Raw genomic sequence first — 144179 nt, 5'->3', positions numbered from 1 at the left:
CAGGAAAACTCAACCGTCTCTTAGAAGGTTGGTGTGGCTGCCTGAAGCTATAAAACCTCCACCATGCAAAGGTGTCTGTGGCCCTCAATAATGGCTCTTATCACCGATGAATTCCTAGGAATGCTTGTTTCTTTTCCAGGGAGGCAAACTCTTCTCCTACTGGTCAGGGATACAAGTCTATAGTCCAGCTACAGAAGGAAAACGCTCTTCTGCGCCTAACACATGAGTATCACCTCCTAGCGAAGTTGGCTTCACTCAAGTGTTATGAAGGCTTCACTCTATCTTTCCTCCCACTAATCTGATCTGACTACCTCAGATCTGCTCTCTTCTGAACTACATCTTTCCAACTGCCTTTACTAATCTGTCCCACTAGGCCTGACCTAGGTATATATAAGACCTGAACTATATCCCCATCTAGTGGTGGGATGTATAAATTGCACCTAATAGGCCTGTTAACAGGGATTTTTGCAGATACATTAATGCAAAGTTATACATGACAACCTAGTATTCTCAATAATATAAAATGGTGCTTTCAAGCAGTGCCCACACACACACGTAGTGGGATGCTGCATATGACCGCTTAGCACATCTGCAATACCCAGTCCCCATAGCTCTGTGTGCTTTTATTGTGTAAAAAAAATATATTTTATATATATGCAAATTAACATAAGGCTACATTCACACGTCAGTATTTTTCTATAATCCGAATTTCGGTCCGTTTTTTGCGGATCCGTTGTTCCTGAAAATGTTTCCGTATGTCGCGGATCCGCAAAAAACGGAAACATGTATACATTTCAATAATCAAATAAAGTTGTTTGGATTTCTTTGAAAAATTTTTTTTAAAAAAAATAATATTTGCTATGTGTTTCCAGGAACGGATTCCGCAAAAAACGGAAGACATACGGAATGACATCCGAATGTCTTCCGTTTTTTGCGGAACCATTGACTTTGCATTGTACCAGGATCCGATTTTTCAGGAACATAATAGGACATGTTTTATATTTAAACGGACATGCGGAACGGAACAACGGAAACGGACAGCACACATTGTGCTGTACGATTTTTCCCAGGACCCATTGAAAATGAATGGGTCCTGATCTGGTCCTGATCTGTTCCGCAAAAAACGGAACAGATCAGGAAAGAAAAAACGGACGTGTGAATGGACCCTTAGAGTCATATCTTACTTGTGTGACCAGAGAAGAGTTATATTTTCAAGCTCTGACTCATCTCAGGTTAATTTGCATATGTATCAAATCGTTTTTTATACACAATAAAAGCACACAGAGCTTTGGGGACTGGGTATTGCAGATGTGCTAGCGGCCATCTAGCAACCCATGTCCTCAGCTCTATACCCAAAATCCTGGTGACAGGTTCCCTTTAAGACTAAGAGAAACTAGCCTGTGGGTGCAGAATCACCCTTACATTATATGGACATTTGCATAGCTTTAGAATAAGGGTACTGCTGTGTTCTTCATATAAGTTCCATCATATCTTAGTTTTTAGACAGTTGAGGATTATCTGTTGTTCTCTGTCATCTGCCACTCCAGGATGGGGAGAAGCTGGTTGTGTCGGGTTCTTTAGTGGCAGGGGAGGACTGGCTATAGACCCTACAGGGAAATTTCACGGTGGGCCTATGCCCAGAGGGCCTCCCAAGCACCCCTCTTGGTTGCAAGTCAGGTACATAAATATCTGATGCTCTCTGCATTAACTAATGTAGGAGCATCAGGCACTTATGCACCTGGCCATGTGGCCTCCTGAATTCAAGTCTTGTCGTCCTGTGGTGCAGGTGCCAAACTTTTGTGCTGTACTTTGGTATTTGGTTTTGCAGAGGCAGTATTTTGTGGTGCACTGTGGTATTTGGTTCTGCTAGGGTGGTTGAGTAAGTACTGTATGATAATTAATAACACTATCACCACAGGGTACAGAATCAAGAAAAATAGTAAACGGTGATCCTTAATAAAACATCACTTTTAATCAGTCAGATTAATAAAAGTCCCTTTAGAATATAACAGATCAACAAGAAAAAATTATATATGAGTGCTCCTGGACACCCAAACATAGTGGTGCACGGCAGCACCTAAAAAAGTAATCGGTAGTCCTACCATATTGTGAGGTTTGTCCGGACTTCGTGGCTACACAAAAGATATGATCCTGAAAAATCAAGGCAGGTAACGGACAGGTGCAGAAGGGGGCTCTAGGTCCCTAGAAAGTCCTAAGGTACGGGTGCTATGCTGGCCCTATCATCCTAGCCACAGAGCAGTCCTAAAAAGATCAACCCCGTCCGGAGCCTTGCCCTCAAGCTACTTGGCCCTAAAATGCCCTAGTGCAGCTAGTCCCACTGCTGGGGTGGTATATTTCCGCAATATGGTATTGCTGTCCCCATCTACTTCTTTTGTTCGGCCTTCTGTCAATTTGGACCCGCCTAAAACATTAAGCCACTTTTAGGTTTTTCCCAGTCCAGCGGGATTACTGATCTCAAGTCCATAAATATTCCTGTTCACTAGTTTCCAGGGCCGGCTCTATCATAAGGCAGCCCAAGCGGCTGCTTGAGGGCGCAAAACAATAAACTTGCTAACTTACACTGTGTGCCACGCAGCCTGGCCCTCACTGTCTCAGAGCGAGCAGCACACAGCTGACAGGCTGAGGCAGCAGCACAAAACACACTGTGAGCTACAAGACCCTGGTGTATTTAAATCTCATTTAACATGTCTTTCAGAAAGGTTTCTCCTGGGATTCAAACTCGCGACCTTTCACATCAGAGGCAAGGCACTTACCCACACAGCTATGAGAGCTGTATAGCCAGTTACTTTATATAAAAAAATAAAATAAAAATAAGACTTTGGGCTCATTCAGACTGCCGTAGGCTGTCTGCAAAAATACTGAATGCTATCCGTTTTTTTGCGGATCCGCAAAAAAACAGATCCGCAAAAAAACTGATAGCATTCAGTATTTTTGCGGACCCATAGACTTCAATGGGGCCATGTCCTGATTTTCACGGACAAGTATAGGACATGTTTCATTTGTTTTGCGGAACTGTGGAATAGAAAAGGGCCCCATAGAAGTGAATGGGTCAGCATCTAATCCGCAAAAAAACGGATCCGCATTTTTGCGGATAGCATACGGCCGTCTGAATGAGCCCTTCTACTGTAGGTAACTTTGATACCTAGTGTACATCCATACACATTACAACTGCCCCAACACAACCAGCTCTGCTACATCCATACACAGTGTACTGGCTATACAGCTCTCATATCTGTGTGGGTAAGTGTCTTGCCTCTGATACAGAAGATCATGGGTTCAAATCCCAGCATAAACTTTTATGAAAGACAGGCTAAATAAGAACACGAGCACCAAATCTTCAACACTAGAGGCTGGTGGGAACACAGGCCGGAAGAGGCCTGCATCGCATCGCTGACATGGAGGTAAGTATAAAAGTGTTTATTTTATTTTTTAAATACCGGACTGTTACTTTACTGCCACAGGGGAGGGGGGCTATTGTCGCCATGATACTGGCACATGGAGGGGGCAGGGGGAAAGGATGGCACTATATTAGCACATGGGCGGGCAAGAAATGGACATGAATCATGAGGGGCAGAAATGTGAAATGATGGGGGAGGCAAGAAATGGACATGAATCATGAGGGGCAGAAATGTGAAATGATGGAGGGAGGCAAGAAATGGACATGAATCATGAGGGGCAGAAATGTGAAATGATGGGGGAGGCAAGAAATGGACATGAATCATGAGGGGCAGAAATGTGAAATGATGGGGGGGCGCCATAATATAGATTCGCTTGTGTTGACAAAAATCCTTGCACCGGCCCTGCTAGTTTCTCTCACATAACTCCAGTTCTAGGATCTTCTGGAAACATTTCCATACATATGTGGGAAAAATGGGCAATGGTTTTTATTACCCTACCAGTTAATACTGGGCAAAAGTGATGGGTCCCGATTTATCATGCCTTCATTCCAGAATTCTGGCTTCAAAACATCACAAAATTTCAGTTTTCAAATGTGGGTGGAATAGTAGGTGTGGTTAGCTATGTTAATGAGTTTCACTCCAGATTTCTCATTCTGACATTTTTTTTAAAAACGTCTCAATTGAGTGTTGAGTGAACTGTTTTCAAGTTCAGCGTAGAAGGTTTGGGTTATCTAAGAATTCTGTTATGGAGTCCGCTACCTCGAACCATAACTTATGGTCTGTAGTAGTGGAATCTATAACAGAATTCTTAGATAACCCGAGCCTTGTATGCCAAATTTGAAAACACAAGTTCGCTCAACATTAGTCTCAATCTCGCTTGAGTATGATGGTGGAGTAGTAAAACTGGAGTAGCTTTTCTAGACAAAAGTGTAATAAACAACATGTGACATTTGATAAACATGGCATTAAGTATGTCAATGCAAACTCAAGCAAAACTGACTTCAAATATTCTCCTCATGATAAATATTCCTCCATACACTGTGTGATCATAGGCGTGCACAGCCTATTGCATTAGGGTGTGCACCTTAAAGCACAAACACACACGCCACGCGCATGCGTATGTATGTATGTATAAATATATTATATACACATACACACACACAGACACACACATATATATATATATATATATATATATATATACACACAAATACACTCGGCATACATACATACAGACCCGCACTCATATAATTATCAATATAAACAAAAATAAAAGTTATATAACCCCTGTATATTAATGTACCCTGATACCCCTAGTTATATTACCCCCTGTATAATTTACCCCTCGGGAGGGGCACTTCCAGATTGTTTTGTGGCGGCAGACAGAAAATAATGTGGTGCTTACTTTTTTTTTTTTATACAACGTGCAGATAGTATTGTACCCCTCCATCCACCCCTTCCTCCCCCTTCTCCAACCACCCAGGACTCTTACTCACATAAAACAAGTAATATATATATAATATAGCTTACAGTGAATTACTGCAAAAACTTACAGTTCTGAAGACTCCAGCAGGATCAGGATCAGTGCTCTGGGCAGTGGGCAGCTGGGCTCAGGGATGGAAGTGGGCACCACTCTGCAGTTCAGTAAGGAGACCTATAAGACACACCTAGGTTTAAGAGGGGGACAATAAGAAAAAAAAAATGTTTTCATTAAACCTCAGGTCAGACCCCCAATGCTAATCAGACCTCAGCTGACAGCCCCAATCAGACCCCCAATGTTAATAGAACCCCAATCAGACCTCAGCTCAGACCCCTATGTAAATGACCCCCAATCAGACCTCAGATAAGAGCCCCATGCCTCTCATCACCCCCATAATCAGCCCAATTTATGCCTCAGCCCCTCCATTCTGCCTTTCAGCCCAAGTTATGCCTCAGCCCAATTTATACCTCAGCACCCCCATTCTGCCTCTCTGTCCAATTTGTGCCTCAGCCCTCCCCTATTATGCCTCTCAGTCAAATTTATACCTCAGCCTCCCCATTATGTCTCATAGCCCAATTTATGCCTCAGCTTCCCCCCCCCCCCCCCATATTATGCCTCTCAGCCCCCAGCAACCTGGCCATTATGCCCCGATTGCTTCCAGCAGCCTCAGATAAAAAAAAAAAAAAAAAAAAAAAACCCTATCTTGCTCCTAGACTCCACCGCTCCTCACCAGCACCTCCTGCGATCTTCTTCCACTTGCTGTAGGCTGGCGCGCACAGCGTGATGTCACAGAGCGACTCACGCTGTGCGCAGCCCTGCACAGCAGACAGCCGAGGACCAGGAAGCAGTAAGTACAGATCCTTCACCGTTTCCCTGTCTTCCGGTACTAATCAGTGCTTCCAAAGTGGAAGAGCTGAATAAGTATTCACAGTGTTAAAGGGCAATCATCGGGGGGGGGGGGGGGCACCCAGGAGCACGGAGGTGACAGGCTTGATTAGGGTGTGCCCAGGCACACTCGGCACACCCCGTGCGCACGCCTATGTGTGTGATGTGCAGGGCAGGTCCTGCACTAAGCATAACATGTATTGGTTTTGTCTGGAAAGTTTTTTCAATGGGATTATTCATGTTTCCACTATATAATATGACAATATATATAATTAAGGGAAATCTGACCCCTGGGACCCCCAAAGATCCCAAAAGTTACAGATATCTGTTCAAATTATTGTGACTGTAATGTAGATTTACTAGTGACTATGCACTTAGAATCTGTCTACAAAGTGTCAAAAATTTGGCACATGTAGGGTTTCTACACTATTCTTCCAACTTGCTTGACAAGGGGCTGGATTATTATACATGACATTTTACACCAAAATTGTGCCAAAATTCTGTTATAAAAATCTATCTCAGTAAGCCAATCTATAGGTTGGTATAGAGTTTGAGAAAAATGTCTATCCAAGCACCACCTTTATCATCCAGCCTGAGCCCTGTGATAAATCTGGTGCAGCCTGTCCGCCATCTACAGGATTGTGTATCTGGGCCAGTGTGTTTTGTGTTTGAGTATTTTGTTATGGTGGGTTTACACATGCTGAGGAGCAGCCGATTATCGGGAAGGAACGACAACTGCTCGTACAGTGGGGGTGAAGCGCTGCATTTACGTGCAGCAATCACCTCCCCAGTATGAGAACGAGCGATCGCTCGTCCTCATACAGCTGCATTGTTTCTGGGTAACAGAGTACTGTTTATACAGCACGATCTGCTGCCCAGAAACAAAAATTTACTTGCAAGCACTAACTGGGGACCGGAAAAACGAACTAAAAGTTAAAAAAAACGCCACTACAAAAAAAATGTCATGTTTGTACTGCATGTTACTTCTTATAGACTTGCAGCTAACATCTGGTGGTGGCAATTTTTAAGAATTGTTTTATTTTTCTCCACTTTTCAAGAGTTTTGAATTTTTGGTGTATATTTTGGTCACAAACAGGCATTTTTTGTATTTTGCTTAGTGTTTTGTACTAATGCGTTTTCCCCACATTACTCTACAGTCACATTACAGGGGCATACTTTCCTATAATAAAAAGAAAAATGCAAGCCACACAAAAAGTCATGAAAAAAACACCAGGTGGTAAAACACACTGTATGGGCAAAATGCCTCAAACCACTACAGTAATTGCTGAGCAAGTCATGCTTTTTAGGTAAGAAAAAAACACCCTAATGGTGTTTTACAAGTTGAAATAAATATACAGGTCCTTCTCAAAAAATTTGCATATTGTGATAAAGTTCATTATTTTCTGTAATGTACTGATAAACATTAGACTTTCATATATTTTAGATTAATTACACACCAACTGAAGTAGTTCAAGCCTTTTATTGTTTTAATATTGATGATTTTGGCATACAGCTCATGAAAACCCAAATTTCCTATCTCAAAAAATTAGCATATCATGAAAAGGTTCTCTAAACGAGCTAATAACCTAATCATCTGAATCAACTAATTAACTCTAAACACCTGCAAAAGATTCCTGAGGCTTTTAAAAACTCCCAGCCTGGTTCATTACTCAAAACCACAATCATGGGTAAGACTGCCGACCTGACTGCTGTCCAGAAGGCCATCATTGACACCCTCAAGCAAGAGGGTAAGACACAGAAAGACATGTCTGAAGGAATAGGCTGTTCCCAGAGTGCTGTATCAAGGCACCTCAGTGGGAAGTCTGTGGGAAGGAAAAAGTGTGGCAGAAAACGCTGCACAACGAGAAGAGGTGACCGGACCCTGAGGAAGATTGTGGAGAAGGACCGATTCCAGACCTTGGGGGACCTGCGGAAGCAGTGGACTGAGTCTGGAGTAGAAACATCCAGAGCCCCCGTGTACAGGCGTGTGCAGGAAATGGGCTACAGGTGCCGCATTCCCCAGGTCAAGCCACTTTTGAACCAGAAACAGCGGCAGAAGGGCCTGACCTGGGCTACAGAGAAGCAGCACTGGACTGTTGCATGTCATTCGGAAATCAAGGTGCCAGAGTCTGGAGGAAGACTGGGGAGAGGGAAATGCCAAAATGCCTGAAGTCCAGTGTCAAGTACCCACAGTCAGTGATGGTCTGGGGTGACATGTCAGCTGCTGGTGTTGGTCCACTGTGTTTTATCAAGGGTAGGGTCAATGCAGCTAGCTATCAGGAGATTTTGGAGCACTTCATGCTTCCATCTGCTGAAAAGCTTTATGGAGATGAAGATTTCATTTTTCAGCACGACCTGGCACCTGCTCACAGTGCCAAAACCACTGGTAAATGGTTTACTGACCATGGCATTACTGTGCTCAATTGGCCTGCCAACTCTCCTGACCTGAACCCCATAAAGAATCTGTGGGATATTGGGAAGAGAAAGTTGAGAGACGCAAGACCCAACACTCTGGATGAGCTTAAGGCCGCTATCGAAGCCTCCTGGGCCTCCATAACACCTCAGCAGTGCCACAGGCTGATTGCCTCCATGCCACGCCGCATTGAAGCAGTCATTTCTGCAAAAGGATTCCCGACCAAGTATTGAGTGCATAACTGAACATAATTATTTGAAGGTTGACTTTTTTTGTATTAAAAACACTTTTCTTTTATTGGTCGGATGAAATATGCTAATTTTTTGAGATAGGAAATTTGGGTTTTCATGAGTTGTATGCCAAAATCATCAATATTAAAACAATAAAAGGCTTGAACTACTTCAGTTGGTGTGTAATGAATCTAAAATATATGAAAGTCTAATGTTTATCAGTACATTACAGAAAATAATGAACTTTATCACAATATGCTAATTTTTCGAGAAGGACCTGTACATTCCTGCCCAGTTACCCATAGATGGCGCAGTCTGACTAAACATGTGATATTACAAGGTTTATACATGTAAAGGCAGAAAGTCTCAGTATTGATGATAAATACAAGATAAATCAATTCATGATATGTTACACCTTACGGATATAATTACCTAATTCCTCCTCAGGACATGTACTGTACATTGTTCAGGGACAAGTTGTACCGACATGACAGGCTATTAGCGGTTTTACATGATGCATTTGCTATAAATGGGCCCAAAATGTATGATGATTGTTTTGATATTACAGAATAGCAGTAATTAAGTTGTTCACATCTGTGTTGTGCAGTTTGTTTGTTCCATCACAGAAACAGAAAGAAAAACTGATCTATCACATGACAGCCCCATTGACTTGAAAGGGGGTCCTTTGGGTTTTTCTGTATGTTGCCAGTAGGCTCCTAGTTCCCACACTCATCTTCCCAGACCGGACACTATAATTATCACAGGAATACTATTCAAATATTGTCATGTTTTAAGACTTTCATTTGCATTATGCAGTAAAGTAGTAATGTGGTATGGGGGTGACTCCTTGTTGAAATGTTCTCTTAAAAGGGCTACTGAGAACAGAGGCAGCCATTTCAGTTAAAAGTTTTTGCAGAAATTGAAACTACATTGTAGTGTGAGGACTCTCTCACACGAACGATACGGATTGTGTCAGGGTGAGTTCAGTGAAACACGCACCAAGCAAGTTCAAAAGGAATTCACAGTCCAGACAAAAACCCGTCCGTGGGTATAATATAACAAAGGTGATACTACCACCCTTAAAACATAGCCTTTATTATTTACCATTAAAACCCATAATAACCCAAATAATTATATATGAAAAAGATGAAAAAAAAAATCATAAATTTAGATGAGTGGATACTCAGCACTTTGGGACATAGGTAGGCAGGTATAGTCCAAATATATTATACTAATGGGCTCTGACCCTACAGCTGGCCCTATAGCTTTCATTCCCTGCCCACAGTCCCCTATCAGGAACCTCCTGAGCGCCCTGGGATGGCCCTGAATAAAGGATGAAGCTACCAGCTAATATATGCTGACCAAAGGAACCGTCACTACAGGGCCGTTTCTTGGGGCGGGCGGGCCGGGCAGCCGCCCGGAACGCTGTCAGAAGGGGGGTGCCGGCAGTGCACAGCAGGAGATGAGCGCTGTGCTTCCATTCTGGAAGCGCAGTGCACAGCAGGAGATGAGCGCTGTGCTTCCATTCTGGAAGCGCTCACTCATCTCCAAAGTCATCTCATCTGTATTGCCGTCCTGTAATGCGGCACAGGGCATTACGCGCCACCTGAGCCAGCGAGGGACCCAGGCCGGAAGAGGCTGCATCGCATCCTGGAGGAGGTAAGTATAAGTTTATTATTATTTTTTTATATGTAAAAATGACAATCCTGGCAAATAAGGGGGGCTGCTGGGCTGGCACGGACATAAAGGGGGCTGCTGGGCTGGTACAGACATAAGGGGGCTGCGGGGCTGGCACAGACCTAAGGGGGGCTGCTGGCACATAAGGGGGATACTCGCTACCGGCACATAAGGGGGCTGCTGGCACATAAGGGGGGGCTACTTGCACATAAAGGGGCTACTGGCACAGACATAAGGGGGGCTGCTGGGCTGGCACAGACATAAAGGGGGCTGCTGGGCTGGCACAGACATAAGGGAGGCTGCTGGCACATTAGGGGGGCTACTGGCACATAAGGGGGGCTACTTGCACATACAGGGGCTACTGGCACAGACATAAGGGGGGCTACTAGCTACTGGCACATAAGGGGGGCTGTTGGCACATAAGGGGGGCTTCTGACACAGACGGGGGGGCTGCTGGCACAGACATAAGGGGGGCTGCTGGCACATAAGGGAGGCTACTGGCACATAAGGGAGGCTACTGGCACATAAGGGAGGCTACTGGCACATAAGGGGGGCTACTGGCACATTTTGAGGAACGGGTGCGGACCCATTCATTCTCTATGGGGGCGAAATGGATGCGGACAGCAAACAGTGTGCTGTCTGCATCCGCAATTGAGGAGCGCGGCCCCGATCTTCGGGTCCGCAGCTCCGCAAAAGATAGAACATGTCCTATTCTCCGACACTAGGAACCAGGTAGGAATTTATACTATGGACTTGAACACGAAGTGGCTTTAATTTACCACTTTGAACGGCCCTATTGATAGCTGCAAATAACTACGGAGGGACTTCCAAGGCTACAAATACATTGTGTCTTCATATACCGTTTGGAAGTGACCCGTGGCGGGTACCTTTTTGACATTGTTATTTGAATAGCGGTTTGCGGTAACACAAGCACTAAAGGTGGTCTTTTCACTTTTTGGACACTCTGATTTGGTTTGTGGTACCACAAGTACCAGAAGTGGACTCTGCAAATTCAATAAGTGTCACATATAAGATCATCTGCAATACCAACTGTCTAAAGGACTGTGGCATTAATATTGAGTTTTCCACCCCCTATCAGTATATATTTTATACATTGGTACCAATCATTTTTTATTTTTTTAGTGTATAATTTTATGTGGATGTTATAATTTTATGTGAATGCTATTGTTTTATTGGATCTAACTAGGTCCCAATAAATATTGAATTGATCCTGATATCCTATGGTCCGAGTGTTGTGAGTGCTCACTCCCTTTTTTCTTCTTTTTTTTTTTCTTTCTATTTTGCACTATTTTTTGGGTCGGGCACCCAAGTTGAGTTAGCAGCACCTGTCATAGTCACTAGGTGTGAGCCAACCACTTATCTATATTTCTACATGTCCTATTCTTGTCCGCAGCTGCGGACAAGAATAGGCATTTCTATAGGGGTGCTGGGCAGGTGTGTTGTGGACCCGCAATTTGCGGGTCCACAACACACCACGGACGTGTGAATGGAGCCTTATGCTGTTTATTGTACAGCATGGCGCAGAGGTTGTATTGTCCGGGAGTTTTTTTGACACTCGCCCTGAGAGAAATTTTACCTAGAAACTGCACTGCGTCACTACAATGATGAGTAATACAAAATAGTCACAAAAGAAAAACAAAACTTACATAAAAATAATAAAGTTAATAAGAATATAGATTAATAAACCACTCCTATAAACTGATCCTGATTTAGGATAGGTAAAAAGTTGATGTTATAACAAGAAGACGCTGTGTTAATTCACGTTATCATCCCAACGCGTTTCACCCATGCTCTAATTGGGCTCATCAGGGGGTGCATTCGGCGATCAAATATTCGCAAAACCTTCAGGTCATATTTGCAGCCACCAAATACTTACTAGAAGTGCACAAATAGTCCCACAACATGGACAGTGACATACCAGAGGGGGGTCAATGGGAAAAATTCCCACAAAAAAGATGTATTTTAATCAGGGGCCATTTATATGAGTCTTAAAGGAAACTCTCAAAAATGTACCCTGCTGGAGCCTAGAAATTTTTTATTTTAGGCCACGGGAGTACAGGCCCAAAAAATGACAAGGACCATTCTTTGTACTGTACTGTACACGTGGTCATCATAGGTGTTAAATTCCTCTGAGGTCCATGCCTCATTCATTTTTAGAAATGTGACGTAGTCCACACTGTCGTGAGCTAGGCGAGTGCGCTTATTGGTCATGATCCCCCCCTGCTGGGCTGAACGTCCTTTCGAACAGGACGCTCTACGAGGGGCAAGCCAAGAGTTCCATGGCAAATTGTGCCAGCTCTGGCCACAGGTCAAGCCTGCACACCCAGTAGTCCAGCTGTTCCTTGCTTCTCAGAGCGTCCACATTGGCCGTTAACCCGATGTAGTCAGACACCTGTCAGTCTAGGCGTTCCCTGAGGCTGGATCTGGAGGGCGGCTGTCGATGGGTTGGCTGCAAGAATGATCTCATATTCGAAGTGATTAACACATCTTGAAACCGCCCTCTTCTTGCAGGCGTGGTAGGATTGGTACCCGCACCAGTTTCGCTGTGGGTGGAAATTCCTCTGCCAGCGCCCGCAACAGCAGAATGTAGCATCTCTCGCAGCAAGGCCTGGAAATTCTGCATTCTGACAGCCGTCTGTGATGCTGGTAACATGTCCGCCATTTTGTGGTTGTACCGGGGGTCTAAGTATGTTGCCACCCAGTACAGGTCCTTTACCTTTATGCTTTTTATACGGGGTCCCTCTTCAAACACTGGAGCATGAAGGCCCCTATTTGCACTAAATTGGAAGCAGTGGAGCTCCCTGGCTTCTGCTCATTGCCCAGGAGAATGTCGTCCTCCATCTCCTCTCCCCAGCTACGGACAACACCAGGGATCCCCAAAAAGTTTAAAGGCCCCCTCAAAGCTTGCTCTTCTTGCTCCTCTTCCTCCTCTCCACAGCCACCATCCTCCTCTGACTCCTCTTCAGACTCCTGCTGACTTGTCTCAGATGGAGTAGCCCCCCCTGGGAATTCATTCAGCATTGCGACGTCCTCATCTTCCATCTCCTGCTCCTCGACAGCTTGATCAATGACCCGACGCAATGCACATTCCAGAAAGAAGGTGTAAGGTACGATGTCACTGATGGTGCCCTGGCTGCAACTGAACAGTTTAGTGATCTCATCAAATGGCCGCAGAAGTCTGAATGTGTCGCGCATGAGCAGCCACAGGCGCGGTGAAAAGAAACCAAGCTTCCAGAACCTGTCCTGCTGCAGAGTTCGTACAGGTTAATGGCACGTTGCTGCTGGAGCAGCCTATCAAGCATATACAAGGAGGAGTTCCAGCATGTTGGGCTGTCACAAATCAGACATCTGACGGGCAGGTGGTGTTGCCGCTGAACGTCAGCAAGGCGAGCCATGGCCGTGTAAGATCTTCTAAAATGGCCAGAGATTTTGGCAACGAATTGTTGCACGACTAAGTTCGGGACGTGTGCCATGCACGGCACTTATGTCATTTTGCCCTGTTTTAGCGCACTCAGCAGATTAGCACTATTGTCGCACACCACTTTACCAACTGTCAAATTGAGCGGGGTTAGCCTCTGATCTGTCTGTGACAGCAGAGCTGAAAGTAGTGCAGGACCGGTGTGGCTCTTGGCTTCCAGGCACAACAGCCGCAGAACAGCATGGCAACGTCTCACCTGGCACGTCAAATAGGTTCTGGGGGGCTTGGCGGGTGCAGCAGAAGAGACGGTAGCAGTGGAAAAGGAGGAGTCAGATGAGGGGGAGTCAGAGGATGGAGTAGGAGGAGGAGAAGAAGAGGCAGGCCTGCATGCAATCCGTGGCGGTAACACCAGATCCACACGGGTGCCACGGGTTACATGCTTGATGGCCGTCAGAAGGTTCACCCAGTTGGCAGTAAAAATTATGTACCTTCCCTTCCTAGGGAAGACCACGTTTGCTAGATCACATGTCTGTGGTCAGATGTATCTTGGCACTGACACTGTATGCCAGAGATATATTCACTTGCTGCTGAACATGGCCATATAGCTCTGGGATGCCCTTCTGGGAGAAATATTTCCTTCCGGGGACATTCCACTATGGTGGGCCAATGGCCACAAATTTTCTAAAGTCCTCCGAGTCCACCAGTTTATATAGCAGTAGTTGGCGGGCTAGCAGTTCCGACAAGCCAGCGGTCAGCCGTTGGGCAAGAGGATTATCCGGCGTCATCAACTTTTTACGCTCGAACATTTGGGCCACGGAAGCCTGCCTTTTGCCAGATGAACGTGATGACGGCGCGGTGGAAGGTGAAGTGGAGGACAAATGGGAGAAGAGAGGAAAAGGAGAAGAGGCAGGACGTGAAGCGCCAGGAGTGTGGCTTTGTGGGTTCTGACGGCGTTGCTCCCACTGGGCTCGGTGATAGGAGGCCAGATGCCTTCTTAAGGCGGTCGTCCCTAGGTGAGTGTTGGGCTTACTGCTTATGCGTTGACAGCACAGGCTGCAGATGGCAACACTATTGTCAGCAGTTGACACGTAAAAAAAAAAGCCCACACTGCGGAGCCATGTGCCGGCATCCTGGGAGCACAAGATGTGACCGTGCATGGTGGATGGCTCACTCCAGATACATTTGCAGTCTGCTTTTTGCCTCCTGTGCCCTGCGAGTTCTGCCTGCTTCTCCTCCCTATCTGCAGCTCCGTCTCTCCCTCTGAACTCCCCTTCTCTTCCTCTCTTGTAGGCACCATCGTGACATTCAGCGAAATGTAATCATCGTCACCTTCACCACCACTAACATTAGAGATCTCGGAGTAGGCAGCAACAGTGGGGACCACCCTCCTTAGGCTGATCTGGGTACTGTCATCAGACCGCTGTGTGGCAGCCTTTGCTACCTTCTCCTCCTCATCCGATGCCAAGAATGGCTGTGCATTGGTAAGGTCTGGGAATGGATGGGAAAATAATTTCTCTGACTCGAATGTAGGGGCTATGGTGGTGGTGGTAGTGGTGGTGTCTTTGGGGGTGCACACAGCAGAGAGTGAGGAGGGTGCAGATACAGAGGATGAGGAGGGTGCAGAAGCGGAAGGCTGAATAAGCCACTCAGCCAACTCTGGTGCGTCCTTTGACGTAATCGCACGCACCTTCTCCAACTTCCCACTTAGGCTTCGGCCTGGTGCACCTGCCCGACCCCTACCATCCCTGCAGAACGACCTGCCTCTTCCTCTGCCTGTCATTTTCAAAATGAACCTGTGGCAAAGTCCTTAGAGAAGAGCAGTTTTTGTGGAAGCAGGTATATCGCCTAAATCAGTATTTTGTGGAAGGTGGTATATCAAACCCCTCAATCAGTATTTTGTGGAAGAAGGTGTATCGCAGGCCTCAATCAATATTTGGTGGAAGCAGGTACAAACCGGATTCCAAAAAAGTTGGGACACTATACAAATCGTGAATAAAAACTGAATGCAATGATGTGGAGGTGCCAACTTCTAATATTTTATTCAGAATAGAACATAAATCACGGAACAAAAGTTTAAACTGAGAAAATGTACCATTTTAAGGGAAAAATATGTTGAATCAGAATTTCATGGTGTCAACAAATCCCCAAAAAGTTGGGACAAGGCCATTTTCACCACTGTGTGGCATCTCCCCTTCTTCTTACAACACTCAACAGACGTCTGGGGACCGAGGAGACCAGTTTCTCAAGTTTAGAAATAGGAATGCTCTCCCATTCTTGTCTAATACAGGCCTCCAACTGTTCAATCGTCTTGGGCCTTCTTTGTTGCACCTTCCTCTTTATGATGCGCCAAATGTTCTCTATAGGTAAAAGATCTGGACTGCAGACTGGCCATTTCAGTACCCGGATCCTTCTCCTACGCAGCCATGATGTTGTGATTAATGCAGAATGTGGTCTGGCATTATCTTGTTGAAAAATGCAGGGTCTTCCCTGAAAGAGATGACGTCTGGATGGGAGCATATGTTGTTCTAGAACCTGAATATATTTTTCTGCATTGATGGTGCCTTTCCAGACATGCAAGCTGCCCATGCCACACGCACTCATGCAACCCCATACCATCAGAGATGCAGGCTTCTGAACTGAGAGTTGATAACAACTTGGGTTGTCCTTGTCCTCTTTGGTCCGGATGACATGGCGTCCCAGATTTCCAAAAAGAACTTCGAATTGTGACTCGCCTGACCACAGAACAGTCTTCCATTTTGCCACACTCCATTTTAAATTATCCCTGGCCCAGTGAAAACGCCTGAGCTTGCGGATCTTGCTTAGAAATGGCTTCTTCTTTGCACTGTAGAGTTTCAGCTGGCAACGGCGGATGGCACGGTGGGTTGTGTTCACTGACAATGGTTTCTGGAAGTATTCCTGAGCTCATTCTGTGATTTCCTTTACAGTAGCATTCCTGTTTGTGGTGCAGTGTCATTTAAGGGCCTGTAGATGACGGGCATCCAGTATGGTTTTATGGCCTTGACCCTTAGGCATAGAGATTGTTCCAGATTCTCTGAATCTTCGGATGATGTTATGCACAGTTGATGATGATGGATGCAAAGTCTTTGCAATTTTACGCTGGGTAACACCTTTCTGATATTGCTCCACTATCTTTCTGCGCAACATTGTGGGAATTGGTGATCCTCTACCCATCTTGGCTTCTGAGAGACACTGCCACTCTGAGAAGCTCTTTTTATACCCAATCATGTTGCCAGTTGACCTAATTAGTGTTAATTGGTCTTCCAGCTCTTCGTTATGCTCAAATTTACTTTTTCCAGCCTCTTATTGCTACTTGTCCCAATTTTTGGGGGATTTGTTGACACTGTGAAAATTTGAATCAACGTATTTTTCCTTTAAAATGATACATTTACTCGGATTAAACGTTTGATCTGTCATCTACGTTCTATTACAAATAAAATATTGACATTTGCCATCTCCACATCATTGCATTCAGTTTTTATTCACAATTTGTTTAGTGTCCCAACTTTTTTGGAATCCGGTTTGTATATCAATACTCTTAATCAGTATTTTTTGGAAGCAGATATATCGCACCCTTCAATCAGTATTTTGTGGAAGCAGGTATATCAATCGCCTTAATCAGTATTTTTTGGAAGCAGGTATATAGAACCCCTTAATAAATATTTGGTGGAAGCCAGTATATCGCACCCCTCAATCAGCATTTTGTGGAAGGAGGTATATCAAACCCCTTAATCAGTATTTTGTTGAAGCAGATATATCAAACCCCTTAATCTGTATTTTGTAGAAGCTAGTATATCGCACCCCTCAATCAGTATTTTGTGTAAACAGTTCTATAGAACCCCTTAATCAATATTTGGTGGAAGCAGGTATATCGCACCCCTCAATCTGTATTTGGTGGAAGCTGGTATATCAAACCCCTTAATCAGTATTTGGTGAAAGCAGGTGTATCGCAGGCCTCAATCAATATTTGGTGGAAGCAGGTATATCAATCCCCTTAATCAGTATTTTGTTGAACCAGTTATATAGAACCCCTTAATTAATATTTGGCAGAAGCAGGTATATCGCACCCCTCAATCTGTATTTTGTGGAAGCAGGTATATCATTCCCTTAATCAGTATTTTGTGGAAGCAGGTATATCAATCCCCTTAATCAGTATTTGGTGGAAGCAGGTGTATCGCAGGCCTCAATCAATATTTGGTGGAAGCAGGTATATCAATCCCCTTAATCAGTATTTTGTGGAAGCAGGAATATAGAACTTCTTAATCAATATTTGGTGGAACCAGGTATATTAATCACCTTAATCAGTATTTTGTGGAAGCAGGTATATCAAACCCATTAATCAGTATTTTGTGGAAGCAGTTATATAGAACCCCTTAATCAATATTTGGTAGAAGCAGGTATATCGCACCCCTCAATCTGTATTTGGTGGAAGCTGGTATATCAAACCCCTTAATCAGTATTTTGTGGAAGCATGCATATAGAACCCCTTAATCAATATTTGGTGGAAGCAGGAATATCAATCCCCTTAACACCTTCAGGACCTTGGACGAGTATACTCGTCCTGGAGCAACGGTACTTAGCGCACCAGGACGAGTATACTCGTCCTGGCATTAAACTGTCACCATGTCTGCAGATATGGTGACAGCGCTGAGTGTCAGCTGTTACGCACAGCCAGGCACCCAGGGTCAATGCCGAGGGGGGTCCTGTGACCCACCCATATCAGCGATCGCTGCAAACCGCAGGTCAATTCAGACCTGTGGTTTGCAGCGCTTTATGTAGTTACCGCAGGGATCAGAAACTTAAAAATGGCCAAAGTCTAATTTAGCCGTTTCACCCTTTCCATACCGCGGTCCGTACGGACCGCGGTATGGAAAGGGTTAAGTCAGGAAGCTCCCTCCCTCTGCCATCGGGGGGCTGCTGTGCCTTTGCAGCCCCCACATGGATGGGGGGACAGAGGGAGGGAGCTCCCCTCCTTCCCCTTCCCGGTCTGCTCAATTGTGGCAGACGGGGAAGGTTCCCATGGCAACAGGACGCCTTCTCAGGCGTCCTGCTGTCCATGGTGCTGAACAGATCTATGCTAAAAGCATAGATCTGTTCAGTGTAAGTAAAATACAGTACAGTACCCTATAGGGTACTGTACTGTATTATACAGACATCAGACCCACTGGATCTTCAAGAACCAAGTGGGTCTGGGTCCAAAAAATAGAGATAATATGAACACATTTATCACTGAATAAAAATAAAAAAATAAAATACACTACACATATTAGGTATCGCCGCGTCCGTGACAACCTGATCTATAAAACGGTCATGTTACTTTCCCCGCACGGAGAACGCCATAAAAATAAAAAAATAAAAACTATCAGGAAATTGACATTTTGCCAACCTTACTTCCCAAAAAAGGTAATAAAAGTGATCAAAAGAGTCGCATGTACGCCGAAATAGTACCAATCAAACAGTCACCTCATCCCGCAAAAATTGAGCCCCTACATGAGACAATGGCCCAAAAAATAAAAAAACTATGGGGACACTATAACATGATTTTTTTTTTGTTTCAAAAATGATATTATTGTGTAAAACTTACATAAATAAAAAAAAGTATATATATTGGGTATCGCCACGTCCGTATCGACCAGCTCTATAATAATATCACATGAGCTAACCCCTCAGATGAACACCGTAAAAAATAAAAAATAAAAACTGTGCTAAATAAACAATTTTTTGTCACCTTACATCACAAAAAGTGTAATAGCAAGCGATCAAAAAGTCATATGCACCCCAAAATAGTGCCAATCAAACAGTCATCTTATCCCGCAAAAATCATACCCTACCCAAGATAATCGCCCAAAAACTGAAAAAACTATGGCTCTCCGACTATGGAGACACTAAAACATATTTTTTTGTTTCAAAAATGAAATCATTGTGTAAAACTTACATAAATAAAAAAAATGGTATACATATTAGGTATCGCCGCGTACGTGACAACCTGCTCTATAAAAATACCACATGATCTAACCTGTCAGGTGAATGTTGTAAATAAAAATAAAAAATAAAATGGTGCCAAAAATCATATGCACCCTAAACTAGTACCAACAAAACTTCCACCCTATTCCACCCGTAGTTTCTAAAATGGGGTCACTTTTTTTGGAATTTCTACTCTAGGGTGCATCAGGGGGGCTTCAAATGGGACATGGTGTCCAAAAAAACTGTCTAGCAAAATCTGCCTTTCAAAACCACATGGCATTCCTTTCCTTCTGCGCCCTGCCGTGTGCCCGTACAGCGGTTTAAGACCACATATGGGGTGTTTCTGTAAACTACAGAATCAGGACCATAAATAATGAGTTTTGTTTGGCTGTTAACCCTTGCTTTGTAACTGGAAAAAAATAGTAAAATTGAAAATTTGCCCAAAAATTTAAATTCTGAAATGTCATCTCTATTTGCTAATAACTCTTGTGGAACACCTAAAGGGTTAACGACGTTTGTAAAATCAGTTTTGAATACCTTGAGGGGTGTAGTTTCTTATATGGAGTCACTTTTATGGAGTTTCTACTCTAGGGGTGCATCAGGGGGGCTTCAAATGGGACATGGTGTAAAAAAAAAAACTGTCTAGCCAAATCTGCCTTTCAAAAACGTATGGCATTCCTTTCCTTCTGCGCCCTGCCGTGTGCCCGTACAGTGGTTTATGACCACATATGGGGTGTTTCTGTAAACTACAGAATCAGAGCCATAAATATTAAGTCTTGTTTGACTGTTAACCCTTGCTTTGTAACTGGAAAAAAAAAATTAAAATTGAAAATATGCCAAAAAAGTGAAATTTTGAAATTGTATCTGTATTTTCCATTAATTCTTGTGGAACACCTAAAGGGTTAACAAAGTTTGTAAAATCAGTTTTGAATACCTTGAGGGGTGTAGTTTCTAGAATGGTGTCATTTTTGGGTGGTTTCTATTATATAAGCCTAAGAAAGTGACTTCAGACCTGAACTGGTCCCTAAAAATTGGGTTTTTGAAAAGTTCAGAACAATTTCAAGATTTGCTTCCAAACTTCTAAGCCTTGTAACATCCCCAAAATATAAAATATCATTCCCAAAATGATGCAAACATGAAGTAGATATATGGGGAATGTAAAGTAATAAATATGTTTGGAGGTATTACTATGTATTATAGAAGTAGAGAAATTGAAACTTGAAAATTTGCAATTTTTAAAAAAAGATTGGTAAATTTGGTATTTTTTTTATAAATAATTTTTTTTTTTTTTACTTCATTTTACTAGTGTCATGAAGTACAATATGTGCCGAAAAAAAAACATTTAAGAATGGCCTTGATAAGTTAAAGCAGTTTTAAAGTTATCACCACATAAATTGACACTGGTCAGATTTGCAAAAAATGGCCTGGTCCTTAAGGTGTTAATCAGTATTTTGTGGAAGCAGGTATATCGAACCCCTTAATCAGTATTTTGTGGAAGCCGGTATATTTCACCCATCAATCAGTTTTTTTTTGGGGGGGGGGGGGGCAACAGGTATATCACACCCATTGCAAATAGTTGTTCCAATAGCACTTGTCCCTCTATATACCTGCGGTATCGCAGCAGAAACACACACAACTGCTGCACAATACAAATGCACTATATACTTTCTATGTTACTGTAGAAAGTATATTATAGGTATATCACACCCCTCAGTCAGTCAGTCTCTTGAGCAATCATTAGGAGAAATAAAATGGCCGGCATTCTATTAGTACACACAAAACCTGTCCTAATCACACAGCAGGAAGAGATACTTCAGAACGCTGAGGTAAAGAGTTGCCTCGTCCTTCTCTCTGCTCTGCTTGTCAGGAATTATGATAATGAACACAGTTTAATATGATCTATGTCTGATAAAAGATGAATGTCTGTAGGAACAAAGTTCATGAGGAGACGTGAAGCACAGAGGATGGACAGGACAGACTGTGGTCATTTGGGGCTGTGGTAATGGACACTGCATACAAGTGCTGATTCTCATTACCCCCACCCTCCACTCTGAAGCCCATGTCTCCTCATGAACTCCATTCCTACAAACATTCAGTTGAAGATCATATTAAACAGTATTCAGGACCATAACCCCTGACAAGTAGGAGAGGAGGATGAGGCAACTCTTTACCTCAGTGCTCTGAAGTATCTTGGCCTGCTGCGTGATTAGGACAGGTTTTGTGTGTACTAATAGGATTGTGGCTGTTTTATTTCTCCTAATGATTGCTCAAGAGACTAAGCAAGCCATTATAACTAGTGAATAGGTGTTTGGGAATATATTTATAATAAAGTAATATATAAGTATTTTCATTTTCTTAATTGCCGGTGAACCCCTTTAAAGAGCACCAATCAGCAGGATCAGCCCTATAAACCATGCATATTGGTTATGCATGATAGGTATAATAGGCATTTGTCAGACGGATCAGGATCCTGATCCGTATGACAAATGCATTAAAATGCCGGATCCGGTGTCATCCGGTAAAACGGATCCGGCATTTATTTTTATCAAATGAATTTTTTTTTGGTCTGAGCAATTCCGGATCCGTTTTGCCGGAACACTCGGTGCCGGATCTGGCATTAATGCATTTCAATGGGAAAAAATGCCGGAACCGGCATTCCGGCAAGTGTTCGTAATTTTGGATGGAGATAAAACTGCAGCATGCTGCGGTATTATCTACAGTACGTCCTGAAAAGTCAAAAAGACTAAACTGACATCCTGATGCATCCTGAACAGATTGCTCTCCATTCAGAATGCATTAGGATAAAACTGATCAGTTATTTTCTGGCATTGAGCTCCCGTGACGGAACTCAATGCTGGAAAAGAATAAAGCTAGTGTGAAAATACCCTAAGAATAGGAAATCAACATTTTAGTCCCAGAAATCCGTATCAATGCTGTAATGCATAGTACTTTACCTAGGGGACTGCAAGCTAGTTGAACTTTCTAAGCATCACCGATAGCCAGCACAAGCCTCACAGGAAATTGCAGTGGTTCTGACCCGTCACAGTAGCTGTTCAGCTATACGCAAGCTGTTTCAGGAATTTAGTTCTATTATTTCTCCAAACAAACTCGTGCTGGGAATTTGAGTTTCAGCAGATGATTAAAATAGAAACTACTGATTTGTATCTAGTTCATGAAGTGTGGGAAGTTTACCATTGGTAAGTCACACGCTGCTTCCACCCAACCTCTAAACCTCGACAGTAATGATCAGAAAGACTTCATGCAAAATATTTATCTTTATTTACAAAACATCCATATTAACAAAGTGACAATGACAAAATATAATATTCCTATAATACAAAATAAGAGACAATTCTGTTTCAGTTCATTTAGATCACTTTTCATGTATGGCAGAAGCACAGGTGAGGACATGAAGTAACAGCAATTAATCAATCGGAAACATTGTTGGCTCTGGCAACTTTGAAAAACGGGCATTGGTTGAGCTGTGTGTTGCCTGGCAGTGAAGTACATGCAACATGGAATTGTACATATGATGCCCCTGTAGCTCCAGCCTATGTTACTGCTATGTTTCTATTACGTGTGGTATCTGTGGACAGCTGACCCTGTAATGACAATGTAAAGCTATGCAATATGAATGAGTAGCTCCACTGTATAGTTCCTGTACACTGGGAGAAGGTTTAGGCCTCTTTCTCACAAGCGAGAATTCCGCGCGGGTGCAATGCGTGATGCAAACGCATTGCGCCCGCATGGAATCCGGACCCATTAATTTAAATGGGTCTGTGTACATGAGGGGTGGTTTTCATGCATCACTTTTGCGTTGCGTGAAAATCGCTGAATGTTCTATATTCTGCGATTTTCACGCAACGCTGGCCCCAAAGTGCGGATGCGATTTTCAAAGATGGTTGCTAAGAGATGTTGTTTGTAAACATTCAGTTTTTTTCATACGCGTGCAAAACGTATTGCACCCGCGCAATAAAAAATGAACAACTGAACGTGCTCGCAAACAGAATTGAATAGCTTTGTTTGCAAAATCGCACAGTTTTCACTGAACGCATCCGCAACGCATCCGGACACAAGGTCTGCAAGGGGCCTTACTCTCGAGTGTATCTCTGCCATTTTAAGGTCTGTATCTGTGATGACAAGACAAGTGGTTTATCCGTGATGATCTTCGTTTTTTTGCCCTTCATGTGTGTCATCCTGATACTATGTATATTGTTAATCGACAGTCCCAGAGAACCCGAGCCTTGAACTGGGAAATTTAACAAACATAAACCTAATACAGGTGGTAGTCCCATGGTTTACCCAAGAGTCTAGCCGATACGTTGGATGAGGTTATTGGTCCTGGCTGATGGATACAATGATGTTTAACCTTATAGAAAAACTGAAATATCTAAATTATTTAATCACTCCTTTTACGTATACTAACAATTAAAAATGTATCTCAGGAATAAAATTTCTCAAGCTGTCAAATTCTAATGTGAATTAGCCCTAAAATGGTCCAGCTCCTTTGTGGTCTGGAGACATGTCACCTTGTTCATAAAGAAAAAAAATGGGGGAGTTTTATCAAAACTGTTGTAAAGGAAAACTGGCTTAGTTGCCCATAGCAACCAATCAGATTCCACCTTTTAATTTCCAAAGGAGCTTTGAATTTTTATAAATTTGTCCAATATCTTTACTTTGAGATTTAAAGCACAACATTGAAAATGCTTGTAGTTGTTCCTAAGCACGAGGCTGCAAATGGTTACTGTCAGACTGTATCGTTTTTCTTTCTTGCTAAGACCTATACAACATTTTATATGCATCAAGTTCTTTGACAATTTTATGAAAATTTCATGCACTAGGTGGCAGTATTTCTGTTATTACACCATTTATCCAGTTTTTTGTCAATAAAGTTTATTGAAAGATGCAAGCTACGTGCTGTTAGGATACAGTATACTCTCTGTGGTCATTCATGTAGACCTCTATATAACTAGTCCTGGATGTGCTGTCAATGGAGAGGAAATATGACAATCTAGTAGCACCCAGGCACCGTATTTCAGTAAAATTTATGTAAATGACATCAGACACTTGTGTCTGTTATTTCTTTAGAAAAATAAAATAAAGCACATTTATAAATAGATCATATTTTACATAACTAGGAATTTCCCAACTAGGGAATATTTACATCTTAAGTGAGTAGGTTACATTTTCAAGCCATTCAGTTTCTAGAGGGTCCTGTAATAGGACCATATTCACACAGCTACAATATGGGTGCTTTCTAGCATCCATATTAGAACTGCAATCTGTGGCAGAACCAATATTCAGAGCTGTGTTGCCATGACTGATGTACAACCTACAAAATGGCTGCAACTGCAACAGTAAATAGGCAATTGCCACATCTAACCTGTATAAATCACAATATGACACACCATGCCAATTTTCAATTTTCAGTACCTAGGAATGGCAGACCACAGGCTATGTGCACACATGTTGTTGCTTCTGTTACTGGACAGAGGAGGACACTGGGACAAAAATATTCCAGTAAAGGAAATTAGTGACCTCCGTGGGAGTAAATGTCCATCACAAAGCAAACATATTGTAGGCTTGAAAATTAGATGGGATTTGAGACCTAGCATAAAGTTGGATCTGTCAATATCAAGTGTAAAAGTTTAATGTTACCACCATCTGCAGGCCATTAAAACATCATCCGTGGCAGATAAAGTATAATGCCAGCTATTTTGAGTGCACTTCATAAATTCAAAGTTTGATATGCTTTAAAGGAGCCAATTTCTGGTTATATGACCATAGCACAAGTCTGAAGCCTAAATACAGATTGCTATTGAGATTCAAATATATTCCACGGGCAACCAAGGCAGCAATGAAAACTCAGTAATGCCTACGGCTGAAATAAGTCAAAGAAAAAACTAAGCCTTGTTTGAAAGGACCCGTTTCATTCCTGGCATGTAAATTCACCTGGTGTTAGTACAAGACGTAGATCTCCAAATCCAGCCTGGAAGGAGAGAACCTGCTTTGGTTTGAATCAAAGATCATCCAGATGTTAACACACAACCTCAGGCTGAATTTCCTTCAGAGCTGTAAATTGGTTCCTTACACCTTTGAGATCAGTTTCTATGGTTTCCCTGCATGGACAATGAACTGTATAGGATGCTAAAAGCATAATTTCTTCTGAAGTTTTAGGCGTCTCCAGTTCACTTTCATTCTGCTCAAAAGTTATGGCCTCCAAGGGTTCTGGCTCCTGGTATTGAGAAAGCCATGCATGTTTAAGACACTCGTCAGCTCGAGCCCTCTTCCTGTTGAAAGACAGAGGTTTACTTTTACTTCAGAAATTATGGAGGAGTCGCAATAGGTCATATTATCTTTACCCAGACCTGATCTCACTAGGACTACATGCACAAAGGCCAGTAAAGTTCTATGCATAGCAACATAATCACTTGCAAAATAGTAAGGAGGCATAATCCTCTGTCTCACACTCCAATAAACTGCCCATGCACATTTTATTTTTATTGTCAGACATTACTAATCATATATTTTTGGGACAAAAGACAATCAGCCATGTTTTTCTGCACTGGTTGCCTTTTTTCCTCTTTGATGACAGGCTATTGCCAGTGGTGTTTGGTGTCCATTCACCCTTCCTGATAAGACTAAATGTACACGTATAAAGCACCTCATGGCTGATAGCTGTCAGCCACACAACCACTCATCAGACAACCATCATATACATTTGGATGGACACATCTATCTGTGTTTTATAGATGAAGGCTGGAATGCACCTGGTTCCCCCATCAAGCGAGATACAAATCAGCGAATATTAAGAAATTGTTGTCAGCGATTTTGTGACACATCCCTTAGAAAGTACGTTATCTCCTAGTAATCGGGAAGATTCATTTAACTCAAATTTTTAGATTCGAATGGATTCGGGGATATATAATATAATAGTAGGTGGGTCGCCATGGCAACAATGACGCTTCCGATGTGAGTAGGTCGGGTGGTCGGGGCTGTAGGTCATTTGGGTCGGATTGAAGCACATGAATTTGCAGATATGGCCCTATAGGTCATGTGGGTCTGCTGAGGACATGACGTAGTGGTGAGGACACTGCGGGTCACACGGGCTGGAGCAATGCGATCATGTGACCTATTTCGGAGGCGGGACGCTTGGGGCCTTTTCTGAGCGTGCACATTATGATCAGGAGAACGCCAGGATGACACGAGAGCTCGCATGGTGGGGTGACCAGCTGCAGCCATCTTTATTGAGGTAATGGGTATACTACTGATTGGTGAAAGGTGAAAACATCTATGATATGTATAAAGCCTATTGGTGGTGTTAACTAACACAGGTGATAAAATGTTGTAATATATCGTTTTATTGGTAGATTGATATGAGAGGTGGGTCTAAGTGTACTTTATATACTTCTGCCTGACACTTCAAAAATAGCTGGATAAAGGCTACTATGTAGCCAAAACGTTGCTGTTTGTGGACTTTGTGTACCGTTTTATGCACCACGTGTGAATAAAGCCTTTTGGATTGGAGATGCTGCCATTGCTTTTTTTATGGAGCTAAGGTCATTAATATCATACTACTGCAGAACCTCGTTAATTACCCTTCATGGAGTGTTTAAAATATTTCAAGAACGAAAATCTAGCAGACAGTGATGGTTTTTAGATTTTAATTTTAAAAAAATTTAATTATCCCAACATGACCATAAAGTAAATCATCATATTTTGAAATGTATTTTACTACTTTGCCAAATTTTTTCTAGTCAATTCACCTCAATAAGGCTAAGTTCACATATGCATTGTGAACTCTGGCAGGGGAACAGACTGCCGGAGTTCACCATATCTGATGTAGCTGGATAGGCCACACACCGTCAAATCCCTACTGACTACAATGAGATCTGACGGCTTTGAGCCAGACAAAAGTCATGCTTGCAGGTCTTTTTGTCTGATCAAACCCTGTTGGATCGGATTGTTCTCAAAGGGGATCCAGTGGTGCACACCCTATCCAGCTATGCTGGATACAGTTAATTCCGGCAGTCTGTTCCTATGCCTGTTCAGGCTGCCAGAGTTCACATATGTCAATGTAGCCTTATCAGAAACGCTTACCTGGGGTTTTCAATGAGAAGAGACTTGATGAATTGGATAGCCTCGTCCGAGATTCCCTCAAACTCTTCCTGAGAGTACTGAATGGTTACTTGTGAAATATTCAGAAAAGTCTCCTGCTTTGTGTCTCCCAGGAACGGAGATATTCCAGTAAGCATGACATATGTAAGCACCCCAATACTCCTGTGACATAAAAAAAAACAGAACAAATCATTTAGCTGACCTATCCAGTTTTCAGCTGATATATTAGTATTATATAAGATGGGGTTAATAGTAATGAGAGCGCACTAGTGATGACGTGACAGGTGAAAGAATGCACGTCAGGAGGGACAGTTATCTCCATTTCTGATGAACAACAGATTCATTTTCTCATCATGAAGACCGATTGTACTTACCACATATCTGTCGCTGTGCTGATTGGTTCATAATTCAACACCTCTGGAGCTAAAATCAAGGAGAAATCCTATTTTAATGTTAGAAGCACACAAAAATGTCAGTAGAAAAAAAAAGTCTGCCCTTATATTATATCCTTATAGTTTTTTCTTTAGGAAAATATATGGTTATCCTAGGCACGATTTACTTGCTGTTGATTGCCAACATCTGCTTGAATTTTGCTTCAAGCATCTACTACTCTATCAGTAACATAATATGTATTTTTTGACAATTGTTGTTATCTTCCCCCAAATAATTTCTGATTCTGTGCCCTTGTTCTTGCATTTATATTCTCTTTCACACGGGCAAGATTTCCGGACCCATTCATTTCTATGGGGCTGTGCTCATGTTTGGATCACTTTGGGAATGCCATTTTATTTTTTGGGGACGTTACAAGGCTTAGAAGTTTAGAAGCAAATCTTTAAATTTTTCAGAAATTTTTTAAAACCCACTTTTTCAGGACCAGTTCAGGTCTGCAGTCGCTTTGTGAGGCTTACATAATAGAAACCACCCAAAAATGACCCCATTTTACAAACTACACCCCTCAAGGTATTCAAAACTGATTTTACAAACTTTGTTAACCCTTTAGGTTTTCCACATGAATTAATGGAAAATAGAGATAACATTTCAAAATTTCACTTTTTGGGCAGATTTTCCATTTGAATCCATTTTTTCCAGTTACAAAGCAAGGGTTAACAGCTAAACTCAATATTTATGGCCCTGATTCGGTAGTTTACAGAAATACCCCATATGTGGTCGTAAACTGCTGTACGGGCACACGGCAGGGCACAGTAGGAAAGGAATGCCATATGGTTTTTGGAAGGCAGATTTTGCTGGACTGGTTTTTTGACACCATGTCCCATTTGAAGCCCTCCTGATGCACCCCTAGAGTAGAAACTCCCAAAAAGTTACCCCATTTGGAAACTACGGGATAGGGTGGCAGTTTTGTTGGTACTATTTTAGGGTACATATGATTTTTGGTTGCTCTATATTACACTTTTTGTGAGGCAAGGTAACAAGAAATAGCTGTTTTGGCACCGTTTTTATTTTTTATTTAGAACATTCATCTGACAGGTTAGATCATGTGGTATTTTTATAGAGCGGGTTGTCACAGATGCGACAATACCAAATATGACTGGTTATGATTTGTTTTTTTGTTTCAGTTATACATAAAGCATTTAAAAAAAATAATAAAAATGATTCTTTAGTGTCTCCACTAGGATAGGGTATGATTTTTGCGGGATGAGATGATGGTTTGATTGCCACTATTTTGGGGTGCGTATGACTTTTTGATCGCTTGCTATTACACATTTTGTGATGTAAGGTACAAAAAATGCCTTTTTTTTTTACACAGTTTTTTTTTTTTACGGTGTTCCTCTGAGGGATAAGGTCATGTGATATTTTTATAGAGCAGGTTCTTACGGATGCGGCGATACCTATTATGTATCATTTTTTTTATTTACTTAAGTTTTACACAATACCAGCATTTTTGAAAAAGGTTTTTTATTTTTGGGCGATTGGCTTAGGTAGGGGCTCATTTTTTGCGGGATGAGGTGACGGTTAGATTGGTACTATTTTGTGGGGCATACGCCTTTTTTTTTAAATGGTATTTATCGGACAGGGTGGATCATGTGATATATTTATAGAGCCGGTCATTATGACGCAGCGATACCCAATATGTGTGGGTTGTTTTTTACTATAAAATAAGGGGAAAGGGGCGTTTTTTTTTATTGTTTTTTTTATTACTTTATTAACTTTTTTTTTAAAAACTTTTTTTTTCACTTTTCTTTTCTTTACTTTATTTCTGATGTTTACTTTTGGGGGACTTATCCCCTCTGCAATGCATTAAAATACATCTGTATTGTAATGCATTGCCTGTTAGTGAGGCTGGATCTCCTGAGCCCCCATAGAAGGCAGTTCCCGATGCCGTGCAAGGCATTGGGCAGCCTCTGCACGGCATCAGGCTACCTTCTGAGACATTGAGTCCCCAAGTACAGGTATGCACTGTGTCCTTAAGTACAGGGACATCAGGGCGTACCTGTACGCCCTGTGTCCGTAACAGGTTAAAGGGGTTATATGGGAATTTATATTGATAATCTATCGTCAGGAAAGGTCATCAATATCAGATTGGTGGGGGTCCGACACTTGCAACCCCCGCTGATCTTTTAGAAGAGGCCGGCACTCTTAGCGCTTTGAGCCGTGGCCTCTTAGGCCATGTGATGTCACCGTACATCATTTATATGGCCTAGTTGCAGCTCAGCCCCATTCAAGTCAAAGCAAGTCATGCCAAGCAGTGCCAGTAAACAATGTACAGCCCTGTGCTTGGTAAGCTGCTAGGAGCTCCAGTGAGTGTGAGGATAGGTCATCATTATCAATTCCTGGATAACCCCTTTAAATTTTAACAGCAAGTGAATTCAGATCATGAAAAGCTTTTTTTATTCTGACTCCAATTTGTGCCACATGCCTTCCCAAAATGCACAAGCACAGTGCTCACAGTGATGTCACAGTACAGTTGTAATATATTGAGTGATATCACAGTACATAGGGGCACATTTATTAAGACCGTTGTTTTAGATGCTGGTCTTAATAAAGCCCTCTACTGGTGGTGGTTCCGCCAAAGTTATGAAGAGGCGCCGGCCTCTTCATAACTTCGGCGGATCCTCCGCCAGTTCTAAATGTAAAACAGCTTCCGAGCCATTTTACATTTAGACCTTTTTCTACTCCTAAAACAGGCGTAGAAGATTGTAAACCCCACCCATGCCACGCCAACAATTTTAGATTTGGCGTGAGTGGGGAAGGTGTATTTCAGATTGATAAATGACCCCCATAATGCGCACAATAATTCTGTAGTACAGGTATAAATTACTCATGGATGTCACAGCACAAACAGAATGCCCAGTACAAGCATAATGCACAAAGTGATTTCACAGTACAAAGATAACCTTCTCCTGTCAGGTATTTATGACATATTCTTTGAATATGCCATAGCTGCCTAAGATGGAATTCCAGTTTAACTTCCACAAAAATAGCCTGGATCTTGATACTTGTGTGCTGCTAGATAATGTGCAGTCCGTACTTGAATGCTCTGCATGGATGCTCATTAATGAATCTAACACTGCTGTCACTTACCTACATACTCTGGTGTCCCAAGTATCTCTCGCACCTCTTTAATGCTGTCCACTTGCCGGGACAAACCAAAGTCTACAATACGAATGTCTCCCAGTGGTTTACTGCTGGTAAGCAAGATATTCTGTGGCTGTAATAGAGGATATCAGGAAAACAGAATTACCAAGATGCTACAACAGTAATAGTGACATTAAAACCTATGCAAATAATTACAGGGGGAATCCTGTAAAAATGAACTCCTGATCTGTCATGACCACATGTGAGAAGATCATATTGGAGAAGTTGGTGATCTTGAACTACTAGTGATTTTCAGAATGAAAGGTCTGTATGCTGTAAATCTCACATTCATATCAAAGTGAATTTGCTTTGAACGTTGTATAAGATTTACAGTATAGAGACATTCATTCAGAATATCAGTAGTGGTGTAAGATAATAGACTTCCCCAATGTTATCTTCTCACATGTATCTATATCAGCCGATCACAGTGACCAAAATTTACTAAGAAGTTGTCCACATTTTGATTACATTTCTGAAATGCCGTTCACTGACAAGTAATTGCATGCGAAAAACTGAGAGGGTCCATTGCTTACCCCAGCACAACCGTACAAACCCCCGCTGCCCATGGGTGTGATATGCAAACAAACCACCCGTCCAAGATGGCAGTACCCAAAAGTGTTCAGGGCAAGTGTAAATACAGGAGCTTCTGCTGCCTTGTACCTTGCCCTTGCATAGTAGAAGTCACCGTTGTGAGGCTTTAGATATGGAGGTCTGTTAAACACTGCACCCATAGGCAGATGACAACATTTGAATGCCATAATCCAACATCTTTATTCATATTTTTTAACACTGCCTTATCAAGTTTTTGTAAATTTTATATCTGATTATGTCTAACCTTTAAGTCCAGATGGACGACATTATTTCCGTGTAGGTACAACACCCCCTGCAGGATCTGACGTATGAGCCGCACAACATCTTTCTCTGTAAAGGCTTCGTCTTGGTCAGCCACACACTGATTGAAGATTTCACCACCAGCCGCACTAGGAACAGAATATTATATCAAGATTTAAAATGTATACAGATCAAGATACCATATTGTTGTGATTATGTGTTGTACAGAATGATAACCTGTCTGGCTATTCCTCTATTGTCATACTGTGGTTAAAATATTGCATTATTTTTGCTTTGACATACATATTAAATAATGAGAACAAAAAAATGCTCATTGTGAAAGTGCTCAATGCAATAAAATACATAACGGGATATTTCCACTTTAGTATGCCAAATGGACAGATGTGAATTACTGAATCTGACTCTGAGCCTGCATGTGTATTAAAACGTCTGGAGATGTCTTGTCCTTCTATTTACTTGAATGGAGCTGTGCTGCAATACCATGCATAGCTTATGGATAAGAATGACACTATTTTTAAAAGAAAGTAACCATGTTTTTATAATATCCTGTGACCCCTTCAGGGTGAGATAAGACATAGCAGATGCCACATGGCCAAACTGTGGCCAAATGCAGCAAAATGCCCCAAGATGGTGGCTTGCAAATAATTTGAATGTTATTTGGTTGCTGACTGTTAACAGCCCTGTGGCTTGTCAAAAACTATGTGGCCATTAACAGCCAGTTCAGGCTATTTTCACACTAGCTTTTTAGTTAGTATTTAGTATAGTATTTTAGTTAATTATTGTCAATGGGGACAAAACTGAACTGAACCGAATGCACCAAAATGCATTCCGTTCCGTTTTGTTGCGTTCCCATACCCGAGAGCAAACCGCAGCATGTTGTAGTTTGCTTTCCGTCCTGGGATGCGGAGCAAGACAGATCGGCATGACTCCCAATGCAAGTCAATGGGGACTGATCCGTTTTCTCTGCCACAATAGAAAACTGATCCATCCTCGATTGACTTTCAATGGAGTTCATGACGGATCCGTCTTAGCAATGTTAAAGATAATACAACCGGATCCGTTCATAACGGATGCAGATGGTTGTATTATCAGTAACTGAAACATTTTTGCTGAACTCTGCTGGATCCAGTAAAAAAGTGTGAAAGTAGCCTAACTTGTAATTAACTTGTAAACCACTCCAACAGGGGCTTTTGCTGAACCGCAACTCAGATCGACCTTGTGGCAGCCACTATGTGGGACCTTAGCTTTATGGTAGATTCACACGGTGGTTTTTGGAGGCAGATTTCATTTCAGTTGTTTTTTTTTTTAGCCAAATCCAGAACTGGATCCAACAGGGATGGAGAAGTATAAGTCCTTCCTTTAGATTTCTGATTTCTTTCAAATCCATTTCTGATTGGCTGAAAAACCGGCAGGAAATAGTAACCAAAAACGTATTGTGAACCTATCCTTACAGCACCTGTTTAATTAAAAAACACCTAACATACTTAGAAACCCTAAAAAGTGCAAAATCCACATACAAGTAGCAAAACCTGACTGACATCTAGGGAATAAATCTTTAAAAACGGAAACTGATAACTTAGCAATAACCTAACAAAGAACCACAGGATGGAAATAATATATTGGAACCATTCACAAGAATGAGAACTACACAGACCAGAAGAACAATGACATCTTCCTGGACATACATTCAGTTCTCTTTATAGTATGGTATTTGCAGTGTGGTAGATCACATTTCTTTTGATTCAAGAGTTACTTAGGGCTCTTGAAATCAAACCCCCTCTGGCTGTGAAAACATTTTGCTCACCTTCCTGAATGACAGTGTAAACATGTGATTGTTCGGGGTGAGTACAGAATGATCCGTATCTATGCAATTCTGAACCAACACAAATATACAAGTCAGATCTTGTCACCAGATTTTGCAATGGGCTGTCATAGGTGGTGAGCAACTCGGAGGTATAATATTCAGACAAATGCTACTTCTTATAATTTTAGGGTATGTTCTCATGCATATCTCCTATTTAGATCTATGTGTCTCCAAACAAGCTCTGTGGAATCTGATCCAGTAGTAATAATGCCATCCACTCTATGATATTAAAAGGGCATTCCCATCTATGGCTAGTTTCACACTAGTGCCAGTCTGATTCGGCAGGGAACAGCCTGCTGAATGTCTCTGTATCTCTTGGCAGCTACAGGGATGTCCCATTATCCAAAAATGGGGACTGTCGGAGATCCGGCCGCAACCCGTCAAATACCACTGGGAGAAGTGTGAAACTAGCCTCAGCCATTCATGGATGACATCCAAATACTTGTCTTATGTGGTAGCCAGGATGGCCAGAGTTACAGAAAAAAGGAGGCTGTGCTATGTTGTTTCTGTATCGCTCATTTACCTCTGCGGCTCTTTCTGTAACTCCAGCCACCCAAACCTCCAGAGAAGATGGCTATTCTGATCTCAGTCATGAATGGCGGAGAAAGAAATGGCTGCATAGGGTGTGTTTGGAACCATGGAGCCATATAGGGCTGCATAGAAGATGTATACAGAAACAGGATTTTTTTTTAAATTAAGGCTATTTGCAGAACTATTTGACTTTTCATTTTAGATGTACTGGAAGGGTGAAAAAAAGCACTGCAAAGGATCCAGGTTTAAAGGGGGTTCTACCCTTCCAAACATTTCTGTCCTTAAAGAGGACTTGTCAACTCCCCTGACATGTCTGTTTTAGTAACTATTGCCATTCCCCATGAAATAAGAATTCTGGAGCATCTATTCTTATGACTTTATGTTAAACCATTCCTTTATTATTCCTATTAGAAGTTTATGATTGAGTTGCCAACACTCTGCAATAAAGGTCAATCTGGGTGTTTCCAGTTGTGGGTGTATCCCTGCACAGTCTGACTTATCCAATCAGTGCTGCCAGTGTCAGACAGTGCAGGGACCCCCCCCCCAACCAACTGGTAATACCCAGTTGGACCTTTATTGTACACGGCTGGCTTATTCACTCATAAGCATCTATAAGGAATAACAGTATAGGTGTCAACGGCCCTGAACTTGTAGGGACTGTCTCTAATTTTATACAGAATTTAAGTAGCTACTAAAACAGACATCTCAATAGAGGTGACAGGTCCTCTATAAGGGACCCACGACCTGTCCTATAACAAGTGGTGTATGTAACTTGCCTCATAAGGAATAAAACTATCATACCAGACAAACCAGAGACTTCCCCAAAGGACACCTATCTGGATATAGCTCCTTTGGGGCCGCAAAAGATGCAGACAGCACACCACGTTCCGCGGCCCCGCAAAAAAGATAGCGCAACTCCTTTTCTTGTCCCCAATTGGGGACAAGAATAGACATTTCTATCACAGTGCCAGCCATGTGCGGTCCGCAAATTGTGGAACGCACATGGGCCGGTATCCTTGTTTTGCGGACCACAAAACACTCCGGTCGTGTGAATGCGCCCTTAGAGAGAAGAAGCCCCACAGAAAAGATCAAAATAAGCTCCCTATTATGGGGCCGGTTTTTGCCACCCAGGTCAAACAGGCCTGGTGTATGTTTCTCCTTAGCATGCTTTTTCATCTTTAGAATACTTTTTAATTCCCCATCTTGTTTGCTAATCAATTTCCTCTGTAGAAAATATTATGAGATGAACTTAGGGCCCCATAGAAGCCACATAGTCTGGGTCTATGATATGTACGTGTAAACATAGTTTCTCCTCCATCTCTATATCAACTTCTAAATAACCTTCATTAAAACACGTGGCCATAAGCAAAGGAGGTCCCTGCTGCTTTTACTTGCCGATTCTATATATCTCGTTGATCGTATATAAAGGAGGTTCTGTGTTCTGGCTACAACCAGTTCTTCCTGCAGTATAACTGCTGTAGTGATCACTCTGCAGTTAGAGATCAACCAAGTTACAAATGTCAAACAAAAGGCTCTTCACGGAGCCAGATTATAGGTGCTAAGCAAGGCCAATATAGCCAAAGGAAACTACTTAACATGCCTGTGTCACCATGGAAAATTTAAATTACAGCTTAAGAAAAGGTGCTGCAAATATTAGCTTGCAATAACCTTCAAAGCCTCTGAGATGTCAGGATCAGACCTTTGTAGTCTGCTTTTTTGTCTCATACTTTACTCCAGGCCTGTGGCATCCTCCCTGCACACAAGTGACAGATTCACATACCCTGTTGCTGTTGCCCGGTCCCGGTATTTTGATGTCTGACATAATTATATCTTGTGCATATCGGTTAATATGTATAGCTTGGAAGAAAGAAGAGACAGAGGGGATATGATAGAAACTTTTAAATACATAAAGGGAATCAACTCGGTAAAGGAGGAGAGCATATTTAAAAGAAGAAAAACTACCACAAGAGGACACAGTTCTAAATTAGAGGGGCAAAGGTTTAAAAGTAATATAAGGAAGTATTACTTTACTGAGAGAGTAGTGGATGCATGGAATAGCCTTCCTGCAGAAGTGGTAGCGGCAAATACAGTGAAGGAGTTTAAGCATGCATGGGATAGGCATAAGGCTATCCTTCATATAAGATAGGGCCAGGGACTATTCATAGGATTCAGATATATTGGGCAGACTAGATGGGCCAAATGGTTCTTATCTGCCGACACATTCTATGTTTCTATGTTTCTAGGTTACAAAAACAATCTGTCGAGGTTTTTGTAAATATGGGACTTTAGCCTGATTTCTTCATTTTTACCTACAAAACGGCCTTGATACAGAGAAGATTCTCTTTTTGTGACAAAATGTCTCCTGTTACCTCTCTGTCCCAAAAACACATAAAAAAATGCAATAATGTGTAAATGGGTTTTCATATCGGGGTGTGGTCAGACTGGGGCACCTACTCTTCAGCTATTGAGAACAAGTACATGGGTTTGAATCTGATCAGGGACAGCATCTGTATGTAGTTTGTAATCTTCTCAATCTCATCTCCCTATATCTCTTCCCTCACCCCATCTTCCCCATGCTTTCCACTCTGCAAAAATGGTGCATTATTATACGGCGCGAGAATCAAACAGATTATCGGTAATGACTGTTCTGGCGAACGGTTGTTCCCGACAATCTGGCCATGTAAATGTGCCGCCGATCACCTGATGAATGAGTGAAACCATCATGGCTTCTGGGCAGCAAATTGTGCTGTCTAACAGCGATATGCTGCTCGGAAACAATTAATCTGTATGGGGACAAGGGATTGCAATAGCAATCCCTTATGCTCATATTATGAGGAGATCGCTTCATGTAAGTACAGCAGTCTCCTTCACTGAAAAGCAGCCGACTGTTGGGAAGGAACGCTTCTAGACAATCGACTGCTCAGTCAGCCTGTGTAAATCCAGCTTAATTTAAGACCGACATCCTCCACGATCCAAACCTCCCACTCCTGTCTTCAAGACTTTTCTCAAGCTGCACCAGATCACTAGAATGCACTGTCCCAGACAATCAAGTTACTTTCTCAAGGGTGTATTAGATTGCCAGATTTAAGTCACAGCTTTAAGCATGCCCTAAAAACACCTCTTTTTAGGCTGGCTAATCATATTACTTAATCAAACCTTTCTCCATTTAACCCCTATAACAAGATTCCTCAGAACCTGATCCATCCATCCATCTGTAGTACCCACACTCCATGTAATTATTTTTTACAGTGGTACTATCAAAAGATAGGTTTAGCATTTATCTTTTGCTTCATTCACACCGGACAATTGCCCTCATAACCAGGGGCGGATTGGCAATGTACTTCACCGGAAAAGTCCCGGTGGGCCGACTTCCCTTTTACTATGCAGTGGCCCGCCAGCCCTGGCATGCGCTGTGTGCTACAGTCTGTAATACACATCGCAGGCTGCTGGCCTTGCTGCACTCTCATTATCATAACAGTAGGACAGTAGGGCCAACCAGGGCTGTCATTAACATACACAGTGTATGATAATGACAGCGCAGCACTGCAGGGCCAATAGTACTAGTAGCATAACTGTGCTAAACAGTTTAGGCTACTTTCAGACTGGAGTTTTGGTTTCCATTTGTGAGATCTGTTCAGGGATCTCACAAGTGGTCCAAAACGGATCAGTTTTGCCCTCTTAATGCATTCTGAATGGATAAGGATCTGCTCATAATGCATCATTTTCGCTCCGTTCCGCCTCCATTCCGCTTTGGTGTCCGTCTGATGAAACTGAGCCAAACAGATCTGTCCTGACACACAATGTAAGTCAATGGGACGGATCCGTCTTCACTGACACAATATGGTACAATAGAACACTTTCCATGATGTTCAAGACTGATCCGTTTTGGCCATGTTAAAGATAATACAAACGGATCCGTTCTGAACGGATGCATGCAGTTGTATTATCTGAACGCATGCATTTGTGCAGCTCCATGATGGATCCGCACCAAACGCGAGTGTATAAAGTAGCCTTACTAAGCTCCTGTGTTGCACTGAGTTAACTGTGATTCAGCCAATAAAAGAGAGGAGGCAAGTCAGGATAGCCATTCAGATGTAAGACGCTCCCTGTCTGCAGTTCATACCAGAGAGAAAAGTCACCTGCTTCTGCCTGGGCTCTTAGGTATGCCGAGAAGAGGAGGTGGGGGGCCACTGCATTGTGTGTAAGAGGGGGCAGTGACTGCATAGTGTATATTGTGTATATGTGACAGTGGGGGTGACTGCATAGTGTATATTGTGTATATGTGACAGTGGGGGTGACTGCATAGTGTATATTGTGTATATGTGACAGTGGGGGTGACTGCATAGTGTATATTGTGTATATGTGACAGTGGGGGTGACTGCATAGTGTATATTGTGTATATGTGACAGTGGGGGTGACTGCATAGTGTATATTGTGTATATGTGACAGTGGGGGTGACTGCATAGTGTATATTGTGTATATGTGACAGTGGGGGTGACTGCATAGTGTATATTGTGTATATGAGGGGAGAGGGGCGGACAGACAATGACAAGAAAGTGAAATCACTACTGGTATGTTAACATCACCTAAGTTCACATCATGCTTCGTTTTCCATTCTCTGATATGTCAGAAGAACAGAGAATAAAAAAGGAAAGAAAATCCTTTATTTTGCATCTGCTGTAGCCATTTTCGTGTGAGATCCGTTATTTTAGATGGTAGGAAAAGTCCTCCACACAGGACTTTCCCTCCTGTCAAAAAAAAAGGATTTAAGATGGGAATGGCTAAAATGGATGCAAAATAAGCACAATGTTCTGTTCTGACAGCTCAGAAGAATGGAAAACGAAACGTGATGTGAACCTGACCTTACTTGTAAATGATACCTGTCTAATGAAAATAATTATTGCTTGTATTGGACCCTCCAACGAGCATTATGACCCTGCCTAACGGTTTTCTGACCCCGCCTTCTAATAGTTTGGCCCTGCCTACAGTATGGCACCATTTGCATATTTTTTTCCAGGGCCACTTTGAATTCCCAATCTGCCCCTGCACATGACTGCTTGAAAACAAGTGGATTTTATGATTATATATATATATTATATATGATAATTGGCCTGTTACAGGTAAAATCTGTATCCAGCTTCACTACGTACTGCAACATGCTTGCTTCGCAGTATTTGGTCACATGGTTTCACAAAACTGCAGCTACTAATGATAAAACTGCATGAATTAAATGTGCACCAGAAGCTGGCCTTAATAGGCTATTTGTTAATTGACCCCAAAAGGGGACAAATCCTAATACCAAATAATTGGCTTCAGAGTTATCTGCTATATCTCAGGGGCCCTTTTGCAGGATAGCCTCGTTATCTCATTAGATACTGGACTCCCTGCAGGTTCCTCTTGTGGGTCAGCAGATCCTGAATTTGGCTCCGTGATAAGATGTAGACATACCGCTGACTTCTGAAAATGGTTGCATGTCTTTTGATACAAAACATATTTGACTTTTGCAGTCATCCAAGCAAAATCCTCCAAAACAGCAAGAGCTGAATAGGTTAATCTCCTTTCTGGCTGCGATAAGATGACTTTATGAGAATTTATTGTCTCAGCACATTCCATGTCCAGGAGCCTGCAAGACCCATTTACTGTCTACACGAGCGGCTAATGAGATCTCAAGCACAAGGGCAACTGACAAAGAAATAATTAAAATCATTATTTCCTCTTGGTCCTCTCATCTGCAGCTGCTGGTTATACGTCATGGAAAAAATAATCAAATAATAAGCCAGGAATACAGCGTGAAGCTAATCTGCAGTAGAATGTACACAGCACCTGGCCTGTGCATGATACACTAAAAGTCAATTCTCTGGTTTGTAGGATGAAAGTCATAAACCTTTTAAGGCTACTTTCACACTAGCGTTCGGAACGGGTCCGTCTGATGTTTCATCAGACAGATCCGCTCCTATAATGCAGACGTTTGCATCCGTTCAGAACGGATCCGTCTGCATTATAACTTAGAAAAATTTCTAAGTGTGAAAGTAGAAATTTACTTGGGCCCCCTGGATCCCGCCTTCCCACACCTTAGCAGGCAATCACGCCCTCCACCACAACACACACAAAAAATCCACACATCTGGTAGAGTCCAGTGAATGACTGTAAATACTTCCAGTTCTGAAGACTCCAGCGGCTCAGGATCAGCGCTCTGCAGGAAGGAGACCAGGGCTCGGCTCACCCTAGTGTTACAGTGCACCCCAGCACCCCACAGTATGCAGTATAGCACCCTATAGTATACAGCACCACACAGCATGCAGTATAGCACCTCACACTATACATTACCCCCACAGTATATAGTAGAGCAGTATAGCAGCCCACAGTATACAGCACCCCACAGTATACAACACCTCACAGTATACAGTACAGCAGTATAGCACTCCACACTATACAGCACCCCACATTATACAGTACAGCAGTATAGCACTCCACACTATACAGCACCCACAGTATACAGTATACAGACCCCCACAGTATACAGTACAGCAGTATAGCACTCCACAATATACAACACCCACAGTATACAGTATACAGCCCCCCACACTATACAGGCCCCCACACTATACAGCCCCCCACACAGTATACAGCCCCCCACACAGTATACAGCCCCCCCACCGTTTACAGCCCCCCCACAGTTTACAGCCCCCCCACAGTTTACAGCCCCCCCACAGTATACAGCCCCCCCCCACAGTATACAGTCCCACACAGTATACGGCCCCCCACAGTATACGGCCCCCCACAGTATACAGCACCCCACTATACAGTAGTTTACAGTATATTAGCATACAGCCCCTGTTACCTTTTTCTGATGTAATCTTCACAAAAAAAAGCTCCACAGTTAAGGCAAACTTCTCCTGCAACACTCCTGGTAGGACCTGTGATGACCTCATAGCCATGTGACCAGTAATATTGCTAGGTTACTGGTCACATGGTGATGATGTCATCTAAGGTCCTAGATCACAGCTCGAACACAGTACGATGCCTGGACTCAGTGCCGGCAGGCATGGCATGGCAGCACCCCCTGTGTAGCTGACAGCCTGACACCCGGGGCAGTGGCTAGCAGGGCTCAAGAGGCAGCTGCCTTGGGCCCCCCAGGAGCAACTGGGCCCGGGGCAGCTGCCCCTTTTGCCCCTTGGTAAAGACGGCCCTGGTAGCTTCGGACGACCATAACCAAACTTCTTGGCAGTTTGCTGTCAGTCAATCGTTCACGTTAATTTTTCCAATGCTGGCCAACTTTTATCTCCAGTACATGGGCACCATAGGTTGTGTAAAAAAAATACAAAGCAATAATATAAGATCAGTTTCTGTGACAACTAATAAGGCCTCCATTACAGCTCCCATATGGGGTTTCACTCACCTTCCCCTCCAAGTCCTAAGTGTGAAGTAAACTGAGTCGGGGATGCGTCATTGAAAAGCTAGTGGAGGTTGAGTGACAACTCCAGTATGTACTGTACTAGAGGACAGATTGGTTGTCACTAGGGATGAGCGAATCGACTTCAGATGAAACATCCGAAGTCAATTCGCATAAAACTTCATTCCAATACTGTACGGAGCAGGAGCCAGTTATTGCTTCGCAAAGTCTTGTGAGACTTTGCGTAATAACTTCATTTTTCACAGTACAAATTAATTTCTGAAGTTATGACGAGGTCTCCCAAGACTTCGTGAAGCAATAATTTTGGCTCGTCAGAGCCAATACATTCTAATACTGTACGAAGCTCCTGCTCCGTACAGTATTGGAACGAAGTTTCATGCGAATCGACTTCGGATGTTTCATCCAAAATCGATTCACTTATCCCTAGTTGTCATCCATATTTCTCAAAAAATAGTAAAACAAAGAAAGTTTTCACCAGCTTGTCAGAAGAGAAAAATAATTTAAGGGGTTATCTATTCTAGATAACCTTTCCAAATGCCTTAGGCAGGTGTGTAGAAGTGCAGAAAGCTGCTGTAAAGAGCGACTCTCCATCTAAATCAGGCATGTCCAAACTGCGGCCCTCCAGCTGTTGCAAAACTACAACTCCCATCATGCTCTAATAGCTGTAAGCTATACAGGCATGCTGGGAGTTGTAGTTTTGGAACAGCTGGAGGGCCACAGTTTGGACATGCCTGATCTAAATAATCTGGCTTGTCAGTCCATAGATTTCAATAGCCACTCCCAATGGGGGACCCTTCAGCTGGATACCCATGTTTTAATTCCCTTCACAAAAGGTAACTCATAATTCAAACATACTGATGGCAGCGATTTTGTCAATGTACAATCTAATTTGATCAAAGAGACACCAGTGAAATCCAACTAACATGCACAAAGAAGTAGCGTTCCTATTATCATCCCATATGTCTCCTTAAAGGGTTTCTCCTCCTCTAAAGATGGCCATACACATTTTTCTAAAATTTATAAAAATAGGTAATTTCAACCAAAACTAACATTTGTCAGTTGACTGGTTAACCTCTTTAGCAGAATTTTTGTTAATGTTCTTGGCGATAGATAACATACATATGTAATAAAAACGGTGTCAGGATAGGTGACATTTTCTGCAATAATTAAAACTTAACATTTAAAGGTGTGACCACAACATTTTCATAGATACTTTCATAAACTCTATATAAGGTTATATATCTCGGCTTTATAGACGTTGCTGTCTGAGAGATGGGCAGGATGTGGGTACCTAGCTTCAGCTGACATGCACAAAGACATACATTTCTCAGAAATATGCAACAGTTTTAGTGCAATGTGGTAACGATTTCCTTTATATGAGATTATAATACTACATTTTAGACACTTCACGTACATTGGTTCTTGGCATATTGTAGGTCTATCTCTCAAGGAGAAAGTGTATTTAAAGGGGTTGTCTCACTTCAGCAAATTACATTTATCATGTAGAGAAATTTCATTTAAGGCACTTACTAAAGTATTGTGATTGTCAATATTGCATCCTTTGCTGGCTTGATTCATTTTTGCATCACATCACACTACTCATATCCAGGGTTACGACCACTCTGCAATCCAGCAGCCGTGGCTGTGCTCGCACACTATAGGAATAAGTGCCAACCTATGTGCACTCCCATGGTCCCAGCCACTAGAGAGGGCGGCGCTTTTTCCTATAGCGTTCAAGCAGGACCACTGTTGCCAGATTGCAGAGTGGTCATAACCATGGAAACAAGAAGTGTATAATGCAATGAAAAAATGAATCAAGCCAGCAAAGTAGGCAATATGGACAATCACAATACATCAGTAAGTGCATTGTTTTAACTTTGGCTACATGATAAATTACATTTGCTGAAGTATTTATTATCACTGCAAGACAGAGCTCCACAGACATCCACCAGACATCAGATCTAGATTAAGCCAATACTTACTACTCCATGACAAGGATAATTTCACTGTTTGTCTCAAAGACCTCATGGAGATCCACCACGTGGGGTGAGAACCGAGCCATTTCCAGAATGGCAATCTCATTGATGATGTCACTGCGGCAGTCTTCCCCCTTTCTCCGTTTTCTCAGAAACTTTGCTGCATACTCCTTGCCTGTCAATAATTCCACACATTTCTTGACCACTGCAAACTTCCCCCTAAGACAGAAGAAAAAACATGGCTTACAATTTAGCTTTTTGCATCAAGATGTTTGCGTTCAAAGACAATTCTAGTTTATTCCATAGAGTTCTTGCTAATGGAGGATCCAATATTCTGCATGACACAAATTTAATGGAGAAAAATAACTGTAATTAAGAAGATAATGCCTGTGTGCAAACAGTGAGTTAGGATTGATTCCCAGAATTCACCCCTGTTTTTTAGGGTAAATCAAGAATAGCAAAATCAAACAAAGCAGAATAAAATATAGTTACATTACTAAAAATAAAAGAAATTCCAGCAGTACACAGTCAAGCGTATAGTAGACTGGCAGATGATTGTGCAGATCATCGCTAACAAGAATTCATATGAACACTCGTTAGTGATGATCTAGCGCAATCCTCTGTAGTAGTACTCACTATCAAAGCAGCAGGCAGGCCGGCAGTGTAACGTCACTCACTCAGCCACGCTCCTGCCAGCTTCATTAATGAAGGAGTGCTGGACTGCATGCCGCTTTAATAGTGAGTACTACTACAGAGGATTGTGCTAGTTTAAAGCAGAGCTACTGCTTGAAGATTACATGAATGGACTTTACATATGAAAACTGCTGTGAGCGGGGCCGGTATAATGGAGTAGTGACTGCACCGGGCCCCGCCACGAGTGAAACAGCAGTTTCCGGCCCCCAGCCCCCCCTCCCTCCCCTCTGATACATCGCAGGCCGCACTGTGCAGCAAAGCGGCCGGCTATGTATCAGTATCAGACATTTAAAAAGCACACCATTCGCTTTATAAGAAGCACTGCCAAGTGAGTCTTATAACGCAAAAAATACGGTATATAAAGAAAAAAAACTAAGTCAGGTTCTTGAACCTGGTACTTTCGAAGTTGATGGGTAACATATTTTTTTTAATGCAAGGACTGCTTACATATTTGTAGGAAGTCAATGTTTCACTTCCTAACGATACAACCACATGATACGGTTGTGAGCCGTTCGGGTTGCAGCTGACCACGCAGTATTGAATGACCTAGACAAAGTTGTGGTGAAACACGAGTCGGGTGTGGTGGGTGAGCCTAGCTGCAGCACTGGCTATGGGCCTTCAACTTTTGTATTGTTGACTCGTGGGCACTTGCCTATTACATTTCTGACTGGTTATTTTTGCTATATAATGTTTGTGTCCTGCATGCAGAATCACCCTCCTTGTCTTTTATCTGTATTTAAATGTAGCTTTATTTTATTGTGGTATTTTGGATATCTACTACTTTTCTTTTGGGGTGATATGCCACCAGAACTGTCTGGCAGTGGCTTTCTCCTCTCGGTCGAATCAAACACGTATGTGTATGGGAAAGTTGAAAGAGATAGCTGTTGGCCGAACAATTGCTAAGCCGACAGCTATTGGATGTGTATGGCCAGATTTGCTTCATAGCTATCCCAGAGAATGGTGAAGATGGCAAGACATGTCAAAGGTCCAAGAACCACTTGTAGGGTATACATCCCATATGGCTGCTATATTTCTTATTCTAATAAAGATATTTAAAATCTCCCCCCCCCCCCCCATGGAGAGAGGGGGAGAAGAAATGAGAACTTACTCAGGACTCCCTGTCAAAAAGAATAGCATTGTTAGGATACCAAGGGTGTGTATTGTATGGGGAACAAAACGGAAGGCCCCCACATCCTGGTCGGTAAAATCCCGCTCTGTCAAATAAATTACGGTAAAAATGTATGTAATAATTATAACCATTGTTAAATATTTCTCAGCAGGCCAACTGATTAATGAGGAACAGGAGTACAAAGAGGCTAGAAAGTTGTTATCCAACTCCTGGTACACTATTAGATCATGGATGGGGATAAAAGCATCTCTCCTCTTTGGTATAATTTCCATCAACAGGCTTTAAATGGAATTGCCGAAGATCAGTTTTGGCAAAAATATAGCATTCTATATGTTTTACAGGTGGTGAAGAATAGAGCAATACTGTCGTCTGATTTAGCACAAAGGAAGACTTTGGATAATTTGTTCGTGGTTTAGATATTTTCAGTTGCGGTCGGCACTGTTTAGTGTAAAGGATAAATCAATTTTGGAGCTTGACACTTCCACCTCTTTAAATGATTTGATAGTGAATTTAGAACAGAGAGTTAAGACTGCACATATTTATAAATTACTACTTAAGACACTATTTATTAAAAAAACAATCAGGACAAAGGGCATGGAGAGTTGATTGTCCAGGTATCCAGTCAGAGGGATGGGAATTTAACTCTGATTTCTCACAATTTTAAATCACGTTTTGGTTCAATTTAATATTTTGCACAGATTATATGTAACGCCCTTATGGCATAATAATTGTGGGTTAAGGGATAGCTCTAATTGTCCATGGTGTGAGCTACCGGGCGCAGACCATCTGCATATGCTTTGGTCTTGTCCAAAATTAAAGAACTATTGGAGTGTTATTTATAATTTTCTTATTCATAAATTAAGATTGCAGATTCCTTTTATGGTAGAATGTTGGATACTGAGTGATCTTTCTAAGGGTACTTTCACACTTGCGGCAGGACGGATCCGACAGGCTGTTCACCATGTCGGATCCGTCCTGCGGCTATTTCGCCGTGCCGCCAGACCGCCGCTCCGGTGTTTTTTTTAGGCAGAATACTGTTTCTGGCTAGACTTCTGATTGCCTGGTTTTCATGATGTGTTCCAGAGGTGAACACACAGATAAACTTGGTGAATAAGGTAAAAAATTATAAAAACTTTCTTTATAAGCAAAGAAATGCTCAAGAGAAGCAGACAAAGATGTAGGAGGCTTGGAGGTGTTAAAACTCCCTCCCTTATTTTTGATTCCTTTTTTTTTTTTTTTTGTTTGTTCTTTCCGTCTCAGCTTGTCCTTTTTCCTCTCTCTTGCTTGTTTTTAGTGATAGAGAGATCTGAGATGCATCGCAAGGGTAGGGGGGGTGTAAATTAGGTGGTTTATGGGGGAAATAAAGTATATTATCTTTGTATTTTAATTATGTATTGAAATGGACTGTATATTTCTTATTCTAATAAAAAAATATAAACATTTCCAAGCATGCTCAGTAATGAAAACTATGGGTGTGAGTGGGGGGAAGTCGCAGATTGCATTGCAAATAACCTCTGTGCTGCGATTTGCTTCTGAAATGCATTAAAATATGCATTAAAATATGCAAATTTCTGTTAGTAAATGACCCCCTAGATGCTTTTCAAGCACATTTTGTGTGCACACTGTAAAAGCTCCCGATGTACATGCTAAACTTGTCCATAGGGCTAAATTAGCCAGACGGACGCCAAGACTATTAGACTAGGCTAGACAATGAATTCAAACAAAAAGATGCCACCAGAGGGAGGTATAATGAAAACTTCCTCAGTGAACTACCACAACTAATCATTAACTGAAAAACATAGGAGGTAGTAGCTTACTAAAATGTAACGTTTAATCAATTGAATAAAATACTAGGATGCTTTAAATTTACATCACAATAGTGATAACAACAATGAAAGGTGTGTGCACACCACCACACGTGCCACAAACACAAAACAATAACAAAAAATGTAAAATGGCCAGTGAGCAAATATCGAAGCCAAAATAACAAGAAAGCCTTCCACTCTTCATTATAGAAATTACCGGAAATAAAAGTAACAGTCTTACCGGTTGGAGCAAGATATCTGAAATCACAATTGGGGTATGGTTTGAAAATCACTTCAAGGAAGATGACGGACAGGGTCCTCGTGATGAACACTGTTCCTAAACCACCCTGTCAGAACTAGTACGCCTTGATGTCCTTCTAATACGGAGTCATAGCTCTGACAAGGGCGGCCCCGTCCGGAACCTTACCCTGAAATAGGAGGCCCTAGAAGTCCCTACCCTAGAGGAAAGATGATAGATCCCAGGGAAGGGAGAATATCCCTAACCAATTCATCTTAATCTTATTATTGCCCCAGACTCATCAGAGGATAAGGGGCAACAGTTTAGCTGATAATGTGGTAAAACAGCCAAACAGTAAAGGGGGTATACAGGAATCAATAATCCTCCCAGTGTCACTGAAAATTCATTTTGAAAATATAGTATAATATTGTAGTGACACAAAATCTATTAAAGAAAAAGAGGGGGGGGGGTAGTTAAATGCCCACCCTAGATGGTAAAGGACATATGGTCCAGAGTGCTACCATCTACAAAGGGCCAGGGTATTGCCAGATAGTAGATCCTCAGAGAGTGCATGTGGTCACTTTTCTGCACGTGGTTGTGGAAGTCAGCGTACTCTGTACTTCCACTGACAGATATACCTGAGGAGCGCGAGTATCCCTCCTTCCCTCCGGCAGTCCCGATGACGTCACAAAAAGAGCATCATACGGGCAGTCGGGGGAAGTGTGGAGGGGGTGTGTCCAGGTGGAGCGAAGTGGCATCAGCGCCGCTGAATAACCGCAGCGCAAGTGGTCCACCCCGCTCAGATAAAGCAGATCGCTCATAATAGAATAAGAGACAAAAGAAAGGGGGAACATTTTGGGCTGGAATAAATAATATGTTTTATAATAAACTGCCAGAGACTTATTATGAACTCCTAAGAGTAATTCAATGATTATAGAGATAAAAAACAAAAGAATGTGTTGATTGGTTATAGGGTTACTTATAAAGAGACACCAGGAAAACAAGAGAATTGTCATCAAATTATTGGATGACCACATTAGGGACAAACTCCAAACTCTCAGATGGGGTTATTCCCAACGTGATCACCAATTATCATTGGTGCAGCAGGATAACATTAGTGAGCGAATATACTGTACCTGTAGTCAGATAAAGCACTCAAAATTCAGTTCGTTTAGACCAGGGGGGCACAACCTGCGGTCCGGGGGCCACATGTGGCCCTTGATACCATTCTGTGCGGCCCCCAACCATCTGGTAACAGACATGTATGCCTATGTCTTGTGGCTTTTTACGTGTCATTTTCATGCATTTCTCCCATTAGATGGGAGTCCTTGAAGTGTAACTAGACATTAATGGTATATAATGTGTGTTCAATATGCCATAAGTACAAAATTTCAGTTAATACACCTTTAAATTTTAATTTCGTCCCTCGTCATTGGTTCAGTCTGGTAATGTGGCCCCCAACCAGGAAACGTTGTGCACCCCTGGTTTAGACCATCGGGGCTTGGTGTCTTAAATTTATAGATCCACCAGGTCTCTATTTGCAGAATATGTCTTTCCCAATCACCACCTCTGGGTGACCGGTTGACCCGTTTAATTCCCGTAAACTTAATCGCATTCGGTCTTCCCTAATTAAATTCATACGTCAGCGAAACTCCCTCCGTGTTTTCCCTTACATATTGTACTCCACACTTGCAGGAAATTAGGTACACTACTCCTGTTGTATTGATAAAGCTGTATATACGATAGGTAGTGTCAGTTTCTCTCCCTGTAAAAGTCTTACACACTTGTACACACTTACAGAAGCTACAATTGCCGCAACTGTAGCAGCCCTTTAATGGATTGTCTAGCCAGGTTTTTGGGCTGTGCGGCGGTGTAAAGTGACTCTGCACAAGGCAGTCTCTTAGACTTTTACCCCGCCTGTATGTAATTGTAGGAAGGCGACTAAGAGCATCTTTCAAATCCGGATCCATCAGTAAAGTGTCCCAATGTTGGGAAATAATGTCTCTAACACAGGCATCCTCAAACTATGGCCCTCCAGCTGTTGCAAAACTACAACTCCCAGCATGCCGGAACAGCCTACAGGTATCAGCCTACAGCAGGGCATTGTGGGAGTTGTAGTTTTACAACAGCTGGAGGGCCGCAGTTTGAGGATGCCTGCTCTAACATGTCCTGATGCTGTGTCAAAAGTCCCCATTAGTCATATAATGCCCTGTGTCGCCTGACGGGGAACGGTGGTGGGATGTTATAATGTAGTACGGGATAACCATGTTCCTGGAACCTAGTGCTTAGGCCACCTGCCTGTTGGATAAATGTTTTCTGTTCAGAGCAGTTACGTCTTAGTCTCAGGTATTGACCAGTAGGTATTCCACGTTTGAGGGGTGCAGGATGATTGCTCTCCCATCTCAAAAGGGAATTGGTAGAGGTTGGTTTACGGTAGATGCTTGTTTCTAAGTGTCTGTTTTCTGGATAGAAATATCCAAAAAAAGTAGACACTACATTTCAATGACTGATGTGAATCTAAGATTAATAGAATTCACATTCACTGTGTCACAAACTCAGTGAAGTCAGCCCTGGTACAGCTCCAGACGACAAAAATGTTGTCTATGAAGCGTGCCCAGAGAACCACATTAGTTGTACCTGGTATTGGTGTATCCCCAAATACCATTGTCTCTTCCCAACAGCCCAGTTTGCATAGGACGGCGCACAGGAGCTGCCCATAGCGGTTCCCCTGAGCTGGTGTAGAAGTGGTTGTCAAAGAGGAAGAAGTTCCTAGTCAGCACAAAATGCAAAAGTTCCAAAACAAAGGCATTATGTGCTGAGAATTGACCCCTGGCTCTCAAAAAATGTTGCCCGCCTCATGTGGAATTGATGAGTAAAGGGCCTCAACGTCTATTGATGCTAGGAACCAATCTTTTTCTACTGTGATACCATCCAATTTGGTCAATAAGTCCCCAGTGTCTCTAATGTAAGAGGGGAGACTCTGAACAAATGGTCTCAATATTTGATCAACATATACTCCACACTTTTGTGAGAGGCTGCCTACCCCAGATACAATAGAGTGGCCTTTTAGCGGCACGATTCCCTTGTGCATCTTGAGTAGGCAGTAAAAAATTGCAATAATTGGATGTAGGGGATACAAGTAATTAAATTCATCTTTCCCTATCAGATGACTCATTTTAGCTCTAAACAAAACATCCCAAAGTTCCAATTGGTATTGGGTAGTGGGATCCAGGGGTATGCGCTCATAGCTGTCCTTATCTTTAAGGATATTAAGACATTTCTTTGTATTGCATGGTGTCCCCTTACGAGTCTGGAGCAATAATAAGATTAAGATGAAACACGTAGGTATATTCTCCCTTCCCTGGGATCTATCATCTTTCCTCTAGGGCAGGGACGCCTACGGCCTCCTATTTCAGGGTAAGGTTACAGACGGGGCCGTCCTTATCACCCTTCCACTCTTCGTTATAGAAATTACCGGAAATAAAAATAAGAGTCTGGTTTGAAAATCACTTCAATGAAGATGACCTTCATTGAAGTGATTTTCAAACCAGACTCTTATTTTTATTTCCGGTAATTTCTATAACGAAGAGTGAAAGGCTTTCGCGTTATTTTGGCTTCGATATTTGCTCACTGGCCATTTGACATTTTTTGTTATTGTTTTGTGTTTGTGGCACGTGTGGTGGTGTGCACACACCTTTCATTGTTGTTATTATTGTGATGTAAATTGAAAGCATCCTTGTATTTTATTCAATTGATTAAATGTTAAGTTTTAGTAAGCTACTACCTCCTATGTTTTTCAGTTAGGCTAGACAATGGTGTCCAGAAAACAAAAGAGTATACAATTTTTACAATGGGTGATAGGGGTTAATGTATGACATCCAACAATGGCATCCATTTAACATACATATCCTGAAATATTTGAGGCCATAAATGTGATGTGAACAGAGCTTTATCCTGATTTACAACATTTGCTGAGCACAATACATGAATGCTGGAAGCCTTTATACAACTTTCTCATGATCAGAAAGGAAATCACATTGTCTTTAGTGAAGCGTGTACATCCCACGCATGCCACATACATCTGCTAATGAATAATTTTTGCATTTCTCAGTAAGCAGGAAATTCAAGATTAAAGGTATAATAGAACTTTCAAAGTAATCATCATGAAACAGCATGAGCTCCAAGTAGACATCAAGACTTCCAAACCAGCCATCTTTGGGAACTGAATTTTAGTTTTTTTTCAGGTCAGATTCTTAGATTTAAGAGATTGCATAAATAGAAATAAAATGTATTCTGTACTGCAGAACAATGGGGAAATTTTCAGAAGGTTATTATGGACATCAAGACAGTTCTTCTGTCCATGGCTGTCACTAGTGATGATCGAGCATGCTCAGCCGAACACCATTTCGGCTCGAGCATCGCGATGCTTGGCACATCGCGGTGTTCGGCCGAATACCGGGCGTGCTCAAACACCATGCTCGAGTCTCCTCCCCGCACGTTTGTTGGCTGCTACACAGCCAATAAACGTGCAGGTAAGTACTGCCACTCAATGTAATGCCGTAGCCATGTTGGTTACTGGCATTACAGTGATTGGCTGGCCATAACGCATCATTGGGTGTTATAAAGCAACCGGTGACACATGGTTCGGCCAGTCTTAGTCAGAGAGAGCTGTGTTGTAGAAGGGACAGATAGTGTAGGGAATTGAATTTTATTTTTTGGTTAGGCAACCAATAGGAAAGTTGCCTATCCCTTACTATATAATAACCTCCCTGTCAGCCATTTTCTACAGCTTTCTAAAGTTCTGAGAGAGACAGCAGTGTCAATGCTGTGCTTTGTGCTTTCCACACCACATTAGATAGCTTAGATAGCTTATATATATATATATATATATATATAATACAGATAGTTAGCGGGAGATAGTCAGGGTAGGTTATATCCTGTTATAGTGTAGCTGTAACAGTGCAGTGTGTTAGGTAGTGTGATAGTTTCTGCTGTCCATACATACATGCAGACCTGCTAAAATTGCGTATTGCGACAAAATATTTGCATCATTGGTGCCGATTAGCGCAATCACTAATATATTGGAGCACTCTAACTGCATATAAAGCCATTTTTAATGCTCTGCCGTGCCAACCATTTTCTCCCGTCTAAGGAAACTTCTAGCAGCTTGGAAAATGTAGCAAAAGTGACCCACGCCTGTATTTGACGCGCATTACGCGAATATTATATTGGCAATTTTTCGCAATCAAGAAAAGAATCTCGAATTCGCGAATATATGACATATATTAACCCAAATATTCGTGAATTATCGCTAATTCGAATATAGCCCCTGCCGCTCATCACTACCCCTGTGTAACGTGTGCGCAGCCTAAAAAATCTGTGACATCCAGTGTACTTTTTCCGTAGACTGTGTCCACTGCGGACAGTTACATTACCTGCGCTACATCTCCTGTATAACGTTTGCACATCCTAAATATCAGTGACATTCAGTTTAATTTATTTGCGCATACATTTACAAAACCTGCGCTATTGTACGTGTGACATACTTGCAAGCATATATACCATTTAATATGCAGAAGGCGAGCAGTAAGGGACAGGGAAGTGGCCGTGCTGCTGATGGTGCATGCAGAGGCCGTAGCCCTGGGCGCGGTGAAACTGTGCTTGCTGCCAGAGCACAAGAAACACACTAATTCACAATACCTAGCTTTATGTCCCAGTTTGCAGCACAGCATTGAATTGCAGCAAATAATGCTTCCAATCGGTTAAGCACCACCCTGTCGTCCACAAAGTCCAGTCTCAGTAGCCAAGAGTCTGGTCAACAGAATCCTCATCCTGATCCTCCTTCCTCCCACCATGGAGAGTCTTGCCAAACAAGTGATCCCACACTCAGATATTCCGAGGAGCTCTTTTCAGCTCCATTCCTTCATTTGGGCCTCTCGCCAAGCCCGCTTGAAGAGGGACATGAGGAGATTGCGTGCACTGATGCCCACAGTCACAAGAAGATGACCGTGGGGAACGGCAAATAGTGTTTCACAAGGTGGATGATGATGATGAGACACAGTTGCGAATAAGTCAACGGCAATTAGTGTCTCAAGAGGTTGATGATGAGGATGAGACACAGTTGTCAATAAGTGAGGTTGTTGTTTGGTCAACAAGTCAGGAGGATGACCAGAGTGAGGAAGTGGAAGAGGAGGTGGTGGACAATGAAATCACTGACCCAAGCCGAGCCAGGACAGCAGTACAGAGGGATCTGCAGCACCGCAACAGGCTGGAAGATGCAGTGGGGTGGCAAAATGGAGAAGGCGGGCCACAATAAACAGGCCCGCAACTGTTCCCCGGAGTACCCCCTTGCAGCAATACCCCCTTGCAGTATAGCTTCTCTGAGAAAAGACCAAACAAGGGGGAAAGAGGTTGCTTCCAGACTTTAAATATTGCTTTTTTTTTTTGCTGCGGCTGAAACCATGTGTAATAATTTCAGGTCCTTTTTGAGTATATTGTGTTGTGTTTTATCTATATAGCCCATGACTGCCCACAAATTCAAAGGGGTGTTAGGGTTTAGGTGTTGGGTTATAAGTGCAAGCATTGCAATGTACAGTGATATAAGTTCGGCTGAAGTATACCACATTTAAAACAAGCGGGAGTGGGGAAGATACCAATTTTCTAACCTCTTATGGGGGTGATGTATATACTTTGGATTAATTTCAGGAAGATTTCCACATATCTAGCAGTCGGAAGGAAATGAAGGGATTGTTCAACTGATTGGCCTATCAGGTAGCATGTGTTGACTGGTGTTTCATAAGTAAAAATCTTAAATTACAGCGCAAAAATGGTGTGAAAAAAAATATAAAAATCAAAGCAGAAGAGCTTGGTGTGCCGTGCAATACAGGAAAGTTATATAGTACAAACTGTATGTGACATAAACTAAATAATCAGTTTAAGTTAGAAGATTGCTCCCCATTATACCCCCCCCCCAGCAGTCACATGCAGGCTCACCATCCTCCCACACCCTAAAGTTGTCAGAGCTTGCTCGATATTGCCCCCAATACCTCCAGCACTCACATGCAGGCTCACCATCCTTTTACCCCCCAAAGTTGTCAGAAGATTTCTCCCCATCATCTCCCAGCAGTCACATGCAGGTTCACCATCCTCCCACCCCCGAAATTAGTCACCGTGCTTCCCCCATTCCCCAAGCTCATCATCATCCTTCCAGCACACCATCCTCTGCTGTCACCTATGCCACTATTACTCCCATCCCTATGCTGTCACCTGTGCCACAACTACTCCCATCCCATCACTGTCACCTATGTCACTACTAGTATTGAGCGAAGCGAGCTTCAGAGGATTCACCTGAAGTCAAAACTTCGGAATAATACTGTAAAGAGATTTGTCTCCGTACAGTATTAGAATGCATGGGCTCCGATGAGCCCGAAGTAAGTTATTCACGAAGTCGCACGTGACTTTGTTGAATAACTTCGGTAATTGATTTTTAAAGTGGAAAAACCACTTTAAAACTTGAAATCGAACTCTGCTTTGGTTCCAAGGTACCAGTTCAGCCAAGTTCAGTTTCAAGTTTTAAAGTGGTTTTAAAGTCGTACATATTGCTGCAATGAATCTGCCTCATGTGAACATACCCTAAGTGAACAAATATTATGTGCAATAATAAAGAGTGAATATTTATCTAATACTAGGACAAATACTGGCTGTAAGGTACTATACCCAATGAAGCGTATAACTCAATTCTCCAGCAGCACTCTGTGATTCTCACACACTCAATTACCTCTGGACTAGGTTCTTTCTGCAGGTCACAATTAATTTAAGCCTGCTATCTGGGAGAATCACATTTTTTTGGAAGATGTGTGAGATAATTGCTATGAACTTTGAATGGCTGTAATACAAAAGCCTGTATTATGGTTGAAATACCCAATCCTCTTGTGGTTCTGTGGACTGACCTACAAGGTGTGTCCTGGTTCACAAAGTGTCAGTAGTGTGGCAGAAAAAAAAAAAATCAATAAAAGTTTGTAATACAGTAGTTGTGATATGCAGACAGGGCTGAAGAACCTGGTCTTCAAATGCAAAATCTATTTATATAGGGCACTCCCAACTATCACGTCATTTAAAGCACTGCTCTTTTCTTATGTGTAAACAGGGTTTGGGCTGCTAAGGCACCAGTTGTAGCTGCAACCATTGTACCCCTGTAGCTATGCCCTTGACTATATATAAAACAGCCTCCTCTGTACTACTATCCTTAATACAACCCATTTTAAAAAAAATAGGCGATCACTAGCTGATCAGTGGGGTCTGAGACCCCACATGCCAAATGATCAGCTGTTTGGTTTAGCTTTGTCACTAGCAGTCAGCACCAGAACAACATAGCACAGTTGACATTTTTAGTAGAGGGAGCTCACTAGTACATAGTACAGTGCTGCTCCCATTAACTTCAATCGAAGCAGCACTGCAGTGACCAGTACTGTCCACTATAATGTTGACGGTGCAATACGGTTCCACCACTGACGATAAAGCTACACCGAACAGCTGATTGGCAAAGTGGGGTGTGCCAGAACACCCTCCCCCACAATCAGCTAGTGATGGCCTATTGTGAGGATAGGCCATTAGTTAAATAATGATGGGCAACCCCTTTAAATCTGACCTGTCACATGAAAAATGTAGTCCTATCTGGATGTTATAGAGCAGGGGAAGCTGAGCAGATTAATGCATAGCATTATGGGAAAATTCAGTAAAATGTGTATTTTGTTCACTTAAGGCCATGCTCATTCTGCGCTTAGGAGTCCAATGGGAGGTCCTACTCAGTGACTGACTGCCCACTGGACTCTCAAGTTGTCTTCAGACTGCACTGCATTCTCATGGCAATAGGTTTGCTCTAAATTACTTTAGCTTCTTCCTTTTCAATATTATCAATATATTATCATCTATTAGGGCATGCTGGGAGTTGTAGTTTCACATCAGCTGCAAAGCAGCTCATTGTGACTGTGTTATAAGGACATATATTCCTAGGTACGCTAAAGGAAAATACTAGATTAGACTGGATGTAATGTTTTTAGTTACTTAATGCTTACCTGTAATCCTCCACTTCAAAGTGATTATCTTGGTTACCTGGCTGTCGGCTACAAAACAGGCGCTATACTTACAGATAACCTTGAGATGTCCAGGCACACTGCAGACTGACTTCACAACTGAAATCAACAGCTCTTATCTCCTGAGTGGAGCCAGTGGGATTGCAAAGTATTTACTATAATAGCTAGAAAGGTACAGGTGCCATCGAGTGCAGGCTGCAGAGGTATAATGCGGGGCCAGCAAATAACTTCATAAGCTCAGTGCTGACAGTTGCTACTCATTGCATAACGTGAAATTCTGATCCTGATCCAGCTCCCTAAAGTGAATCTGTATACGGGTACCTGCCCCTGGGTGTGGGTGAACACGCAGAAGAACCACACCAATTTCTCTTAGGATTTCTGTGTTTCTGCACCAAAACTTCACTAAAACTGCAAGATCTAATTGTGGTTCTTGGTGCTGATTCGATGCGTTTTTTACGCTGGTTTTACACAAAATTGGCATGCTGCGGACTTGGAAATCCATACAGTAGGTCAATTTCAGGGCAGAAAAAATAAATCAGCAAAGTGAGAATTGTCAATTCTTATAAATTTTGCTTGTACTGTACTACGCTGCAGTTTTTCCATGTGCAGGTACCCTAAGGCTGCTTGTGTGAAAAAGGCCTATATTTGGTTATTAACATGGATATCTAAATCTTACTATCCATGATAGCGCATAGTAGCTTCTTGCAAAGCATAATGTTACAACTGGCACCTAAAGGGGTTTATGGTTAATTTTCCACACAAGAAAATAACAGTACTATAAATAACGTTTGATACTTGGGGTGCCCAATATATATTTTTCGGGGGCCCGGGACCTTCAAGTTATGCCAGTGTCTCTGTTATCACAACTGACAGAACAATTTTTATGTGGACCTGGGTACCTTTCAGGTCAACCCATATATGATACGGTTGGGATGAAAAATTCAGGCTGTGTATAACAGGCTGTCGGAAGAACGCTTGTTTGGCTGACAGCTATCTCTCCTATCTTCCCTATACATGTGCACGTTTGGCTGAGCAGGTATGTGTTTTTAATGGGCAGAAAGGACAAAGCTGCTGCCAGACACTCAGCTTATCTCCAGGGAGAAAAAAAAGGATCAGGCATTGAAATTCACTGGGCCCAACCCTTCTATTAATCCCTGACATCATATGTCCAGGAAGAGTCAGGAGGCCTCCTAAAATTTTAGACTGTCAGTCTGTGAGTTCGGTCGACAATGGCTTAACGGGTATTGGGTCCCTAACTGAGGGGTCTATGGTGATCTACGCAGTTCACAAAACCATAAGAGGTTCTGGTATTGTAGCCATAATACAGATGTATGTATTATGGCCGTCAGAAAGGCATGACAATGATCTTATTGTTTAATGTCCAACCTGTGAACGTCCCAACACAAACGTTATACTATGACAGATGTCTTCCACCAATTTTATTGCACACAGAAGGGAAAGAAAACTGTTTGCTTGAAAATGGGCAGTTAACTAAACAAATTAACCTCACGGGTTAACAGGGACAATGTGCAGACTAACAGATGGTCGTCAAATAATAAAAGGAATTGCATGGAATTCTAACACAGGCTAATGTTTTCCACCTGTGCCCTGTAGGTGCCCACTCCGAGACCTTCATCTTCAAGGTCAGATACACAAGAATGCAGGATAGCTGATTAATTCCAACCTTTGTTGGACTTATCCCCGAGAGGTGCGCAGACCTAATACTGCAGCTGTAATCAAATTACCGTACATCTCTCCTGAGGAGTTAATACTATTTTAAAATAAATTTAATTATGCAAGTCTTCTGCAGTTTCCAGTATGTGATTCACAAAAAAATACTGAATAGTAACACATGAATAGAAGAGTAGGATAATTCTTTTCTTTACACTTTTCCTCCTTTTAGATTCCATACCTGTTTTTGGAGAATAAAATACACTAAATACTGCACCAAACTGTTCAGCATGACCTGGCCCAGAGCATAAAGTAGCCTGCAACCTAAAAGGCTTGTGTGCCACAGTGATTTGAGGAGAGATATAAGGAGGATAGCAGTCTGACAGACTATTTACTTGTCCACCTATTTTAAGTCACCTTTAGGGTCCATTCACACGTCCGTAATTTGGGTCCGCATTCATTCCGCAATTTGCGGACCCATTCACTTTTAATACGGCTGGAACGAATGTGAATCCGCATTTTCGGGATCCGCATCCGTTTTTTCAGGATCAGTTTTTTCGGGATCCGCAATCCCGTTCCTGAAAAAAATAGAACATGTCCTAGTCTTGTCTGCAATTGCGGACCAGAAAAGGCATTTTCTATTATAGTGTCTGTGATGCACGGTCCGCAAATTGTGGATCTCACATTTCAGGTGTCCGTGTTTTGCATGTGAATGGACCCTAAAGTGAATGTGTAATTAGAAAGTGACCTATTGTTTAAATCACGTTTTTATGTTAAGCATGTATTTTTTTTCCATTTTTGGTGATTTTGTGAAATATTTACCATGTCCCTAACTATATTTAAAAAACATAAATCATAAAATCCTGCAGTTTTTGTATTGACCACTAGGCCATAAATATGTATATTTCCTGTCTTTGGGAGCAGCTATGTGGACTATAGGCACAACGGACAGGAAGGGACCCTATTTACTTCTATGGGAGAGTATTCTAGGTATTGCCTATGACCTGGACAGAAGTCAGGAGTGAGCTGGTAAGCTGTGATCTCACACATTGTGAATGACAGATCTTGTGTTATCTATACAGCGGTGTTACTTGTCATTGTAATTTTGCCTGTGGTGATAATGAGAATAATCTTACCTTAAAGGGGATTTTCTGGGAGTTAAGAGAGTTGGCCTCCCACTAATCAGATATTGATGACCTATCAATATTTAGTTTTTGGAAAATCCATTTAAAGCAGGTTTTCATCTAGGCAATCCCCAATCAATCCCTATACCCCCTTTGCCCTACATATGCCTGCTCAATTTGTCTGAATTGGGACAATGGAGTAAAGACACTGCCAGAATCCTCTGGCGGCAGCTTTACTACCTTGAAAACACAAGGACTAGGGATGCTGAATTCCAACATCCCTGATCCTTCTCTCCTCCAAAATCTATCAGAGGAGAGTCAGGAAGCCAGGCTGATGTGTATGTCCAGCTATCAGCTTAATCCCAGGGCCAACCAACCTGCGGCTCTCCAGCGGTTTTAAAACTACAACTCCCACCATGTCCTGCTGTGGGCTGATAGCTGCAGGCGGTCTGGGCATGCTGGGAGTTATAGTTTTGCAACAGCTGGAGAGCCTCAAGTTGGCCATCCCTGCTCTAAACTCTAGTGGATCAGCTATTATTAATGGGGTGGCCATGGATAACTGAACCTACTAAAATGAATTGGCAATTATCAAATATGTGGTAACTATGAGCCCGCCAGAGCAGTAGCTGCTTATTGAATGATCTTATGATGGTATGGACATGTCTTTATCTTTATTGGACAAGCCCATTGAGGTATTTTTCAGTCACATTCTCACGTAAGTTAACTCTTTTTTTTTTCTCTCTCTTCATTTTCATCTAATTAACAAACCAGACTTTCTTCTTTTTGTCTCTGCTGAGGGCCCAGGCTGTGTTAGCATTGGTCTGGCATCTTATCGTCAAGCTTACTCGAGGTTAGGAGGTCATAATTTAGGTGATATTAGTAAATGTTTGCTCTCTCTAATGAATCAGAGAAGATAAAGAGCATTTTAATGTGTCACTTGTCTATTGACCATAAAAAAGACTTTGCCCTCACATTCACTAAATGGATTAGCAAGGCGAAGATCTTATTTAACGTCTGCTTATGGGGATAAACATAGACTCAATTTCTTTCTCTTTGGCTTCAAAGAAACCTGACACAAGTCTGGTTATGAGACAAGGACACATCTCGATAATGTTTAATAATTGAACTAATCCCATTAGGTCCGACATGTTTGTCTAGTGATTTTATGAACGAGAGTACATTTCTGTATACATCTCAAGAGCTTTACTTTTATTGTGGCAATCATGTCTAAGCAAATATAAGAAAATATAAGTTATATTTTCAGCAAAAAGCTTAATCCAAGGTTGTCTGACATCTGACACTCTGTGTATGGGTTTATCCCAACAATACATATCAAAGGCTCATGGCCAAAACTTGTTTCCATTGGTACTAAGCATTCCTTGTTCTTCATTAAGATTTAAGTTCATTAAATTCCTTATTCCTCAATCAGTTTTATCATACTTCAACACCGCCCGATCCCCATTCTATCAGGAGTTGACAAAGTGGATCTGCTAAACATAGCCTAAATGGAATACCTAAAGGAGTTGGTCCATCTGAGATACTGATGGCAGATCGCTAGGGTATGCCATCAATGCAAATAATAATAATACAAATAACCAAATCTAAATGAAAACAAAAACCAAAAGCTTCTGTCAAAATAAATCACCACAATACCAATCCACAGATAAAGGCAAAAAGATTTTCGAGTAGTAGGGATAATAGTGCACGGCGGTACTTCAAAATGAACACCATTCATCCTACCACTCAGTCGTTGAGTTCAAGAACGCATCAATTCTTCCAGCAGGCAAGATGAGAATGTCTATCGGAAAAAGGGAAATAGTTGCAAAGAGGACGGGGGCTGGGACTACATGTCCCTTATGTTGCCCTATGAAGGGGGTGCTGTATTGGCCCTGATAACCTAACCACAGAGCACCTGCCCTGACAAGGGCGACCCTGTCCAGAACCTTTCCCTAATTAAACTGGCCCTAGTTCGCCCTATCTTAGTTAATCCCTATATGCATGTTTCGCTTTCAAAGACTCATCAGGGGAAACATAAGGGAGCTGGGCGTATGATAAAAATTATAAAAATAGGTACTGATGAGCAGCGGTGCAAAACAAATGATTCTACTAGTGCACCTGTATGCTGCAATAATCAAAGAACTAAACCTATAGTGTGGCTTAAGTAAAAAAAAAAAAAAGTAGAAGGAGGGGGTGGCAATGGATAAACGCCCCACTCCTCTGTGAACAGTAGCCGGATGTTACCCACGGGCTGTGTATGGCCTAACAAGAATGCCCAGCCCGCCGGTGTTTAAAAGCAAGACGGCCTCAGAACGAGGCTTGGCTCACGATATAATGACGCATGCGTGGTCCGGATTGCTTGAATTGCCGGGCAAAGCGGACACTCTCGGCGTAGTGACGCAGGTGACCTAAGATGACTTCACTGCTGACTAGGTTGCCAGGGCGCGTTCCCAGCTCCTGTCAGGAGCACGGTCCCAAATGTGGGACCGCGGCCGTCGCGCAATATAGAAATTGGCATTTGTTGCGTAACAGTAATTTAGGAAACCTGGACATAATGGCACAGAATTACTGAACAATATATAATACAGAGGGAGGAGATATCTCCTCCCTCTGTATTATGTGAATTCCCCCCTCCCTGTTTTCTTTATTTCATATCTGTTTTGGTTTGGTTTTCTTTCATTACGATTTAATGAGGGAACTACAGTACCCTGAAAGATGATCAAAATTAGGGTTATTTACTTTAGAAAAAAGATGACTGAGGGGAGATTTAATTACTATGTATAAATATATCAGGGGTCAGTACAGAGATCACTCCCATCATCTATTTATCCCCAGAACTGTGACTGTGACACAAGGGGATATCCTCCGCGTCTGAGGGAAAGAAGGTTTGTACACAAACAGAAGAGGATTCTTTACGGTAAGAGCAGTGAGACTATGGAACTCTCTGCCTGAGGAGCTGGTGATGGTGAGTTCACTAAAAGAATACAAGAGGGGCCTGGATGTATTTCTGGAGTGTAATAATATTACAGGCTATAGCTACTAGAGAGGGGTCGTTGATCCAGGGAGTTATCTGCCTGCCTGAATGGAGTCGGGAAGGAATTTTTTTCACCTTAAGTGGGAAAAATTGGCTTCTACCTTTTTTTTGCCTTCCTCTGGATCAACTTGCAGGATAACCGGTCGAACTGGATGAACAAATGTCTTTTTTCGGCCTTATATACTATGTTACTATGTATTTTATATTTTAATATACCATGTCCATCAATTCACTGTTCCATGTTCACTAATTCTGCCATTATGTCCAGGTTGCCCGGCAAACTAGTCAGCTTGGACCGCGTATATCTTAGCGCGGCCCAACGCAGTGACATCATCTTAGGCCACCTGCGTCAATACACCGGGAGCATCCGCACTGCCCGGCAATTCAAGCAATCCAGACCGCGTGGGCGAGCCAAGCCTCGTTCTGAGGCCGTCTTGATTTTAAATACCAGCGAGCTGGGCATTCTTGTTAGGCCATACACAGCCTGCGGGTAACATCAGGCCCCTGTTCACGGAGGAGTGGGGCGTTTATACTTCAACAAAGTATTAGTTTAAAGGTGTGCACACTTATGCAACCATATTATTTTATTTTAATAATTTTTCTTCCCTCTGCCTAAAAGATTTCAGTTTGTTTTTCAATTGAGTTGTACAGTTTATAGGTCACATTAAAGGTGGAAAAAGTTCTGAAATGATTTATCTTTGTCTCATTTTATACATCACAGAAACCTGACATTTTAACATGGGTGTGTAGACTTTTTATATCCACTGTATCTAGTGAATTCTGGATCACCTTTCTAGTATACTCTTTCCAAAAATTAGTGATCTGTAGTACATTTACTTTGTAATTTCTCCCCCCTTTTCTTTTATGCCATCAATGCCAAATAATTATGGGTCCCAGCTCTGGGATCCATACTATTACATGAATGCAGAGTGGCCACACATGCATGGCCACCCTCCGTTTGTCGCTATGGGAAACACAAAAATAGTGAGTGCCTGATTTCAGTCTGTCCAATAGCCGTGAATTGAGCGGTGGCAGTGCTTCCATGGTGCGTTCTCTATTCACTACTGTGGGACTCTCAAACACAGCTGAGTGTACCCGATTAGCAGGCTCAGACTGGCCCACTGGGGAGCTGGTGAAATCCTTGGTGGGCCCTTTGCCTGCATGCCTATATTGATAATCACATAGTCACTAATCAGCAGCAGCCCCAGCTGCCGGCTGGAAAGTGCCACTCCCTGTCGCTGTAATAAGCAGCGAGGCACTCACTACAGGGCTAGCAATGGGCATGAGGGTGCAGCAAGTGGCTAGATAATCTCTGAGATCATCTTACCACTCCTCATCTTGTATGGCTGCTGCACTGCTGTGGGGCCCACCCTCAAGGAATTTCCATGTGTTACTGCTGTCCATACTACTGACTGTAAATAGCAGACTAAGGGCCCATGCACACGTCCGTAGTGTATTGCGGATCTGCAATACACCCGGCCGGCGCCCCCATAGAACTGCCTATTCTTGTCTGCAATTGTGGACAAGAATAGGACATGTTCTATTTTTTTCCGGAGCTGCGGACCGGAAGATCGGGGGCGCGCTCCGGAAATGCGGATGCGGACAGCACACTGTGTGCTGTCCGTACACATTCCTGCCCCACAGAGAATGAATGGGTCAATTCTGCGTAATGGGTGAAGACACATTCATGGACCTGTGTATGGACCCTTAGGGGAGATTTATCAAGATTGGTGCTTTTTACGCTTGATATCTCCTGCACTCTGTGCAGCTAAACAGAAAACTACAACAGCTCAGAGCTACCATACATTTCTGCAAGGGCGAACTTTAAGTGGCCCTGGAAAAAAAAAGTTAAAAGTAGCTCCAATGTTGTAGATGGGTCCAAATTGACAGAAGGTGGGGCAACACAAGTAAATGGGCCCAAGACAAGTTGGCAAGGTCAGTAATACCATAGTGCAGCACAGAATAATATCCCACAGAACCAAATACCTCCCCATAAGCTGTCTCTCTGTGGTGGCCATCAATATGCCATGTTCTGTTCTCCTCCTCCAATTGTCGCTAATATGTAGCAGGGGGCTTAGGAAGTGAGATGTGGGTCACAATACCAAGCCAACCCTACCTTCAGCATGCTGCCTGAACTTTCTATGATAATGACCCCTATAGTTCCCCCAGTAGTATGTACCCGGACAGCGGCAGTGAGGGGGGATTGGGTGGCCATATGGGCATCAGCCCACTGGAAAAATTCCCTGTAGGGTTTTTGGCCAGTCTGCCTTTGGATTTCTGTCTTTATTTGCACCAGTTGTAAATGACAATAGATTTGTCTCTGCTGATGACTACGCCCTTTTCCACCCTTGTCATGATTCCTTTTTGAAAAGTGGTGAGTGCAGAGCAAAAACAGACACATGTGACTCTTTTTTCAATAAGTCACTTTTCTGGCGCAAGGGAACTTGTCACCTCCTGATTGAAGGCAGCATAAAGTAGTGACAGACATGTTGAAATCAGCAGTTACTTATCTGCTAAAGTAAAGCTGCTGCTGAGATGGTAGCAGCACATGCCAGAGAAGAGCCCCCGCACAGCCTGAGAAGAGTCGGCTTATGTGCTCCTGCTGCCCACCCGCCCCATTGCTGATTGACAGTTTTTTCCCTATTTTTCTCTATAGGGCCAGGCAGTGTTCACATCATCTTGCCTGGCCCTGTCATTCAACATGACGAGGGCGTGGCCAGAGGAGGGTGAACAGAGCCTCTAGGAGTAGGGGCGACACCCCCATTGCTCCTAGAGTCTCATTTGCATAAAATAAAAGTTCACTGTTCACAAAAAAAGAGACATGTAGAAAGAAGAGATAAAGACAGTTAGCTTCAGCTGACATTAGCACATGTCTAAGCTCAGTCAGTTTCCTCTCCATATTGTGGTGGAGATCCTATCCAAGAATCGCCCGCTAAATGGTCCCGTCTAAAGGGACCTTAAATTATTATAGCTCTCTGAAAACCTAATCTTCTGCCGTGTCACAGAAATCTTCCGGACAAAGGGTAAATTGTTGTAAAGCATGGAAGAATAGACCAGACGTGATCTAAAAAGTGTGACTCCATCTAAACCATTGAGATACAGCAATCTGATACTATTTTATATTACCATTGTATTTAGATGCAAAGTTTGTGCAATCAGCAGTTAACGTCATGGCCCTAATGTCTTGTCTATGAGAAAGGGCATAGTTCTGTTATACAGCTCTTTGCATCCATTTAGGAATTCCGCAATGTTGAGGAGGGAAGCAAATTTCAGACAAAGAAAAGTCTTCAGACAAGAGGCCCATTGTTAGACTATGGAAGGTGGTCAGCCAGGGGGACAGTGAAGACATAAGCTACAAATAGGGTGGGATTCTTGGAATTCCATACCAGCAGAGGTGGCGAGTCCAGCAAAATACTTCAGACTTTGGGACTGACTTGTATCTTGATCTGAGTAAAGAATCTTTTATAATAGATATGAAAATGTTAGGTTCTGCCCACAAAAACAGTTTTCCATGTTTATTGCATACCATTTAAAATGAGCATTCTCATGCTGCTCCTCTGTTCTGGAACACTCTGGACTATGGCACATTCCCACCTCTGTTTGTACCTGTAACTGGAGTTACATAAATGTTGTAATTCAGTCAAGTGTGACTTCAGGTTCTTCCCAGTTTGACAGATTTATTAGAGAGTGAGGTAAGCTCACCTTCTGACACTCTCATGGTAGTTGTTTTCTAACCACAAGAAACATGCCAGGATTTACAGACAAATTTGCCACTTCAGCACAGATGATAATGATTAACTGTACCCATAACCCTTGACAGTCTTGAAATAGATCCAAACTAGAGAAAGTTTTGATAAGGTACAGTGCAGGGACAAGCACCAAAAAAAAAAAAAAGAAAAGAAATCCACCAACATACATTAATAATATCTACAAAGACTGATTAAGTGTCCTTCCAAATCTCCATTGGGTGGAGAGAATTAGCCAACAGGCTGGAAATCTGTATGCTGTATGTCTAGCAGGAGCTTCTTGCCTCTTTGGCCAGCATCTATAAGAGGTCCTTGGCCAGCATTATGGTGACTATAGACACACAGATAATTTTGGTACTTGACCTGCCCACTAAAGGTGGCCATACACATTAGTCAAAAGCTGATCAAAACAGACTAAAGTGATCATTTATCATGTAAAAACGACCTATCATTTTAACTGACCGATGACACACCATGATCGTCTGAAAAGAAGTCTGCATCTTAAAATTTTTTGTCAAAAAGTCATCCTGGAAATAAGGTTCCCCAGAAGGCTCCAGCACAGCTTAATTTGATGTCACTGAACATATATGGTCAGTTTGACCCACTGTAATGGTCAATATGGACTAAGAGGGTACTTTCACACTAGCGTTATTCTTTTCCGGCATTGAGTTTCATCCTAGGGGTTCAATACTGGAAAAGAACTGATCAGTTTTATCCCCATGCATTCTGAATGGAGAGCAATCCATTCAGGATGCATCAGGATGTCTTCAGTTCAGTCTTTTTGCCTTTTCAGGACGGAGATAATACAGCAGCCTGCTGCGGTTTTATCTCCGTTAAAAATTCCGGAACATTTGCCGGAACCAGCATTTTTTCCCATTGACATGCATTAATCCGGCCCGAGTGTTCCAGCAAAACGGATCCGGCATCGCAGTCTGCGAACGCTCAGACCGCAAAAAAAAGGTGAAAAAAATTAATGCTGGATTCGTTTTTCTGGATGACACCGGAGAGACGGATACTGGCATTTCAATGCATTTGTCATACGGATCAGGATCCTGATCCATCTGACAGATGCTATCAGTTTTGACAGATCCGGCAGGCAGTTCCGGCGACGGAACTGCCTCCCTGAAATCCTCTGCCGCAAGTGTGAAAGTACCCTAAGGAGGACATTTATCAAAGTGTTATGCCAGTTTATTTAACATTTTTAGTTGCACAGAATTTCGCTACTTTTGGCCTCTCGCACCACTTTAAAAGTGACGGTGCCCAATATATTGTATTTGGGATGACAACAAGACATTCAATCTTTGCTACATTTGTGTGTTGTAGATTTCCATAAGTTGTAACCAGTTCTGACTGTTTCTGTCGCTCTGCTCCGTTAGAGGAGTGGAACAATGAAAATAACGGAAGTGGCACCTGATTGAAACAAATAGAGCTGAACAGACTCTTTTAGCTACAATGGAGTCCATTAAGTGTCCGTTTGCAATCCTGTATTTTTACTGGACAAAAAAAGTCATGCATGGGGTGTTTTTCTCCGGTCTTTTTGACGGAATCTGCTATGGAGGCCCTGAATGGAGCCTCCAATGCAGATGTAAACTCGCCCTTGCCTTAAAGGAGCATTGTCATAGCCATATTTCCATTTCATATTTGTTTTTTTTATAATGTGACGAGATCCCAAGTGAAAGGTTAATATAGCGAGATTAGACTGTGTACCCCAGAGGGTCAGGCATTGACATAACTGATTACAACATGCACAAAATATATTACTAAATATCAACTATAGAGAAATCGGTACAGAGATATCCCTTAAAATGAATTTTATTATTTTTTTAAATTACATAAAAAACATATACATATACAAGACAGTTTATTGCAGAGATCGTACAGAGTGCCATACATTACAGTCCATATCAGTGTCACTTGTATTTACTTATTATTTGCTATATATTTAATTGTGCTGCTGTTGGATGGCTGTATTGGAGCGCTCAGGTCAGCATATAATATCAGTTAGCTGGCTCTGGCAATGCCTGCAGTCATCTCAGTTCGCAGCACAATCAATATAGTTGTGGGAGAAATAGTGGTTCTAGTGTGGCGCTTTTAAATGATGTCGTCTGATGTTACAATGTATCAAATGAGGCCAATCACAATTTCTATATCCTATTTCTTACCCTGTTGTTCAGCGTGGTGAGAGTATGGGCTGGTAGGTATGGCGTGCGCTCCTCTAAAAATATATTACTGCTATATAAATAATGAGTAATGTGAAATACTAAGTACAGTCCATATCGCTGCATCCTAAACTTATTTAATTAAAGGGGTTGTCCGGGTTCATGCTCCGATGCGCTCCCTTCCCCTGCACTAAATCGCGCAGGGCAAGGGCTCTTTTGTTTATCATAACACACTGCCGGGTGGAAACTTCCGCCCGGCAGTGTGTTCAGTGACGTCACCGGCTCTGATGGGCGGCCTTTAGAGCTGCCCTAGCCGTTTTACTGGCTAGGGCAGCGCTAAATCCCGCCCATCAGTGCCGATGACGTCACCGAGTTTCCTGGCAATTCCATGGAGAGCCACAGTATGTCACTGGATCTCCAAAAAATGCCTTTGCCCTGCGTGATTTAGCGCAGGGCAAAAGAGAGCATCGGAGCATGAACTGCTCCTATGCTGAAGTCAGGGGGGCTGCCGGGGTGAAAATGGAGGGCTGTCCGGGTTCAGCTCTGAACCCGGACAACTCCTTTAAGTATGCATTGCAGAGCAGAACATATATTATTAACTGCTGGAATGTATACATTGTACTTCATGGTCTGAGGTATATTTATGAGATGTTGCAGAGGGAGGATGTCCTGTTATAAATATAGCTTCTACGCTTTAATGTCTGCAGAGTTCTCTGTGCACAATTTAAAGCACTTTGAAGCTCATACAAGCACAGGGCATCAAGGGTGCAAAGAAGAACTTTACTAGGCCTCATGCACACGACCGTTGTTTTGGTCCGCATCCAAGCTGCAGTTTATGCGGGTTTGATGCGGACCCATTCACTTCAATGGGGCCGCAAAAGATGCGGACAGCACTCCGTGTGCTGTCCACATCCGTTGCTCCATTCCGTGGTCCGCAAAAAAAATATAACCGGTCTTATTCTTGTCCGTTTTGCGGACAAGAATAGGCAGTTATTGTGACGAATACCACCCCTCATGCCCGCTTGATGTCACCTACGTCGAGCTCACGAGACGCGGTATGGTCACTTGTTACCAAAGCGTGAGACGTTACGCCCTCCAGAGGAGCAGGTAAGGTCAGCTTGGTACAGTTTACACAGACACCTCTTGTCCACGCGGGCACAGAGAGGCAACAAGCTGAGAGAGCCTCTTCACTGACGCAGTGAAAATAGCGCTGTCTCAGCCCGGGTATCTGCCACCAGCTTCTCGTTTGATATAAGCCCGGTCCACTAACGGGATTATATAGGGTGAGAAACCAACCCAGGGTAGCTTATAACTAGGCCGAAACACGGAAGTGATCAGGGATTCATGATCGAGATACAAGATAGCAAAAGATTAAATTATATATTTAATCACCGTAAGGGCACACTAGATTTAACACAATATAAACAGAGAATATATACAGTGGTCTGAGGTTACAGATACAGGTTATATGGGTACAACAGGGTTAGGCCTCATGCACACGACCGTTTTTTTTAAGGTCCGCAAAAACGGGGTCCGTAGGTCCGTGATCGGTGACCGTTTTTTTCATCCGTGCCATTGAAATGATAGGAAAAAACGGACACGGATGACAATCTTGTGTGCATCCGTGATTTTTCACGGACCCATTGACTTGAATGGGTCCGTGAACCGTTGGCCGTGAAAAAAATAGGACAGGTCCTATTTTTTTCATGGCCAGGAAACACGGATCACGGATGCAGCTGCCAAATGGGTCCGCGAAAAAAACCCCGAAAACGGCACAACGGCCACGGATGCACACAACGGTCGTGTGCATGAGGCCTTAAGCAGAGTAAAAGTCAGTTACCGCAGTGATCTCAGCTAGTTCCTGGGTCCCCCTAAACACATTACACGATGTGACCCTTCTTCAGAGAAAGACACGCCCGCTTGCTGGCAGCCTTTTAACCTGTAGCCGACCCCTCCCCTTCCGGCCTTTGGGAGGCGTCCACCCCTCCTCTGCTGGATTGGCTGCAAATGACCCACAAAACCCTTTAGGGTTCATAGCTCAAGTCCAGGTCACAGGTAGATGGTTCTGGGACCAATGAATCCGCCTCGGTTCCAGCTAAAACTAGAATCCAAACATAGTACCGTTAGTTGGTTTCTGTGGGGAGATATGTAAATATTAATCCATATTCCTCACAGTTATATCAAAGGCTGTCCATGCCATTCTGCAAATTTTGGAACGCACACGGGCGCCATCCGTGTTTTGCGGACCGCAAAACACACAACAGTCGTGTGCATGAGGCCTTACTATTAGGGCTCGTTCACACGATCGTTGGTGTCCCGTGCTGTGAACAGCAAATTGCGGTCCACAATGCACAGGCACCTTCCGTGGGGCAGGCGTATGGGGATTGCAGACCCATTTACTTGAATGGGTCCGCGATTCCTGAGTTCGCAAAAATATAGAGCATGTTCTATCTTTTTGTGGTGTGGAGGCACGGAACGGAACCCCAGAAAGCACTCCGTAGTGCTTCTGTTGTGTTCACTTCCGTGCTTCTGTTCCTCATCTCCGGATTTGCAGACCCATTGAAATGAATGGGTTTCGCATCCGTGATGCGGAATGACAACGGAACGGTGCCCGTGTATTGCGGATCCACAAATGCAGTCCGCAATACAGGAACGGGACACGAACGGTCGTGTGAGAGAGACCATTCCCTGAGAGAATGCCAGAGCAGTAGCTAAGCTTTCTTTACCTGGGGGAAAGATTCACTTTGCTCACCTGGGCCTTTATCTAAATACATTGGCCAAGGCAGAGTGTTTTTTAGCACCCTCTCCCTGATACATGCCAGACCAGTTCCCCCACCTAAACTCTAGGTGCTATAATTTTTCATTTAAAGAGAACCTGTTACCCCATTTCCTTAAAAAAAAAAAACAGGGTGATTGAAGCTGAAATCTTCCTTACTGACAATTCAAATTACATTTGCAACAGACCTAAGGAAGAGAAGAATCCAAATCTATTTGTCATCAGCAACAATTTCATGTTAAAGTGGACCAGTCGCCAATTCTGCTCCTCTTTAATTCCTCCTATTTATAAATAAACTGAAGGCTGGACGTTACTCTACCCCTTGTCAAAGGGGTGTGACTCTACACAGTCTGATACGATTTGATAGTGTCTATGTGTATGGACACCCCCCCATCTGGTAACTAACAAACAGTTGTCATCATGAATTTCTAGGGCAAATAACAGAGGAATTTTAGGTATAGCAGCGTTCTAAGAAAAGATGCTCCAAAATTGCTATTTACATAGTAACATAGTTTGTAAGTCTAAAAAAAAGTTCAGCCTGTTATCCTGCAAGTTGATCCAGTACAAGGCAAAAAAATACTGTGAGGTAGAAGAACATTTCCTCATTTTAGGGGGAAAACATTCTTATCCAACTCTATTTCATTTAGAAATTCTGACTGAATTGCTAGCAGTTGACAATGAAGGTCCAGATGGGCGTTACCGGGAAGGGGGGGTAGCCCCTGCACAGTCTGACATATTCAATCAGTGATGCCAGTGTCAGACTGTCCAGGGACACACCTCCAACTGGTAACACCCATCTGGACCTTCACTGCAGGAGATCCATGCTGCAGAATTGTTATTACATGGAGAATGCATGTAGTTGCTAAGGTAGACATTTCAGGAGAGGTGAATTCAGTTTTTTTTCGAATGATAAGCACAGGGAAGGGTAAGGCTACTTTTACACTCGCGTTTGGTGCGGATCTGTCATGGATCTGCATAGACAGATCCGTTCAGATAATACAACTGTCTGCATCCGTTCAGAATGTTCAGAACGGATCCGTTTGTATTATCTTTAACATAGTCAAGATCCGTCTTGAACAGCATTGAAAGTCAATGGAGGACGGATCCGTTTTCTATTGTGTCAGATTGTGTCATAGAAAACGTTTGGCTCAGTTTTGTCAGACGGACACCAAAACGCTGCAAGCATTGTTTTGGTGTCCGCCTTCAAAGCAGAATAGAGACGGAACGGAGGCAAACTGATGCATTCTGAGCGGATCCTTTTCCATTCAGAATGCATTAGGGCAAAACTGATCCATTTTGGACCGCTTATGAGAGCCCTGAACAGATCCCTCAATGGAAAGCCAAAACGCCAGTTTGATAGTAGCCTTACACACTTACACAACTTCTCTTCAGCTTGTCTTTTTCTCCAACAGAATTAGGGCTCATGCACACGACAGTATTTTGCGTTCAGTATACTGGCCGTTTTTTTTAGTTCAGTATGCGGTACATATACTGAACCATTCATTTCAATGGTTCAGCAAATAAAACTGAAGTGTCTCCGTGTGCATTACGTTTCAGTATTTCCGTACCGTGAAAAGATAGAACATGTCCTATTCTTGTCCGCAAATCACGGTGCTTGGCTCCATTCAAGTCAATGGGTTCTGCAAAAAAAACGGAACACATACGGAAATGCATCCGTATGTCTTCCGTCTCCGTTCCGTTTTTGCAGAACCATCTATTAAAAATGTTATGCCCAGTCAAATTTTTTTAATGTAATTGCTGTATAATGTATATGGCATAGGAAAAAACGGAACGGAAAGGAAACACAACGGAAACAAAAAATGGAACAACGGATCTGTAAAAAACAGACCGTAAAACACTGAAAAAGCCATACGGTCGTGTGCATGAGCCGTTTGTAGTCTTGCAGCATTTACCTTTAATTTCTAAAGCAATTCAACAATCACCGCACTGTGTCAAGCTGATGTCAACTGTAAGTTTGCACCACTGGTGTTTCAGTTGCATTAAGTCACATAAGTTTCAAAGGTTTTTATGGGCATCAATAGCTTCAGTGTAGCCTATGCCCTAGTTAGTACAACAACAAATAATAGGGACAATTTACTAATAAAAATGTGCCAGAATTTGTGTACAATTATTGCAAAAATACTGGCATAAACACTTTACATTACATGTATTATTTTAGACCCTTTTTTTTTTTAATTGACTGACAGGGAACATGACTTAGGCTACTTAGGGCTCTTTCACACTTGCGTTGTCCGGATCCGGCGTGTACTCCACTTGCCGGAATTACACGCCGGATCCGGAAAAACGCAAGTGAACTGAAAGCATTTGAAGACGGATCCGTCTTCAAAATGCGTTCAGTGTTACTATGGCAGCCAGGACGCTATTAAAGTCCTGGTTGCCATAGTAGGAGCGGGGAGCGGGGGAGCGGTATACTTACAGTCCGCGCGGCTCCCTGGGCTCTCCAGAATGACGTCAGAGCGCCCCATGCGCATGGATGATGTGTCCATGCGATCACGTGATCCATGCACGTGGGGCGCCCCGACGTCACTCTGGAGCGCCCCGGGAGCCACACGGACGGTAAGTATGCTGCTCCCCCGCTCCCCACTACACTTTACCATGGCTGCCAGGACTTTAGCGTCCCGGCAGCCATGGTAACCATTCAGAATAAGCTAAACGTCGGATCCGGCAATGCGCCGAAACGACAATTAGCTTAAGGCCGGATCCGGATTAATGCCTTTCAATGGGCATTTATTCCGGATCCGGCCTTGCGGCAAGTGTTCAGGATTTTTGGCCGGAGCAAAAAGCGCAGCATGCTGCGGTATTTTCTCCGGCCAAAAAATGTTCCGGTCCTGAACTGAAGACATCCTGATGCATCCTGAACGGATTTCTCTCCATTCACAATGCATTAGGATAAAACTGATCAGGATTCTTCCGGCATAGAGCCCCGACGACGGAACTCTATGCCGGAAGAAAAGAACGCAAGTGTGAAAGAGCCCTAACCCTGCTTTCACCGGCTCTATACCGGAAAATAACTGATCAGGCGTATCCCCATGCATTCTGAATGGAGAGTAATCCGTTCAGGATGTATTCAGTTCAGTCATTTTGACTGATCAGGCAAAAGAGAAAACCGTAGCATGCTATGGTTTTATCTCCGGCGAAAAAAACTGCAGACTTGCCTGAATGCCGGATCCGGCATTTGTTTCCATAGGAATGTATTAGTGCTGGATCCAGCATTCAAAATACCGGAATGTCGGATCCGTCCTTCCAGTCTGACATCAGTTTGCATACAGTTTGCCTGATCAGGCAGTCAGTTCAGTTAACGGAACTGCCTGCCAGAATCAAACAACGCAAGTGTAAAAGTACCCTTAGAGGGAAAGAGGGGCATGGCTTAAAATGTGCACCAAAATTGTGCCAAACCTTTGGCACCAAAAAAAGTAAGCCATCTAATTGGTGGCATAAACTTAGATTAAACAATCTAAAGATGCCCCAGATTTAGTATCCAGCATCAGCTACTTGATAAATCTGCCACATTTTAAGACTGACTAGTCTAATGGTCTTTTTACATTGAACAATTACAGCCCTGAATGAGTAGAGATCGTCAATATAGTAGTCGATCAGCACTCGTTTTAAGGGCCTTTTCATGGGGCTAATGGAAGGTGAACGGGGTACAAACCATTGTTATTACAGTCGTTCCATCCCCATACAGTATGCATACTGTCGGCAGCACATCCTCGGACCCAGGGCAATATGATAACTACAATGATTCTTAGTGCTGCATGAAAGATGTGATCATCTGACAAACGAGCATGTTTGTCGAGTGATAGGGGCACATTTATCGGGAATTAGTGTTTGTAAGAAGTTTAAACTAATCTGAGTTTATTGATAGTTTTTTTTTACTACCATAGAAAATAGTTTCTTTGTAGCCACTTGTAAGCAAACCAGGACAGTGCCGCCTGCTGATTCTCCCCATGCCTATCATTCAGTCTTTGATGTTGTGCTACATAACACACTGTATGTATACAGATGTTCCAATCTCATGATAAGAAAGGTACTTTTCTGGGTCATGAAAGGTTTAGCCTACATATCTGTAACCCCCACCATGCTCCTGTCCTGATAATGACAGTCTGATGGGTTACAGCACTGCATCTTTTTTCTCTTTCTTCTCTGGTTTTTTCTTCTTCTTTTTTTAGCTCAGTTTATAGAAACGTAAGAGAGAGGAAATAAGTGAATTGTGAATGTGTGTGTGTGTTATTAGCAAAATGACTCACTGACCTCCGAGACATTGCTGGTAGTCCTATACAAGGATAGCCTTGTACCAAAAACAGTACAGCCCTTTACATGCGGGAACTTGGAGAATGACATACATCCCCAAAAAATAAAAAATACGTGTTAAGTTAATCACCCAGAATCACTATTCATCGGATTCAAATATCTTTGGCTGTGATCTAACACCAACCAGAGGTCAGTTATATCAATTGTATGTAAATATTCCGAGTAAATTATTTTCTGGTGCTTACAACTCAAATGCAATCTTTGGCATAATTTTCAATGCATCAAAGGTAGTTTCCTACCATACTGATAAGAGGTATACCTTATATGAAATGTCTTCAACAGCTGATCAGTCAGGATTCAATCCATGACCCTCTGATGCCTAGACAATAAGGCTAGGTCTACACGACGACATTTGTCGCGCGACTACACTGCAACATTTGTAGTGCAACATTTTGTTGCACTAATGTCGCGCAACAATTTTTATAATGGCAGTCTATGGTGTCGCACTGCAACATGCAACATGCTGCGACTGCGACGCAACAGTCGCAGAAAAATCCATGATGGATTTTTCTGTGACTGTTGCGTCGCAGTCGCAGCATGTTGCATTGCGACACCATAGACTGCCATTATAAAAATTGTCACGCGACATTAGTGCAAAAAAATGTCGCACGACAAATGTCGTCGTGTAGACCTAGCCTAAAAGGTTATGGCTGCTTTGTTTTGTTTTTTACCTACAACTGCAATACAAACCCATTCAAGTGGATGGGGCTACAGGTGAGGATATGACTTGAATAGCTGTAGGCTGAACACTCATATCTATTCTTCTGAAAAACCCCATATACATGCACGCCCTTTTCAGATGGTATTCTTCATGGGGAGAAAGGACTAAGTCTTCGGCATCCCCCTTTGGCAGCAGTTTATCTACCTTTAGAAAATGGATTGGTTGCAGCCTTGAACTGGCTATTCTAGTAAACTCTAACCCTGGGTTCAGACCTGAGCGTACTTGAACGTACGCTCTGTATGCGCGATTGTACGGGCGGTTGAAATCGCGCATACAGAGACAAGCGAACGCCCATTGTCGCGCGTTCCCGCTGAAGTCTATATACGGGAACGCGCAACAAGATGCCCCAAAGAAGCTCATGTACTTCTTGGGGCGTCGGGCGTTTTACAGCGATCGTACGCGCTGTAAAACGCCCAGGTGAGAACCATGCCGATAGGGAAGCATTAGTTTCTCCTTGTTGAGCGTTTTACAGCGCGTAGGAACGCGCTGTAAAACGCTCAGGTCTGAACCCAGCCTCATAGTGGGTTTACTTGGCCTGATGGAGCAGACAATTATCGGGAAGGGACTGCTTCTTCCAAATACCTGACTGCTCTTCAGTGCAGGTGAAAGTGGCATTTACAAGGTAGTGACCATCTCCACTGTATGAGGACGAATGATGGCCGTAGCCATCGCTCATCCTCATACACATTCATTGTTTCAGAGTAGCAGATCTCTGTCCACACTGCAGGATCTGTTGCCCAGAAACAATGATTGAGGTGTCCGTATGAAAGGTGACCCGATGAACAAGTGTTTCGCTATTTCATCGGGTAAGCTGCAGCACCTTTACAGGGGCCGATTATTTAAAAAAAACTGCGGGAAATGTAAACCAGCTATAAGTTACGGTAGAATAAAAAATAGAGCATGGTAGCCGAAATCCCACATTGCTGTTTACATAGTTTCAAAGTCATTATAATAATGTTTAAGCAAGGGAGAAGGATTGCTGGCCATGTCCTTTTAGCCTGTGAATTCTCCTACTTTTTCATGCAAAAACAATTTTAAATATTGTAAGTTACAGAGCTTGGTAAAAAAAAAATGCTTTTTTGCAATATAGGAAAAACAAAACAGAAGTAGCAAGTATGAAAGATATTAAAGGGGAAATCCAGTTTTTGCAATCATGCAGACTGTCAGTCTATCTAATGAATATATTTTTTTTTATTCTGCTGTGGAGGCCTGCAGTGTCCGCAGATGGAATTGGGGGACTTCTTTATATGTGTTTATTTGTTCCTGGACTACGGATGTCTCTTTATTTTTTTTATTTTTCTGTATCAGACTGAAAGGAACAGAAGGGTTCTTCTCATTAAATATATAGCATGTCATTGGAAAAAAAAACATCTGGTGATTGCTTATCTCCAGGGAGAACAAAGGACCAGGCAAAAAGTACAGTTTGCCAGACCCTTCTCTTCTCATAATCATCTGTTAGAGAAAAGTCAGGATCTCCCATACACATTAGATTGTTGTCTGGTCCTGTTGAAAGCAGTGCAATTAAGCTGACAATACACTAATGCACGAATGCTCAACCTGCGGCCCTCCAGGTGTTGCAAAACTACAACTCCCAGCATGCCTTAATAACTGTATGCTGTCCAGGCAGGTAGTTTTGCAACAGCTGGAGGGACGCAGGTTGGGCATTCTTGTACTAATGTGTATGGGGGCCTTTAGTCTCCAGCACCAAATATCTAGTCACATTAGCTGCCAGATTCCTGGGATCTGTCCCGTTCCGATTTGGAACATACATCCTGATCAGAATCAAAGTCAAGCATGAACCATTGCATCAGCACATGACTAGAAATAGCTATATACTTGAAACTAAGGCAGCAGCATATAAACAGTTTTTTCAACAAATCCATAGAGAGTTAAAAAAATGTTAAACATGGAAAAGTGGCCCCAGGCTGTGAGAGTCTGTCAGTGCATCTCTGTCAGGATAAGTAAGATTCTACATCTCCATAGGGAGTTGAAGTGCAGAGTAAAGAGATGGGACGTTGTACAGGAGCTCAAGACAATGGGCAGCAAAAATGTGTGTATGAAGAAACAGAAGGTTATTTATGGACAATAAGACACATGCCCAGTGGTTCCAATGACTACCGTATTTGCATGGCAATTGGTTTCATCCAGGCACCCTAAAAACTGGTTTAGTGGCTCCATTTGAGACTGTCACTAGTGTGTGTGCGTTGTAAAAACATCCACTGAAGACAGATATAACGTTGTGGGTGATACTTGTGCGATAAAGATTAAAAAAATCCTTGTATTCATCAGTATGGGTTCCACCTTTGGAAAGTGTCTATCCAATGCTCCGCGTGTCTGTCAGAAGCTACACCTGAATTTACTGACTGTGTGGTCATGGATGGACAAAAACTAATGATAGAGTAACCTAAAACCTGCATTGTCACAGCAGGAATTGCATTTGTTTTGGTGTGTAAGGCTAGAAAGATAAATGTCATTGCTAACACAGTTGACCAGGGCCAAAACAAGAAAGGAGAATCATGCGGCTACTAGTAAATAAGAGGACAGGTCATATAATCATTGTCTTCTGACCTGGCCGGGCTGCTTGGAATTCCAATGTATCAGCTCACAGCTCTTGAATAACTCCCCTGTAAATGTATAGCTAGGGCTAGTACTATCAGAACCCCTGACCATCCTCAGATTTCATGCTAACATTCCCAGACAGACAGTCACATTTGCTTATTGTATGGTGATAAATTCAATGTGTCTCCAGCAAAACCGCAGGGATCATGAAAGAGGAAGTTCCCTTCTGACTTTCTGTATAGTATACTCTGCACTGAAGGAAAGCCATATCTTGTTTAGAACGATCAGCACCATCACCACATTCAAGCCATTCCTCCCTACAGCCCATGTATTTATTTCCTGTCAATTACCATATTTTTCATCCTATAAGACACACTACCCCCTCCCTCCAATGTCAGTGCGTCTTATAGGGCAAATACTAATGAGCGTTTCCATTATGGAAGAGCTCATTAGTACAGGAGAACTCGGAGGCGGTGAATGCAGCACTCCCTTTGTGCGGGCTCTGTACTCACCGATTCTTGGTCCTCGGCCGCTGGCTGTGCGTGGGGATGTTGGCGAGCTCTGTGACCTCAAGTTGTGCAGCGTCGGGTCACAGCACAGTGCACTGCACTCTCTAAAATATAGTATCTTACGTTCAGGTGTGTATTATAGGGTGAAAAATACGGTACATAACATGAACATATTCCATGGCGTTGTGTAGAGGTTAAATTCGCATGGACCTATGTCCCCAAAGTGTTGCTTATTTAAAGCACTTTAGAGTTCACCTAAAAATGTTATTTTCCTGTGGGGATACAGGAGGAGCTGGAGGAAACCCATGAGTAGAGCATGTAAACTACATGTATGTGTTTCTCTGACCAAATCTGAACCCTACAACTTTCTTACTACAAATTATGGCAAACATTATGGGATAACAACTCACTTTCAAGATGGGCGGTCACTTATGGAAATCTCTACTCACAGGTCATGTTCACACATTCAGCATTATGTCAAGATTTAGGCTAGGGCTACACAATTAGTCGCGCGACAAAAAGGGAACAACTACACTGCGACATGTGTCACACAACATTTATCATAATGGTAGTCTATGGTGTCACACTGCGACATGCTGCGATACGACAGTCGCACAAAAATCCAACTTGGATGGATTTTTTGCGACTGTCGTTTCACAACATGTCGCAGTGCAACACCATAGACTATCATTACAATAAGGCCTCATGCACATGACCGTGCATCTTTTGCGGCCCCACTGAAGTGAATGGGTCCGCACCCGAGCCGCAAAAACTGCACCTCAGATGCGGACCCGAACAACGGCCTAAATGTTGCGCGACATTAGTGCAACAAATAGTCGCCCTAGCCTAAATCACAGATATGCTCATAAGTACAAAAGTTCCAGCTCACCATATATATATTCGGTGCATGGAGTGGACCGGACTCGTCCTTTGGATAATTGAACAAATTCTGGAGTCTCCAGCATCCGAAAAAATTTGTGTTGTCTTTATTTCAATTCCGGTTAAAAGTACATAGGTAAGACTTCACCACCCTCCACCACAGGTTAACATGTTTCAGACGCAATGTTCTTAATCATAACTATCACAGATACTGATATTCTGCCTTCAATGTACGGTAAGTAAATATGGCATTTTATAACCCATTCACATGCTCCTGAAAAAAAATCTGTGCATAATAATGAATGCTCTGTGGACTTTAAAATCCATGAGATGTACAATATTGCTGCAGTTTATTCCTATTAGATTACAATGGGGATAATCTGCATGCGGATTCGCTGCCAATCTGTGGTAGAAATTGGAGCTTCAGCTGTGGTTTTCAGCCTTTAATTTCAATCAAGATGCACCAGAATTCTGGCACAATTTGAACTACAAAAAATGACGTACGTGCTTGGCCCCACATTAAGTGTTCTAGACACATATTTCTACTTATCCAACAACAGGGGCATGGTTTGTGACAATAGGGCATGACCTATCAGAAAGAGGACAACAATGGTCTGGATTAAGCGCTGCGGAATATGTTGGCGCTATATAAAGATAAAAAGATTTACTAATGTATCTGCACCTACAATCTGTCTAAAAAGTGTAGCCGATTGGCACAACTAGGGTTTCTACATTTTTTTCTGACTCCTTTGAAAAAGGGCAGGGTTCAGTGGAAAGGGATGCGGTTTTTGCAGGAAAGGGACATCTGCAGGAAGGGCAACTGCAACCACAATTCTAGCGTAAAAAATTCTGTCAAAGTAAGCCAACCAATATTTGGTATAGAGTTAGACAAAAGCGCCTAGTCCTGCACCAGATTTACCTTCCAGACAGAATCACCGTGATAAATTTGGTGCATTGAGACAGCTATAGGTTTGGTAAATCTGCCCTAATGTGCCACGAATATGCATCAGAACGTTTGCGTAAAATTATAGCGTAAAGTATAAACTTAGACTGTAGGTGCACTAGATTCATCATCCAGCATCAGCCACAGCGATAAACCTCACACACTTTTAGCTGTCTAGTTAAATGATGCCTAATAGTTGGGCAGATCATCAAGAACAAACATTCCTACCACAGATCACCTGACGAACGCTCGTTAATCGGGTGAAATGATCTTTCGTGCGGACATCTCAGTCATCATGCTGTGCAAACAGGGATCTGCTGCCTAGAAACAATGGGACAAGGACAAGCGATAGCAATAGCCATTGCTCATTCTCATACAGTGGAGGTGATCAATTTATCTAAAGCTCTTCACCTCCACTGATGAATAGGCAATTGTCGGGAGGGAATGCTTCCTTTAAGACAATTGTATGTTCATCGACACCGTGTAAATGCGCCATGTTTATTGTGTCCAATAATCTTCCTGTATGTTCTGTGCCTGAACCCTGAAGCCTTATTTGTGTTTTCAGTTAGTATGCTCTGAACATATTGACATTACAGAACATATAAAGGTATTTTTATCCTTTAAGGAAAAGGTAAAAGTTCCTTGTCCTGCTCTAAAGGTATGGTCAGACGGCGCAGCCAAGCCCTGCCCGCCTGCCGCAGCAACTGACTACATGGATTTATGGTGGAACTGAGTAGCCATGCTGCAGATGGGCATGGCTTGACTGCTTACCTTAACTCAACACCTTGCCCTCAAGATTTATGTCTTGAGATCCTTCAACCTTCTATAAACCTAATCAAACTTACTACTCAAGGAATAATGTTACAGAAAACTAATTAACAAAAAGTAGGTTTACACAGCCCGAGCCATGAAGTACATAGCGTACAGGACTTGTAGTACCTTAAAAACACCAGATACAGAACATCCGGTGACCAGATCATCCCTAAAATGCATTAAAATCTATTTCCAGACATAAACAATGAATGCTTCATCCGCCATGCTTAAATTTCACTGTGTGTGTCTCAGGGAAACTCCGGAAGCGATCACAAGTTTCCTTCAGGTCACTGGAATCCTTTCACATGTATGAACTTCCAGGTTCAGCCATAAGGTGTGTCAATGGAAGTGGAAATTGGACTTATCCACTAGGTGTTGGAAATAATATCAGCAAATCCTAAAATTTTTCGAACTCCTCTTGGCATCCCTTACAGTTTGGTTAACATTCCACAGATTTGCCATACTACTGAAAAAGTCATATAATGTATACAAAGGATTATGGCTCTTTAAGACGTCTTGTGTGGTCCTGGGTGGATAGAGGCCAATTGACAGTCCCTAGTTCCATAATTGAAACCAAAGTTTGAATCTGTAGGGTTGGTGTTACTCATAACGTTCCTGTCTGTGTTAGGAATAGCACAGTGGTGCGAATGGGCCATGATTTGAGTAATTAACTCATTGCATTTAAGGCTCTTCATTTACACAGTCCTTGAAGTGGCCAGGTTGTGCATCACTGATCAATGGCTCAAATGTTTTCATAGCAGCTTTATGGGCTATGTGGAATTCAGAGAGACCTTAAACAAAGGTACTGGTAATCAGCAACTGTGTATTTTACTGTCTCAAACAAGTATATCATGCTACAGGAAATCTGTCACCAGTGTTATGCTACCATATCTGTTAACCCATTCTCATGATAGATTATTAATATCAGATGAGTGGGGGTTTGACTCCCGGCAACCCACAGATCTGCTGTTAGAAGAGGCACTCTGGTAAGTGCCACAGCCTTCTCACAGCTTACCAAGCACAGTGCCATCCATTTTATACTGGCTGTGCTTGGTATTGCAGCTCAGCCCCGGACTGTGCCCAGCTTGCATTGGAACTCCTCAATACTAAACAAATAAGTATGTGACCTACAGTTTTACTCAAGGTGTTTGTCACCAGCTTATGTTGGCATCAGATAGGGCAGCATAAAACTGGTGACAAATTCCATGATGGTATGTTGATTTGATATATATATATATTTAACTTTAGATTTAGGTAGCGTAAGGATCAGTGCTTGTTGCTCTGGGTCTAGATGTCAAGTTGTATTTTGGTTTTCCTACAAAACTCCATATAGAGTAATAATAGTAAAATCTGTATATACAATGATTAGCCATAACATTAAAACTAAGTTAATCTGAATAACATTTCTGTGACAATAGGACCTGTCAAGGGGTGGCATTTATTAGACAGCAAGTTAACAGTTAGCTCTTGAAGAAAACAGAAAAAAAAACTTGCAAAAGTAAGTATTTGAGCAACCCTGATAAAAGCCAAATAGTGTGTCTAAAGGGATCTAACAAGGAACAACTGTTGAACCTGTGATAGGGTCTTGGGTGCCCAAGGCTCATTAATGCACGTGTGGAGCATGTCTGGTCCAGTCCCAAAAAATACTTATAGCTTTACACTTTTCTTAAAAGGTGTTGTCTCATAGAGACGACTTTCCCAAAAATCCTATTAGGGCATATCAAGTGGATCTTCTGCTCAGACTCCCCCTGTGTTACAGACCAAGTACACGACAAGGATAATACACAATGCCACAAACAAAATGGTTCACGAGTGTATTTAGAGACATGGCAAAAAGTTTAAAGTGCTGACTTGGCATCCATATGCACAGATCTTAATCTAATCGACCATCTGGGGGATGTGCTGGAAAAAAAATCCGACTTAGGCCTCATGCACACGACCGTTGTGTGTTTTGCAGTCCGCAAATTGCAGATCCACAAAACACGGATGGCGTCCGTGTGCGTTCTGCAATTTGCAGAACGGCATGGACAGCCATTGATATAACTGCCTATGTTCGTCCGCTAAACGGACAAGAATAGGACAGGTTATATATTTTTTTTGCGGACCACGGAACGGAGCAACAGATGCGGAAAGCACTCGGAGTGCTGTCCGCATCTTTTGTGGCCCCATTGAAGTGAATGGGTCCTCATCCAAGCCGCAAAACTGCGGCTCGGATGCGGACCAAAAAAACGGTCGTGTGCATGAGGCCTTATGGAGATTTTTAAACTTCTTAGTGAAGGACTGTGTAGAGTCTGTGCAGGAAGGTCTTATGGAGTCCATGAATCGGGTATCCTTCACGTGATAACCTTCTACTACTCAGTTGAGGGGACAAGCTGATAGTTGTACAGCTCTTAAATAAGTATTTCCATACTCCATGCCATCAATGTCAGATAGGTGTGGGTCCCACCTCTGGGACCCATTCCTATCTCCAAAACAGGTCCCCCAAAGTGAAGAAGAGTGCATCATGCAAGTGCACCCACCCTCCATTCACCACAATGGGAGTTAAGAAAATGACCGAGTGCTGACTTGGCTATTTCCAGCAGTCCCATAGTGATTAATGGACAGGTGACAATGCATGTTCAGTGCGCCTTCCATTCGCCACTATGGGACTTTCAAAAAATGCCCCGCACGCTCGTTCAGCTATTTTTAAAACTCCCACAGCAATGAATAGAAAGCATGCCACAGATTCTGCGTTATGCTCCCAATAGGCCATCAATGTCCAAGATAGAACTACCCCTTTAAATTCCCTTATGGACCTCTCAAATGAGAATCTGGGGAGCTGTGCAGTGACAGCACCAGCACTGGCTGGCTTAGTTTCATTACTAAATCCAATAGATTTCTTAATTTAAAAAGGTTAGTCTGGACAGGGCCTGAGGGGGGTGGTGTTTGACACGGTCCAAGAATACTAAAAAGGGATTCCCTGTCATGCACTGCCCCCTTAATCCTTGCACTAAGTATAACTTTTGCCTGGAATGTTCCCTTAAAACAATCAGTAAAGTGTAAAATAATATAAATACCCTGCAGCAGCACTACACTGAAAAATACTAATAACATAAAAGGATTGGATGTGTTAGGTAATGAGCAAGTTTGCCTACACATGTCTTAATATAGTACTATTACAAGCCATCTGTAAACAGGCATCCTGGAATATACATCTGTTTTATCTACAATTGTATGGGAAGAATGTATGGGAAGAGAGCAGCACTATTATCTTAACCCATTTGAACAAAGGGTATATAATTGGGCAGAGCGCTTAAGTCAACACCTTATAATGATTACTAATGATGTGTCGGGAACAAATTCTCACTAGGTATTTGATACCTTTCAAACAAGTCTCCATGCAGCAGTCACCAGTAATAAATGGAGCTACAACTCATTGGGGGTCATTTATTATAGCTCTATACCAGTTTTCTGGCATAGGAAATTCGCAAATTGTGTTGCCGTTTGCATCCAAATTTCAGCATTTTCAGCTTTTTCAACACCTTGCCACCTTCCTCTAAAAAATGGGAGGCACATGGACGATAGGAGGCAGACCACAGGCGGGAACTTCGCAGTCCAACTAATTTAACAACACGGGCACTTTTGATAGGTTGGATCTTTCTCCAGTGACTGGTACATGAAACACTGATCTTGTCTAATCAATTTGTAGTTTTTTTGTGCAAATACTATCTGTACTGCAATTCCTCCTAAACCTATCTTCTGCCATATCTTTCCCAATTGCCAAGCAATGGGAAATCAAACCTCTTCAATGATGCCGAGAGGTTTTTTTACATGGTCAAAATCTCTAACACCACCAAAATCTGGTGCAAATTGCAGATCCGCAAAACATGGATACTGGCCGTGTTCATTCCGCATTTTGCTGAACGGAATGGCCGGCCCCTAATAGTAAAGTCCTATCCTTGTCCGTAATGTGGACAATATTAGGGCATGGTCAATCTTTTTTGCAGAACGGCCATGCGGACATAGAATGCACACCGAGTAATTTCCTTTTTTGCAGCCCCATTGGAGTGAATGGTTCCGCATACAGGCCGCAAAGAAAAAAACTGAACGGACATGGAAAAAATACGTTCATGTGTGTAAGCCCTTAAAATGAGTGCAGAGGTCCCAGTGCTGTGTAGAGCAGGAGCGGACACAACACAAGTGCAAACTGTGCAATTGCATAGGGGCCTAGTAAGTAAGGGGACCCAAGGCCACTCTGAAAGCATCTTCCGACTGTTTATTAGACTGCACATAAAGGACTGAGTCAATGTGTCTTATGACTTGGAGTAACTTGTGATAGAGACATAATGGGATGCTATATGATGGGCTATTGTATATCAAGTGGCATATGGATGGTTCTTCACATAGGTCTTCTGCTGTCTATGTGCGCCCCTGCACCAGTGCCAAAACTTTTGTTTTGGGTATCAATGAAGGTGCTAAGTCATGAACTACCACCATTTATTTTAACTTCCAATATGTCTTCAGGGTAATCCGACTAACAAGCATAGCCATAAAATATGCAGCAAGAGTCTGATTTTTGGGAACCTCACCAACTCATGAACCCATTGGGAGAATGAAAGTTCTGCTTGAACTCGGCCATTGCAGCAGTATGAGTGTGGAGAAAGAAAGGAATGACAACTGTGGATGTGCTCAGCTCTCAAGTCAAGGATAAAGCTGCCGGGCACCCACAAATCAGAAACATTTGTCGTATATGTCTGACATACTTGCCCCTCTTTAAAATTCTATGCAACCCAGTAACATCAAGTTGGTTTTGACTAGGGACACTGGTGTCAATATCACCAAAGTATATCAATGGCAAACAGTCATTGATTCCCAATAAATCAACTCAAAGCTCCGTGGACATTGAATAGACTTGAGTGGATCTGTCATAGCTTCTCTGCAGAGATCCCTATGTATAGAAGACGTATTACTCCCTGTATTCAATAACCAATGATATAAAACACCCAGTACAAGCTGGAATAGATATTATGTGGGAGAACACATCCGCAGATAACATTGAAAAGTTTCTGATGGGATTCGGACTCACAACCCTCTACATTACAGCCCAGAATGTTACCCACTACACTATAGAGCTCTACAGCCAGTTACTTTAAAAATAAAATAAAAAAAATAATGAGACTTCTGCTGTATAGGAATACTTACTACTAGTAAGTATTCATATACAGCAGAAGTCTCTCTTTTTTTATTTTAAGTAACTGGCTGTGCAACTTTATAGTGTAGTGGTTAACATTCTTGGCTGTAATGTAGAAGGTTCTGAGTTTGAATCCCGACAGAAACTTTTCAGAAATAGAGGCTAAATTAGATTTAAATACATTGACTCGAGCATAGAGGTGTTCGGCCGAGCAGGCTCGCCCAACACTATCAATGACACCAACCAGTTTTTGAGCAGGATCAAAAGGTGCTCTGCAGAGAAAAGTCCTCTTCATTTAGGGGATCAATGGAGGTAACAATGCAAACCACCTTCTGTGATGCTAAAGAATACATTTAGGTATTGTCTAGAACAATACAGATGCACTGTAACACGTACATTATGATAAATGCCACCAATTCAAATATAGTGACCATTGCTACAAAAATCACCGAGTGAACCCACCATGATCTCTTCTGGAATAAGTGATCATTCCGCCAACAGCCACCAGTCAGACACAGATGTGATTTTAATAATGGGGAGATACAATCCCCCCCATACACACTTATTACTGATGGGAATAATAGGTTTGGGGGATTCTTACTTTCACACAGATGCTAGAATTACAGCATACCCCTACAAAAGCAAGTAAATCCAGCTTTGGAATAAAAAGTAAGCCAACTGTTGGTACATGCTGGGAGTAGTAGTTAAATAACTTTTAACAACCACCAGGACACCTGCAAACTGTAACATAATAGAAATATGGATTTCTATATGTAGACTCCCCCACTGCCAACTCTGCTCTTACCTGCCCAGCTCCTTGCCCACAACTCGGTAGTGGTCAGCGAAGATGTCAGCCCTCAGGACAGTCTGCGTCTGAGTGACCAGGCTGCTTTTATCCATCATTCCAAGAGCAAAAGTCCCCAAACAGTCAGAAGTGGCGCAGGACAAGTCGCTATCTCCACGCACGTTGCACTATATGTGAAGGTGTACAGGCTGCGTCCAAGGTTCTCACAGTGCCCTGCCGGGAGGGAATGCCGGGGCCATGATGCGGGAGCCCTGCACGTCGTCTCGTAGGCTTTCCTGAGAGAAACTGCTTGCGCTGAGCTCACACTCAGGACCGTCCTCCTCCACAGCTGCTCCAGCTCTATATAGAACGTGCCGTGTGCGGGGCACATCTGCCGTGGGCAGCCAATCACAGGGAACGGCGACGCACAGCACCCCCAGTGGCGGCTTTTGGAAATTGCATTCCTGTTTCAGATATTCCAGTCATGAGGTAAAGTAGTAATAATACTATCCCTATCATTCAAGTAAAAAAACTTCTGATACTCATGAAAGACTCCAGTCAACAATTGCTTGAACTGACCTCATGCATCAAGTCCTTGACAGGGTGGTTTTATCCCCATTTGTTTAAAAAATATTGTGTATGATCCTCTTTTTAGTTGCACTAAGAATAAATTGTAACGAACAAGGTTACACGCCAACTTGTGTCGCGAGACATAAAAGATGCTAAAAAACGGTGATTCTGCTGTGAAAACAGAGTCAAGTCGCAGGTGAGTGGAGGGTGGTGGTGTGAGACCTACATTTAAGTCAATTGGACGAATGTCATAGACGACCTGTGACATAAAATCCAATACATCTGTCGCACCGCAGCATGTTGCGTGTTTCATTGCAACACCTTTACGTAAAATGTCATGTGACTTTCTTGTCGAGAAAAACATGTCGCCAAACCCTAAATGAGATGCAGTCTCTTCCTCAGAACGGTGATACAGTTCAATGCTGCCATGAAGCACGGGAATGCTAGGCTTCAGCAACATAGGCGGCATAATGATGTCATCATCATTGCGCCACCTGAGCCGGGCAGCATATAGCTCAGGACACAGACCAGAAGAGTTATTATTATAACTGGGGTGGGCAATGCTGGGGGCAATAAAAAGGGAACGTTTCTATACTGGCACATAACGGGCCTTTTTGTATTGTCACACATGGTGGGGGGCATTTTTTGTACTGGCACACCTAAGGGGACATTTTTTGTACTGGCACACATAAGTGGGCATTTTTGTAGTGGCACGTATAAAGTGGGCATTTTTGTACTGGCACACATTATAAGAAGGTGTATTTTGTAGTGGCACACATTACAAGTGGGCATGTTTTGTACTGGCACACACTATAAGAAGGTATATTTTGTAGTGGCACTCATTAGGTTAGTTGCACACTAGCACTAAAATCGTCCGGGCAGGCTGTTCCAGCAGTGGAACGTCCTATTGGTGTTTATTGTATCCAGCATAGCCGGAAACTCCTGGAAGACCGCCAGGCCCGTTTGACTAATGCCGGAAACTGTCCAGATCCCCATCGAGTCCCATTATAGTCAATAGGATCTGGCAAGAAAAGGTAGTATTGGGCTATGCCAAATACGACAAACCCTGGCAGGCTGTTCCTCTGCCAAAACAGCCTGCTGACCAAATTTAGTGTTATTGTGAAACTAGCCTGAGGTATATTTTGTAGTGCACACATTATAAGGGGGTTCTTTTTGTACTACATTATAATGGAGTATTTTTGTAATGGTGCACATTATAAGGGGGTATTTTTTGTACTGGCATATATTATAATGGGGTATTTTTGTACTGGCACAGATTATAAGGGGGTACTTTTTGTACTGGCACACGTTAAAAGGGGGGAATTTTTGTACTGGCACACATTATAAGGAGGTATATTTTGTAGTGGCACTCATTACAAGTGGGCATTGTTTATACAGGCACACATTATAAGGGGGTATTTTTATATACTGGCATACATTATAATGTTTTTTCTGTACTGGCACACATTATAAAGGGTTACTTTTTGTACTGGCACACATTATAAGGAGGTATATTTTGTAGTGGCTCTCATTACAAGTGGGCATTGTTTATACAGGCACACATTATAAGGGGGTATTTTTATATACTGCCATACATGATAATGTTTTTTTTGTACTGGCACACATTATAAAGGGTCACGTTTTGTACTGGCACACATTATAAGGGGCATTATTTGTGTGCTGGCACACATTATAAAGAGGTATTTTTGTACTGGCACACATTATAAGGGGGTAATTTTGTACTGGCATGCATTATAAGAGGGTATTTTGGGGGGGCATTTTTTTCTACTGGCACAAATAATAAGGGGAATTATTACTACTGGAGGCATTCTTACTCCTAGGACACAATGGGGCACTGTTACCACTAAGTGTACTCTGGGAGAAAATAATTACTATTGGTGGGACTTTTGGGATCACTGTTACTGTGGGGTTACCCTGGCACAGCATCAACTTTGCAGAATTACATTGGAGCACACTTTTTCCGACATTATTACTGTCAGATTTGTTGGGCACAATTATTTTTCAGTGTACTGTCTGTCAACAATTATTGAAGGGGGCACTATCTGTGTGGTACTAGTATTTACAGGGAAACTATTTGTTTCTGCACTGTATTGGCACAGTATTAGGGGTGGAAAGATGGGGTGTCTAGGAGGATGATGGAAACTAAGATGTCTGTGTGTGAAACTCTGCAGAGACAAGACATGATTGAAAGAAATCATCATGGCGGTCCAGTTCGAAAGGAGAAGATGAGAAAAGAGAATGTCTACATCAGAGGAGACATCATTGGATAAAATAGGTATGTGGTGCAGTATTCTCCTGTATGTTTGGTTCTGTAAGATGTTATTTCAATAGTAACAGTCATCCATCATATGGGTCCTAATGTGGTGTCACATTACATTGACAGGAAGATTAGTGCTGCATCCTGCACTAATCTCTGTCAAATCTGAAGGAACTGCTGACAGAGGCTTAGGCTAGTATTACATTAGCAGATAATCGTGCAGATCATCACGCAGACAAATTCTCATTGATCGGTAATCGGAATCTTTCATAATGCTTAAAAATCATTGTTTGCCGGCGGCAGATCATGCCATCTAATGACGGTCTGCTGCAGCAAATAATGATTTAGTATGGGGACAAGCAATGGCATTAGCCATCGCTCATCCCCATACTGCGGAGGAGATTGTTGCATGTAATAGCAGGGGTCTCCTCCGCTGACGCGCATGCAATTGCCAGGAAGGAACGCTTCCTTCCCGACAATCATCTGCCTGATCTGCTAATGTAATACTAGTTTCAGCACAGAGCTACTTGAATGGTAACTTACCTGCAGTACCCCTTCATGGCCACTACACAGTGTATGGAGCTGACTGCCTCCAGCTCCATGCACACTATAATTTACTGCACAATAGCAGCCTGAAACAGATTGGACTCTCACTGATATGATATTGATAATCTATCCCGAGAATAGGTAATCAATACCTGTTTCTCCCAGAACCCATTTAATCGTTACATAGAATCCAAAAAACCCACCTATAGAATAACACAACAGTGCTAGGCAATATTATAATTAAAAGTATCATAAATAACAAGCAAATAGCCAGACCAATGCAAAACTGTGTGTGCATGGAAATGTACAGATAAATATGTCTTTATAGAAAAAAAATGACCACAGCCCATCCCAATACTGCGCAATGCCCGCAGGTATGTAAATAAATATCACGCCATAGTCACAAGCCTATTGTACAGTATAAATGTCACCAGCCATTGTGGAACATATTGAACAGTGAATAAACAGTCTAGAGGTGAATAACATGGCAAGTGATAATTCTGTAGTCATCATCCTGACCCGAGGAAAAACATAATGGGGGAGATGTATTACGCTAAGTATACAAGAATTCTGGCTAAACTTGGCATACCTACTTTGTTCTACACCTATTAAGTGTATTAGATACTTTATTGCGCCCAACTTGACAAGGGTGCATCGCTTAGCGGGAAATAGAGCATGGTGTACAATACACCAATATGCACAAAATTGCATCAAACTTTTAGTGAAAGTAAGACAAAGGTGTCTAAAGATGCGCCAAATTTAAAGGGAACCTGTCACCGGGATTTTGTGTATAGAGCTGAGGACATGGGTTGCTAGATGGCCGCTAGCACATCCACAATACCCAGTCCCCATAGCTCTGTGTGCTTTTATTGTGGGGAAAAAAAACGATTTGATACATATGCAAATTAACCTGAGATGAGTCCTGTCCCTGACTCATCTCACATACAGGACTCATCTCAGGTTAATTTGCATATGTATCAAATCGTTTTTTTTTTAAAGCAATAAAAGCACACAGAGCTATGGGGACTGGGTATTGCGGATGTGCTAGTGGCCATCTAGCAACCTATGTCCTCAGCTCTATACACAAAATCCCGGTGACAGGTTCCCTTTAATATCCAGCATGATGCACTGTGATAAATTTGGTTCATCTTTAGACAGCCTACTGAATTTACACAGTTTAAATCTTAGTGTCTTTTCACAGGCCGCAACAAGCCATAACGAGTGCCAATTGACAATAAAATCAGTCAATCAATGTTTGTTTAAAAGGCCCTTACAGAGACTATTGAAGTGCATGAGGGACGAATGATTGTTCTTCCCGCATACTTTAAGTATTATGTTGGCAGCACATCCCATATTCACAGATGTACACTTGACCAGCAAGTATTTTCATGCTCACATACGATCTGATCAGCTGGCAAATGTTGCACTGCATACAAATTTATGTTTGTGATAATTGGCCTGGCTACCGGTGTGAAAGAGCCAAACCGGCCATACATACTCATTGAAACCAGCCGAAGGATTAAAGATCTTTCTGAAAACATTCTATCAAATAAAGATCTTTAGGTCCCATACTATCTTTCTTTGAACTTTCATCTGACTATTGGATGAAAATATTAAATGAGACCAACTTCTTTTCAGATGATGATGGTCTTTTACCGGTCAGTAGGTTAAATTTCACCTGAAGAACATTTGTTTTGGTTGAAATTCTTAGTTTTGATAAACTTTAGTCTGTGTATGGGCATCTTTCAGATAGAAGTAGGTTAATTGCAAGCGATCACGTTGCATACGTAGTCATACACCTTTTAGTCCATATTAGTCTTTCAAACCAGCCATACATGTTCAATAACACCGGACAAAAGCCAAATAATGTTATCTGGGAACATCTTTGAACTAAAGATTTTCTGTCTATTGGACGAAAATTTCAAACACGGATGAATTCTTTTCAGTCCAGAATTCTTTTCTGGTAGTATGTCATTCGTTGGCTGAAACTATGGTTTGCTGTTAAATTTCACCCAAAAAACAATCATTTAGGTTATAATTGTCCATTTTGATCAACTTTAGGCCAAAGTGTGTTATGTCTCTGAGTTCACATGGAGGTAATTATAGGTTTTTCTTTCAGGCTCTGACTGGCCCACAGGGGAACAAGTGAATGCCCTGGTGGGTCCCTGAGCCAAGGTAAGCCCCTAGTCCCCCACTACTTGCACAACTGACACAGTACACTGACTGTACTGCATACAGATAGAGTGCATACAGTATCTCAGCTAGCCCATGGACATATGTAAAACTGGGTACATTATTTAACAAACTACTCAGTATACTTTTATAGATGTATCTGGTGGCCGGGATGACTTCTAGGCACAGAGGGGGGCCAGCCAGTATCCTTCTTCACCAGGGACACACTTCCCCCATCATCATTCATCTTGTAGCATTTTCTGCAGCCTGTCTGAGTGTATGTTTCTGGTTCAAATAGCTAAGGCTACTTTCACACTGGCGTTTCACGGATCCGTTTGAAACGCATTTGAAACGGATCCGTCAATAAAATGACTAAACAGAGACAAACGGAAGCCATTCAGACGGATCTGTACAAACGGATCCGTCTGTAATGCGGATCCGTTTGTAATGCGGATCCGTTTGTCACGTTCGTTTCCATTTTTGCATCCGTTTAGCGGATTCGTTTTATATTGAGTAGCATCTCAAAGTGTCCCCCCACTTCATGTACTCAGATCCCCAGGGTTGTCATTAGCTAGAAGAAATTAAATGCTCCGTTGCTAATCTCTCCGGGGCCGTCTTGTTGAAATTCCAAGTCGGTCCGGTTTCAGCTTTGATCACAGACCACACCTTCGAGACTCTTGTACACGACTACATGCACTAAAAGATGTATAGTGTTTGTTAGCGGGCCATATGTCCCTGATCGTCATTGATCGTGTGTGCGGGAGTACAGAGCATCATGATGCTGACCATGTTGTGCCACACACTGGGCTATTGTCCCGCACTCATATGATCTATTAGTGCTAGACAATAGCTCCACGGGCAGCTCGACTTGCACAGAATCATTATACACTATGATGCTGTGTACTTTCGTGCGCACGATCAATGCCACTACGGGACATATGGCCCGCTCACTGACAGTATGTCTCTGAGGGCATACAGTCGTGTGCAAGTGGCCTTAAAGGGGTTTTCTCATCTCAGACAATGGGGGCATATTGCTAGGATATGCCCCCATTGTCTTATAGGTGCGGGTCCCACTGCTGGTACCCTGCACCTATATTGAGAACGGAGCACCGAAAGTGGAGGCGGGCGCACTGCGCATGCGCAGCCGCCCTCCATTCATTTCTATGCGCGAGGCGGTGATTGGCGCTTGGTATTGGACGGACCCCGAGAAATCTGGTCTTTCAGCAACAGTGCTCCCCGCTCCGTTCTCGAAGTAGGTGCGAGTCCCAGCAATGGAACCCACACCTTTCAGACAATGGGGGCATTTTCTAGCGATATGCCCCCATTGTCTAATGTGAATACCCCTTTAAAGGGAACCTGTCACCGGGATTTGATGTATAGAGCTGAGGACATGGGTTGCTAGATGGCCGCTAGCACATCCGTAATACCCAGTCCCCATAACTCTGTGTGCTTTTATTGTGGAAAAAAACTGATTTGATCCATATGCAAATTACCCTGAGATGATGTCCTGTCCGTGAGATGAGTCCAGCATGAAGGAGCGCAGCACCGCCCCACATCCTCAGAATCTCCTCCTTGCTCCCCGACATCAGACAGCCAGAGCGCCGTAATCTCGCAATGCGCGAGCTAGCCATGACCCGTTCTCTAGCATTATCTTAAACTCATGCAACTGCTTGGGCGTCATTGAGTCCATTAAACTGATTATGCTTAGCCAATAATGGTAGTTAGGGCTGCGTTGAATCGCCAACTCCGCCCCTCTCAGCGGCGAATCAAGTCAGCACTAAACTCCTTCTGATGATCGGCAAAACCTTCCAGAGCGTCGGAAACGACCTCTACAAGGTTCACATAATCAGTTCGATTTGGCCTACTGGGTCTCTGCCTGCTCACCAGGGCTCTCAAATTTGGGCTTAAACTAAAGAGCCTCTGTTGAGCGGATTGTTCTGAGCCGATGCATGAGGGACAGGAGGGCTGGCGCTGGCGATCCGTTCCAGTTCCGCCTCAGGAGGTTGTTCAGGCTCCCGAGTGCTGCTGGCACTTCTGTAGAAAAAAAAAAAGGAAAGTAAAGAATTTTCCTTGTCTCAGACAGCCCCTTACACTCAGACGGAGAGAACTGTTGTCCCTCTGACTGTAGGGGGCTGGCCAAAACAGGGGAGCCAAATGCTCCGCTGTCTCAGACAGCCCCTTACACTCAGACGGAGAGAATAGTTGTCCCTCTGACTGTAGGGGAATGGCCAAAACAGGGGAGCCAAACGCTCCGCTGTCTCAGACAGCCCCTTACACTCAGACCGAGAGAACAGTTGTCCCTCTGACTGGAGGGGGATGGCTAAAACAGGGGAGCAAAAAGCCCCACTGTCTCAGACAGCCTCCTTAAATAAATTCTTTTTACAGTTTTTAAAAATATTTACCTTCTTGGTGCCATTGTGTGTTGCAGGAACCCCAGGGCCTCCTCCGGAGCCACTCGGAGCCTGAACCTCCCTGTTGAAATCCCTCCTGAAGCGGTCCCGGATAGACCGCCAATGCGTGGTAACTAGTTTGGCTTTAGAAAAAAACATAAAAATAAAATTTAGCATGATGTAAGGTAAAGAACAATATGAATGTAGTAAAATACATATTGTTGTACTTACCATATTCCTCCTAAGCTGCATTTAGATCCCTTCAGGTCTCAAAAAGTTCAGAACATATGTCCCTCCAGAGCCGCTGGTTCCGATGATGATCAGCGTGGTGGCGGTCAGAGTGGTCCCATAAAGAAAGATGGACACGCCTCCACCAGTTGGATGAGGAGCTTGTTACCGAGCTCCTCATCTTCTCTGGTCGAGCCTCTGGAACCCTGAAAGAAAAAGAAATACAAAATTAACTGAAAATCCTAATACAAAATGCAAATTAGAACTACTTAATCAAGACTTACACGTCTACGACCGCCACGCTCATTCCCGCGGACTCTGGAGGCGACTGGGGGATCCTCGCTGGCAGCTCTAGGTGCAGATTGCTGAAACAAAAACAAAAAATGTTGTAACCATAATGTATTTAAAAAAAATATTATATATATATATATATATATATATATATATAGAAGAGAGAAGAGAAAAAAGGCAGCACTCCAAATTGTGATGAAAAAAGTGGATGGTTTATTCACCCATCTAGCAGCAATGTTTCAGCTCTCTCCTTGGAGCCTTTGTCCAGCAGCATGTGCTGCTTTTTTTTCCCCCGGTGAATATATATATATATATATATATATACTTACTTCTTGACAGCCCCGGTCCGGGCTTGGTCCACCTCCCCTGGACGATGGCGATGCCACCAATGTTGAGCCGGCCCCGGCAGGTGAGCCAGCCATAGCTAGAGAGCCGTCCGATGATGATGAAGAAGCCTATAATAAGAGCACATACTGATTAATGCAAAGAATCAAACAGTACAAACTCCAAGCATTGATTTTATACTTACCGGACTCTGAATATGAAGGCGCCTTCTGGGTGGGTGTCTCCAATCAATGGTTTGCTTCTTTGATGACATCTGTACGCAACATAATACCAGACAAAATGCAGATAACGTTAAAGGAACTTGTTTAGAGCACTATTTCCAGATATATCACCAATTTTTTTTTTATACTTCCTTTATACAAGATAAATTGGCGCTTGTCCACCACAGAACTTTCTATTAAAGTTTTTATTTTTTTGACGACCCTAATAAAAAAATAAAAATAAATGACTCCCACAGGTGACATAATCCCCACAACAGTGCCAGCAGCCCCCATAGTGCCAGCAGCACCCCACAGTGCCCGCAGCCCCCACAGTTCCAACCAACCCCCCCACAGTGCCATTCAGCCCCCCCCAGTGCCAGCAGCCCCCCACCCCAGTGCCAACAGCCACCCCCTAAAACCAGTAGCCCCCATAAAGCCAGCCCCCCACCTAGTGCCAGCAACCCCCACAGTTCGAGCCACCCCCCCAGTGACAGTAGCCTCCCCTAGTGCCAGCAGCCCCCACAGTTCCAACCAACCCCCACCACCAGTGGTCTGGTCTAACAGGATAAGAAGAGGATATCTACATCAGAGAAGAGAAGTCACTGGATGTAAGAGGTACATATGTGAGGCTGTATTATCCTGTAGCGCTCTATGTAATGTTTTCTAAGTATGTCTTTAAAGGGGTTGTCCGCTTTGTTTTTTGTATGAGCACCGCCTTCTCTGCTCTGTTTACCTGCTTATCACTGCAAATGCTACGGCGAGCAGGTGAACAGAACAGAGAAAGCAGCTCTCATATGAGTGCTGCCCTCTCTTCAAACAGCTGGGGACTGGGGGCACAGAGGGCATTACTACTATGGAGGGGGCACAGAGCCAGAGGTCATTACTACAATGAATGGGGCACAGTGGGCATTATTACTGTGAAGGCGGCATAGTGGGCATTATTACTGTGAAGGGGGCACAATGGGGATTTCTACTATGGAGGGGGCACAGAGGGCATTACTAGCACAGTGGGCATTACTACTATAAGGGGGCACAATGGGCATTATTACTGTGGAATGGGCACAGAGAAGTCATAACAACTGTGAGGGGGCACAATGTTGGCATACTTACTGTGAAGGTTGTACAATGAGGGCAATACTACTGTAAAGGGGTACAATTTTTTTAAAGTATTGGGGGGGGGGGGGTGCCATAGAAAGGACCCGCCCCAGGTGCCAAACACCCTAGGCACGCCACTGCTCCTAGCAACCCTTATTTCTTGACAGAACAAAAGGTTTGGGCAAAAAGAATTCAGCCCTCTAAGTGTATCAGCTCATGTATTCACCAGACTGAGCTCCAGCCCTGGATCAATGGTAGATATTTTTTTTCACTTTTTTTTTTTATATGCCGTTGGTCCCTTCGATACTGGTTTATAATACATAAGAAGTTGTACTATTTTCATGATTATCATGATGGCTTAGTTACCGAAATATTACAGTCCCAATATGTAATGGATTTCTTTACTGATTGATTCCAGTTTGTGCTTCGGTGAATATTTGTTCCCTGAAAATAATGTGTAAGACAACATGTTCATTTAATGGGGTGTGAGACATAAGTGGCTGCTTGGTGTCTGCATGCCTTCCTATTGTGTACAGAAAAGGGCCCAGGCTGTGTCTATTCAGCACACTAGCCTGTGTACAGCCCTCATGGATTCTCCAGATTCCTTTGTATTTTCCATGGAAATAACACAAAGATAACAATCAGAAAACAAAAGGAATGCTGCAGTCAAAGTGGTTACTTACATGAAACCCCAGAAATAATGGAGCCATTTAGCAGACATTACTTCTGTGCTACTGGTTGCTGTGATTGACAGGTACCAATGGGGTTACATACATGGCATTATATGCCTTGTCATCAACTGGAAAAAGTTATTTGCAACCATTGAATTATACTGTTAATTACTGTTGCTGTATATACTTTATAGGTGATCATTATACTCTCTCTCTACTCACCTCCTGAACAATTAGGTATGAATGGTTGATTGCAGTTAGTCCGAATATTTTTTCTCTCATACCACACTTACAAGCATGCAAGAAGCTGAGATATTGCTGTGATTTGGTGGATTCATTATACACTGGTCAGATACCCTCCCATCCTTATGCCTGCTTGTGACATGGAGGGGACACTGTCAGCACTGACAAAACATGGCTCATCAGGGTATAAAGAAGAAATGTTTTGTCCGTGGAAACATTTGTTTTGACTGCGATTGCGTTCCGTTGTTCAGTTTTTATCGCGCGGGTGCAATGCGTTTTGCATGTGCGTGATAAAAAACTGAATGTGGTACCCATACCCAAACTTCTTCACTGAAGTTCAGGTTTGGGTTCAAGGTTGTGTAGATGTAATTATTTTCCCTTATAACATGGTTATAAGAGAAAATAATAGCATTCTTTAATACAGAATGTTTAGTAGAAGGTCAATTGAGGGTTAAAAAAAATTATAATAATAATCAACTCACCTCCTCCAATTGATCGCGTAGCTGCCGGTCTCCTGTTCTTTCTCCAGGACCTGTCAAAGGACCTGTGGTGACGTCACTGAGCTCATCACATGGTCCATCACCATAGTGATGGATCATGTGATGTATCATTGATGAGCACAGTGATGTCACCACAGGTCCTTTGACAGGTCCTGAAGAAAGAACAGGAGACCGGCAGCTACACGCTCAATAGGAGGAGGTGAGTTAATTTATTTATTTTTTAACCCTCAATTTAACTTCTACTAAGCATTCTGTATTAACCTCCTCAGGACCGCTGCACGCAGGATTGCGTCTTTGCGGTGGCCCTGTTATTCCTCCTGGACGCGCCGGGGCGTCATCTCGCGAGACGCGATATTTCCTGTGAACGCGCGCACACAGGAAGTGCAGGTAAACTAGCTGATCTACAGCCTGCCAGCGGCGATCATTCGCTGGCAGGCTGTAGATGCGATTTTTTTAACCCCAAAAAGGTATATTAGACGCTGTTTTGATAACAGCGTCTTATATCCCTGCTACCTGGTCCTCTGGTGGTCCCTTTTGCTTGGATCGACCACCAAAGGACACAGGCAGCTCTGTAAAGTAGCACCAAACACCACTACACTACACCCCCCCTGTCACTTATTAACCCCTTATTAACCCCCTGATCACCCCATATAGACTCCCTGATCACCCCCTTGTCATTGATCACCCCCCTGTCATTGATCACCCCCCTGTAAGGCTCCATTCAGACGTCCGTATGTGTTTTACGGATCCACGGATCGTATCCGCAAAACACATATGGACCTCTGAATGGAGCATTACAGGGGTGGTGATCACCCCATATAGACTCTCTGATCACCCCCCTGTCATTGATCAACCCCCTGTAAGGCTCCATTCAGAGGTCCGTATGTGTTTTGCGGATACACGGATCCATGGATCGGATCCGCAAAGCACATACGGACGTCTCAATGGAGCCTAACAGGGGGTGATCAATGACAGGGGGGTGATCACCCCATATAGACTCCCTGATCACCCCCCTGTCATTGATTACCCCCCTGTAAGGCTCCATTCAGACGTCCGTATGTGTTTTACGGATCCATGGATCGGATCCGCAAAACACATACGGACCTCTGAATGGAGCCTTACAGGGGGGGTGATCACCCCATATAGACTCCCTGATCACCCCCTGTAAGGCTCCATTCAGAGGTCCGTATGTGTTTTGCGGATCCGATCCATGGATCCGCAAAACACATACGGACCTCTGAATGGAGCCTTACAGGGGGGTGATCAATGACAGGGGGGTGATCAGGGAGTCTATATGGGGTGAACACCCCCCTGTCATTGATCACCCCCCTGTAAGGCTCCATTCAGACGTCCGTATGTGTTTTGTGGATCCGCGGATCCGTGGATCCGCAAAAACAGACACAGCGGATCCGCAAAACACATACGGACGTCTGAATGGAGCCTTACAGGGGGGTGATCAATGACAGGGTGGTGATCACCCCATATAGACTCCCTGATCACCCCACTGTCCATTCAGACATTTTTCTGGCACAAGTTAGCGGAAATTTCTTTTTTTTCTTTTTTTTTTCTTACAAAGTCTGATATTCCACTAACTTGTGACAAAAAATAAAATCTCACATGAACTCACCATACTCCCTCACGGAATCCAAATGCGTAAATTTTTTTAGACATTTATATTCCAAACTTCTTCTCACGCTTTAGGGCCCCTAAAATGCCAGGGCAGTATAAATACCCCACATGTGACCCCATTTCGGAAAGAAGGCACCCCAAGGTATTCGCTGAGGGGCATATTGAGTCCATGACAGATTGAACTTTTTGTCCCAAGTTAGCGGAAAGGGAGACTTTGTGAGAAAAAAAAAAAAAAAAAATTTCCGCTAACTTGTGGCAAAAAAAAATATCTAGGAACTTGCCATGCCTCTCATTGAATACCTTGGGGTGTCTTCTTTCCAAAATGGGGTCACATGTGGGGTATTTATACTGCCCTGGCATTTTAGGGGCCCTAAAGCTTGAGAAGAAGTCTGGGATCCAAATGTCTAAAAATGCCCTCCTAAAAGGAATTTGGGCCCCTTTGCGCATCTAGGCTGCAAAAAAGTGTCACACATGTGGTATCGCCGTACTCAGGAGATGTTGGGCAATGTGTTTTGGGGTGTCTATTTACATATACCCATGCTGGGTGAGAGAAATATCTCTCTATAATGACAACTTTGTATAAAAAAAATTAAAAATTGGAAAAGTTGACTTTTAGAGAGATATTTCTCTCACCCAGCATGGGTATATGTAAAAATACACCCCAAAACACATTGCCCTACTTCTGCCGAGTACGGCGATACCACATGTATGACACTTTTTTGCAGCCTAGGTGGGCAAAGGAGCCCACATTCTAAAGAGCACCTTTAGGATTTCACAGGGCATTTTTAACACATTTGGATTTCAAACTACTTCTCATGCATTAGGGCCCCTAAAATGCCAGGGCAGTATAACTACCCCACAAGTGACCCCATTTTGGAAAGAAGATACCCCAAGGTATTCCGTGAGGGGCATGGCAAGTTCCTAGAATTTTTTATTTTTTGTCACAAGTTAGCGGAAAATTATGATTTTTTTTTCTTACAAAGTCTCATATTCCACTAACTTGTGACAAAAAATAAAAACTTCCATGAACTCACACCCCAAGGTATTTCGTGATGGGCATAGTGAGTTCATGGCAAGTTCCTCGAATTTTTTATTTTTTGTCACAAGTTAGTGGAAAATGATGATTTTTTTTTTCTTACAAAGTCTCATATTCCACTAACTTGTGACAAAAAATAAAAACTTCCATGAACTCACACCCCAAGGTATTTCGTGATGGGCATAGTAAGTTCATGGAAGTTTTTATTTTTTGTCACAAGTTAGTGGAATATGAGACTTTGTAAGAAAAAAAAATAAAAAATAAAAATCATCATGTTCCGCTAACTTGTGACAAAAAATAACAAGTTCTATGAACTCACTATGCCCATCAGTGAATACCTTAGGGTCTACTTTCCGAAATGGGGTCATTTGTGGTTTTTTTCTACTGTCTGGGCATTGTAGAACCTCAGGAAACATGACAGGTGCTCAGAAAGTCAGATCTGCTTCAAAAAGCGGAAATTCACATTTTTGTACCATAGTTTGTAAACGCTATAACTTTTACCCAAACCATTTTTTTTTTACCCAAACATTTTTTTTTATCAAAGACATGTAGAACAATAAATTTAGAGAAATTTATATAGAAATGTAGTAAAAAAAATAATTTACAACTGAAAGTGAAAAATTTAATTTTTTTGCAAAAATTTAGTTAAATTTCGATTAATAACAAAAAAAGTAAAAATGTCAGCAACAATAAAATACCACCAAATGAAAGCTCTATTAGTGAGAAGAAAAGGAGGTAAAATTCATTTGGGTGGTAAGTTGCATGACCGAGCAATAAACGGTGAAAATAGTATAGTGCAGAATTGTAAAAAGTGGTCTGGTCATTAAGGGTGTTTTTTTTGTGTACCTATAATCCCTATCCTGCGATATTGCTATACCTTATGTTATTAATAATTTTCGTTCAGTAGATTTTTGCAAAAACTTACTTTTATGATATGCTAATTACCTTTCTACCAGCAAGTAGGGCGTCTACTTGTTGGTAGCAGTCGCAGAAAACCGCCCCCTCCTCTTCTTGATTGACAGGGCCAGCCGCAATCTCCTCCTCCGGCCGGCCCTGTCAGCATTTCAAAAATCGCGCGCCTGTGTTGATTCGGCGTAGGCGCTCTGAGATAAGGAGGCTCGCCTCCTCAGCACTCCCTCAGTGCGCCTGCGCCGATGACGTCTTCTTTTTCGGTGACGTCATCGGCGCAGGCCCTTTTCTCCTCTTTTGCCACGCTGCACATGTTCTCTTCCAGTAGCAGCGCGGCATGAGGAAGGAGGCAGGGCTAACGGGAGCGCCGCACAGGAACGTCCTGACACTGAGTAACGTCAGGACACTCTGGGCAGTATAGAGGGTGCCTTTTCCGAGCCCACCATAGCAATGCACACAGTGAGAATGGTGTGCATTGCCAGGATGGGCTTTACGGAACAGGCACACACCATTATATAAAGCCCGGGATGAGCGGGCCTGCAGAAGCCTTCCTGTAGCAACGCCTATGTGTGTATGACCCCCCATGTTGCAACCGTGGGTGCAGAGGGATTGTTACTTGACCCAGCCTTTGGCATGGCCAAATAGCCATTATATCATGTATTACAATAACTGACATAATACACTGGCATACAGAAGTATTCCAGTATCTTATATGAATCTTCAGAAGAAACAAAAATAGAAAAAAATTGAAAAGTATTTGGAAAAATAAAAAGTGAAGTAAAAAAATAATCACCATTTATTTTTTGCATACACATTTTTTTACATAAAAAAACTCCCAAGAGACATAATAAAACGTGTCAAAAAGTTGTACTTACCCCAATATGGCTAAATGGAAGACTACCACTCAGTTCACAAAAAACAAGCCGTCACATGGATCCATCAATGGAAAAATAAAAATGCAGCAAAAAAATTCAGGAAGAGTTTTGAAAAGAATGGTACTGACCAACAGAATAAAAGTTTTATGCCACTAATACTGCATAGTGAATGTCATAAAAATGATACATTATATTAGATTTACTCTAAAAGGATGCCAATTACAACTAGTCCCAAACAAAGTCCTCATAGAGCTATGCTGACAGAAAAACAAAAAAGGTATGGCTTTTGAAATGAGATGAAAAAATGAAAAAAAAAAAAAAAAACCTTAAGGACCGGGCTCATTTTTTGCAATTGTGACAAGTGCCACTTTATCTGGTGATAACTTTAAAAAGCTTTTACTTATCCAGGCCATTCTAAGATTGTTATTTTGTCACATATTGTACTTCATGACACTGGTAAAATGGAGTAAAAAATTTTCATTTTTATTTATAAAAAAATACCAGATTTACCCAAAAATTTGAAACATTTGCAAATTATCAAATTTCCAAGTTTCAATTTCTCTACTTCTATAATACATAAAAATACCTCCAAAAATAGTTATTACTTTACATTCCCCATATGTCTACTTGATTTTTGGATCATTTTGGGATTGCCTATTTTTTTGGGGGGGGGGGATGTTACAAGGCTTAGAAATTTAGAAGCAAATCTTGAAATTTTTCTGAAATTTTCTAAAACCCACTTTTTAAGGACCAGTTCAGGTCTGAAGTCACTTTGTGAGGCTTACATAGTTACCCTGGGTTCAGACCTGAGCGTTTTACAGCGCGATCCTACGTGCTGTAAAACGCTCAACACGGAGAAACCAATGATTCCCTATGGGAATGGTTCTCACCTGGGCGTTTTACAGCGCGTACGATCGCGCTGTAAAACGCCCGACGCTTAAACAAGTTCTTGAGCTTTTTTTGGGGCGTTTGTCGCGCGTTCCCGGACATAGATATTCGGGAACGCGCGACAATGTGTGCACGCCTGTCTCTGTATACGCGATTGTAAACGCCCGTACAATCGCGCATACAGAGCGCTCGTTTCAGAACGCTCAGGTCTGAACCCCCTGTTAGAGTTATTGAGAAATGGAGATGAAATTTGGTCGTAAACTGCTGTATGACCAAACGGCAGGGCGCACAAAGAAAGGAACGACATATGGTTTCTGGAAGGCAGATTTTGTTGGCTTTTTTTTTTTTTTTTTACACCATGTCCCATTTGAAGAACCCCTGATGCACCCCTAGACTAGAAATTCCATAAAATTGACCACATCTAAGAAACTACACCCCTCAAGGTATTTAAAACAGATTTAACAAGCTTTGTTAACCCTTTAGGCATTCCATAGGATTTAATGGAAAATGGAGATAAAATTTCAGAATTTCACTTTTTTTTTAAAGATTTTCCATTTTAATAATTTTTTCCCAGTAACAAAGCAAGTTAACAGCTAAACAAAACTCTCCATTTATTACTCTGATTCTGCAGTTTATAGAAACACCCCACATGTGGTCGTAAAATGCTGTACGGGCACACAGCAGGGCGCAGAAGGAAAGGAATGCCATTTGGTTTTTGGAAGGCAGATTTTTCTGGATTGGTTTTTAGACACCATGTCCCATTTGAAGCCCTCCTGATGCACCCCTAGAGTAGAAACTTCAAAAAAGTTACCCCATTTTGGAAACTACGCGATAAGATGGCAGTTTTGTTGGTACTATTTTAGGGTTTTTACGGTGTTCACCTCAGAGTTTAGGTCATGTGGTATTTTTATAGAACAGGTTCTTACGGACACGGCAATACCCAATATGTCTACTTTTTTTATTTTTTATGTTTAACATAAAAAAGCATTTTTGAAACAAAAAAAATCATGTTTTAGTCTGAGAGCCATAGTTTTTTGGGCCATTGTCTCATGTAGGGGCTCATTTTTTGCGGGATGAGGTGACGGTTTGATTGGTACTATTTTGGCGTACATACGACTTTTTTGATCACTTTTATTACCTTTTTTGGGAAGTAAGGTGGTCAAAATTAAAATTTCATCATAGTTTTAATTTTTTTCTTTTTATGGCGTTCACCGTGCGGGGAAAGTAACATGATCGTTTTATAGAACATGGTCGTTACGGACGCGGTGATATCAAAGATGTGTAGGGAATTATTTTTTATTTTTTTTTAAACAGTGATAAATGTGTTTTTTTTTAACTTTTTTTCACTTTTGTTTTAATTTTTTTGACCCAGACCCACTTGGTTCTTGAAGATCCAGTGGGTCTGATGTCTGTATAATACAGTACAGTACACTATATAGTGTACTGTACTGTATTTTCACTTAGCAGAAGTCTGATCAGCACCATGGACAGCCTGAAGGCGTCCGGTTGCCATGGTAACCATCACTCGCTGCCACAACAGAGCAGCGGGTGATGGGGAGGGGGGCCCCCTCCCACTGTGATCCCGTCAAGAACCGGGGGCTGAAAAGGCACAGCAGCCCCCAATGGGAGAGGGAGGGAGCTCCCTCCCTGTTACCCCCTTACATACAGCGGTCCCTACGCCCTGTTTCCCCAAGAGGTTAAAAGGGTTTTCCAGTAGTTTTACATCAATGACATTTGCTCTGGATAGTTCATCAGTATCTGATCAGTGGGGGTTCAACACCCAGAACCAGAAAAGTGAGTAGTTTATTTTATTTTTTTTTTTTAATACAGAGGGGGCACAGAGGGCTTTACTACTATGAAGGGGGCACAATGGGCATTTATACTATTTAGGTCAAAAGCTTAGGGCAAGGACCTCAAAGGTAGACACACAAGAAAGGCAGCGGGAGATTAGGGAGGTTAACAAGTTGCTCAAGAACTGGTGTAGGAAGGAGGGGTTTGGGTTCCTAGAGAACTGGGCCAACTTTTCTCTTGGCTACAGGCTCTATCGTAGGGATGGGCTGTACCTCAATGGGGAAAGGGGCAGCTGTGTGGGGGGAGAAGATGGCTAGAAGGTTGGAGGACTGTTTAAACTAGGGACTGGGGATGGTAATTACACTATAGGATGGGAAGATAGTGCAGATAGAGACTGGGGACAAGGTAAAGGGACTGGGGGAGGCATGGAGAGGGGGGGGGGGATTAGAACAGTTCAGAAGAAAAGGTGTAGGGTAAAAAATATACATAAACTTAAATGTATGTATACTAATGCCAGAAGCCTGACTAATAAAACTGGGGAGCTGGAATTAGTGATGTGTGAGGAGGACTATGATATAATGGGAATTTACTGAGACATGGCTGGATGATTGCTATGACTTGGCAATTAATGTACAGGGTTAAAGTCTGTTTAGAAAGGATCACCAAAACCGGAAAGGGGGAGCGGGTCTGTCTTTATGTAAAGTCCTGTCTAAAGCCCACAGTCCGAGAAGATATAAGTGAGGGACATAAACATGTGGAGTCACTGTGGGTAGAAATACATGGAGACAAAAACATTAATAAAATACTAATAGGAGTTTTTTATAAACCATCTAATATACCACTGAAAATCTGCTACTAAACGAGATAGACGAGGCGGCAAATCATAATGAGGTGCTTATTATGGGGGACTTCAACTACCCAAAGACAATTACCTTTCCCAACTGGTTCACGATCCGACTAGAGGGACGGCCATACTGGACTTAGTATTAACCAATAGACCTAACAGAACAACAGATGTGCAGGTTGGCGGACACCTGGGAAATAGTGACCATAAAGTAATAACCTTCCAATTATCATTCAAGAGAGTATTTCTTCAGGGAGGAACAAAAATACCAAACTTCAAAAACAGAGGCCATAAAAAATAAGAGTCCCCAAAAATAAAAATACAGCAACAAAATGGGATATTTTTGAAAAGGATCCTAAAATCTAATTTTGAGAGGTACATACCTTATGGGAATAAAAGGTTAAGGAACAAGAAGAAACCAATGTGGATAAATAGAACTGTAAAGAAAGCAATAAATGACAAAAAAAAAGCATTTAAATCACTAAAATAGGAGGGTAGCGAGGAAGCACTGAAAAACAATAAGGAAAAAAATAGAATATGTAAAAAACAAATAAAAGCAGCCAAGCTAGAGACTAAGAGATTAATTACCAAAGAGAGCAAAACTAACCCTAAAATGTTCTTCAATTATATAAATGGTAAAAAGTATAAATCTGAAGGCGTCGGCCCTCTACAAAGTGATGAGGGGGGAGTTGCAGAGAGCGATGAGGTGAAAGCAAAGCTATTAAATATTTTTTTCTCCACTGTATTCACTGAGGAAAATATACTGTCAGATGAAATGCAGAATGTAAAAGTTAATTCCCCATTAAAAGTGCCCTGTCTGACCAAGGATAAAGTACAGCGGCGTCTTAAAAAGATTAAAATAGACAAATCGCCAGGACCGGATGGCATACACCCCCGTATCCTAAAAAAATTAAGTAATGTCCAAGCCAGACCCTTATTTCTGATATTTAAGGACTCTATACTGACAAGTGTTCCACAGGATTGGTGCATAGCAAATGTGGTGCCAATATTTAAAAAGGGTCCAAAAACAGAGCCTGGAAACTAAAGGCCGGTAAGTTTAACATCTGTCGTGGGTAAACGGTTTTCTAAGAGATGCTAGAAAAGAGATCTTGGAGTACGTCAATAAAAATAAGCAAATAACACCATATCAGCATGGCTTCTTGAGCGATCGGTCATGTCAAACTAATTTAATCAGTTTCTATGAGGAGGTAAATTCTAGACTTCACAGTGGCGAATCAATGGATGTCTCGTATATCTAAACTACTCCAAAGCATTTGACACTGTACCGCATAAAAGGTTAGTATATAAAATGAGAATGTTTGGACTGGGAGAAACATGTCTGTTTGTGGGTAAGTAACTGGCTCAGTGATAGAAAACAGAGGGTGGTTATTAACGGTACACACTCAGATTGGGTCACTGTCACTAGTGGAGTACCTCAGGGGTCAGTATTGGGCCCTATTCTCTTCAAAATATTTATTAATGATCTTGTAGAAGGCTTGCACAGTGAAATATCATTTTTTGCATCTGACACTAAACTGTGTAAAGTAATTACCACAGAAGAGGACAATATACTGCTACAGAGGGATCTGGATAGATTAGAGGCTTGGGCAGATAAGTGGCAGATGAGGTTTAACACTGACAAATGTAAGGTTATGCACATAGGAAGGAATAATGCAAATCACCCGTACATACTAAATGGTAAACACTGGGTAACACTGACATGGAAAAGACCTAGGAATTTTAGTGAACAGCAAACTAAGCTGTAGAAACCAGTGTCAGGCAGCTGCTGCCAAGCCAATAAGATAAGGGGTTGCATCAAAAGGGGCATAGATGCCTGTGATGAGAACATAGTCCTACCACTTTACAAATCACTAGTCAGACCACACATGGAGTACTGTGTACAGTTCTGGGCTTCTGTGAACAAGGCAGACTTAGCAGAGCTGGAGAGGGTACAGAGGAGGGCAACTAAAGTAATAACTGGAATGGATGGACTACAGTACCCTGAAAGATTATCAACATTAGGATTATTCACTTTAGAAAAAAGACAACTGAGGGGAGATCTAATAACTATGTATAAATATATCAGGCAGGGGCGGACTGACCGGTCGGGCACTTCGGACATGGTCCGAGGGCCCGGCCGGGATAGGGGCCTGCCGCAGAATAACATAACATTGGGCCCCGCTCACTGTAATAGTAATATTCATATGTGAACAACTTAAAATCCTCTGCGATCCTCTCCCTCTCCCTCTCTGTACTCACAAACTCAGTAGCAGGCCGGGGGGCAGCGCAACTCACTGACGTCACGCGCCTGCTCCTCCCACTTTATGAATGAAGTAGGAGGAGCAGGCGCGTGACGTCAGTGAGTTGCGCTGCCGCCCGGCCTGCTACTGAGTTTGTGAGTACAGAGAGGGAGAGGATCGCAGAGGATTATAAGTTGTTCACATATGAATATTAGTATTACAGGGAGCGGGGCCCGGTGTAATAGAATACAGTGACTGCACCGGGCCCCGCTGCCATTACAACACCAGATGCCGGTGTTCCGTTTACTTATTAGTATTATGTCTATATCGTGGAAGATAGTTTTACATTACGTCTAGCTTGAAGTGCTGACTAATATAAAATTTTAAATCTTTATTTCATTTCCTTAAAACTATTTTCCACGATATAGACATAATACTGTCAATTAAACGTCACAGAGGTGCTGAAGAGGTCTAGATATTAGCATTTTGTTAACCTTTATTGTTATCTGACTCGGCGCTACTGCGCCTGCGCCAAGTCGTCTTTTTCGAGCATGCGCAGTGGGCCGGAATCTTCTGCTACCTTCTGCTCGCTAAACAAGACGGCTCGGCGCAGGCGCAGTAGGAGCCGATGGTAGCAGAAAATTCCGTCTCACTGTGCATGCGCGAAGCCGAATTTTCTGCTACCTTCGGTTGTCTTGTTCGCGCATGCGCAGTGGGCCGGAATTTTCTGCTACCTTCGGCCATCTTTTTCGTGCATGCGCAGTGGCCCGGAATTTTCTGCTACCTTCGGCGCGTTCACGCTACAGGTGAATCCTCCGCGCCTGCGCCGACAAACCCCCGGCAGAGCCAATGAGGAGCCGAGGTGAGAGACACACCTCCCATGTCACTATCGGAAGTGACGTGGGTAGCAAAAAATTCCGGGTAGCAGAAAATTCCAGAACACCAGCCCCCAGTCCATGTATTGGGGATCATTCATTCACAGGGACACTGTTATGGGGGGATCTGTGGATGACACATATATAGCATAAGGTGCTATATATGTGTCACCCACAGATCCCCCCCCACAACAGTGCCATCCACAGAGCCCCCATAACAGTGCCATCCACAGAGTCCCCATAACAGTGCCATCCACAGAGCCCCCATAACAGTGCCATCCACAGAGCCCCCATAACAGTGCCATTCACAGAGCCCCCATAACAGTGCCATCCACAGATCCCCCCATAACAGTGCCATCCGCAGATCCCCCCCATAACAGTGCCATCCACAGATCCCCCCATAACAGTGCCATCCACAGATCCCCCCATAACAGTGTCATCCACAGATCCCCCCATAACAGTGCCATCCACAGAGCCTCCAAAATATTTTTTTTATTTGGCTATTCCCCACCCCTCTTGTAATTGTTCCGCTACCTGTAGGCGCGCTGGAATGAGTTAAGACACTTCGGTGGGCAATCCCGTCCTGCAGCGCGTGATCCCGCAAGACCTGCCGCTGTAGGTCACGGGTCTCGCGGGATCACGCGCCACAGGATGGGATTGCGCATGCGCAGCGGCCGGAATTTTCTGCTACCTTTGGCGCGTTCACGCTACGGGTGAATCCTCCACGCCTGCGCTGACAAACCCCCGGCAGAGCCAATGAGGAGCCGAGGTGAGAGACACACCTCCCACGTCACTACCGGAAGTGACGTGGGTAGCAAAAAATTCCAGGTAGCAGAAAATTCCAGAACACCGGCCCCCAGTCCCTGTATTGGGGATCATTCACTCACAGGGACACTGTTATGGGGGGATCTGTGGATGACACATATATAGCATAAGGTGCTATATATGTGTCACCCACAGATCCCCCCCCCCCACAACAGTGTCATCCACAGAGCCCCCATAACAGTGCCATCCACAGAGCCCCCATAACAGTGCCATCCACAGAGCCCCCATAACAGTGGGCTAACCCCTTTAACAATAGACCACTCCTTTATGGGTTTTCATAGTGAGACAACCTCTTTAACTGATGCAGTATAGATCATTGTAAGTCAGGACGGATCCGTTCGGCTCCGCACCGCCATGCGGACACCAAAACGCTGCAAGCAGCGTTTTGGTGTCCGCCTCCAGAGCGGAATGGAGGCGGAACGGAGCCAAACTTATGCATTCTGAATGGATCTGCATCCATTCAGAATGCATTGGGGCTAAACTGATCCGTTTGGGGCCGCTTGTGAGTGCCTTGAAACGGATCTCACAGGCGGACCCTGAAACGCCAGTGTGAAAGTAGCCTAATTTGTAATATGGTCAAATACATTTGTGCCAGGTTTAGTGTTTGATTGCAAGTATTATGCTGCAAATTTTTTTTATAGCACCAGATGTGTTAATAAGATGACTTTTTAATAGTCATTTACTTTCCCCCAATGAAAGAGGCAGCCTGGCAAGTCACTGCTTGGCACACCATATAATTTATTTGGCATGTTAACATGTGAATCGTTTGGTCAGGTTGTAGCATGCAGGATCTGACTGAGCTGAAGTGACTTTCCCATTTTTGTGCTATGATACAACTATGTGTCAGTCAGGGAGGAAGCAAGCAGGTGTTTGATTTGTGCAGCTGCCATTCCAGTTGGCCTCATACTTTTTCTGCACTATAGTTGGCCATACTCCACTGTACCCTGATGAGCGATGACAAATGTAAGGGGAGATAAAGAGCTGTTTGATTTCAACATCCAATTCTTTTTTTAGGGGAGATAGACCAGAGGAGGGGGGGGGGGGGGGGGGGGGGCTGGTGTTGTGTTATCAATCGGGGCACATATCATGAAGGAGTGTTACTGGGAACACTCGTTACCAATAATTGCCCAGTGTAAAGGTACTGCCAATCAGTTTATGCTGACGAGCAGGCAATTATTGGCAACATATAGTTCAAGATAATTGCATGCTGTGTGGGCCTATGTAAAGGAGCCTTAAAGGGGTTATCTAACCCCATAAATGCCCCCCCAAATGCCCGGGCCCCTCACACAGATTGTACTTACCTTGCTTTTCGGTACCTGCAAGGCCAACGCTGCATCTGATGCCCACAAGGCCAACGCTGCATCTCCCCATATCGTGGATCAAAACATTTGGCATCGCGGGTGACACAAGGGAGGCTTGTCCCCTTTGTGGCCTGCTACTGGCTGCCCCCAGTCGCCAGATGTTTTGATCCGTGTGACGAGGAGATATAGCGGCGGCAGAGCGGGCATTTTTGGAGTTGGATAAACCCTTTAAGTTGTATGGTCAGCCTTACAGTCAAGACTGTGTGCTGCGAACTTATCTGGCAAAGGAAGTCATAAATCATACATCTTTAACATAGCAGTAGAAAATGGTTCTGGTAATAATTGTGTGATCATTATGCTGGTAGAGGTCACAGATACAAGTCTCCATCCTAGAACAGTATGTGACCAATTTACTAACACAGACTTCACTAATTCTAATCTTTTAAATGTACCAGACAGTGGGTGTGGACCCACTGTTCCAACTAACTTGAATTTGGGCTAGTCCTAAGGTATTATTCTGGTGATCCCCCCGGTTTTCACCCTTTAAACCTTATACAGGGATATAGCCTTTGCTGCAAGGTACCCACCAGGCTGCTATCTTTTGGAATAGTCCTGGTGTAGTTGGCAGCTGACCCACAGGGTCGTTAGGCAATTCTCTTAGTTGGTAAACAGGTAGAAGTCAAGGCAGTCAGAGTTCATAATACTAGCCGTGGTTCACCAGTCGCTAGTAATAATATCATCAGTCAGTGCTCAAGGCACAATTATAGTCATAAAGACTATTTATTAATGCACTAATGGTAATTATGACTTAATTAAAACCAAATATCATGTCACAATATAAATATCAATACATATATAAAAAATTTCCACTGCCTCATTTGCTAAAAGTTGTTCCTTTAGAGCAGGGGTAGTTTTATTAAAGGTCCACATACCTGGGTCTGCAGTCAGGTGAAGGTCTGAGCTGAATACCAACAGTAAAGATGAACGCCCCCATTAGTGCCCCCAGTAATAATAATACCCCCATTAGTGCCCCAAGTAAGAATAACGCCCCCTTTAGTGCCCCCAGTAAGAATAATGCCCCCATTAGTGCCCACAGTAAGAATAATTCCCCCATTAGTGCCCCCAGTAAGAATAATGCCTCCATTAGTGCCCCTGGTAAGAATAATGCCCCCATTAGTTCCCTCAGTAAGAATAATGCCCCCATTAGTGCCCCCAGCAAGAATAATGCCCCCATTAGTGCCCCCAATAAGAATAATGCCCCATTAGTGCCCCCAGTAAGAATAACGGCCCGATTAGTGCCCCCAGTAAGAATAATGCCCCCATTAGTGCCCCCCAGTAAGAATAATGCCCCCATTAGTGCCCCCGGTAAGAATAATTCCCCCATTAGTGCCCCCGGTAAGAATAATTCCCCCATTAGTGCCCCCAGTAAAAATAATGCCTCCATTAGTGCCCCTGGTAAGAATAATGCCCCCATTAGTTCCCCCAGTAAGAATAATGCCCCCATTAATTCCCCCAGTAAGAATAATGCCCCCAGCAAGAATAATGCCCCCATTAGTGCCCCCGGTAAGAATAATGCCCCCATTAGTGCCCCCGGTAAGAATAATTCCCCCATTAGTGCCCCCAGTAAAAATAATGCCTCCATTAGTGCGCCTGGTAAGAATAATGCCCCCATTAGTGCCCCCCAGTAAGAATAATGCCCCCATTAGTGCCCCCAATAAGAATAATGCCCCCATTAGCGCCCCCGGTAAGAATAATGCCCCCATCTCTGCTTTTGTAAAAAAAAAAAAAACTTACCTCCTCCATTTGATGGCGCAGCAGTGAACACTCTCTGTTGACTGAAAGCTGAGGACGGGACCTGCGCTCCAGTGTGATGACGTCTCAGAGCTCCTGTCCTGAGCTTCCAGTCGGCGCGTTCCCTACTACGCGAACAAATGGAGGAGGTAGGTAAGTTCTTTTATTTATTTATTTTTTTATTAACACAAGTGGCGGTGGAGGTAAAGGCTGTACTAATGAGTGCTCTGCAATGGAAGCGCTCATTAGTAACAGTCCATACAGAAAAATTGTGGGTATAAAGAAATTACCTGCACTGGCAGGGCCACTAAAATATCGGCCTTGTCGGTGAGATACTGGCTGGGTGGCAACCCTAGCCGCAGAACAGACATATGTATTTTTGTTCCACATCCAACTTCTATTATTGGTGGATTAGATGCAGACCCCTTCATTTCAATGGGGCCACAAAAGATGCAGACAGTACACAGTGTGCTCTCTACATCTTTTGCGGCCCCACTGAAATGAAGGGGTCCGCAGCCAATCCACCAATAATGGGGATTGGATGTGGAACAAAAATACCATGGTGTGAGCCTTATCTTTATTTAACCATTACAGAGAGAGGCACAGGCAACATGGGAACAGGCCACTGACACTGGAGTCCTTTCCTGCAGTCAGTGACGTGTTCCTTCTTGTCTGTACCCCTCAGTCCCCTCCCTTCCCCCCAAAATGTGGACTTTATTCCATTGGTGGCAATGGTGATGTCCAGCCTCTTCTCCAGCAGCAGGTAAGTGTCCTTTGGAGCTTGAAGCTTCCTTATGTGCCGCTGCTGCAGGAGAGAAGGGACTGAGCCGCTGAGAGAGACTGCTTCCTCCACGTGCAGGCGCCGATGTGAAAGCGCTGAGAGAGACAAGTTACCTTCATGTGGCGGAACCTGTCTCTTTCAGCACGCTCATCCCCTTCCATCCGGCGCCTGCATGGGGAGGAGCTTGTGCCCCAGCTCTTTCCGGCGCACTGTCAGATTAGGAAGCAGCCTAAAGTGCTGCTTCCAATGGAAGGGATGGCAGGGGTCCGGACAGCTGGTGTCCACGGTCCGTATTTGGACCGCGGTCTGCCAGTTGAGTATCCCTGCTTTAGAGGGTAGAGTCCTGATTAAGTTTTCACCTCCAGTGGAAGAGGAGATAATTCCACCTACAACTGGGCCCCCTCTTGCCGTGGGCCCCATAGCAGTAGGATGGTCTGCCGCTATGGTAGTTGCACCCCTGCTCTGTCCCATACAGTACAGTGGTCAGGCAATACTCTGACCACTGTACTGTGGGGGTCATTCATCACACTGGTGTAAAGTAGAACTGTCTTGGTTGCAATACTCTGACCACTGTACAGTGGGGGTCATTTATCACACTGGTGTAGCAACCAATCAGATTCCTCCATTTTTCAAATGAGCTGTCCAAAATCTGATTGGTTGTTATGGGCAACTAAGCCAGTTCTACTTTACACCAGTTTGATAAATGACACCCTTAGGCATGCACACGGCAGCGGCTCGGATGCGGGCCCAAACAACGGCAGTGTGCATGAGACCTTAGTCTGTAAACAGGTAGAAGTCAAGGCAGTCAAAGTTCATAATACTAGCAGTGGCTCACCTTTCGCTAGTAATAATATAACCAGTCATAGCTCAAGGCACAATGATACTCATATAGATATTTATTAATGCACTAATGGTAATTATGACTTGATTAAAACCACATAATATATCACAAATATAAATATCAATACTCAAAGTATTGCTTATATAGGTAGATTCTCAATAATGTCAGTTCAAATGCTAGGCACATTTCAGGGCGCCTGCCCCCCTCTTTAGTAGCTGATACAAAGTTGCCATAATATATGAATTGGTTATGCTAAGTCCTGGCTTATATAGATCATCATGTTGTCCCAAATATGGGACCTTGATCTTTCAGCACATTAAAAACACATACTAGATTACTTATTTCTTAGTATTTGTACCTATTCAGTTAAAAAGCAGAATTCTGTACACGGGCAGACAATCAGGTAACACGCCTTCCCTGGTAAGCTAGGAACCTAAGCTCAGGCACAGACTAAGGGCTCATGCACACGACAGTATTTTGCGTTCAGTATACTGGACGTTTTTTGAGCTCAGTATACGGAACATATACTGAACCATTCATTTCAATGGTTCCGCAAAAAAAACAGAATGTACTCCGTATGCATTCCGTTTCCGTATTTCCGTTTTTCCGTTCCGTTTTAACATAGAACATGTCCTATTATTGCCCGCAAATCACGGTCCGTGGCTCCATTCAAGTCAATGGATCCGCAAAAAAAAACGGAACACATACGGAAATGCATCCGTATGTCTTCCGTTTCCGTTCCGTTTTTTCCTGAACCATCTATTGAAAATGTTATGCCCAGCCCAATTTTATCTATGTAATTACTGTATACTGTATATGCCATACGGAAAAACGGAACGGAAAAACGGAACAGAAACGGAAACACAACGGAAACAAAAAACGGAACAACGGATCCATGAAAAACGTACAGCAAAACACTGAAAAAGCCATACGGTCGTGTGCAATAGGCCTAAGAGGGCAACCCAGTATTTATAGAAGAAGCTGATTAACAATTAGACTAGGGCTACACGGCGACATGAGGGCACAACTACACTGCAAAATGTATTGCGCGACCATAGACTATCATTCTAAAAAAAATACACAACATTGGTGCAACAAAATGTTGCGCAACACATGTCGTCATGTAGCCCTAGCCTTAAAAGCAGCTGTGCAACTGCACTCAGAGCAAAGAGAGGAGGGGAGTGCTGGTGATGGCAAAATGGGAGTAGTAGTATTTCAATGAATAATGTTTTAAACAGAAGTAGCCCAGCAGCATAGGGCATCAATGTAATATTAAGATGGTTGTCTTTAGGTCTATATAACCATAATTTTTTTCCCCCATGTTGTAACCAATACTTCATTCCCCTGAGTGTACACATAGATGAGAGGGAGCTCTATAGCTAAGATCAAAGTAATGCATTCTTTCAAGTGCTTGTAGGGATAATGAATCTTATGCATCCTCCCAACCAATTAGAAGGGAAGTTTGGCTAGACCCATTGCCTGGTGGTGCTGTTTCTAAATGAAAGCAGCCTTGTTTTCAAATCCTGTATATCACATTTAAGACTACTTTCACACCTGCGTTAGGTGCGGATCTGTCTGGTATATGCAAAGACGGATCCGCACCTATAATGCAAACGATTGTATCCGTTCAGAACGGACCCATTTGCATTACCATTTTTATTTTTCATGATAATGCAAATGGATCCGTTTTGACTTACATTGAAAGTCAATGGGAGGCGGATCCGTTTTCAATTGCACCATATTGTGTCGGATCAGTTTGGCTCTGCATTGTCAGGCGGATATCAAAATGCTGCAAGCAGCGTTTTGGTGTCCGCCTCCAGAGCGGAAGGGAGGCTGAACGGAGGCAAACTGATGCATTCTGAACGGATCCTTATCCATTCACAATGCATTGGGGCTAAACTGATCCGTTTTAGGGCGCTTGTGAGATCCTTGAAACGGATCTCACAAGCGGACCCAGAAACGCCAGTGTGAAAGTAGCCTAATATTGATGATACCTGTAGAAATGGACTGTCTTGAGTAGGTTCACATGTGAAGGAGAAATGGTCCGACCATGGCTTGAACCCTCTACTCCCTAGGACCCATATTAGCTGCAATGTTCTTCTATCTATGATGATTCCAACTTTCATTCCTCTACTTTATACTATACTTTACACACAACTTCTATGCTTGTTGCTACATCTTTATTGTTGTTCCTACCTTTATATTCTAATCCTTTTGTGACAAAGAAAAACAGTTTGCATCAAAATATTTCCAAACTGCTGCTTAGTTATTAAGATCCCTGATTAGCGAGGGATCAGGGCAGTAGACTGGGAGAATGGAATAGAATGTTGTTATTGCATTATACTCACCCAACCTTACACAAAAATATTTTTTTACTATGGGTACAACAGTGCAGATGCCAACAGTAATAAGACTATATCCAAAACAATATATTAGTATTAGAACAGGAGGAACAATAACATATCTCATGTCACATTTGAAAATGCCAGTGCCATTTCTAATGACTAGCACCATATGTAGTATTGGTCATTTATGTATACTATGTGTGGTCCCTGGTGCTATTGTATGAATGAATGAGGCTGTGTTCTTTTTGATGGTTTCATTTCTGGCATGACTAAAAGACTGGTACACTGGTATGAAAGATTGCAACAGTGGCTGATGGAATAGAAAAATTATGCTCTCAATCGGTCTCAGATTGTGAAATTCATTCTGGGGACCCACTGTACAGCTACACGCAAACATTGCCTGACCACTGTTCATAAATCTCTTTAACTACGCCAACACACATTTATTTTTAGTAGTAGCCTGCTGCCTAGGCTGTGCCTAATACGGTTTCGTCCTGGAGACCCTGTTTTTGCACCTACAAGTCATTTCAGCTACCCAACGAGTGTATGATAATAAACTGGGTAGTCTGTATGAATGCATATGCTCAGGGCTGGTGCAAGGATTTTTGCCACCCTAGGCAAAATCTAATTTTGCCGCCCCCTTGACTCTGCCCATTGATCTGCCCCCTTTTTGTTGGCCACATATTTAATGGTTGTTGCAAACAACATTCTACTTGACCAGCTAATTTTTTATATTTTACAGCAGCCCCGTTTCAATTCCCCCTCCCCAATCAGCCTTTCGACCAAATAATAAAAATAGTAAAATAGAACATTTAATTAAAACATTTGAATTGTAAACATTTTCTCATATACAAAACATAAAATAGCAGCATTGCACATATACAGCAGCACGTACCTCTAACATCCAGGGCCTCCAGGTGACGTCTCCTCTGATGTAGATCTTCTCTGTCATCATCTTCTCCATTCGGTCCGGACACATCTCTCAGCCGCCTCGTCTCTGCAGAGTGTGACACACAGACACCTTAGTGTCCACATTTTTCTATCATCATCCCCCAACCTGGAGCCCCCACAGTGTTATCCTGCTGCTCGCTGTGTCCCGGCCCGACCACAAACACTGTCCTGAAGAAATAATAGTGCCCCCATAGTAATAGTGCTCATCATAGTACCACCAATAGTAATTCCCTTATAGAATGCCCTCATTAGTAATACTGCCCCCTACACTGCCCCACATTAAGTAATATGCCCCCCACACTGCCTCACATTATGTAATTTGCCCCCCACATTGCCGCACATTATGCAATTTGTCCCCCAGACTGCCTCACATTAATTTGCCCCCCACACTGCCCCACATTATGTTGTTTTCCCCCCACACTTCCCTCCTTAATGTAATTAGCTCAATTGCCCCCCACTAAGTAATTTTGCCCCCCACACTGCCCTTCATTATGTAATTTTCCCCGACTAAGTAATTTTGCCACCACACAAGTTAACTTTGCCCCCAGACTGCCCTTCATTATGTTGTTTGAGCCCCCCCCGTACTTGTGTCGCTGATCCTGTACAGTCTGTACTTGCCGGCTGCGCGAGCATGAGTTCAGTTAAGTTCAGTGTCTTCGGCGAGCAATCCCATCCTGCGGCGCATGGTCCAGCAAGATCCACCTCGAGAGGTCACGGGTCTCACAGGATTGCGCTGAACTCATGAAGTGACTGAACTCATGCCCGCGCAGCTGGCAAGTACAAGATCAGATAAGCGACACAAGTACAAGGGGGCTGGTGCTAGTGGTGTTGGGAAATTGGGTCCGGTGGGTGACACCCCATCAGACAGGTGTCACCCGGTGCACTCATGCCCGCGCAGCTGGCAAGTACAAGATCAGATAAGCGACACAAGTACAAGGGGGCTGGTGCTAGTGGTGTTGGGAAATTGGGTCCGGCGGGTGACACCCCATCAGACTGGTGTTACCCGGTGCAGCCCACACCCACCTCTCTGCTTATGGGTGGCACCGGCCCTGAATATGCTGTACACTGATCATCTGTATGTAGTTCAGTCAGTGTACTGTGTCCATGTGTCACTTGTGCAGGGGGTGGGGGGACTAGGGGGTCTACCCTGGCTAAAAGAGCCAGTACGAACCTCCTCTCAACTACCTACCAAGTAGGACAGTCATTATAGAATTTATCCTTCATTGATTAGCACAGTGGTTCATTGTCTTGCAGCACTGGGGGTATTGGATGAAATCCAACTATGGCAACAACTTCATTCATTGACTAAATTCTCCCTATGTTATGTGGCTGATATAAATCAACAGTCTTGCTATGAAATTGGCTCTAACTTGTGTACATAATTGGACTGACCCACCAGAATACCTGATGATATTATGGGAAACCCAGACCCCAAAAGGTCTAGACACATAGTCAGGACAGGCTTACTCTGGATATTTCAAGTTTCACCTGTTATTAAGAAAGATCCGTGTCCTTACAGGACATGGAACAGATTTACTAATCCTATAGATAGAGTACATTCACTCAGGCTGTCTAGACCTGCAACAGATTTATCACATGGGCTCAGGCTGGATGATAAATTTGGTGCAGGGATAGACACTATTGTTTAACTTTATAAAAAACGTTGGTTGGCTTAATTTAAGACAGAAATTTACACCACGATTGTGGTGCACTTTTGGAGGAAAATTAGGCATATTAAGCCATGGCCATTTCCCATGAAGCCAGACCACTTTCTCTTTAAGCCATACCCATTTTAAACTAGTCGCAGAAACTTTATTTACACTTAGATGCGCCAATTTGTGCCACTTTTTGGGCGGCATTTATTACAGAAGGAACCAGTGGAAAAATCTTAATGTCAGAGAGGCACTGAAATAGTGCTACACATCATGTACCAACAGGGAAATGTTTTATAAAATTGAATGTTTTCAAGTATCTCAAATCTTGCGAGATCTTCCGGCCTTCCTAGCTCCTGTCTGTCCTCAAACAGCTCCACTAAACCCTGGCATAGCACAGGGTATCCTGCTCCAATGTTCTATGGCAGAGGTTTCAGCGGAGGGCATATGCAGGAGCAGTAATGTGTGCTCCTGCCAGTACAGCTCTCAGTGCAGTGCATACTTAAGAAATCAGAATCCATATACCACATATATCGCTACAGTGTACGGATCCTGTATCCATGCCTTATTCTTCTGCTTTGACCTTCTATGAAAGGTAGGGAAATAACAAGCCTATAGAATTTTTGAAAAAGAAAAAAAAGCTGACATTCGTGAAATACATATATGCATTACAGGAAATACCTTATGATATACAAGTATATCTATCATAAAAAGACAAAAAATATATATATATATACAATCCTTCTTTTGTAGATGTATATTAGAAGTAGTGAAGATGTGAGCCACAAGTTATAATGTCAGAAGGCTGAGACAGAGGTTACATGTTTGAAGATGAATTGCACAAGAAGAAATAATCGGGATACTCTGGAATAAAATGCAAACAGTTCAGCATTACTCCCAAGAGGCACTGACGCTTGCCGGTTACACATAAGAGGCTCAGATAGTTGCCAGTTACCAAGTAAAGGCTAAGGTGCTTGCCAGTTACACAGTATAGGCTAATACGTTTGGTGGTTTTCAAGCAACTTGTATCTAGTCTTTAGATCCAGGACCACTGTCAGCATTATCTATATATAGGACTCCAAGTCTACCATAGTAGCTGCGGAGCAAGGGATGTTCGTCTGTTCAACGCTGAGATGGAGAAGTGCCACTCAGCCTTATTAAATACAGTCCCTTGTAGACTTTAAGTAGATTGCCCCCTGCTCTATAAATTCATTATGCATCAGTTTGCTCCATGTCTGCACTGCAGGTTGTACTCAGCTCTACCACAAGTCTGCTAAACTCCTCTGATATAGCATATGCTGTTGCTCTTAGCCCCTGCATCCTTTCACATTGGCAGATATTTGTTTGGTAATAGCATGTGGATCGAGCTAGTTACCTTGTTTTTTTTCTTTTATAAATTTTTTGTATTGGGACAAATATACAGTCCCTTGTTTACGCAGGAAGTTGTGATTTTCAATGCAACATAAAAGATGCAATCACCCAACAAATATGTGAAATGGCAGCAAGGAGTTATGACCTGGGAGTCACTCCACAGGAAGCTGGTCATACCAGGGCTGTGGAGTCCGTAAGCCAAAGTTCTAACTTCAACTCCTGCATTTTAGCCCACTCCGACTTCACAGCCATGGGTCATTCATAAGGTCACCTCATGTGGGAACCCTGAAGTGGCATGCTTTGGAACACCAAGGTGTAGGCATGCTATACTCTGAATTTCCTGCAGGCAGGATCTAAGAGAAGACAATACTTGACAGCAGGTGCCAAGTAGTTGCTGGACATACGCCTGTCATAGTGAGCGGCATCCCCTGGTTCAATTAGGTTCTTTTGTGATAAATTGAAGCACAGAGTGAAACTGCATAGGGAAGAGCAGCAGCAGTGGAATAGTGGCATACAAAGGTTGAGTGCAGTGTTAAGATTCAGGTTGGGTGACAGACTCCCAATCCAGGAAGACATACAGGCTGGGCAAGACCAATGAAGTTAGGGGTGGACCTGAGAACACTGCTAGAGAGCATTACCATGTGAAAACAGTGAGACCAGGGAGAGCCATCTGTGTTTGTTGGAGCGAAGCACAGTAGCCAAAGTTGAGTTTGCGGTTGAAGCCGGCTGAGGAAACCTTAGAGACTGAAAAGGCAAGCATTGGATATTCTTGGTCCTCATTGTAAAATGTCAAACCTCTCTGTGAGAACCATTAAAGGGAACCTGTCACCACGAAAATGTGAATCTGCAGGCAGGATGTTATACACCAGGCAGATGCAGAGCAGACTGATATATAGTTTTAAAGGAAAATATTCAGTATAACCTGTATTTCATTCATTTAAATTCATACTCATTATGAGCATTGAAGTCAAGGGTGTGGTCCTATCAGTGACTGACAGCCATCTCTCTATACATAGGTAGAGCCCTAGAGCAAGGGTACTTCGGAGTCTGGACATTTGCCCCTATTGCTGCTATGCAAAGCCATCAAGCCCTTTATTGAACACTGAAGGGTTAACTTGTATTATGATTAGCTAGCTCAAGCCTTTCCTCAGCACAAAGCCTATCTCTGCCAGCAAGAAGACAGGAGAAGCTAGTTCAATGCATTGTCTGTATTATTTTGCATTTGAGTTCATCCAGTAAAGAAGCACACTGGATTACTGCAGACCCTGACTCTCTGGACTTATTTCCCATTGGGATGCACCACATCTTACCATCCACACTAGAGAGAAGCAACATGTAGTGACACCTTGACTGTGTCTGGGGGACCCAGTGTAGCGTTGGGGCCACTACAAACTGGTCACTGAACACAGGTATATAATCACTGATAGGACCAGCTACTTGACTTCAAAGCCCATAGTGAGCACAGATATAAATGATAAAATTATAAGCTATACTTCAGATCAGACACCACGTTCAATGTGACAGGTTCCCTTTAACTTGTGCCTCATTGCAAGTTAATTTTGTTTTGAAACTAACTTGACTATGTGACATTCTCCTGATTGGAACAGTATCACACTACACACCCTTGCTAAGAACTGATTCTTCTGTTTTACACTCTTTTACTATTGTAATAGAGGCACACAACAATTTTATCATAGACATTTTAATTTTCCTTGAGCAGAAGAAAAACAATGCTCGGGGAGCAAGTCAGCCCTTGTATGTATGCTTCGGCAGGAGTGACAAATTCCTCCTGCAGCTGTTTATGTTGATAGACAAAACCTCATGCCTCTACAATATCGGAAAGATTAACAGCTCATAAGTGGGACTTCATCAGCTGCTTTACATATCATTTAATGCAAAAGAAATGTAACTTGACTGATAAGTTTATGAACTCGTATTCCAAATGAAATTACAACTTGGAAATTTTAACCTTCCCATAACTTTTTGAATAATTCTTAGAGCTTTGTATGGATTTCAAGGTAATTTATAGTGCATTAGAGAAGTCAGTCTACTATTATATGTCATTAATTTTATTATATAGTTCTATATTCACCCAGTTTGATTGCCACTTGAGATGACAAAGGAAATGTATACATTAGATTAGAAGATACCTCTATGACACCTATGTAAAGGAGGCCCCATATTACCCAAACATTTAATTGACAGCTACTCCTCCTGATTAGAGATGAGCAAATTAAAAAATATATATATTCGGTCAGTTCGCTGAAATTTCAGACTAAATTTGATTCAATCCGAATTTATTTGTGGCGAATTGCATTAAAAAACAGCTATTTACATATATAGTGGTGTAACTGTAGAACACTGTTCCTTGCAGTAACACATATAGGGAGTCCACTGTGGTAGTGAAACAATACAGTGAGTCAGTATGACATGCACATGACAGGCATCGCTCTTAGAATCACTGCACACTTCACTTATTTGGGCAGTTACGGGGCCAAAACTGACCAAATAACTCAAGTGTGAACTCAGCCTTACAGGTTGATATTAGCGTCAAGAAGAAGCGCACTCCTTTTACACTGTCGTCAGCTGAATCCACATAGATGTCTACAGAACCTGTTCTATTAAACGCTTATACAAGTAGAGCCCACCGACAGAGTGGAGAGGGTGTCAGCAGAAAGTTTGTGTTGACATCACTGATTATTTTTCCCATCCTCTGATCAGAGAGAATAACCCCCAAAAAACGTATCCTGTCTGTTGAGCACCCACCTTCACTCGGTCAGCATTTTGTCAGTAATCCATCAGTATTGCTAAAGCCAAACAAAACAGGAGTGGATCCAAAACAGAGATGACACGTGAATAGAATATTTGCATGTCTTCTGTGTTTTGTACCTTCTCTTGCTTTTGGCTACCAAATCACAACCCAATTCTGATGGGACCATAGAGGCCTTACAGCTGCTACATAGACAGGATCCATTGTGAGTCTCATTTTTCCTTCCTTCTGACAGACCAGAAAAAAGTCAAAAAAGGCAAAATAGTGGCCCAGTCATGAAGTGGGGAGGATAGGAACATGACAAGTCCTCAGAGTGGCCTAATGACATAGTGGTGAGGTGGCAGCAGCATGAGGAGACCACAGAGTGACTCAGTGATATACAGATGTAGTAGAGTTAACACTCATGATTTATGAGACGTGTTATCTAAACTAAATGCGTTAAGCAAACACCTTCAATTGCTTTTCAATGGCTTTTGTCTCAAGATAACGCGATGAGTTAAGAAATTTGAGTTAAGAGATTGAGTGATAACCCTGCTACATCTGTAGTGGTGATCTGGCAGCAGCATGAGGAGACCACAGAGTGGCTCAGAGACATAGTGTTGAGGTGGCAGCAGCATGAGGAGACCACAGAGTGGTGAAGTGGCAGCAGCATGAGGAGATCACAGAGTGGTGATGTGGCACCAGCATGAGGAGACCATAGAGTGGCCCAGAGACATAGTGTTGAGGTGGCAGCAGCATGAGGAGACCACAGAGGGAAGAAGTGGCAGCAGCATGAGGAGACCACAGAGTGGTGAAGTGGCAGCAGCATGAGGAGACCACAGAGTGGCCCAGAGACATAGTTTTGAGGTGGCAGCAGCATGAGGAGACCACAGAGTGGTGAAGTGGCAGAAGCATGAGGAGACCACAGAGTGGTGATGTGGTAGCAGCACAGGGAGACCATAGAGTGGCCCAGTGACATAGTGGTCATGTGGCAGCAGCATGAGGAGACCACAGAGTGAGACCACAGAGCTGGTGGCAGCATCAGCATAGTAGCTGAAGCAGGTAGCCAGAAGAAACAGGTCTCTTTTGTTAAAGTGTTGGTTTGGCACCATGGATGATCTAGTCTGATGCATCAGGCATTGGTGTTTAAAAATCCTATCTGATCCCTGCCTGATTAATTTTCACAAAGGTCAGTTTTTCTACATTTTGGGTCGGTGGGTGGGTTCTTCTTGGGGTAACTATGGCCCTTGCTGCACTAAACACCTGCTCTAATGCCACACTGCTGGCTGGGCAGGAAAGCTTGTCCAGGGGAAACTTGGCCAGTTGCGGTCACAAATCGAGTTTGGCTGCTCAGTAGTCCAGGGGATCTTTGATGTGGGTGGCAGGGTGCACTCCAAGTAGTCCACAATCTGCTGATTCAGGTTCTACTCTATGTATAGCTGCTGCTGCTGGTGAGTAGTTTCTTCAGTAGGCCGGTGAAGAAAACAGCTTATCAGCGAATCTAGACTTAAGTTGCTGCTGATGGACCTGGTACTGCTCCTGCCACCCCACCTACTCAGCAGCCATGGCAGTGGAACGTGAGCGCAGAGAACCCCCGGTCAGACCTGCGTGAGGATGGGCGATGGCGCACATAGGTAGTGGCCAACTGAATACATAGAATATCTCGATAGTAGTTCAGTTTGTCCTCCCTCTCAGCGGGTGTGAAAAAGTCCCTCATTTTGGACCGACATCAAGGGTCTAACATGGTGGAGAGCTAGTAGTCATCCTTCTACTGAATGGTGACAACTCGGTTGTCACTATGTAAGCAAGTGAGCATGCATCGGCCCATTTGCACAAGTGACTCAGAGGGACTCCACTGCATACTGCCGTGGTGTGTCTGGGTCCTTTGCCTCGTCTTCCTCATCGCCCTGTAGCTCCTCTGGATGCTCCTCCTCTCCTGTCACCTGTGTAGAAAAACCACCCATTTTTCTATGCATTGCTTGTGCTCCGATGTCCTCCTCCTCTAGTTCAGCCCCCACAGGGCTCATGTGGCCGTGAGATGTAGACGCCACGTCTCCTGTCCCCTGGCCAGGCAGATTTAGCAGCATCTGTTCCAGTACATGAATTAGTGGAATGACGTTGTTCATCCCGTCGTCCTGGTGACTAACAAATAATGTGGCCTCCTCAAAGGGCCCGAGCAAATGGCAGGTGTCACGCATGAGCTGCCACTGGCTAACATCGAAGTTACACATGGGAGTACCTCTGTCCGCCTGTATCATCAAGAAATCGTTTATGGCCTTTCTCTGTTCATATAGTCGGTCCAACATATTGAGGGTGGAATTCGCATATCAGCCTTTGTTGGGGGATGCCGTTCTGCCGCTGCAGCTCAAGAAGGGTGTGCTTTGCGGTGTATGAGTGGCTGAAGTGCATACAGTTTCCTGGCCATTTTCAGGATGTCTTGAAGATGGGCAAAAGACTTAAGGAACAGCTTTACAACCAGAATAAACACATACACCATGTCCTTCCCGTTGTCAGTCACCATGATTCAGATTTTGAGTTGTCGAGGAGAAAACCAGGATTTGATTTCTTGATGAAGGATGCGGATCAGTTCCTCCCCTGTGTGACTCTGTTTGCCCAGGCAAACTAGGTGCAGAACAGCGTGACACCGCCGTGCCCTGCACATGTGGTATGCTGGTGGGACACTGTGAATTGTCCCTGCAGTGCTGACACCGACAGGCTCAAGGACTGGCCCCCCATTGTGCTACATATGTGTGCAGGGCTGGTATTGCCTAGAACGGCTAATAGGACGCCGTTAATCTATCCTATTAATACACCCCGTAAATGGCTGTAGTACAATGTAACTTCACTGCTGAACAGCAATTATGGCATATATTTTTCCCTTTTTTTTCCTAATAATAACACCCCCCAAAAAAGTAAAACAATGTAAAATCAAAGCGGAAAAACTAATAGGACGTACGTATCTTTCCTATTAATACACCCTGTGAATGGCTGTATCACAGAACTTGCATCCTAATCACAAGCAAGGTTTGCTGGAATTAGTGATGTATCATATAGCGCAAACAACCTAAAAGCAATTTGGATCCCCAATAAGTGCAGCAAGGTGTAATAGAATCGCTCTGTCACGAGGCGGCGGCTTCACGTTTCCCCTCCTCAAAGCCTCCGGCGCCCTGCAGCTGGTACGAAGCGAGGACGTGCGCTGCGTCCTTGTCTCCACAGCAACGGGGGGTGGGGAGGACCCGGCCACGCTCACCTCCTTAGCGCGGTCGGTGTCCTCCATTCCCATGGCAACTGTAAGGAGTCCAAGTGCCGAGCTGAGTACTCGGCTGGTTTCAGGGGAATGAGTCATGTGGCGCTGGCCACGTCACATGACTTCTCTTGCTGGGAATGAGTCATGTGGCACTGGCCATGTCACATGACTCCTCTTACCCACTATATATACAGGCAACCTGCTGACCACAGGTTGCTTGTGAATAAGGTCCTATCCAGGGTTCCTAGTGTGATTCCGTGGCTTTTGACTCCCGACTCGTTGATCGTCTCCGTCCTTGCTTGCTCCTTGTGTCTGCTTCGCTTCTACTGGATTTTGACTTTGGCTTGTTTTTGACCCGTCTTTGCTTATCCTCTTGTACTGCAGTTACCTCCTGGTTTTAACTCGGCTTGTTGACCATTCTATGTTTGTCTTGTTTGTCCCTCCGCACTTACCAAGGCTAGGGAATGCCGCCCAGTTGTGCTTCGTTTCTTAGGACGGATAGTGCATTCAGGCAGGGACAGGGGTGTGGGTGGAGTCAGTGGTGCACCATCCCCTCCACCTCTTTGTGACACGCTCCTATTGCACCCTGTTCTCCTTTTATAGCGTAGATAATGCCTCCTTATCCTTTTCCTACACCTTGACTAATCTTTCACTGAACTTGTAAATCGTTTTTTAAGCACAATGAAGTCTTTTCTAGCACTGTCCCTAGCGCCTGCTGACGTCTCTCCCTGCACTAAGCACACTGGAAAATGGCAGAATCTAAAATGGCTGAGGCTATTTATATGGCTGTGACATCACAGGGGTTGGCTGGCTGCTGATTGGCTGCATGCATGGCATTGTGGGTAATCCCTCGTTTCCAGAGTTCTTTGCTCAATGTCCACGTGCAGCAGCCATTTTAGAAAAAAATGCGATTCGTTAATACAAAGCGTGAGAAAATTCGTATTTGGTGCGAATCAAATTTTTCCTGAAATTTTAATCGAATTCCGCTTTGTCGAAATTTCGATTCGCTCATCTCTACTCCTGATTCCCCCTTCCGTACACATGCATGTTTGGCTCAGCTGAGAATGCATCTCTGATTGCGGGCCTGTCATACCCTGAGAACAAAAGGATTGAACATGTAAACGTCAACATCCTTAATCCAGGTGATATTGGGAGAGAGTTGGGACATCCCCATACACATAAGACAGCAGACTATATCAATAGATAAGATAATTAGCACGTTAGGTAGAGCATAAAGCAGGGATCCAATAGTGCTTGCTATTATTCCTGGGCGCCTCTCCGCTCGCCCACTGTGCCCTCCGGTCTTTTCCACGCTTAGTATACTAATTACTAGCATTGGAACAGGGAGGAGGAGACGCCAGGGTTTCTCAAATGGTGTCTCCTTCTCCCTGGATGTAGCGCTATCCAATCACAGCGCAGAGAGTCACAGCCAGGGAGAAAAAATCTCCCTGGCTGTGACGCTCTGCTCTGCTATTGGACATACAAGGCGCCAAAATCAACGGGGGGCCACAGCGGACGAAGGGGGGGGGGGTCTTTTAACCACTTCAGCCCCGCTAGGTGAAACCCCCTTCATGACCAGGCCACTTTTTACACTTCGGCACTACACTCCTTTCACCGTTTATCGCTCGGTCATGCAACTTACCACCCAAATGAATTTTACCTCCTTTTCTTCTCACTAATGGAGCTTTCATTTGGTGGTATTTTATTGCTGCTGACATTTTACTTTTTTGTTATTAATCAAAATGTAACGATTTTTTTTGCAAAAAAATGACATTTTTCACTTTCAGCTGTGAAATTTTGCAAAAAAAACGACATCCATATATAAATTTTTCGCTAAATTTATAGTTCTACATGTCTTTGATAAAAAAAAAATGTTTGGGCAAAAAAAAAATGGTTTGGGTAAAAGTTATAGCGTTTACAAACTATGGTACAAAAATGTGAATTTCCGCTTTTTGAAACGGCTCTGATTTTCTGAGCACCTGTCATGTTTCCTGAGGTTCTACAATGCCCAAACAGTAGAAAAACCCCACAAATGACCCCATTTCGGAAAGTAGACACCCTAAGGTATTCGCTGATGGGCATAGTGAGTTCATAGAACTTTTTATTTTTTGTCACAAGTTAGCGGAAAATGATGATGATTTTTTATTTTTATTTTTTTCTTACAAAGTCTCATATTGCACTAACTTGCGACAAAAAATAAAAAATTCTAGGAACTCACCATGCCCCTCACAGAATACCTTGGGGTGTCTTCTTTCCAAAATGGGGTCACTTGTGGGGTAGTTATACTGCCCTGGCAATTTAGGGGCCCATATGTGTGAGAAGTACTTTGCAATCAAAATCTGTAAAAAATGACCGGTGAAATCCGAAAGGTGCACTTTGGAATATGTGCCCCTTTGCCCACCTTGGCATCAAAAAAGTGTCACACATCTGGTATCGCCGTACTCAGGAGAAGTTGGGGAATGTGTTTTGGGGTGTCATTTTACATATACCCATGCTGGGTGAGAGAAATATCTTGGCAAACGACAACTTTTCCCATTTTTTTATACAAAGTTGGCATTTGACCAAGATATTTATCTCACCCAGCATGGGTATATGTAAAATGACACCCCAAAACACATTCCCCAACTTCTCCTGAGTACGGCGATACCAGATGTGTCACACTTTTTTGCAGCCTAGATGCGCAAAGGTGCCCAAATTCCTTTTAGGAGGGCATTTTTAGACATTTGGATCCCAGACTTCTTCTCACGCTTTAGGGCCCCTAAAAAGCCAGGGCAGTATAAATACCCCACATGTGACCCCACTTTGGAAAGAAGACACCCCAAGGTATCCAATGAGGGGCCTGGCAAGTTCATAGAAATTTTTTTTTTTTCGCATAAGTTAGCGGAAATTGATTTTTTTTTTTGTTTTTTCTCACAAAGTCTCACTTTCCGCTAACTTAGGACAAAAATTTCAATCTTTCATGGACTCAATATGCCCCTCAGCAAATACCTTGGGGTGTCTTCTTTCCAAAATGGGGTCAGTTGTGGGGTGTTTGTACTGCCCTGGCATTTGAGGGTCTCCTGCAATCATTACATGTATGGCCAGCATTAGGAGTTTCTGCTATTCTCCTTATATTGAGCATACAGGTAATGAGATTTTTTTTTCCGTTCAGCCTCTGGGCTGAAAGAAAAAAATGAACGGCACAGATTTCTTCATTCGCATCGATCAATGTGGATGAAAAAATCTCTGCCAAAAAAAAAAAATGGAGGGGAAAGGCGTCTGCCAGGACATAGGAGCTCCGCCCTACATCCATACCCACTTAGCTCGTATGCCCTGGCAAACCAGATTTCTCCATTCGCATCAATCGATGTGGATGAATAAATCATTGCCGGGATTTTTTTTTTTATATATATATATATACAAAGTGTTTGCCAAAGCATAGGAACGCCGCCTCCTCCTCAGCTCGTATGCCTCGGCAAACGTATCTGTCACTGCAGAGGAGAAAATCCCGTCTTGCAGCGCCGCATACACTGACTTGCGTGTAATCTGACAGCAGCGCAATGCTTCTGTCAGAATGCACATCGGTGCTGCAGCTAGTAGATCGGTTGGTCCACCTGGAAGGTAAAAAACAAAAAAAAAAAGAAAGAAAAAACCAGGCCACAACGCAATAATTTTATTAACTTTGGAACAGAACCTGTAAACTTTAACTTTTGGAACTAAACATTAACCTGTTTGCTTACTGGTGTTTTTTTTTTTTTTTTTTACCTTTATAGAACAAACCTCTCCTTCCCCATGGGTCAATGTGCAAAGCGCAAATCGCCCAAAGATGTGGCGAAGTGCGTTAGGCACTTTGTCCCATGTGAAAGGAGACGTTTGCAGCAGCTGTGAGTGAATGGGCCCTAATAGCCCTGTGTGCCTATCCTGGTGAGATGATCCCTATGCTAGGTGTACCTGTGTGTGGTACTTTCGGAAACACTCCCCTAAGCATAGGGCAGGGTGGTCCGGACAGTCAGGACAGAAATAGCGGGTGTCACGCCTTATTCCACTCCTGCTACAGACACGACATTTTTTTCGGGGTGGCGGTCGGTTTGAGGTACCAGCAACGACACTGGGGAAGTGTCGCTCGTGTAGACGGCTAACTACACTGGTGGATGGGGCCACGGAACCTCCTGGATACAGGAGGTTCGCGATGATCTCTTCCTGAAATTTGAGGAAGGATCCAGTTCTCCCAGCCTTACTGTAGAGAACAAAACTATTGTACAGAGCCAATTGAATCAAATATACAGACACCTTCTTATACCAGCGTCTGGTGCGTCGGGAAACTAAATACGGAGCCAACATCTGGTCATTGAAGTCGACCCCTCCCATGTGGAGGTTATAGTCGTGGACTGAGAGGGGCTTTTCAATGACACGGGTTGCTCGCTCAATTTGTATTGTCGTGTCTGCGTGAATGGAGGAGAGCATGTAAACGTCACGCTTGTCTCTCCATTTCACCGCGAGCAGTTCTTCGTTACACAGTGCGGCCCTCTGCCCCCTTGCAAGACGGGTGCTAACGAGCCGTTGGGGGAAGCCCGCGCGACTAGTTCGCGCGGTACCACAGGCGCCAATCCGTTCTAGAAACAAATGCCTAAAGAGGGCCACACTTGTGTAGAAATTGTCCACATAAAGATGGTACCCCTTGCCGAATAAGGGTGACACCAAGTCCCAAACTGTCTTCCCACTGCTCCCCAGGTAGTCAGGGCAACCGACCGGCTCCAGGGTCTGATCTTTTCCCTCATAGACCCGAAATTTGTGGGTATAGCCTGTGGCCCTTTCACAGAGCTTATACAATTTGACCCCATACCGGGCGCGCTTGCTTGGGATGTATTGTTTGAAGCCAAGGCGCCCGGTAAAATGTATCAGGGACTCGTCTACGCAGATGTTTTGCTCTGGGGTATAAATATCTGCAAATTTCTGGTTGAAATGGTCTATGAGGGGCCGAATTTTGTGGAGCCGGTCAAAAGCAGGGTGGCCCCTGGGACGGGAGGCGGTGTTGTCACTAAAGTGCAGGAAACGCAGGATGGTCTCAAATCGTGTCCTGGACATAGCAGCAGAGAACATGGGCATGTGATGAATCGGGTTCGTGGACCAATATGACCGCAATTCATGCTTTTTTGTCAGGCCCATGTTGAGGAGGAGGCCCAGAAAAGTTTTAAGTTCGGAAACTTGGACTGGTTTCCACCGGAAAGGCTGGGCATAAAAGCTTCCCGGGTTAGCGGTGATAAATTGTGTGGCATACCGGTTTGTCTCTGCCACGACTAAGTCTAAAAGCTCCGCAGTCAAGAACAGCTCAAAAAATCCCAGGGCCGAATCGATCTGAGCTGTCTCAACCCGAACTCCAGACTGGGCGGTGAAAGGGAAAACTACAGGTGCGGCTGAAGTTGGGGACTGCCAATCAGGGTTTGCCAGCACCTCAGGGACTCTAGGGGCTCTACGGGCACGTCTTTGCGGTGGCTGCGACGGGGTCACTACTGCACGTGCCACCGTACCAGCTTCAACTGCCCTTCTGGTGCTCGCTACTTCACCAGGTTGTACGGCAGTGCTGGTACTAGGTCCAGGAAGGGCTGGGCTGCTGGTGTATGCCTCACCACGTAATCCGACAGCACCAGCCCCACTCTGCTGCTCTTGAAGCGGATCCTGCGCAACCTGCGGTCTAGCGACACGGGGCCGGGTACGCCTGGTGGTATCAGGGACCTCAGCCTCCTCGTCCGAACTTTGGGTCAGAGAGCCACTGCTTTCTACAGGTTCGTATTCTGACCCGCTGGATTCATCAGATGAGGGTTCCCACTCCTCATCCGACTGGGTCAGAAGCCTGTAGGCCTCTTCAGAGGAATACCCCCTGTTAGACATGTGGGCAACTAAATTTAGGGGTATTCCCTGAGACTACCCAAGAAAAAAAAAGCAAGCCTGTCTTACAAATGGGAGGCTAGCGAAGTACCGGAGGCCGCTGCGGTTGATAAAAAATATCAAAACTGATTTTTTTATCGCCGCAGTGCGTGTAAAGTGAATGTGCAGCGATCCAAAAAAATTTTTTTTGGTCACTGCGGTGGGGCGGGCGTGGGTGTACGCACGTGTGGGCGACCGATCAGGCCTGATCGGGCAAACACTGCGTTTTGGGTGGAGGGAGAACTAAAGTGACACTAGTACTATTATAGATCTGACCGTGATCAGTTTTGATCACTTCCAGATACTATAAAAGTACAAATGCTGATTAGCGATACGCTAATCAGCGAATAACGGACTGCGGTGCGGTGGGCTGGGCGCTAACCGATCCCTAAACTACCTAACCAAGGGGCCTAAACTATACTGAAACCTAACGGTCAATACCAGTGAAAAAAAAAGTGACAGTTTGCACTGATCACTTTTTTCCTTTCACTAGTGATTGACAGGGGCGATCAAAGGGGTGATCAAAGGGTTAATTGGGGTGATCTGGGGGCTAAGTGTGGTGTAGTGGGTACTCACAGTGATGATGTGCTCCTCTGCTCCTCTGCTGGAACCAACCGACCAAAAGAAGGAGCAGAGGAGCACAGCAGCCATATAACCCCATCATATTTACTAATATGTGGGGTTAAATGGCTGCTGATTGGATTTTTTAAAAATCAGCAACCTGCCAGCCAATGATCGTGGCCGGCAGGCTGCTGACAAAATACTTGGCTACGAAATGCCGGCCCGCGATGCGCATGCGCGGGCCGGCTGTGACGTAATCTCGCGTCTCGCGAGATGACGCGCCGATGCGTCCAGGAGGAACAAATCAACCACCTCCCGGACGCATCGGTGCGTACAGCGGTCGGGAGGTGGTTAAAAAACATAAAAACAGCCATGGCAAAACTGATGAAAGGTCCTCTTTAAGACATCTCTCCCAACGTACGGCCAATTTCCTACTTAATGACTTTACTTCCAGTGCCTTCTTGAGAATGACCATAAGATATATTTTATCTGTTCCATATGTTTTATTATTATTTGCTGTAAAGATCGTACAGCTAGCCATACAAATTAGATAGCCATAGCAATTATTCCTGACACCTCCATGCATATGCATGCTCGGCCAAACAAGCATGTCTACTGAACAGGAGGATTCTGAAAGGATTGGGCAGCTGAAATCCAAGTGCGTGATCGTTATCTATTCAGGAGGGCCTAAACACATTAGATGTTCTACCAATCCTGACGAAATACTGTACTTGTATTATAATAATTAGCATTTCCTTAATTCCTTTTACATCGGCCTCTTATTGGGAATGAACATTCATGTCAATGTTTATTCCCAATAATTTGCTAGTGTAATGCGTCACTGATCACCTAATGAAATAATAAACTCTCATTCGTTGGATGAAAGCATTGTTGATGGGGCACCAGAAATCTGACTAAATACATCATATGCATGGAGTTTGCAAGCTCTCTACTTATTTGCCTGTATTTCCCAGGTGTTCTGGTCTCCTCCTACTATTCAAATACATACAGGTAGGTTAACCAGCTTCCTTATAAGCTGGGGAGCTTTTACCAATTGGGGGAGAAGGGGTGTCCCTGCACTGTTTGACACTATCCAATCAGTGCTGCCAGTGTCAGACTGTCCAGGGACACAACCCCAACTGGTAACACCCAGATAGGCCTTTATTGCAGACTGCTGACAATTCATTCATAAATTTCTAGTAAAAATCATAGACAAATGACACAACCTAAAGTCATAAGAATAGATGCCACAGAATTGTTTTCTCATGGAGAATGCAAGTTCTGCATGCATTAAGTGTGGGGAGCAGTGAATTCAGCCCTCCTGGTACTGGATGTACTCACCGCTCCCTGTAGAGCGTCAAGATATAGTGCGCACACTATGACCTGATGTTGTGTGACATCAGGTCACAGTGCAGCCAGGGCCTTGAGAAGATGGAACAGTGAGCGCTGGTGTGGCAGTGCTGTCCAGAGAGGTAAGTTCTGTTAGTTATTTTGGGTCTGATCTGAGGTCTGATATGGATGTCTGATATGTGAGCCTGATATGGGGATCTGATGAAAAATATTTTTTTTTCTGATTTTTCTCCTTTACAACCTAGTTACACCTTATAATCTGCTGTGCCTTATAAAGCGAACAATATCCCGATCACGTGACCAACACCAGGTCACGCTGACAACACATACCTAAGTAAAAGGGCGCGCGCGCCTAGAGACCACGAGGGACGCCGACAGCCGAAGAAGCCAACTGCAAGCAACAACTGGTCGGAGCACTGAAGGAAGACATCTCCACGTGGCGGGTAAGTGATCTCTGTATCCAAGACAGTGCGGGACGCCGCACCGAGGTCCAGAGCACCAATTCCCCCACAGGAACCATACATATTTTTTCCAGGAATACAAGACCCCACAATATTTTAAGCGCTACCTATGGGACATTATGATATATACCTAATGTATAGTACCTTCTATCATTTTAAATTTTTATCTCTAGCGTTACCTTGGGACCACCTGATGGCGAACTACACCATATAAGACTACACATTTTTTCCATTCTATCCCATTTTTTCATTTTTATTTTTATTTTTCATTTTTTATAATTTTTTATTTTTATTTTAATTTTATTTTTATCCTTTTATCTCACACCACTATATTTTTTCACAAACACTGGGAAAGCTATCCCACTTATTTGAGCCAGCCACAAAAGGCTCTACCTCTTGTTCCCCACGGATTCATCCCTAGATCACCTAATACCAGCCACCCCCCATCTGACACCTGTACCAAGTGTCCAGACCACCACACTCACCTCTTTTCCTAACACATTTACCCAATTTTAGTATTTTAACTAAATAAAGACCATTATATTTATCCCATTTATGAGTGTGCCTGCTACCTTTTTATACTAAACAGACATGTCAGGAGATGTGATAATCTCTGTACTTTTTAAACTCTTACATGACTATGCTTTACAGCATATTTTTAGACACATCCTTTAATTGATGGTCTTCTATACAGTTTAATATTGACCTTGTTGGTATTTTACCTGGCGGCGGATAATTATATTTTGTTTCAGTATTCTGTCTATGACAATAGTTTTTTGTATAATTATCCTGTAACCCTGAAGGAAGCTGTCACAATGTAACGATTACTAAGAGTTGACTAGTTTTGGTTCCAGACTGGACTGACCAGTTTGCAGAATGTGACCTCCACAGACCGTGGATAAGGACAGTTTACTTAACACTCTTTTGCAGATTCCACCCCCTGGGCCTTCTGCTATTTGTTTATACTGTGCTGATTCATGAAAGAAGAGATTCCTACCAGGCCTGGCTGCCCCACAGACTTTAATGGATTTACTGAGAAAAATGTGGCCTTCTGCACAGAAACAACAATAAAAGGCAGCAGTGATTTAGGAACCTAAAGTATGCCTTCATTTATTTTAACAAAGATGAAATTTATGTACTAGTTAGAAATTGTGAAAATGAATCTGAGGTCATATTTGTCATGAGTAATCTAAGACATTTTTGCGTACGACCACATGGCACGGTCATGACATGGTTGAGATGTGATTACTCTGCAGTCGTGCACTAAGTGGCCATATGAGCATTGTTAATGGTTGCACGGTATTGCCGGTACAATGAGACCCTTAAAATGCAGACTAACCAAATGGTGCAGTCCTAATTAGATAATTGGAGCCTGCTGCATCTTGTATGGCCACATGGTACTTGAGATTAGGGGGAAGCACCTTTGCAAGAGTCAAATCTTTCCATTTCTCATCTCTTTCTGTATTATTCTGCACGCAGGCTTCCTGATGGGCCGATGCTAAAGGGGCACCTCAAGGCCTCCTTGCGACTGTCGGTCTGGTACACAGCGATCTGATAATTAATGCTAGGAGCATCTAGTACTTATGCACCTTGCTGGAAAAAGAAAATGCCCTCTTGCATGCAATTGTCCTCAGGACGGTAATAGAGTTGAATACAGTATTGTGTCCTGCACTGTGTATTTGATTTGATTGTACATTGTGCTGCACTATAGTATTACGGGCCCTGCCTACTTATATTAGCCTGCCTTCTGTCAATTTGGACCCACCTACAACACAGTGTCACTTTAAAAAAAAATTTTTTCCAGAGCCACTTTAAGTTTCCAGTTCGCCCCTGACTCTGCATTATCGGCTTGAAATATTTCGTTGGCATGCTCACTGTTTCTTGCCCCTGTACTTGGTCTTAATGGTGTCCATGATCAGGATGTGGTGTAGTCTTGCACAAAATGCACTGATACCTGGCACGTAAAGAAGACACTACTTACTGGCTGCTCAGCATCAGGACCCAGTGCTGTGAAGAAAGCACCCAAGCAGAAAAGGAGAGGGGTAAGGTGAGTAAATGTTTCTTTGGTCTGGTCTGAGGTCTGAATTTAAGGGACTGTGTTCTAAACTAATTTGGGGTCTGATCTAGGGGCTGTATTAATTTGGGTTTTGATCGAGGCGTCTGTGGTAAATGTGGAATCTACTCTGGGGCCTATATTAATTTGGGATCTGCTATGTGGTCGGTATTAATTTTGGATTCTGATCTGGGGTCTGTATTAATTTAGGGGTATGATCTGTGGGCTATATTAATTTGGGGTCTATTGACTTTAGGGTCTGATCAGGGGTCTGTATTAATTTAAAAGGGGTTGTGCAAGAATGAAGGGGTAGGGGTGGGATCTGTAAAGAGAAGCTTACTTATCTGCTCCCCTCTGTTTCTCCTCCAGGACTGTACCAAATGGTCAAATGATTCAAGGGGATCCAGTCAGCGCTGTGGCGCAGCAAAGAATAACGGGACGGGAAGAGAAGGATCAGGAAGCTAGTGCCAGGAAGAGCAGGTAAGTAAGCTTCCATTTACAGGTCTAGTCAAGTGTTGGGGAAAGAGTTTGCACAACCCCCTTAAAGAAAATGTGTCATCAGAAAATGATCTATTGCTTAAATCATGTTTTTATGTATAGCATATTTTTAAAGAATGTTTGGTGGTTATTTTCAATTTTACATATCACTATCTATATTTAAACAATAACCATAAAATGGTGCCATTTTCACTAAGCTTAATAACAGGCACCACTTCTTGGTCCGTACAGATCACTTTACTGCAGTTCTCTGCTTATCTATACACAGAGGTGTTATCATAACACCATTCCCAATAGGTGATTGTCAAAGCTTAGCTATTCTTTCCTTGTCCAATGACCTCTGTACAGGTCACAGAGCATGCCTAGAAAACTCTCCCATAGAAGTCAATTAGGTCCCCTCCTAACCACTGTGTCTATGGCTCATGGAGCTGCCGTAAGGCAATTTTCTAAATACTTTCTAAATGCTGTTAAGAACAGTTTAGGACAATAATCATGCTCAGGAAATAGAATGAAAAAAATCTGCAATCAGAAAATAAAAACAGATTAGAAAATCTGATTTTAACTGGCAGAAAACATTTTTGGTGTTTTTGGGGGTTGGTCTGGGGGTCTGTATTAATTTTGAGGTCTGGGTGTCTGTATGAAATATGGGATCTGGTCTGGGTGTTTGTATTCATTTTGGGATCTGATCTGGGGGTTGTGTTAATTTGGGGTCTGGCCTGGAATCTATTAACCCCTTTAGGACACAGCCATATTTCACCTTAAGGACCAGGCCATTTTTTGCAAATCTGACCAGTGTCACTTTAAGTGGTGATAACTTTAAAACGCTTTTACTTATCCATGCCATTCTGAGAGTGTTTTTTCATCACATATTGTACTTCACGACACTGGTAAAATGAAGTTAAAAAAAATCATTTTAATTTTTTAAAAAAATACCAGATTTACCAAAAATGTGGAAAAAATTTCAAATTTCCAAGTTTCAATTTCTCTACTTCTATAATACATAGTAATACCTCCAAAAATAGTTATTACTTTACATTCCCCATATGTCTACTTCATGTTTGGATAATTTTTGGAATTACATTTTAGTTTTTGGGGACGTTACAAGGTTTATAAGTTTAGAAGCAAATCTCTACATTTTTCAGAAATTTTCAAAAACCCAATTTTTAGGGACCAGTTCAGGTCTGAAGTCACTTTGTGAGGGTTACATAATAGAAACCACCCAAAAATGACCCCATTCTAGAAACTACACCCCTCAAGGTATTCAAAACTGATTTTACAAACGTCGTTAACCCTTTAGTTGTTCCACAACAGTAAATGGCAAATGGATATAAAATTTCTGAATTTAGATTTTTAGGAAAATTTTCCATTTTAATCAATTTTTTCCAGTAACAAAGCATGGGTTAACAGGTAAACAAAACGCTACATTTATTTCCCCGATTCTGTAGTTTGCAGAAACATGGTTTTTGGAAGGCAGATTTTGCTGGACTGGTTTATTTACACTATGTCCCATTTGAAGCCCCCTGATGCACCCCATGAGTAGAAAATCCATAAAAGTGACCCCATCTAAGAAACCTCAAGGTATTCAAAACTGATTTTACTAACTTTTTTAACCCTTTAGGTGTTCCACAAGAGTTATTGGCAAATGGAGATGATACATTTTCCCAAAAATTTAAATTCTCAAATTTCATTTTAATCATTTTTTTCCAGTAAGAAATCAAGGGTTAACAGCCAAACAAAATGCTAAATTTATTGCTCTGATACTGTGGTTTGCAGAAACACCCCATATGTGGCTATAAACTACTGTACGGGCACACAGTAGGGCGTAGAGGGAAAGGTGCGCCGTGTGGTTTTTGGAAGGCAGATCTTGCTGGACTGGTTTATTTACACCATATCCCATTTGAAGCCCCCCTGATGCACCCCTAGAGTAGAAACTCCAAAAAAAGTGACCCCTTTTTGGAAACTACGGGATAAGGTGGCAGTTTTGTTGGGACAATTTTTAGGGTACATATCATTTTTGGTTTATCTATATTACATTTTTGTGAGGCAAGTTTACCAAAAATAGAAATTCTGAAATTTCATCTCCATTTGCCATAACCTAAAGGGTTAATAAAGTTTGTAAAATCAGTTTTGAATACCTTGAGGGGTGCAGTTTCTTAGATGGGGTCACTTATATGGAGTGTCTACTCTAGGGTGCATCAGGGGGGCTTCAAATGGGACATGGTGCCAAAAAAATGCCATCAAAATCTGCCTTCCAGAAACCATACGGCGTTCCTTTCCTTCTGCGCCCTGCCATTTGGTCATACAGCAGTTTACGACCACATATGGGGTGTTTCTGTAAACTGCAGAATCAGGGTAATAAATATAAAGTTTTGTTTGGCTGTTAACCCTTGCTTTGTTACTGGAAAAAAAATGATTAAAATGGAAAATTTGCCCAAAAATTGCTTTTTTGGCACCGTTTTTATTTTTATTTTTTTGACTGTGTTCATCTGAGGGATTAGGGGGGGTATTTTTATAGAGCAGATTCTTACGGACGTGGCGATACCTAATATGTCTACTTTTTATTTATGTATTAATGTTTTACACTATATTATCTTTTTGTAGCCGATTATCTTAGGTAGAGGCTAATTTTTTGGGGGATGAGAGGACGGTTTTATTGGCACTATTTTGGGGGGCATATGACTTTTTGATCGCTTGCTATTACAATTCTTGTGATGTAAGGTGACAAAAAAATACCTTTTTTCTTTTCTTTTTTACCGTGTTCATCTGAGAGGTTAGGTCATCATGGGGTATTTTTATAGAGCAGATTCCTATGTACGTGGCAATACCTAATATGTCTACTTTTTTAAATTTACTTATGTTTTACACTATATTATCTTTTTATAAACAAAAAAAAACATTTTAGTATCTCCATAGTCTAAGTAATTTTTTTTTAGTTTTTAGCCAATTATCTTAGTTAGGGGCTCATTTTTGGTGGGATGAGAAGACGGTTTTATTGGCACTATTTTGGGGGGCATATGACTTTTTGATCGCTTGCTATTACAATTTTTGTGATGTAAGGTGAGAATTTTTTTTTTATAGAGCAGATTCTTTCTGACGCGGCGACACCTAATATGTCTACTTTTTTAATTTATTTTAGTTTTACTAAATAATATATTTTTTTTTATTTGTTTTAGTGTCTCAAGTCTGAGAACCAGTTTTTTATCCGATTGTCAGTGGCTAAATTGGGATATAAATTTAGTACTCCATGGAAGTGTGGTACTCCCTGAAGCAACCAATAATGCAGAGGCCCTGATGATCTTTTTGGGTCCGTCCCTTCTTTCCAGTATGGGGGACCACACCTGGAAAGTGTTGGCCAGGGACAATCCGGGCGCCTCCAGTTCCCGAGGTACTTCGGCCTGCTCTTTCCTGGTCAGAAAAGATCAGGGCCTTGAGAACTGCCTCATAGAACTGAAGGAACGTCTCTGTGTTGCCAGCGCTCCGGGACAGCACAAAAAAGAGTTGTACAAGGCAACCTGTACCAAGTAGACCGCAACTTTTTTGTACCATGCCCGGGTTTTGCACATGGCGTTATATGGCTTGAGGACTTGATCAGAGAGATCAACTCCTCCCATATACCGATATTAGTCGACGATACAATCGGGCTTGAGGACCGTTGCCACGGTACATCGCACAGGGACAGGGGTGATGCTGTTACAATGAATTGTGGACAGTACAAGGACATCCCTCTTGTCATTATATCTGACCAGCAACAGGTTTCCAGTGGTAAGGGCATGGGTCTCACCCCTGGGGATAGGAACCTGGAGGGGGTATGTATGGAGGCCGAGTTGATTTTTCCGCACGATCCCACAAGCGGACGTGGATCTGGCGGTGAGGGACTGGAACAAGGGGATACTAGTATAAAAGTTATCCACGTACAGGTGGTAACCCTTATCTAGCAGTGGGTGCAGAAGGTCCCACACAAGTTTCCGGCTAACACCCAGAGTGGGGGGACATTCTGGGGGTTAAATACAGGAATCTCTCCCCTCGTACACACAAAACTTGTAAGTGTACCCTGAGGTAGGGGTGGGCGATATAGGCGATATGCGATATTAATTTGGGCCACGATATGGATTTTCGCCATATCGCCTATATCGCCGTACTGCAATATCACCACCTGAATCATTACCTTTAGCTTCTTTTGGACTCCGCAATACCGCTGTAGTACTGGCCAGGGGCAGGGCCGCTGTGCTGACGCTGTGTGTGACGTCAGTGAGCTCCCGCCAGTGCTGGAAGAAGACGCCACACCGCGGACTCCATTAACCAGCCGCTGCCGAGCAGTGCGCGCACCCTGGCCTGCAGGAAAGGTAAGTGTTATCACAGCTGCTGTCGCTCTTGTAGGGGGACTGTCTGGGACTCTGTGTGGACTGCGGAGGATCGGAGGGGCCACTCTGTGTGGACTGCGGAGGATCGGAGGGGGCACTCTGTGTGGACTGAGGAGGATCGGAGGGGGCACTCTGTGTGGAGGATCGAGGGGGGGTAGAGAAAACGGATAAGGAAAGGATGGCCATGGATGGGGGCTGATGCTGCAGTGAATGATCATCTTCTGCTGATGGCACTGAGAGTCTAAGACCATGATGCTCTCTGAATGTATAGCAGCCGCAGGGGAGGAGAGTGAGACGCATGAAGTCCGATGATGTGATGGCAAATACAAATGCCACATTATCTGATTCTGGCACTGGGCCACTGGCTCACACTGCTGGGGGACACATGTCTGATCTTATGGCCACATTATCTGATGGCACTGGCTCACTGCTGCTGGGGGACACATGTCTGATGGAAAATGCTACATGGGGTT

General features: G+C 43.1%; 1 protein-coding gene across 1 annotated transcript; it reads right to left on the bottom strand.

The window, feature by feature from the left end:
* Window positions 1–24417: 24417 nt before the first annotated feature.
* On the bottom strand, window positions 24418–88422 carry LOC122941460 (serine/threonine-protein kinase 17A-like). Its single transcript, XM_044298727.1, has 7 exons — window positions 88070–88422; window positions 43881–44093; window positions 32073–32217; window positions 31184–31310; window positions 28018–28066; window positions 27626–27805; window positions 24418–25815 (listed from the first exon to the last, which is right to left on the bottom strand). The coding sequence occupies exons 1-7, from the start codon at window positions 88165–88167 to the stop codon at window positions 25563–25565; spliced, it is 1065 nt and encodes a 354-aa protein (XP_044154662.1). The 5' UTR covers window positions 88168–88422; the 3' UTR covers window positions 24418–25562.
* Between the last annotated feature and the right edge of the window lie 55757 nt (window positions 88423–144179).

Source organism: Bufo gargarizans, chromosome 6, assembly GCF_014858855.1.
Source record: "Bufo gargarizans isolate SCDJY-AF-19 chromosome 6, ASM1485885v1, whole genome shotgun sequence".
Classification (NCBI taxonomy): domain Eukaryota; kingdom Metazoa; phylum Chordata; class Amphibia; order Anura; family Bufonidae; genus Bufo; species Bufo gargarizans.
This window is presented reverse-complemented; position numbering and strand designations above follow the sequence as displayed.

What these genes read in the sequence shown, in the direction of transcription:
- LOC122941460 (XM_044298727.1), bottom strand. Translation starts at nt 88,167, where the DNA reads ATGATGGATAAAAGCAGCCTGGTCACTCAGACGCAGACTGTCCTGAGG. An exon ending in GTGGGCAAGGAGCTGGGCAG is followed by an intron (nt 44,094 to 88,069) that starts GTAAGAGCAGAG and finishes CTTCTGTCTTAG; the next exon opens with GGGGAAGTTTGCAGTGGTCA. An exon ending in TCGTCCATCTGGACTTAAAG is followed by an intron (nt 31,311 to 32,072) that starts GTTAGACATAAT and finishes CCTCTATTACAG; the next exon opens with CCACAGAATATCTTGCTTAC.